The sequence below is a fragment of the Polyodon spathula genome, chromosome 1, assembly GCF_017654505.1.
Source record: "Polyodon spathula isolate WHYD16114869_AA chromosome 1, ASM1765450v1, whole genome shotgun sequence".
NCBI classification, from domain to species: Eukaryota; Metazoa; Chordata; class Actinopteri; order Acipenseriformes; family Polyodontidae; genus Polyodon; species Polyodon spathula.
In genome coordinates this window covers 101620332-101764510 of record NC_054534.1, presented here as the reverse complement: position 1 = coordinate 101764510, position 144179 = coordinate 101620332, and the positions used below count along the sequence as shown (strand labels likewise).

Genomic DNA, 144179 nt, shown 5'->3' with positions numbered 1-144179 from the left:
GAGGAATGTCAGCTTTTACATACATTTTGACAAAATCTGAAACAGTTTCTCGCTGTTCTTTGGCAGTTGTAAGACCCTGAAATGATCCAAGTACAATGGATTGTTTCAGTGTTTTCGATGGCCCTGCAGTTTCGACCTCATCTTGTTTTCATTTCCCTGCATTCAATTTATGTTCTGCACTTCCCATGTTATCTGCAATGGTCTGCCTAAGAGTGTAACGGCACATTACCATTGACAAGAAATGTGTCCTTGCCAAACTCGTTGACCTGATCTTCAGGGGTGATTTTTATTGTTTTCGGCATCTTTGAACAGCTCTGAATACTGAAGTAAACTTAACTTGAATAACGGAAGCAGTTTTATTAAAAAGGTATGTTTATGTGAATTTAAAGCAAACTTGCCTGTGTTAATGTTTATATAGGGTACATTTATTGATCTGGTTATTAGCAAACAAACAAAAAAAGGCTTGCATGTGTTTTGCTCCTCCCCAAGTGTAAAACTAACAAATCCAGGTTTTTCCTTGTTATTCCTCAGCAAACGGATTCCCAGGATCCCTGGTGATCACTAACCACCAGTAAGAGCTCTTAGTTTGCCTATGATATTTTATAAAATAGGATAGTCAGATTTCCGCTAATTCATCTCTTTATCTCAAGAGCTGTTTTCTTTGTGGGAGCATATCTTGGCTCTCCTATTCACCAACTTAGACATGCTTAAAACATGTGTAATGTACCACAGTGTTTTGTATCATGTTTTAGTGGGTGTCTCTCTCAAATGCCGTCTCGATCATTGAGTGTTTAAGCTGGGGTGTGAACTTACCTAGCTCTTGCTCACTTTCTACCAATTTAGATTAAAAAATACAAAAGGCTTGAAAAGCAGCAGCCCCAGAGCAAAAGCACCATGTTGCGTTGCCAGGGATACCAAATGAAATTCATGCTGTCACTACTGACACCGAACAATTGGAGTTCCCATCTCAGCAGCCTTATGGTGAAGTTCAACATCATTATTATATTGAATTTACAGTTTAATGCAACTTAAAGTACATAAAAAAATTAATTTTATATATATATATGTGTGTGTGTATATATATATATATTATATATATATATATATATATATATATATTATATATATATATATATATATATATATATATATATATTTTTTTTTTTTTTTTTTTTTTTATAAAAATAAACTGCCGGGCCATGTTGTCGTTCTTTGCTGGGAGCATCACAATGGCTCTAGTGCAAAATCGTCAGGACCCATGTCACCTCGTTGCACAACAGCAGCCCCTACTGGCCAAGAGCCCAGTGAGCAAAGCCCAATACCCGCAGGTCTGGCCATTGTCCTCCAGGGGTCGGTAGCTGGCTGACATCCAATGACGAGCTCTCAGGTGTAAAAAAGATCTTGGCTTGGTGGAAGACTCCCACTGACCTTTAGTTCTCTTGAGCTGTTGTGGGGAGTGGTTGCAGTGAGGAAACATAAACCAACATGTAAAATAATGGAATATATACAACCAACAAAGAAAAATGTATAACTTCTACAGCTAAGAAAGGAACCATATTGGTTCATTTAACCTCTTTTGTTTTGCCCCAACCATTAGAGGATGGCATTGCCTGTTTCACTGGGCATGAATTTCTGCTCAATATATAACTAATTGTGGCTATTTTGAAGTTGTGCAATAATAATAATAAACTACGGATGTGAAAGGACACAGTGAACACGAACCGCTCTGAGAAATCAGCAGCTAGACTAAGCCGTCAGATTTGTGGGTGTGTGGAAACTCAATTTCTTGAGTTTTCCCTACTAAAAACTGTATTCAACTTTACCCCATAGATGGGTAAAATTATCTAAAGGAGCTCCAGTTGTGTCTTATCCCGCTGGGGTATAGGTTGATCTAATCAACCTCTGAGCTAGCTTGATGAATTTCATTAATTTCATAATTAGTCTGAATAACAAAACAACAGCAGTGATTGCCCCCCCCCCCCCCCCCCCCCCCCAAAAAAAAAAACAATTTGTTCCTTTCAGGAATATTGGTTCCCCTTCCAAATGTTTGTACCCCCCTTACTTTTTTTGTAACAAAATAATCATTCTTTCTATATAAGTCTATATCAACGTACTTTCAACTAAAACACACATTTTAAGACCACTTTCCCTAACCCTAACCCCAAACTTGTACCATCCAGTCTAACCAACAATAATACACAATAACAGCTTGCAAACCTTGCTCACATTAACTAGCTTTATACATGCATAATTTACATAAAAATAGGATGCAGATATCTGATCCTGGAGGAACTAATATTCGGGGTAACCAATATTGGTTTAAACTGGCATAGACCACTGCACTTGCCATAGACCCAGCTGAAAAACTGAGATGATGAGACCTGAGGGGCTGTAATACCTTAGTTGGCAGGTACTGCAGAGCATCACTTTCAACATCATTTAGATCAGGGTGGCCACAGGTGCCCTTCCACTCCTAGTCTCTTTTCCAACCCTCTTCTAAATAATTTAATTTAACTAATTAAACCTCCATCCAGACCCGGGAGTGGAAAAGCCCTCAAGGACCGTGATTGGCTATCCCTGATTTAGATAATAGCAATAAAGATTTAAAAAAGGAAAACTAGACAGAAATAGTACATTTAAAGAGTAAATGGGAAAATAAAGTAAACAATACAAAAAACCTTTTAGTCTGTGCCAAAGACTTTTAACCTTCTGTTCTGTTCACACTCTCGCTCTGGCATCTGCAGAGAAACACAGAAGCTTTCTCATGTTCAGAAGGAATGTGGAACTTCATTTTAAATACGGGAATGTTTTGAGAGGGGCACAGGATCAGAGGGGCTATAGTGTTAATATAATTGGTAAATTTAAAGATCCCTGGCCAAGGAGCCTAAGAATTTAGGCTTTTTTTAGAATGAGAAAGTTTTTAATATTAACATGTGTTAGCACGGTTTAGGAACAGAAAGGCAATACGATAAAAAAAAATATGAAACAAAAGTAATCAAGTCCTTGACTAGTTCAGTTAGGAACACTTATGATATCTGGAATAGTATGAAAGAGCCAGCCTTTGTTTGAACTCTCTTACAATTTGACAAAGGGGTTAGTTTACGGAATGCAGCAGTTTGAAACCCATCTTAAACGGTGTGTAATTTACAGACATTATTTACTTATTTTCTGGTAAATTATGCACTATTAGAAGTAAAATGCTTCAACATGCACAAGCCCAGCCTTTCCTCCACTGCTTAGATAAACAAAGAGCAGACAAGGCCTGCTTTATCTGTCGTCTTTTGTCAGCTGGTTATTATTTTAATTACAAAATCATCAAAGTTTGACACCTCTTTTAGTGTGCGAGTCCAAGAAGAGTGACAGCATGTTTAATAACCAGAGACATTACTCTAGCAGCAAAAAAAAAAATTCTGCCCAGAGGTTCATTTGTGCCGGATTGCTCCAGATCCCAGATCCAGTATCTTTTTGTCTGACAGCGAGAATTGTACAGTTTGCAAATAATGAACCGTATTTAAAAATAAAAATATTTTTTGTTGCAAAAGAAACTCTATATATATCAAATGTATAACAAAAACTGCTTTCCTGTTCTATGAACTGAATGACAAAAGTGCACTTAACTATGTATTTTAGCATATGACATCTATGAGTATGATATATATATATATATATATATATATATATTATATATATATATATATATATATATATATATATATACACACAGTGCCGTGAAAAAGTATTTGCCCCCTGTCCGATTTTCTGCTTTTTTGCATATTTTTGGAACTGAATGTTATCAGATCTTCAACCAAAATCTAATATTAGATAAAAGGGACCCTGACTGAACAAATAACACAACATTTTGATACTTATTTCATTTATTTATTAAAGTTATGCAACACTCAATGCCCCCGTGTGGAAAAGTAATCGCCTCCTTAGACTCAATAACTGGTCACCTTTAGCAGCAATAACTGCAACCAAACGCTTCCTGTAGTTATTGATCAGTCTCTCACTGCGCCTTGGAGGAATTTTAGTCCACTCCTTCATGCAAAACTGCTTCAACTCAATGCCATTTGTGGGTTTTCGATCATAAACTGCTCGTTTCAGGTCCTGCCACAACATCTCAATGGGGTTTAGGTCTGGACTTTGACTAGGCTATTGCAAAACTTTAAATTTCTTGTTCTTCAGCCATTCTGATGTAGGCTTGCTTGTGTGTTTCGGACCATTGTCTTGCTGCATGACCCAGCTGCGCTTCAGCTTCAGCTCACGGACGGATGGCCTGACATTCTCCTGTAGAATTCTCTGATACAGAGCAGAATTCATGGTTCCTTCAATGATGGCAAGTCGTCCAGGTGCTGATGCAGCAAAGCATCCCCAAATCATGACACTACCACCACCATGCTTGACTATTGTTATGAAGTTCTTACTGTGGAATGCAGTGTTTGGTTTTCGTCAGACATAATGGGGCCTATGTTGGCCAAAAAGTTCCACTTTTGACTCATCTGTCCGTGGAACACTGTTCCAGAACTCTTGAGGATCATCCAGGTGCTTTCATGTTCTTTTTAGTGAGCAGTGGTTTCTGCCTTGCTACTCTGCCATGAATCCCATTATTTCTGACGGTGGAGTCATGAACACTGACCTTAGCAGAGGCGAGAGAGGTCTGAAGATCCCTGGATGTTGTTCTAGGGTTCTTTGTGACTTCCTGGATGATTTTATGCCTTGCTCTTGGAGAGATTTTGGCAGGATGGCCACTCCTGGGAAGATTCACTACTGTCCAAAACTATTTCCATTTGGACAATATGGCTCTGACTGTGGTTTGGTGGAGCCCCAGAGCCTCAGAAATGGCTTTGTAACCCTTTCCAGACTGATAGGCATCAACTACTTTTTTTTTTTCCGGAGGTCTTCAGGAATTTCTTTTGATCGTGGCATGATGTGCCTCTAGAACCTGTGTGCTGACAATTTCAGCTTCACTGGTAAGGGCCAAAGTTAGTCAGATTTATGTTGGACAGGGCTAGCCCAAATCAGGCCTGATTGTTAACCAAAGTATTCAAACAGCTGACCCTAACTATCCCTTTAATTGGGTTGAGTTAACTAGGGGGGCAATAACTTTTTCACACCAGAAGATTGCATGTTTGATTATCTTGCACACCAAACAAATGAAAGAAGCACCAAACTTTGGTGTAATTTTTTTTTTTCTCAGACTCCCTGTATATACTACTACAGCCCACAAAAAGATCTGACCAAATTAAATGTGAAAAATGTGCAAAAATGCAGAAAATCAGACAGGGGACAAATGTTCACGGCACTGTAACTGGTTTATTACAATTGATTTTTAACTTTGTGTAAAGCACCTTGGGGTCCATGTGATGTAAGGTGCTATATAAATGTGAATAAATGAAGAAAATAAATGACGGACAACTCGGCAGATCTGATAGAGTCTGCTGGACGTCTGATGGCAGGCATGTGGTTGGCAGGTGCTTTTGTATACTGCTGTTTCTGTTGAAACAATCTACATGGACCATTCATCCCTAACTTGGATTAAAGGCAGTGAAACTGAGGAATGGTCACGCAGTTCTCTGAATGTTGGAAGTGGACAGCTCTGGCCGCATATACTGTAGCATGTAATAGTCACTATCTGCAAACCAATACAAAACCATAAGGCATCAAAAACAAATGGGCAGGTAAGATCAAAAGGAAAGCTCGTGACAAGAAGCAATTGGAAGCTGAACGGTTCTACACTCAACCAAGTCTAGCGAATCAACCTGACATTATCCAGGGAAAAATCAAAGCACCGTTGCAACAAATAAACCATTGCATCACTTCTTTATGACTGTGTGTTTCTGAATCAAGCCGTACCCAAATATAAATAGCTCTAATCAAGACTGTCAGCCAGCTGCAGTTTATTTCTTATCTTCTCTCGCTCTGTCTGTGGAGCATGCCAACCTGGCGGAGGGACTCTTGGTGCAGATGATGTGACTGAGTGGACCAGAGGAGGAGAGATGTTTTTATTTTCTGCTCTACTGGAGCAAGACTCGAGACTCGCAGTCAATGTAAAGCAGCAGTATACTAATAACATCATCAGCTTTAGGTTTCTGTTTGTTCCTTTCCCAATTGCCTTGTTGTGCCCTCTCTGTCTTCATGCACAGCTGATGGGGAACAGCAATAAGACAATATACTTTCTGTATCATTTTAAAGGCCCAATTCACAAAAGTATTTTAACAGTTAATATCAGATGCTACAAGCTGACTTTCTAACAAATAATTATGCATTCAAACTAGTGTACTTTCTAGCAGCTGTAACACAAATCTGAGTTTAATATTGGTGGAAGGGCACAAAATATCCTAGTATTGCACATTATTGTGCAGTCATTCCCGTAACCAACAGTGTAAACTGTGCCATTTAAAATAGTAAAGTATTGTAGCAGACCTAAAAGATTCTCCTTAGGCTGTAGATAGGTAGATTTATTTTAAATGGTAGAGCGTTGTACACCATTGATAACAGATGTGGGAGCTAAGAAAAATAATTATTTCTGAGGAACACATTCATTTGATATTTCAAACAGCTTTCAATTTAAGAGTTAATAAAACAAGGTAGTAGTAACAGTAGTTTTTTTTTTTTTTTTTTTTTTTTTAACAAGGCCTTCTCTCTGGCCCATGTCTCAGCCTTTAAGTGTCATTGTCCCCACTAAAACAATGTGGCTGACCGCTGGCACCTATCCTCAGCAGAGAGCACCTGTTCGCTTTTCTGAAATGTGGGGGCCATGCCGGTCAATAGAATGTGCTTCAGGGTTCCTTGACACATGCCTGACCAGAATTGCACATGGTCCACCACTAGCGATGCAGACAAAGGGGAGACTAGAAGGCGCGCCATGAAAAAAAGGGATAATGGAGTCTTTCACATGGAAAGATAGTTTTTTTTTTTAAATGTGTGTTTTCCTTAAAGGAAATAGAGACAGGATGTGTCCCTGTGTTACCACTTGTTGATGGCATCATTGCTCCTCTTCATGGGAATCTATAAACTTGATACGATTATGATATTCATGCCTATGCATGTCAGCACAGTCACTTTCTATGCTGAGAAGTACAGTCATTGCTGAAAGGGCTGAATTGAATCTTATTTTGGAAAACTCACTTCTGTAAACTGGGTTGTGCTGCTCCTAGAAATATCTTGCAGTTGAATTCAAAATTACAGAATACAGAGTAATTTTAGAATTTTAGAATGAGTATAGATGTAAACAATTAGCCAATGTGAAGCCAAGCAAAATATAAAGGCACAGCAGTCAATTAACATTTTTGTTTTTAAATTTAGAGTTAATAGGTTAATTCGAAAAAAAACATATTATGAACCAACAACAACACAGATACCAGTCATAATCTCTCGGCCTTCAGCTCTGAAAACTGCTCCTGAGCTATTTCGATAGCTTTCAGTAAATTTATCATGCTTTCCAAATACTTTGAAAGGCTCTCCCTGGCACATCGCTGTTTGGGGCCTTCTCGATTCTCTCTCCCGGACAACTGTTGCTCAGTTCTAGTGATCCAGCAGGGTCCAGTGAATAGGATCCATTCAGCCATGGCTTCCTGAGTGCAAGCCCTAGCTAAAGGGGGAGACACCTCCTTCCTGCCGTCCCTCCTCTGCCAGCTCTCTGTTTCCAATCCACACCATGGGTTAGCAATGCAACCCCACCCCCCCCCCCAGCTGTGAACAATTACTGCATCTGGCACTATGCTACCCCCAGCACAGTCCCCTTTCACAAACATCCGACACCTGCTGCAGCGGATAATCTGGACACTTGACCATCTGACCTCCTGGCCATGAACTCCCCCTTGCCCTCCAGGGGCTTTCTCACTTTCATTCTGTCATTGTGAAGGTACTGGAGTGCAGCTTTGAAGCCATGAGGCAGATCTACAGTACATGAATGGATGACTTGATCATGATAGATAGATAGACAGACATACTGTATTGTCAGACAGATAGTAAGATCATCTATATAGACAGACAGATAGCTAACATTGAGCAATAGACACTGTATATATATATTTTTTTAAAACAGGTACAAATCCAAGAGTTCCCAAGAACGGCTATAGTACCATTTCAAGAACGTACACAATGTATTTTTCTCATAAAACTTTGAACCACAGTGCTTGGAGAATTAAAATAAAAGCCCCTTTACTGTATCTACACAATATCAACATGAGAGTTAATATTAACTGCATAACAGATATTTTTCAAACTACTATCAGGGTTATGCATGCTTTACTGTGCTACAAAGTGCCCATTTTGCAGAGAACTTTGGAGCTTCATTTATTATTGCAGCTCTCAAATTGCAATTGAGGATACAACCAAAACCCAGCATTGAAATTTTGAGTCTCATTTGAGATTTCACTAATCTAGCTCTGCTACCAAATAACTTATAACATTATCACTGCTTTCTTGCAATTCAAATAGAAGATAGATCATTAACAGGAGTCTAAATTTGGCACTATGGGCCAGCAACATAAAATTCTGGCGCCAGTAAAATGTTACATTTTTTTTTATTATTATTGTGTATTGTTCTTAAGGAACCATAGTTGATGATAGCTTCTAGTTGGGTCTGGACTACTTACATGCCCACACTCACCCACATACACAGGAGAGAAGGCTTGTGTCATGTATGAAGTTGTGAGACGGGCTTGATTAGGGTGGGGTTTGACCATTTAACACCAGTAGGCTCTCTGGAGCTAAACTTTCAAAATAGTTTAGCACCAATTTTCAAAATGATTTGCAGCCCTGATTAACCTCCTCCCCTTGTTGGAATGTTTATTTTCTGCTGCATTGATACTGCTTGCTGTTCCATGTTTACCGCTGCTGTGTGTGAGATACTAGATAACCCTGGTAAAGATAGTCTTCTCTGCAGCATCTGCGAGTGTGCCTTTAACTGATACTCTCTGCTGAACAAGGCTGTGTTCTCGCTTACCACTCACACATCTCTTTAGAGGCTGATGATTTCTGCAGACTGGCAGAAGCACGGGTGTGAGCAGTGATTGCATTTCAGCCCACGGAAAGATTTAGTGGATGGCTCATTAGCAGATGTCTTACTACAAAAGCATGAACCACATAGTAATATAACAAATTGTGGCAGTTGTATGTGTGACATGCTATACAATATATTGTGAGTTGTTTTTTACTGTACAATGCTATGCAATACTTTTCTATAAAAAGTACTATATAAATGCAATAAATAAATAAATACATTTTGAGTTCAGGAGCTGTTCTTAACTTGTCTGCCATAGACATACAGTATGTAACTTGATAAGCCAAAGGGGCTTTATATTAGTAAGCGCCATCACCATCTAGAGCACTGCTGTGTATTGCTAGCAAAACAAAAGGAAACTTGAGCCAAAGTGTCAGATCACTAGATGGCACTGGCTCTTTCTGCTATAAAGACACTTTGGCCGATTTAATCTAAGATATATTTTTATATGTCAGACAACTAGAAATGAAGAACAACTCTGTCCTGAACTCAGGTGAAAACACATTGACACCAACATAACATATGTGCAGTAAAAACTACTTAGAATGATTGCAAACAACATTTAAAAAAACCCAAGGAAATTTAGTTTGAAGGTACTTGCTGTTCAACCCAGCCACTGCTACAGTAGTAGCAACTACAATACTGTTTGATTTAATGGTTGAATGGGTTCCATTAACAAAGGTCTCCAAGCACTGAGCTTAAGCAAATAGCTTTCTGTCAGATGCACTGATGCAGTGAATGACAATGAAAGTAAATCAGATGGTGGTGGCTCTGATGTTACGAAACCTTAATTAGGGAAAAAAAAGAGGCTGAAATAGTGTTGTTTACTGAGTTATTTAACTCCATCTGTGCACTGGCAGGCATCTCCTTCTGAAATGAATAATTACCGTAGCATGAGCTACTGAGCCAGCAACAAAGAGTCGCTGCCATTTTAGTCTGATAACCTGCACTTTATGATGTTACCAAATGCATTTGCTTATTAGCATCACGAAAGGGCTGATAAGTCTGGATATTTTCCATAGGCTGACCTTTAATAATAAGATTAGAAGCAGGAAACTTAAACGTTAAACACAATTCAAACAATTTTCAGATTCCAATAGTGTGGTCTATGTAACACGCACTAGCAATTACCAGTGCTGTTGTTTTTTCATTTTGAAATATTTATTTATGTTCTTTATCTTTTCTGCACTTGTTACTGTAAATCTCACAGCCGCCTTTATAAAGCCAAAGGGCGTGATTCACTTAATAAATGGAACAATGGAGTGCTTCTTGTAACTCCTCACGTTGACAAGTTACTTCTTGTTCAGCCCAGGGTGAATCCAAGCCCAGATTTCAAGCTAGAGGATTAGGAGAGATGTGTTGATGCTGTGAGCCACATTATAACAGTTTATATTAGCATCCAGGGCCCAGACAGACTTCACTGGCTGCCTCGCGGATTCATATTTCCTTCAGAGGTACAGCCTGCCTTGAGCAATTGAGTGTCACATATCTTGACAGAGAAACTGTTTACACAGTCCTGACAGAACTAAGTGAAATGTTAATGTGGTCTGATGTTGCCTGTCACTCTCTGTATTTAATTAGATTCCAAGTTGAATCTTTCCACTGAGGAACAGGCTCAAAGGAGAACAGTTTCATCTTCAGAAGTTTTCAGAGAAGTACAAACCCTTACAAAGAAACTTTCAGTACTGTATGCTCAATTAATGTATACCAGTGTAGACTTCCAGTAAAAACGTTTGCCATTTAATTTATTAAGTTTCTTTTAGTATTTCTATATGTATAACTATTGAGTGTGTAATAGTTATGGCTAGGATACAATAATGTACTGTAGCAACAGAGGTCGGCACAGATACCCAAAAATACAGGTAATTACCCAACGCTACCGGGTCTCTTTTTACTACCTGAGTTTCAATTTATTAATTTGAGAATTTACAGAAAGTATGACAATGCTGTTGTAAACGTGGGTCTCTGGCCAGTGTAATAAAGACAACGTTAAGACAAGCTTTGCATTAAGCCTTTTCTTAACTGACAGGATATCAATGTCTATAATAATAATTGCGGCGACTATTCCCAGGAACTAAATCGTACAATGCAACTAATTTGGTTGATTATGAGACTAAAAATGTGCTTGTGTGAATGTAAATTTTAATTTAGGCATATGTGTGCCACTAGACATTCCAAAAGGTTGACTATAAAATTAAACAGGATTTTTTTTTACCTGACAAAATATAAAAAATACACAGATCTAAACTCTCATAGCTCAATCGTTATGTACTCTGGCAATGCAGTATATCGATGTTCACAGCCCACTGTTAATCACACATTAAACACTGCAAATCCATACCTCGCCAATTTCACTGATTTATCAGTGCGATGGCTATTCATTTCCAGACAGTTTGAAAACGCGTCAAACCAATAACCAAGATGAGGAAAATAACAAATTATTTTCATGTGACTAGAGAACTTTCAAAAGAAAACCGTGATGAACAAAATTCAGAAATGAGCAATGAAGGTATATTATTATTATTATTATTATTATTGTTATCCATCCATCCATTATCATTAACCGCTTAATCCTTTACAGGGTCGCGGTGAGCTGGAGCCTAACCTGGCAGACACAGGGCACAAGGCAGGACTACACCCTGGATGGGATGCCAGTCCATCGTACAGCACTACACACACAGGCCAATTTACAGTGATCAATGAACCTAACAGCACGTCTTTGGACTGGGGGAGGAAACCAGAGTACCCGGAGAAAACCCACGCGAGCACGGGGAGAACAAGCAAACTCCGCACAGTCAGACCCCTAGACTGGAATCGAACCCAGGACCCTGGCTCTGTGAGGCAGCAAAAGCTAACCACCACGCCACCATGCCTCCCAATTATTAATAATAATAATAATAATAATAATAATAATAATAATAATAATAATAATAATAATAATAATAATAATAATAATAATAATAATAATAATAATAATAATAGTACTGAAAAAGGTTACACAAATCTACAGATCTAAAGGGACTGAACGTATGTATATATACAGTGCCTATAGGAAGTATTCACCCCCCCTTGGATGTTTTCACAGTTTGTTGTGTTACAACCTGAAATCTTGATGCATTTAAATGGCATTTTGGGATTTTTCCTTTGCTTTACACAACCTTTTGCTATGACACACCTAAATAAGCTCAGGTGCAACCAGTTGCCTTCAGAATTCACACAGTAAGTTAAATGGTGTCCATCTGTGTGCAAAAAAAGTGGTTCACATGATTTCAGATTAAATACATCTGTCTCTCTAAGGTCCCACTGTCGGACAGTGCATTCAAAGCAAAAATACTACCATGAAGACAGAGGAGCTTTCAAAAGTTGTGGAAAGGCACACATCAGGGGTGGGGTATAAAAAGATTTCAAAGGCGTTGAATATCCCTTCGAGCACAGTCAAGTCTATCATTAAGAAGTGGCAGGTATACGGCACCACCCAGAATCTGCTTAGAGCAGGCCATCCTCACAAACTGAGCAGTCGGGTAAGAAGGGCATTTGTCAGAAAGGCACCAAGAGGCCAATGACAACTCTGAAAGACCTACAGCATTCCATGGCTGAGATGGGAGAAACTGTCCAAGTGTTAACAATAGCTAAGGTACTCCACAAATCCGACCCTATGAGAGTGGAAGCCATTTCTGAAAAAAGCCCATGTAAAATCCTGCTTGGAATTTGCAAAAAAGCATGTGGGAGACTCTGAAAAGATGTGGCAAAAGATTTTGTGGTCCGATGAAACAAAAATTGAACTATTTGGCCTAAATACAAAGCATTATATATGTCTGGCACAAACCCAACACAGCACATCACCCAGGTAACACAATCCCTACTGTGAAGCATGGTGGTGGTGGTGGCATTTTGCTATGGGGTTGCTTTTCATCAGCAGGGACTGGGAAACTTGTCAGGGTAGAGGGCAAAGTTAATGGAGCTAAATATAGGCAAATCCTTGAGGAAAACCTGCTCCAGTCTACAAAAGATGACCCCAAGCACACAGTCAAAGCGACACTGGAGTGGCTTAAAAACAAGAAAGTGAGTGTCCTAGAGTGGCCCAGTCAAAGCCCAGACTTCTGTGGCAAGATTTGAAGATTGCTGTCCACCAACGATCCCCATCCAACTTGACAGAGCTTGAACAATTTTGCCAAGAAGAATGGGCGAATATTGCACGATCGACATGTGCAAATCTGGTAGAGACTTACCCCAAAAGACTCACAGCTGTAATTGCTGTCAAAGGTGGTTCTACCAAGTATTGACTCAGGGGGGTGAATACTTATCTAACCAAGACATTTCAGTTTTTTTGTTTTTCATTAACTGTTGTTTCACAATAAAAAATATTTTGCCTCTTCAAAGTGTTGAGTAGGTTGTGTAAATCAAAGGAAAAGATAAATCCCATTTAAATGCATCAATATTTCAGGTTGTAACATAACAAACTGTGAAAATGTCCAAGGAAGGGGTGAATACTTACTATAGGCACTGTAGTATTTAAATATGCATCATGCACTTAAAACATTAATATATGTGATTTTTTTTCTGGTAAACAGACCCTGTGGCATTGTTTTATTGACAAAGAGTTCAGATTTGCCATTTGATTACTGTTAGGATGTGTCAAGTGGCCAAAGATGGTATAGCAGGGAAGCACACGGACAACAGAAGTTTCATTTGCAAATTCTCTTTTTTCCCCTTTTTGTTTTTCTAAGTTCCAGGAACTGAACAGAACGAAATCATAACAAAACAATCTTAAGAAAAAAAAACTTTTTACAAAACAAAAGAAAAATAAATCCTAAGTGCAGGATGGTTAAACTGTTTGCAGGGAAACAGTAAAAAGGCATTGCTATAAATTGCTATGTCTAGCTGGGACACTCATGCAGCACCCATCCCTCTAAACCCTCTTCTCCATTAATCTCTCACAGCCTCCCTTTTATACCCAGGCTGAAATCACTCCTCCCCTTGGGAGAAAAAAAAAAAACAATTAACTTTAAAATCCATTTACATACAGTTGGCAACTATTATATAAATATATCAAAGTTACATAAAATTACTAGGTTTTACATTACAATTCCATGTAAAATCATTTTCAATAAATGCGCAAAGGACCACCTTGTAATCCTTGCATTAGAGTCTTTCATTTTCCCCAGCCATTGCAAGGCTCGATGGTCAGTTTACAAAGTGAATGTTCTTTCCAACAAGTAATATCGAAGTGAGTCCAGTGCCCACTTAATGGCTAAACATTCTTTCTCTATAGCTGAATAGTTAACTTCTCGCGGAAACAATTTCCTGCTGATATACAGCACAGGTCGGAAATTCTCTGGCTCTCCTTGCGACAAGGCTGCTCCCAATCCAACTCCAGATGCATCCATCTGCAACACAAACGGCTGATCAAAATCTGGACTGTGAAGCATAGGATCTTGACACAATGCTTGCTTTAAGCTGTTAAAAGCCTCATCACAAGGTGATGTCCATCACACCTTGTTTGGACTGACCTTTTTTGTAAGCTCTGTTAGAATTGCTGCTTTGGTTGAAAAGTCTGGGATAAACCGCCGGTACTAGCCAATCAAGCCTATGAAAGACTGTACCTGTTTCATAGTGGCTGGTGGTGTACACTGCATAATTGCTTCCACTTTCTCCACCTGTGGACGAAGCACTCCATTCCCCAGATGATAGCCCAAATACTTGGTCTCCTGTTTTGCAAAGGCACATTTCGGAGGGTTAGCTGACAATCCTGCCTGTTGTAATTTCTGAATGACCCACCTCAGATGATCTGGGTGTTCTTCTCAACTATGGCAATATATCACAATGTCATCCAGGTAAGCCGCCGCAAAGTTGTCAGCTCCCCTTAGTACTTGATTCATAAGCCTTTGGAAAGTTGCAGGGGCTCCTTGTAATCCAAAAGGCATTACAGTGAATTGAAAGTGTCCCAGAGGTGTCAAGAAAGCTGTAATTTCCTTTGATTCAGGTGCCAATGGTACCTGCCAATATCCTTTACACAATTCCAGAGTACTTATATACTTTGCCTTTCAAAGCTTTTCCACCATCTTATCAATCCTGAGCATCAGGTATGGATCAAACTTGGAAACAGCTGATCTTTTAGAAGTCAATACAGAATCTCAAACTGCCATGTTTTTTTGAAACAAGAACTATTGGACTGTTCCACTCACTGACTCTTCGATCACACCCAAAGATATCATTCTGGGGATTTAGACTCCCACTCCTCCTTCAAGATGTCCAATGGCCCTTTCACTTGCCTTCCATACAACAGCTCGAAAGGGGAAAATCCAGTGGGTGCCTGTGGAACTTCACGGTAAGCAAATAGTAGATATGGAATCCATTGGTCCCAGTCTGAGCCTGTATCGACCACAAACTTGCATAGCATACTCTTCAAAGTCCTGTTATAGTGCTCAACTAGCCCATCGGTCTGACGATGGTATACTGGGTTTATTTAAATGTATATCGTAGTAAAAATCGCCCGGTCTGCTTTCCACCAACCTTTAAGAAGTAATTGTCAAATCCCGAGCCCAAAACACCAGACCGATGACACTGGCACCGAAAAGTAGAAATCACATGGTTTGCTTACCACCAACCAATAAGAAGTAGATGGCAAATCCCGAGCCCAAAGCACCGGACCGATGGCACAACCGGTAAGACTTTGTTTGGGAAAGGGGGGTTGTGACAAAGAAAGAATGAATCTTGGTTGTAAATCTCCCTCCCGACCTGTGAGGGCACTGTGTAAAGGGAACAGAGTGCCCCAGACTGGATGGTCAGAAAATTCTTTCCAAGGGTTAAGTGGAAGTCGGCCATCTAGAAAGGGGGCGGAGCCATGGTACACAAAGTCATCACCTCATAAGGGAAGCAAAATGACAACCACGGATTGGAGGAGAAACGGTTGCACTCGCTAACTAAGGGAGCGTGACTATGTGATCTGTTCCTTTTGTTATGGTTAAGCTGAAACCAAGAAAGGAGAATTGTGACTTAATCGTGAATGTTTTGTTTGTTTGTCGAGTCTAAATGCACTGTTTGTTATTATTAGATGGCTATCAGGATCCGGAGCTGTCGCTACAGGTCAGCACTAAACCCGGACAATACTTCACAACTGTACACAAATAAATTGTATTTCACCATGTTTGCTTTAGCGCTCACTCTGGACTTGTGATTGCGTGTGTGTCTTTGTGTGTGTTCTACTATGTTTATTCTTTCGAACTGTGTTTATTATTTGGGACTGCAAACCACTTTGCCACAGGGGCGCTGTGACCTTGAGGTGGGGAAAATAACACAGGTTATGAAACACAAGGGGCTAAAGTAGTGCTTCTCAAACTCGATCCTGGGAACCCCCTCTGGCTCCTGTTTTTCATTCCAACAGAGGTCTTAATTATTTAACTAGACCCTTAATTGAACTGATGATTTGCTTAATTAGATCTGTTTATTTGTTTTTAGCTCTTGAACAGTTGCATATTTCAAGTTAGCTAAAACATTTGATAAGTAACTTGAACTGCAACTGTTTAAGAGCTGAAAATAAGTAAACTTGTCTAAATAAGCACAGCATATGTTCAATTAAGTGTCTAGTTAAGTAATTGAGAACTCGGTTGCAATAAAAACCAGCAGCCACAGGGGGTCCCCAGGATCGAGATTGAGAAGCCCTGGGCTAAAGGGTTCAGCCCTCGACAAGTACAGTGTATTAAATGAAATTGTTGGGGACATATTGTACGATTCTATAACAAACCAAAAGCGTCAGAATTTAGGGACACTGCCAATGTGCACTGGGAAAGTTTTTTTTTGTAGTAGTAGTAGTTTGTAAGTAGGCATAATAACTGTAATTATGTGTAAGTACATATGCATTTACTAAGTAACTACTATGTAAAAACACAGTAATTAGAGACACTTAATGTAAAGTGTTACTTAAATGTGGTAGAATCAAAGCAAATAGATATATAAAGTTTAAGTTGTATTAAGTTGTGTCAAAAATAACCCTTCAGTTAAATATCCCACAATAAAGGGCATATAAAAATAAATATTATTTAAGATTTGAAGGGATATGAAACAGGACTAATTACAGAAAGGGAGATCATGGCATCATTTTTTGACCTTAATGAATGTAGTAATCCATACCTTATCACTGCTGCATTTAATAAGCCATGCTTTATCACTGCTGCATTTAATAAGCCATGCTTTATCACTGCTGCATTTAATAAGCCATGCCTTATCACTGCTGCATGTAATAAGCCATGCCTTATCACTGCTGCATTTAATAAGCCATGCTTTATCACTGCTGCATTTAATAAGACATGCCTTATCACTGCTGCATTTAATAAGCCATGCCTTATCACTGCTGCATGTAATAAGCCATGCCTTATCACTGCTGCATTTAATAAGCCATGCTTTATCACTGCTGCATTTAATAAGCCATGCTTTATCACTGCTGCATTTAATAAGCCATGCCTTATCACTGCTGCATTTAATAAGCCATGCCTTATCACTGCAGCATTTAATAAGCCATGCCTTATCACTGCTGCATTAAATAAGCCATGCTTTATCACTGCTGCATTTAATAAGCCATGCCTTATCACTGCTGCATTTAATAAGCCATGCTTTATCACTGTTGCATTTAATAAGCCATGCCTTATCACTGCAGTGCAGAGTGTGCCAACATTTCTTGTGAAAGCAGAAGGCTTTTTAAGAAGGTGTTGTTAGCGTCTGTGTGTGGCAGGCTGGTGGTTTCCCTCTGTGGTTTGTCAGCTCTTATCTAGCTGCAGTGATACAGGATCGGCATGCGTGACTCTAGGTAACAGAGTTTCAGGCGCCTCCTGTTCCTGAACTCTCTCGCTGTTAATGACTCAATATATCATCCACAGAGCTTCCTCCAGAACTCAGCTTTTCAGATTTTAAAGCAAATCTCAACATTTTTAGTCCGGTCTTTAATGAACCCGTTCATATTACAGCAATGACCAGAAACGATATGCATTTCACTCAGCTGTCAGCCTGTTCAGGTAAACAGTTTTTTTTTTTTTTTTACATTCTGATGATTTCCTTAAATGTCCCTGGCTAGCTGTACAAAAGCTCATCACAACATACTGCAGCTATTGATGAATCTGAGTGCTGTCTTTCGGGAGTAGATTCGACACAGTGGGTTCCAGCTGGAGAAACAGGAACTCTGCCCCTGTGGTCCACTAAACGCCTCCTCACACAACACCCACTTAAGGAGCATTAGCCCTTGGAGGAGAGATGCTGTGTGCACAGGGGACACTGTGTGTTTCCAACCTTCCTGAGAATGCAAGACATTAATGATTCTCAAAGCCACAGCTGTCGTTGTTAGACCGAGGAAAATACTGTGTATTTCTGTAGCTCATTATGTAACCCGATATAAACACATTGTAATCGTGATAATCCTGAGAGTTTACATTGATTCACTCATACAAAATGATGGGCCTTATTTCTGAGCTGGCAGCTGTTAGTTGTGATGCTCGGTGACCACCTAGGATTTGCTGACAAGCAGAATCCAGACCAACAGGTGACCAAACTTTACCTCTCCCTCCTGTAAGTTGTTCTAAAGAATGCATGAGATATTCACAGCCCTTCAGTCCAAATATTTGCTCTCCTTTAACGTATCAGATGTTTGTAGCACATGGATGGTGTGGCAGAGCACAGCTCTGCCCTTTAGACATTGGCAGGGATGGGGTTAAATTCCCCTACCTGCCTGGGTTCATTGTTCAGGTGGCTGGGGTTGATTAGATGATTAGCTTAATTAACGATCAATCAGCGCCCAGCCACCTGACATAAAAGGAGGCCTCTGCTTCTCATTTAAGAGGAGGGAGCTGAGGAAGCAGGTTGGTGGTTTTTTGTGGTTGAAATTTTGTTAAACCCAGTGAAGGCCTTGCCCAGCCTGGAAACCTTATTTTTGTAAGTTTTGTTTTGTTATCTTTCTATTTGTGTTCAAAGATCTTTATTTTGCCCTTGTGCACTTTATTTTTGTGTTTATTTATAATAAAATTAGGATTTCTTGAACTGCAGTCTGTCTCTGGGCCTCTATCCACTCACCAGCCTGCCACAGATGGCCTCCAGAGAAGTAAATTATCATTTAGTGACACATTTTACAAGAACCCACCTTACGTGTGCAGTAGAAATAGAAACTTCATCTTTACAAGAACCAAAATGACTTTCAGTTTGTATATACTTCTTCTGTCATTGAAAATGAGTCTCTACCCTTCTTTCATAATATACAATGTGTGTTCATAAGCATATACAATGCCTGTTATAAAATTGAAATCGAAATAATATGCCTAAAGAATCAGATTTACTATGTTTTCTTTTAGATTTGCTTAACTGCAAAAATGTTTCCTTTTCCTAAAATATCTATTTAAGAGATTGAAAACCAAACTATAGTGGTTTCCATCCACAAGGACCTTGGTACTGGTAGGTGTGTAATAAAAAACAAATAGAAACAGTTGATGTAGTATTTCTTTGCACAACATAGGTTATTCAAAGTGTGGAATCTCCTGGAGCATATCATAATGAGCAAACCAGTTTCTCGTGGTATCTTCATTTTTCTATACATTTAGCACACTATACAGTGGCTCTCAAAAGTATCCACCCCTTGGACTTTTCCACATTTTATTGTGTTATAACATGGAATCAAAATGGGTTTAATTAGGAGTTTTTGCCACTGATCAACACAAAAGTCCATAATGTCAGGGTGAAAATAAAATCTACAAATTGTTCTGAATTATTTACAAATATAAAACAGAAAATAATTGATTGCATAAGTATTGACCCCCTTTGCTATGACACACCTAAATAAGCTCTGGTGCAACCAATTGTCTTTAGAAGTCACATAATTAGTTGAATGGAGTCCACCTGTGTGCAATTAAGGTGTTTCACATGGTTTCAGGTTAAATATACCTGTCTCTGGGAGGTCCCACAGTTGGTTAGTACATTTCCTAACAAAAACTATTTCATGAAGACGAAGGAACATTCAAAGCAAATCCGGAATAAGGCACCAATCATCATCCTGAGAACACCATCCCTACCGTGAATCATGATAGTCGCAGCAGGATGCTTCTCTGTGTCAGAGCATGGAAAACTTGTGAAGATAGAGGGCAAAATGGATGCAGCAAAGTACAGATAAATCCTGGAGGAAAACCTGTTGAAGTCTGAAAGAGACCTTGGACTTGGGAGAAGATTTATCTTTCAGCAGGACAATGACCCCAAACATACAGCCAAAGCCACACTGGGGTGGCTTAAAAATAAAAAGGTCAATGTCCTAGAGTGGCCCAGTCAAAGCCCAGACCTCAATGCAATTGAGAATATGTGGAAAGAGTTGAACATTTCTGTTCACCAAAAGTCCCCATCCAACTTGACAGAGCTTGAGCAATTTTGCAAAGAAGAATGGACAAACATTGCAGTGTCCAGATGTGCAAAGCTGGTAGAGACTTATCCAAATAGACTCATGGCTGTAATTGCTGCCAAAGATGGCTCTATCAAATATTGACTTAAGGGGGTGAATACTTATGCAATCAATTATTTTCTGTTTTGTATTTGTAATTAATTTAGAACAATTCGTAGTTTTTTGTTTTTCACTTTGACATTATGGACTTTTTTTGTGTTGATCAGTGGCAAAAACTCTTAATTAAATCCATTTTGATTCCATGTTGTAACACAATAAAATTTGAAAAAGTCCAAGGGGGGTGAATACTTTTGAGAGCCACTGTAATTATTCCCTGTAACTAATAAGGAATATTATGGTCCTGATGTCTCTGAAAGGCTTTGTCTCGAATAATATCTCTGCTAGTGAAATAAGAATTGTCTTTTGAAATTAATTAGCACATGAAACAGCACATTGGGATGCAACATCTGGTGTCAGTGGATGAGCCTGATGACTGGAAGATGGTTACAACAGTGAGATAATCCCACACCTGATGTGTACATTCTGTACACACTGAAATCATCTCATTCTCAGTGAACAGCTGGGGTTTTGTGTGTGTGTGTGTGTGATTTACAGGCTTAGCCAGCTTTTGTTGAATGTTTAAAAACCCAAAACATGGAATGGGTTACCAGACACTGTGGGCTGATTATATAGCCTTGTTGTTGGTACTGAATTATTGGAATCCTTTAAAACCTGACATGAGAAGTTTTCAACCAGCTGCTGTTAGTACATTTTCTTAAGTTCTTAAATTCTGAGGACTGAAATTTGGCCTTGTTTTTATTCACTTTTTATGGACTTTCAATTGTTATTGAATGATCCACACTGAAATGACAACAGAGAATATAGAAATAGTATTCAGGAATAAGTAGCGGGTTCTGAACAATATATCTACAAATGATTAAGTAACGTACCTGTAATTTTTCTTTTCATTGTTAACATCCTGACAACTTCTAATACGTATACCTTTAAGGTCTTTTTCAAAATGTCCACTCTAGTGCACTGATAATGTAAGGATTATTACACACATTGTCAAACAGGTAATTCTACAATAATGATCCATGATGTGGTACGGAACAGAAAAGCCAGAGCACTTGCTGTTATGTTGTGTTTTTCTTTTAATCGCTCTTCCTGCAGTGATTTAAAGGATAGATCTCAAACCCCAGTGCACTACAGCAGCCATTTTGAAAAGAGCTTTGAAACAGACTTTAAAGTTCTAAGTGTAAAAAGTTGTCAGGATGTTAATAATGAAAAGTAAAACGACTTAATTATTTAAACAGTTGTTGCAACACATGGGAAAGTATAACATTATATTTTTCGAAACCCTGCTACTTACTCTTTAAATACAGTACCAGCATGTTTATGAAAACATAAAGACCCCACATCTCACCACTACTCCAAGTGACACAAAGTAATGTGAATATTACTCCAGAATACTGCTTAAAACTACATTCTCCAAAAGGCATTCGGATGCAAACTTTTACAGCTGCGAACGAACCAAAGAAGATGATCCTTTCTAGTCTTCAGCTGTACATAGCTGGCATTTTTTGAAAGAGGTCCTCTGTTAGCTTCAGAAGCTTTCAAAGTTCAGGGAAATGTTTGACTCTGACACAATGAGAGTACGTAGCAATGGTTTCTAATTATAGAAAGTATTGCCTTACCTGTAGAACAGGAGGTAACCTGTTTGTCAGACCAGTTTACCAAGTTTGTTATCGCTACTCATGTCTTACCAGTTGCAGTGCAAAGTGAAATTCATCTTTTCAAATAAATATGAAAAACAATACATTTAAAACAAACAAAAGCACAGATACCCACATGATTGTGGTCTAGAGAAATTCTTCAATTGTTAGCAGAAGTGGTTGATACTGCTACTGTGGAGGTGATGGTTGCATCCAGTCCTAATCTTTTTTTTAATCACACTTTCATCACATCACTGTTGTACATTAGCATAAAAAGATAGCTCCTCAAATTTCTGACCAGATTACAGGGTATACATAACCATGTAATAACAGGGTAAAGCTATGTAACTGTCAATGTATTTTCTGCTCTTACATGATAACTACTGGTGGAATAAATGTGTAAATCACCTGTGCCATGGTGTTATCATGTAATTACATGAATCATGTAATGTAATGTTAACACAATGATGTTCACAGGGACATTTCCATGTAATTGCACAGGGCAGGAACCATAGGTAATAACCAGTTATTACAGTGTTATTACACATCATGAAATCCAAGGTGCCGCTGGTTGGTTCATTCTTAAATCTTTTGACTACCAGGAGGTGACTGGGAGTAGAGACCAGCTGCAGTTGAGAAATATGTCTCTCTTGCAATCCTGTAGACACTCCCACAATAAGAGGGACTATAATGGATCAGTCTTAACACAACTGGGCACTTTCTTCACTACAATGAGGGCGACCCAGGAGGCTACCTAGTAGGTAAATAATTTCTATAGGTTTTGTAAGATAAGTGGAATCTCTTTAAACCATTAACTTCCACTGGGATTCCAGATCCTGTTTCCTGCGATAATGGAACATGGTAAAGTTTCAGTAAGACAACCATCACAAAGACTCTCATTCACAACACAGCCTGCTACTGAATAGCTGAGTCCATCGATGTGAGAGCAGACATGGCACATACATATCTGAGTTTTTGGTTCAAGGACCAAAGCCCTGGTCACATAATAGCTATAACCAGAGAGGAACCGCCTCCTTTATTCACAAGGAAGACTGTTATCTCCTCCTATGCTGGATGTGCCCTGTAATTATCGCTTAAATAATCCTAGTTCGGCTCCCGAGCGGCACATCCAGTAAAGGCGCTCCACTTGCAGGATGCACCCTATAGCCTGGAGATCACAGGTTTTAATCCAGGCTATGTCACTGCCGACCGTGACCGGGGTTCCTAGGGGGCGCCGCTTAACTGGCCAAGCGCTGCCCGGTTAGGGAGGGCTTAGGTCGACAGGGGAATCCACGGTTCACCGCAAACCAGCGACCCCTGTGGCTGATAGAGCACCTGCGGTTCTGCCGTGCAGCAATCAGATCTGTGTTGTCCTCAGGCACTATATGATCCCTGTGGATCCCCAGTGTGAAAAAATGAGGGATTGGCAGGAGCTTGTTTCGGAGGATATGTGTTCCGGCCTCTGTTCCCCGAGTCGCCAGGGGTTGCAGTGGTTAACCGGGATACAAATAACAATTGGGCATTCCAGATTGTGGAGAAAACCAGGTACAAAATAAAATAAATAAATAAATAAATAAACCTCATTCTGGGGTCTATAGGGGAGAAAACCAGGTACAAAATAAAATAAATAAATAAACCTCATTCTGGGGACTATAGGGGAGAAAACCAGGTAAAAAAATAAAATTAAATAAATAAATAAACCTCATTCTGGGGACTATAGAGCTGACTGACCTCATTGCAAATCCAGATCACACATATGGTAATTTTTTCACTATCTCCCTCATATAATACCAAGCATTTCCTCCTTCCATTTTAAATTCCAGTCAATGCATCAATGACCCGTTAGTACAAGGCATATAAATAAACTAACAATGTTACAGGAGCGCTCCTAACAGTTGCAGTAATATTATAGAATACCATCTGCTTCACTGGAATGTTCAGTCTTACTAAGCCATAGCTCCAGCACAGGTGGATTTCAGTTTAGCATTTCTTAACTAAGAACTTACAACTCCTGGGGGATTGGAATCACTTCCTTAGCCTGAGCTCCCCAAGCCCCTCATAAACCGTGCAGAAGAAAAATGATCCGGCACTGACCTGAGTCCCTGTTTCTTCCTGAAGCGTTTCCCTAATTAATCCCCCGGGGGCACAATAAGCTTTCCACACTTCCTCAATTCACGTGCAATTTTAGCATGATCCTGTTTTCACGGTGAACGACACATGCACATACACACGCACACAGACACAGTGAAGCAGTCTGAAGCCGAAGATGTGTTCTCACCCTTTTTTATTATTACTATTATTATTATTCTGTTTCTGTGTTGCATTTGTCACATGGTCTCATTGGTCCTTCACATAAGCCGACTGACTACAGTAGGTTTTGCTAGCACACTGATACAGACAAAACGTGGGACTGAGAGAGATGAGCCAAATACCTACATTACAGCCCCCATAGGAGCTTGCAGATTGCCCTGATGTCAGAAAGCAAGCATTCTACTTTTACAGGCTATTTCGTGTAGTTTCCCAGGCACAACTTCACTGCACAGACACAGTGTGGGTATTCTTTGGATTACTAGAAACAGTACAAAATAAATTCTTGTCATTCCCAGAATGCTGTTCAATTAATGTGGTTGTCAAGGCAACCTGTTCCACTCACTCACAGTGTGCCAAGGTACTGTACCTCCCAGGCTTGTCAACACCAGTGACCAAAAAGGTGGGCCAGTACAGTACCTGAATATTCTCCTAACCCTTTTCAACTGGAGAAAGTGATGCAGTAATTACATACATAATACAGACTCTACTACAATAAAAAATAGTATTCAAGACTAATTTGTACCTCATGTCTATATTTTCCTTGTCGTTTTTGAGTTGTTTCCAAATGTAGTCTAGTACAGGGGTTCTCAATCTGTGGTATTTGTGGTTCACCGGGTCCCTTCAGGAGGTCCGTGGAAAGGTTACATAATTCCGGAAAGAAAGCAGCAGATCCCATTGTAAACACTAAATTTGAAACCTTGAAAGCTACAGAAGCAAGAAGCATATGCGTACATCGAGAATAACGGCAAGTTAAAAAAAGTTCTATTCATATATAGTTTTGGCGTGTCTAAAATGTATTCTTAACTTGGAAGTTTTCGTGTATTGCGTTAAAGTACACTCAGCACAACAGCTTGTAAAGTAAGGGATGCAAAATGATTTTTTAGCCTTTAGGAATTATTGGTGAGGCCATGTCTCACTTGCCTCGGCTGACGAGCTGCCTTTGGCCATATGTTACCTAAAGAGGTAGGCTCTGAACTGTGCATTATATGCAGAGACACTTAAAATAGGACATTGATACCTAAGTGACTTGCTCAGGGTCACACAGTCAGTGGCAGACGTGGGATTTGAACCGGTGACCTTTTGGTTATAAACACTGGACCACACTGCCTCCGTGAGATGGTGTTTGAAGACCATCTTAAGATGCTGGTAAAGACCATAAGGTTTAAAAACTAAATTTCCTAGCCTCTTCGTGTTGGTCTATGCTTATTATAGTCCCCTATGATTTATTTGACAGGAATAGCTCAGAAACATTAATGACGAAAAGTTAACTATTTCCTCTGGAAGGGACACTGCAGCAAAGAGGTAATTCCACGATCACCTTTATAAAGCTCAGTGTCAGACTATCAGGAGGGCAATGAAATTAGTTACTTGTATGCCATTAATAGGTTTCAGCACTCTCACTTAATAAACTTCCTTCGGGAAGCCCCAAAGTGACTTTTCTTTAAATGCTCAAGAGACGTCATGCTCTGGTTCTCTGGGCCTGTGAAAAATAAATGAGATATCACGGAGGTTGTCACCAGACAACAGGAGACTTTGTGTGATGGCCATAGCTGTGGAGCAATGAATGGGTTATTGAGACGACTTACTCTTCTACCTTCCACAGGGCCGGGTGGTGCTTCATGTAGTGGAACCCCAGACAATTGGCCTTCCTGACCTCTGCTGCAGCCCAGCATGTCACCATAGTTCAATCAAATGCTGACATCCTCACTTGCTTTTGAGAGACAGTGCTTTGTTTGGTAAATTCTTTTCTTCACTTATGTCTGTATTTATTCATTCCTTATTTAATCTCCACAACTATGCTTATTTTTTATAGTATAGGTACAAAAAGGCATCATTCATAAAAAACAAGAATTTATTGTAAGGAAATGCGGCTAGCAAAACATTAAAATTAGCCGGTCAAGGGGGCTGTCAAGTGATGCATCAGGTAAAGGCACTCCATGTGGAATGCAGGATGCAGATACAGTATAATTGTAAATCTCGAAAAACTACTGACTTCTAAATCTTTTGTAGTCATTTTTGTATTACTTTAGTATAAATACATGTTAATTTGGATTATTATGTTGTTTTTTTCTGACTTTATGTGAACGAAAAGACACACATTTGCCCGTTTTCCCATTGGAAATAGTGATATTTTGAAATATCACTGTCCTGGTCACAAAAGCAAAGTTTGTGGGGAATAATAGCCATTTTCTATACTTTTGAGGCATAAGCAATTAGGAAATAACACTTACTACCCAGGAACAAAAATTGTGTTACATAGTGTTATTCTCTCCAGGGCATAAACAAGTAACAGGATGGGTTAATATTAACTGCATTCATGGGGATAAGCACACCTATCCGAAGGTTACAGTAAATTAAGAAATTGGCCAGTAGGTGACGTGGTTACAAGATGGGGGCGGGACTGCGAGCAGTTCAAATATTGGTTGGCTGCTGTGATTGCACTGTCCTCCCTATTACTAAGAAGGAGGGAGTAATTGGAGAGATATTCCCCTTTCGCAACCCGGCTTGGTTTTGCCATAGATACAAGTACCGAAAAACAAAACGGGAACGCCGGGCCGCTTAGAATGAGGAAATCTGAGCGGTTTCAGGTGGGGGCGGTTGGGGAAGGTTCTGGGGGGAGTACCCGAGGATGTTGTAGTACAGTCCCTTGTCAGTGGCTGCTGATGCCATCCTCACTGAACACTTCCAGTGCAATGCCGGGCTAAGTGTAGCTGTGCTGTGTTTGGAAAGATCAACCAAAGTAATTATGTCCCGTGGTGATTTAGAGAGGCAGACAGATGGTACACCAGATAATACAAAAAAATGAATGACAACCTGGCAACGCAGCTAAAACAAAACAACCTGGGCAGAAGTACAAGAAAATGACATTAACTGGTTTAAAATGTATCACTGTCTGTGAAAGCAATGGAGAACATTATCCTTCCCGAGACGGAACAATTCAGATACTACCATGATGTAATGGAATGCACAATTGAATCACGTGATGTGGCACAGGACCGACTGTGCAGTATAAAAGGCCTAGAGCAGTTCGCGTTTAGTAAGTCAGCCATAAAATTTACCGAAAAAAACAAACATTTTTATATTGGGTACCTCATTTCTCATATCCCCGTCTGCAACTAAACCAGGAAATCAAGAACTAGACCACTGTTACCATAATTCTAGTTTTGTTATTTTTAATGTCTGTGTCGTGCATACAGTATATGCTGTATTACTGTCACACTTCAGATGAACTGGGCATTTCTATAGAATAATTGTCAAGTATAACTGGCAGTGATGCACTGCTGTCTGACTCATGTCAATAAGAAAGGATATTAAACTGCCTGTGTAAATCATCCTGGCTCTATGGTGCTGTGGTTAAGATGCTAGTATGTGTTCAAATCCAGCTTCCTCACACATGTTAAAAGCCTTAAGTTTTCTCTGTGTCCCCTTACTGAGCTACATAACTGATTGCAAAAGTTTTAAAATTATCTCTCTCTCTCGCTCAGCTTTTATCCTATTATCCAGTGGAAATTTCCCTCCTGCCCCCTTGCCTTCAGTTTGAGTCCAGGTCATCAGCTGGTACAAACGGAGAGCAGTGGCAAGAGTTCCGATGAGAGGCAGGAAAACGTGTTTGCAAAACAGTGACTAGCAAAGTTGAAATTGGAAAACACATCTCATGGTTATGTAGGTTTCATGAAAGTTTTATGAATACTACCTGGCATCAAATAAAAAAAAAGCATTAACCTACAAAGGAAATGTTATAACATTACTTGATAACCCAAATCTTTCCAAGCAATACCAAGTTTTTTGGCAAAGGATTTAGAACAGTGCAATGCAAGCATTTTGATAGGCTACTGTTGAATGGAACTTGCATGCTTAAATAGATTGCCTTAAAAAAGGCTACTGATACAAACGCTGGAGACCATATAGTGCCAGTCTGTGCCAAACCCTGTGTGTCTGGGTAGACCTCCTTCTGCCCAGTGGAGGACACAGCTTGGAGCCCACACTGGGCGCCCCAGGCTTTCCTTTAATCGAAGACTGCCAGCTGAGACGAGTCCTGAACTGAACTGTGCCAAGTACCTTTTATGAAATGAACCACAGTCCACTATTCAGCAAACTTGAACTGTAACAAAACAAGTGTATTTTAAATAGTATACCGTATGAAAACCATACACACGTCACCCAGGCTTGTTTTATTAACAGTCTAGTAATTGCTTTGACAGTTTTTCAGGAGACGTGCAGGAGCACAATTCCTGTAGTTCTCCAAAAAAAGAGACAATAGGCATTTAGTTTTCCTGTGCCCTTGACTGTAAACAGGTTGCCATGGGAACATGCCCAGACCAAAGAGAGGCGAAGGAGAGAGAGACAGCAGACAGTTTCTGGGAGCGCACAGCTCAAAAACTGAAGGGAAGACTTGTACATTTTTTTTCCCCCTTTTTTTTACTGTGATCTCACGTCCAAAAAGGCTAGACTACGAACATGCTGTCCAAACGAAACAATTAGCAGTCTCACTCCTGAACTTTAAAATCCCCGCCAGGTACTGTCCTCAGCGTGCTTTCTGTTCTCTTTTTAAATGCTGCACTTTCAGTCATTTAGGAACGCAGCTTAAAATACGTATGTTGACTCCGTAACTTCATGTAAATGGAAAAACGATTAATAATATTTTAGGTTTTTTTAGATTGTGATACTTTTTTATTTGTGTGTGTATATATATATATATATATATATATATATATATATATATATATATATATATATATATATATATATATATATATATATGTGTGTGTGTGTGTGTGTGTGTGTGTGGTGTGTGTGTGTGTGTGTGTGTGTGTGTGTGTGTGTGTGTGTGTGTGTGTGTGTGTGTGTGTGTGTGTGTGTGTGTGTGTGTGTGTGTATATACATATATGATATATATATATATATATATATATATTATATATAATATATATATGTGTGTCAAGAACTTAACATTTATACATTTCTACCATTAATTTCCTTTACAAAAACTTCCCATGACTGAAGCGTTTTCAATGAAGCCAGGTTGTGTAGCAAAGAAGTATTGCATCTGCGTGGAAAGATCAATACATTTCCTTCACAAATAAAATGCCATATCAAATTTAACTTTACCATAATGTATGTATGTTTCAGACAGAAAAACGTGAGACTGCTAAAATGATAGCAATACATAGTTGGTATGATTTACTGGAATTTAGCTCTATTTATTTTAAAATAAATGGTTTTTCCCTTATTTCACTGCATTTTATGTACTGATTCTTATTATAAAGCAACAAATCACTGCAGGGGAACCACAGCTGGACTAATGTCAGTTACAGTGTGACAGTATTTAGTTCGGTCGCTGTTTAGAAGACTAGAACCCTCAGACGTACAATGTGTTCTAGAACACTATCAATATTTTGGTAGTTTCCCCTAGTAACTCATGCTTGTACTAATGCAGGGGTACTGGTTCTATTGCAAGTTTAATGGATATAACTCAATGATTAAGTGTTTTATCATGTGCATGTTAGGGGTTAAATCAATCCAATTTAACAATTAAGGACGTTGGCACTGCAGATTCTACGATGCCAGGAGATGAGATGAGGCTAAAAGCTCTTGTCGTTAAGAAACTTGTTTGCCCAGCCTCTGCCCTGTTACAGACAATGCCTACCTCTCAGTAATTGAGTATGAGAGTTGTTAACCATGTTTTGCAGTTGGGTAATGGCTTGGGGACTGTGACGTTATCAGTTTGCATGAAGAGGGTCTAAAATAAACCCTTTAGCTGATATTTGCTTTCCCATACAAAATAAAAGTTTATGTTGACCTCACTGCTTGACCAGACAAGGGTGTCTAAGAACTGTTCTGAGCTAAGTACACTGATCTGTGAAGTGGCCAATTCTGTATCATACGTGGGTGTTGTAGAATGTTTTTTTGTTTGTTTGTTTGTTTTTTGTTTTTTTGAGTCTTGACAGTTAAAAAAAGCAAGGAATCATTATCCCCATTCTGTCATTATTATAAAATCATTAGTTTAACATTCATTTAAGCAAAAATGAAAGTGAACTTTAATAGGATTACTTCACTGTGAAAGGGGTGTGGGTAATTCACTGACCAGGAGACAGACAGGTGTATTCGGGAAACACCACACAGGTGCCCAGTTTTATTTTAGACCGGTTATTTTTTTTTTTCTCTCCGGCAGAGGGCACTGTTGACCGTGGGCTGCCTATCAACGATGATAGACAGCACCACGGAAATACCACAGCTGGTACACGAACCGCAAATGCACTCGCAGGTGCTCAAAGAAATAATAATGAAAACAGAAGGCGAAAAGAACAAGGGAAAATAAAACAGTAATAAAACTACAAATAAAAGGTGCTGCACTCGGCAGCGTTATCCCGGTCGCCGCTACCCGCACGACCCGGATCACCGTCCTACTCTGTCGGCTATCTAGCCTGCTCTTTTACAATACGCCGGGGTCTGCCCAAGGGTTCCCCGCTCTCTCTCTCTGTCTCGCTGATTCCCGGTCCCGAATCAAAGTGTCCGCACCCTTAGCGCGTCTAAGTGGGCAGACCTGAGGAAACAACAGAGTGTTATTTTATAGGACCGACAATCACCCAAGACCCGCCTCTCGGCCATTCAGAGAGGGGGAAAGTCCACACTCACACTTTCCCACCTCCCCGTGTCACTGCCATGACTCACAGGCGGTTGTTGGGCGACTGCCGCCCTCTTCCTGCAGCCCGTGAACACGCCAGCAGAGTCAGCACAGATCTCTCCCTGTTACATTCACCTATACATTTTAACTCTAAGAATTAGAAAATCAGGGTCTCCTGGCTCACAGTCCTCTCCTGTAACCACTGGGCTCCTATTCAAATACCTCACTTTGGCACCTTTTAGAACTAACTTTATTTCATCTAACTACTGCAGCCATAACTTCAGCTAATAATAAAACCATTTCAGTATGCTGGCTTTCATGTTGCAGCTAAGACTAAACCCAGCCGACTCTTCCCCACCTGCAGAGCAGCAGCTCATATGTTAAGAATAATTATATATTCCTACTAATGATATGTTCCTGATGTACACGCCATCCCAGGAATCCTGCTTGAAGAAAGAGGAGCAACTCTTTGGGACCGAGGGAGCAACTGGGGCAACCTTGACCCTCACCACTTTTACCGGTGTGCCTCTTTGCTTTGTGCTGGGCAAGGTCGCCCCAATGGTTTCTTGAAACTTGGCTTGTGTTTTTGATATCTCCACTTTAATGGCTGGGCACTTTTGATAACTTTCACATTTCCAATGTGTTTTAGTTTCAGATATCACTTTATAACACACACACAGTTACGGGAATAGCAAAATTGTTCAACTTACATTGAGGCAAAGCATTACCATTTGGATGGGATAAATCTAAATAGCAGCCTAGTCTGTTGAAAGGGTTAAGATGTGACTCTGTGTTGCACAGCGGTTATGTAATTGGAGTGAAAGTATGACTAGTTATGGCTCAAATCCTGCCTTCTCTCTCTCTCTCATATATATATATATATATATATATATATATATATATATATATATATATATATATATATATGTATGTAAGTGTGGCAAAGTGGTTTGTAGTGCTCTGGTGTACAGGTGATTTGAGGTGCTCCAACAAAGGACAAACACAAAGTTCACCGGTCAGGTTTCTTTATTTCCCTTAACCGGGTTTCAAATAATAAAGCTGGCTCTACCCAGCAATGGGTATCACCAGCTACAAAACAAAGGGGTTGCCGTCCCGAAATAATAAACATAAAAACACGTCTCCAGACTGGGTGCTCTGGTGCAGGTGCGGTACTCTGAGTGCTGGTGCTCGTGCGCGTTCAGGTCCAGGCTGGCTTCTCGCTGCAGCTCCGGCTTCATATCAGCCATCTGGCAAAACAAACACAACCCTTCTCTCAATGAATCCTCACTTCATTCAAGGTTTTGTCCTTGTCTCCTCCCTTTAACCACAACAAAAGGTGACGATTACGGCATCACATCCCCCTAAAGTACATTAAGCCCAGTTCCCTCCAATAGCTAGTTCAATCACGTCTCCTCCAATTCATGACTGAAACTTCGCTCACCGTACTAGGGCGATGACTCCAGGTACCATAACGCCGCCCTCTTCCTGAATGGCCAGCTCCCGACTGTCCCCGGGACTGGGAAACTGCCCAACCATTCAGTAGGAAGCCCGCAGCTCCTGTTGTACAGTGCCCTCACCGGTCGAGAGGGAGACTGTTGATTCAGATTAATTCGCTCTCCGTCACAATAAGGTATAAACCACGACAGGCTGTGCAGTTTCCATGATATATACCATGTCTGGGGTGGTGATAAGGCCTGAGTGCATCAGCCAAGTGCCTTTAACCACCCCAGAAGTGTTATACATCATCGGAACTGCACGGCCCAAAGTGGTTTATACCGCTTATAACACGGCTACCTGTCATTTGGGTGATGAAAAAGAATTCAAATAATTAAAACACATTTTAAATGAAGACCAAACAAGAAACTTGTATTGTGTATACATCCGCAGTGTAATATAGTCCCAAATTTTATTTATTTTAATTTATTGTTTGCTTATTGAAACTAAATTAGACATGTCTGTTTAGTCTGTTTATTGGGAATTTCTGCATCTAAAGTGGCATTTCATTAGAAACTAGAGGACTGAACAAATGCAGATGATGGGTGGAGTTTCAAATGACACCGAGAAAGTAAGGGGAGCAGCTGCCACGGATGCTGAAGCTGTATCTTCAGGTGAGTTTATGTCCTTGTTATATGCGAGGCTCACATATTCAAGTCCGTTTTCATCCTTTTGGATCTCAAACAATGTTTTTGTTAGTTGGACCCACGTCGTGCCAGATTAAGTTGACGATCAAACCAGGCTTTATGCACCAAGCTGACGCAGTGTCAGGTGACAGTGCCTCACTTTCCTGTAGACACTTAAAATCCAGGGGGGTGGTGTCTGGCCTTGTCTTTACCTGCTTTTCTAAAAGTTTTCATGACTGACAGGAATACATTCTTCTTGGTTTTAAACTCGCTGTCAGCAGAGATGTTAAAACATCTACTTAGTCCAGCTCAGCGTTGTAAAACTGGAGACTGAATACTGGTCCTCAGTTGAACTTTTTGCACTGGCATAAAATTCCCTTATGTTGTTGAGAATTTGTACTTATTTCTTTAAAATGAATGTGCATTTTAGTTTTCTTTAAACCAGTCTTTCAGCACATTAACAGCCTATGCTGCAGTCTTTTTAATCTTTGTTTTCTTCTGTTTCATTTAGCTGTTCCTCATCTACCATCTAATCTTGACAGTTGCTGGTGCACTTATTTTATTTGTTGTGTTTTGTTTTTTTTTCCAGGTGGACTGCTGTCTTTACTCAGAAAGTTGGTGTCATACCAGTTATCTGGAGTTTCATCCCCAAATATATTAAAGGAAATATGTGGTGTAATGGGGAAGCAATGTGGCCAGAGGAGACGTTGAGAAGCTAAGACAGAAACAGAGCAGTACACAGTCCTTATAGTTGAGCAAAGTCTTTATTTCATGAGGCACCGGTTATTGAGCAAAAACACACAAAAAAATAAACAACCAAAAAAACTGCTTATAAACAAACAAAATTCCATAACCAGGAATTCTAAAATAAATAACAGCCTCCATGTGTGCGCACCCGGATTCCTTCAAGCTTGTTACCTGTGGGTGCGCGTCCCCTAAGAGCTCAGTCTGTAGACCTGGGTAGTAAGAAATTCAGTTCCCCCTGTTTGCTGTGCACGTGAGCTAAACAATCATTCGCTTGTCACAACACATGCCCTGCTGATGTAATCAAAGCCGGTTCCCGGTCATTTGTAATCTTCCGCTGATACTCTTAGAGTGTGTCGTTCATATTAAGCTTCCGCAAACGCCATATTTTTAATGATTTAGCAAAAATAAACAATGTAACATAAAAAATAATGCTTTTTAAAGAAATTTAGAAATGTAATATCTACGTTTTCTAAATAAGCAGCACCTACAAAAACTGCATTACCTTGTAACTCTTATATTAAGAAAACAAGGGAAACCGTATCTCAAGGCTGGATTGCAGCCATGAAAAACATTGCCCCAAAGCTGTAATTATTTCATGATTTGGTGCAAGCATTTGGTTATGCAGGATGTATAATAGAATTTTACATGGAAACATAGTTTTGCAAATGTATGAAGCTTTTTTTCTAATTTAGTGGATGGTTTTGGTTTTTGAGTTAACTGTTTTCAGAAATGTTCAAATAGTTTCAGAAATTGTGTTTTAGCAATTGAGATAAACTATAAGAAGAACCGTAACACAATAAAATAATCAAAAACAATAATTTATTTCAAAAACCAAAAAAACAATTAAGGATGCTTAACAATATTCTTAACACTGATGAATTATTTCTTATATATATATATATATATATATATATATATATATATATATATATATATATATATATACACACACACACACACACACACACACACACGTATTTGCCCCGCCAGATTTTCTGCATTTTTGCATATTTTTGCCACTGAATGTTATCAGATCTTCAACCAAAATTTAATATTAGATAAAACGGACACTGACTGAACAAATAACACAAAATTTTGACATTTATTTATTTATTAAAGTTATGCAACACCCAATGCCCCGTGTGAAAAAGTAATCGCCCCCTTAGACTCAATAACTGATTACGCCACCTTTAGCAGCAATAACTGCAACCAAACGCTTCCTGTAGTTATTGATTAGTCTCTCACAGTGCCGTGGAGGAATTCTGGTCCACTCCTTCATGCAGAACTGCTTCAACTCAATGACATTTGTGGGTTTTCAAGCATAAACTGCTCGTTTCAGGTCCTGCCACAACATCTCAATGGGGTTTAGATCTGGACTTTGACTAGGCCATTCCAAAACTTAAAATTTCTTGTTCTTTAACCATTCTGATGTAGACTTGCTTGTGTGTTTTGGATCATTGTCTTGCTGCATGACACAGCTGAGCTTCATCTTCAGCTCAAGGATGGATGGCCTGACATTCTCCTGTAGAATTCTCTGATACAGAACAGAATTCATGGTTCCTTCAATGATGGCAAGTCGTCCAAGTCCTGATGAAGCAAAGCATCCCCAAGTCATGAGACTACCACTACCATGCTTGACCATTGGTATGAGGTTCTTACTGTGGAATGCAGTGTTTGGTTTTCACCAGACATAACGGGGCCCATGTTGGCCAAAAAATTCAAATTTTGACTCATCTGTCCATAGAACATTGTTCCAGAACTCTTGAGGATCATCTAGGTGCTTTTTGACAAACTTGAGACGATCATTCATGTTCTTCTTAGTGAGCAGTGGTTTCCACCTTGTTACTCTGCCATGAATCCCATTTTTGCCCAGTGTCTTTCTGATGGTGGAAGTCATGAACACTGGCCTTAGCCGAGGCGAGCGAGGCCTGCAGATCCCTGGATGTTGTTCTAGGGCTCTTTGTGACCTGGACGATTTTATACCTTTCTCTTGGAGAGATTTTGGAAGGACGGACACTCCTGGGAAGATTCACTACTGTCCCAAACTTACTCCCTTTAGACAATTTGGCTCTGACTATAGTTTGGTGGAGCCCCAGAGCCTTAGAAATGGCTTTGTAGCTCTTTCCAGACTGATAGGCATCAACAACTTTTTTCCGGAGGTCTTCAGGAATTTCTTTTGATCGTGACATGATGTGCCTCTTGAACCTGTGTGCTGACAACTTCACGCTTATGGTAAGGGCCAATGTTCGTCAGATTTATATTGGGCAGGGCTAGCCCAAATCAGGCCTGATTGTTAACTAAAGTATTCAAACAGCTGACCCTAATTATCCTTTAATTGGGTTGAGTTAACTAGGGGGGCAATAACTTTTTCACACCTGAAGATTGAATGTTTGATTACCCTGCACACCAAACAAGCGAAAGAAGCACCAAACTTTGGTGTCATTTTTTCTCTCAGACTCACTCTATATACTACTACAACCCATTAAAAGTTCTGACCAAATTCAAAGTGAAAAATATGCAAAAAAGCAGAAAATCAGACAAGGTGCAAATACTTTTTCATGGCACTGTATATATATATATATATATATATATATATATATATATATATATATATATATATATATATATATATATATATAGTGAACAGCAAAAAGGAATCGTATTGCCTATTTTTGCTCATCTTTGCTTATTTATTCTGATATCTCTGAATAGATAATGGTCTCATCTTTAAAAGTGTGAGATAGTTTGCTCATTAAAATATTACACAAGTACCGGTAGTCCCCTAAATATGATTCATTTATAAAGAGTGCTGACAAACTGGATCTGATTTTTACACACACACAAATGTTGACTTGTATTCAGTGTAATGTTGTCCCTGGGGGCACCGTTTTCCACGGCTGCATTCCCTTGGAGGCACCGTTTTTCCACAGCTGCATTCCAGTCGTGAGATACGGTTTCCCTTAGGAGAACCGTTTTTTCTAGCTGCAATCCAGCCGTGAGATACAGTTTCCCTTGGGGGCACCGTTTTCCAAGGCTGCATTCCCTTGGGGGCACCATTTTTTACAGCTGCATTCCAGCCGTGAGATACAGTTTCCCTTGGGGGCGCCGTTTTCCACAGTTGCATTCCCTTGGGGGCACTGTTTTTTCACGGTTGTATTCCCTTAGGGGCACTGTTTTCTATGTGGCAGATATTCAAACAAACATTTTTATTCTTAACCTTGTCTAGCTTAAAACAAACATATCGTTAACTGCTACTATAAATAATAGTGCATTTTATTTAACCAGCAAACGACCAGATTTATTTTTAATACTACAAAAAAAAACATAGCTTTTCTTTTGTTGACAAGCTCTGCCCCCCTGGAAAATTGCTCCAGTTATGAAAGTTTGTTGGGGATCGTCAATGTACTGCAATCTTCAAATCTTGCCATAAATTTTCAATTGGATTCAAGTAAGGACTTCTCTTCTTGTTCAACCACTCCAGTGTGGCTTTGGCTTTGTGCTTCAGGTCATTGTCCTGCTGAAATGTAAATTTCCTCCCCAGTTTCATTCTTGGTTGACTCAAACAAGTTTTCTCAAGGATTCGCCTGTTCTCTGCACCATCCATTCTCCCCTCTATCCTGACAAGCTTCCCTGTCCCTGCTGAAGGGAAGCATCCCCCTAGCATGATGCTGCCACCACCATGCTTGACAGTTGGGATGGTGTTGACTGGGTGATGTGTAGTGTTGGGCTTACGCCAGACGTAACGCTTGGAATTTAGACGAAAAAGTTCAATTTTTGTCCGTCTGAACACAAAACCTTTTTTCCACATGTCCGCAGTATCATCTACATGCTTTTTCGCAAACTCCATTCGTGCTTTAAGATGAGGCTTTTTGAGTAATGGCTTCTTTCTTGCCACCCGTCCATACAGGCTAGCTTTATGTAGGGACTGGCTTATTGTTGATGTGTGAACACTGACTCCCATCTCAGACACAGAACAACAGGTCATTGTTGGCTTCAGAGTGTCATCCTGAACCTGGTACCTGCTTGCCCGGGTGCTCAGTTTGGAAGTGCGACCTGATCTGTGTAGTGTCTGGGAGGTATGATGCATCTTCCACTTCTTAATGATGGACTTCACTGTTCTATCTTGTATCCTTCTCCTGCTCTGTGCCTCTCTACCACTTTACCCCTGACTTGTTTCAAAAGTTCCTTGGTCTTCATGGTTGCTTTGTTGGATCACTACGTGAGTTGCAGCTTGAAAGTCTTTATATACCTGAGGGAAATTATCTACACGTTAAACCACTTTGAGTACAAACAGGCTGAAACCATTTACTAATTTTGTGACCTTTCAATCAAATCATTTGTACCTGAGCTGATTTAGGGCTGCAGCAGCAAAGGGGTTGAATACTTATGCAACTGAGATGAATCTGTTTTTCTCTGTAAATCTTATTTATTTATATTCTATATGCATTTTTTTACTTTATCAATGTGGAGTAGTTTATGTAGATTCTACATGTAAAGTCTAATTTGAAAGCGCTGTGGAGTACGCTCAGGTGCCAACAAAATGTGAAAACTTTGCAGGGGGGTGAATACTTCTGCAAACTATTGTAAGTGTGTGTGTGTGTGTGTGTGTGTGTGTGTGTCTATATACACACACACACACACACACATATATCTCAACATATAAACAAATTATTGTACACCAGATTATGTTTTCTTTACCTCGTCACAAAACTATCTACAATCATCACTCTACTGTCAGCTCTACAATGACAATATTTATGATCAATGGATTCTACCACCATGCATGAGCTTAGAGTTATAAATAACATTTCATACAGGATATGCAGGTTACTTCAAACACATCGTATTTTCATTGTTTTCTTATTTGTAGATAATTTGTATTTAATAGCATATTGCGTTCCTTAACTACTATAAAACTGGTACCTAACGTGTAGGTTAGTGATTATGTAATCTATATATAATAGCAAATCCTCTGGTGTTAAATCAAATCATAATTATTTTGACACTGATCATTCTTATTTTAACTCTCTCTCAGTTTAACACTGTTGGATTTGCTGTATGATTCTCTCAGTTTAACACTGTAGGATTTGCTGTGTGATTCTCTCAGTTTAACACTGTAGGATTTGCTGTGTGATTCTCTCAGTTTAACACTGTAGGATTTGCTGTGTGATTCTCTCAGTTTAACACTGTAGGATTTGCTGTGTGATTCTCTCAGTTTAACACTGTAGGATTTGCTGTGTGATTCTCTCAGTTTAACACTGTAGGATTTGCTGTGTGATTCTCTCAGTTTAACACTGTAGGATTTGCTGTGTGATTCTCTCAGTTTAACACTGTAGGATTTGCTCTGTGATTCTCTCAGTTTAACACTGTAGGATTTGCTGTGTGATTCTCTCAGTTTAACACTGTAGGATTTGCTGTGTGATTCTCTCAGTTTAACACTGTAGGATTTGCTGTGTGATTCTCTCAGTTTAACACTGTAGGATTTGCTGTGTGATTTTCTCAGTTTAACACTAGGATTTGCTGTGTGATTCTCTCTGTTTAACACTGTAGGATTTGCTGTGTGATTCTTTCAGTTTAACACTGTAGGATTTGCTGTGTGACCCCTCTTGCTATTTGTACATTTGAAACAATATGAATGATACAATTATAATACAAATATAGTATAAACATTAAAATAATTCACAGTTCCCATGCACAGTGCACTCTCCGTCTAATGAAATCTGGCTTTTATCGCTTTTACATTAGTGAAGTTGAGAAGTACCGTGTTACAGTCAATTTCCTTGGCAATATTCTGCTTGATAGGAATCATAGCGAACCCCACCAGCCTTTCTTGCAACATTGAAGAGCATAAATATTTTTTAATTGTTCAGCTTAGAGAAACTTCACTCACCTGATGCAACAGTGAACAAAGTTAGTAAAATGCAAAGTGCAACAGCAACATTTGGAGCAAACTCATATATGTGACTGTGTACTCCAGCACTGGAGCTGGCATCGTGTTGTGTTTTAGAATAGGTGCTAATACTGGAAGCTCATCACACTGACTCGATATCCATCTTGCTTAAGTTTCTAATATCTTGCAGGTTTTTTTTTCTGCACCTTCAAGTAGTGTTGTCAATGTGACGAATTTCTCGCCAAACCTAGTGACGTTAAGGGCTGACTTGGCGAGACTTGTTGTCAAAAGCAACTAGCTACAAATCTAGCGATTTCCAGGACAATCATTTGAGAATTTCAGGGATATAAAATTGATAAAAAGTTTTGATTATCCTGTATTAGCAACATCCTTTTATAAGAATCATTGTCAGGAATAATTAAATGAAATCCAATATTGGCCCGTCCCAACCATGAGCAACAATCATGAGCCTGTTCCCAGAGGAGACCAGATTTTGCTTGACACTGCACTGGCATGATCACCCCCCCCACCACCGCATTCCCATACTTCCAGATTTAGGACTACACCACTGCTCATGATGTGGTTCAATAACATCAGCAATACGTTTTGCAGAACAAGAAACAGTGATCTAAGATGTTGAACATTTTACGATGAAAGAAATGTGAAGCATAAAATGTAATTATGTACCATTTTTGCCACCCCCTTCAATTTGCCACCCTATGTGGGGCAACCGTGACCAGCCAACCTTCGCCAGCAGGCTGCAGCTGCGCAGGAAGAGCGGTGGGACTTCCCATTCAGCACAGGGGTGGTAGCGGTGAGCTGAGCCAAAAAATAATTGGCTAATCCAAATTGGGAGAAAATGATAAAAACAGTGAAAAAAAAAGTGCCTTGGGTCTGCAAAAAAATACATTGAGAGAAGAAGAAAAAAAAGGAGAAGGACATTTTTACCTTCCCTTGGTGACTTATTTCTCTTACTGTATGACAGGTTTTGACTTCTTGTTATACATTTCACCTAAGAGTGTGGGGAACTACAAATTAAAAGTAAAATGGTGCTTTTGGCTGATTTACTTTTGCTGCGCCAATACCCTGAAAACACGGAAACTATCGAATTGCATCCTGGGGGGTTGTGAGAAGGTTCACGGTTGTTTTTTTTAATTATTTATTTTTTTAACTACAGTGCACATCTTAACCTAGGCTATACTGTATAATGGGAAGATACTTTATTTGGGCTTTATTGGCTATTTTGATTGGATCGCCAATAATACTTCCACCAATCAGAGGGTTGCATACAGTCCTTGTAGCGATCCCGCCCTCTGTCAGACTGGTATACAGAATAGGTTAATGAAGCACTGGAAGAGAAGAATAATGTGTCAGATATCAAAGCGGATATGAGAATGGCAGTGATGAAGCCAATTTGCTTGAAAACATTAAAAGTAGACCTGACATTTCCATCAATGGATTTAAAAAATGTGGAATTGATGATGCAATCAGAAACCCAGAGGCAGTGTAAACTGCCTGCTAGTAGGACTGTTTTTTTATTTTTATGTTAAGCATTTTTGTGTTCTTTTTGTAGAAGGGTTTAATTAAGTAACAGCCAACATTGTTTATGTCAGACTTATTGAAAGTCTGTAACAAAATGGTTGTTTGTTATTTGTCGATACGACAATTAATGCAGGCATCGTGCAGGTAACGCAAAGTCCAGAAACACACACACACATACACACACACACATATATATTTTTTTCACAGTGCCATGAAAAAGTATTTGCCCCTTGTCTGATTTTCTGTATTTTTGCACATTTTTCACGTTGAATGTGGTCAGATCTTGTTATGGGTTGTAGTAGTATATAGAAATGACATAGAAATTATATAGAAAAAAAATGACACCAAAGTTTGGTGCTTCTTTCATTTGTTTGGTGTGCAAGGTAATAAAACATGCAATCTTCAGGTGTGAAAAAGTTATTGCCCCCCTAGTTAACTCAACCCAATTAAAGGGATATTTAGGGTCAGCTGTTTGACTACTTTGGTTAACAATCAGGCCTGATTTGGGACAGCCCTGCCCAATATAAATCTGACTAACTTTGGCTCTTACCGTCAGAGTGAAGTTGTCAGCACACAGGTTCTAGAGGCACATCATGATCAAAAGAAATTCCTGAAGACCTCCGGAAAAAAAAGTTGTTGATGCCTGAGAGTCTGGAAAGGGTTCCAAAGCCATTTCTAAGGCTCTGGGGCTCCACCAAACCACAGTCAGAGCCATATTGTCCAAATGGAGAAAGTTTGGGACAGTAGTGAATCTTCCCAGGAGTGGCCGTCCTTCCAAAATCTTTCCAAGATCAAGGCATAAAATCATCCAGGAACTCACAAAGAACCCTAGAACAACATCCAGGGATCTGCAGGCCTCTCTCGCCTCAGTTAAGGTCAGTGTTCATGACTCCACCATCAGAAAGACTCTGGGCAAAAATGGGATTCATGGCAGAGTAGCAAGACGGAAACCACTGCTCACTAAGAAGAACATGAATGCTCATCTCAAGTTTTCCAAAAAGCACCTGTCTTAAGGGGCTTATTTAACCCATTAAGTGCCATTGTCCTCATTAGAGGCCTGGCTACTTTGTAAATTTAGGAACTTGTACCTCTTATTTTTTTTCTCTTTCACTATATTGTTATGATAACTTACTGTCATTTTGTTAACTGCAAAAGTTAAGTCTAAATGTAAGGTTTAAATGACAATTGCAGCTTGAGTTTAGATTTTTTTTCAAAGAACTTAATTTGGTACTTGGTTTAATGAAAATAAAATTCAATTCAGTTTTTATTTAGCTTTACTACTGAAAACAAATAAACATGAATGTATGGAACTATACATATAAGTAATATGACTTCAATTTCTATCACCACCTTCTTTTACTGAAGACATGTGTTTTACAAACACTGGGATATAATAAAGAGGCTGTAAGTGTGCAGCTGTGTAAGTGCGTCCTGTAACAATCTTTCTAACATAGAGGTGAATGTGCCATACCAGCACCCATGGCTTACTAAACAATTCTGTTAACTATCTTGAAAAGTAACATTCATGGAGTTTCTATGCAAGTTTTTTTTTTTCTTTTTTTTTTTTAACTCGAGACATTTACACAAGAAAAAATTCTCATGTAAAATGCTTTTTTGGTTTTCTATTCGCTCAGTTTATTTTACTTGAGTAAACCGGGCTTTTCCACTTATTATAAATGGACTTGGCAAATGTGGTTACCTCAGCCGCGAGTTTCAATTGGACAGCAGCGGTCTGCTTTAATACTATAACGAGGGCATAACGCAGTTCATGGTAAATGGTTTTATACTGAATTGTAAACCCACAAGAGATATACAACAAAATAGTCCAGACACAGCAAAACACAAAATAAAAAAAGCTGCCCGCATTATCATTATCATTAAGATGAACTACACCACTGCTAACCATAAAATCGCCCATCAACCACTACTTTCTGCAGTCTTGGAATCCACAGTAACAACTGACCTGCTCCCTTGCAATATTTACAGTTAAGAATAAACACACTTATTATCATTTACAAGTGAAATGTGGGTTTCCATGTGAAACTAGGAGTGGATTTTCCTGTGTGTTTCGTCATGTACACGAGTAAATGAGATTTACCCTGTCCCTCTCTTTGGCCATTTTTTTCTGCCACAAACCTGATTGACCCGACTAATTCTCCATTTCACGTGGAAATTGACCCGCACGGAAACCTCGCAATTTATTGATCTAAACATAAATTGTTCAAATTTGGGTTGTCTGGTTAAGCATGTTTTTTAATTTTTTATTTTTTTTTTCTAGTTTTTGAAACATGCGTGTCGTGGGGTTTTTTTCTGATGTTAAATGGTACACAAATTTCACAAGATCAAGAATAAGAAAAACCGTCCAATAAAACATTTTTAAAAAGATAAGCTGTCCCTTTGTTTTCAAATTCTTGCAGTTTGTGGGCTTTCATAACCAGGCTATAAAAACAAAATCCAGCTGCCATTAGCGTGACCATTGCGTTTCAGCACTGGCGCCTCCATGGAGTCTCTGACCATGCTGTTACACATTGCTGCTTTTACTGTTTGGCCATTTGAGGACTTCCTGTCTGGAGGAATGCAAAGAATTGGACCCTTGTACGCAGGACTTGCCCTGAACCACAAGGGGGCAGAGTCATTACAAGGTGATCCACTGGGGACCCCGAAGAGGGTCAATTTCCTGTTTGCATAGATGATGCCAACACAAATCAATCTCTTTTTCAGAAGCAGTTTCTGCTGGAATAGTTACTAAGCATGGCATATAGTGAACAGGGAATCAAACAGACAGAACACATTATAAATTATATTAAACAGGTAACAAATTAAATATTAAGAGAACAGAGACAACATAAAGGATCAATTTCATTAAAATAAGCCACTGTTCTGTTAGCTCTGTGAAAGCATTGCTACAATCTATGAAATCCTCTCAAAACAGTGCCACTTTGACAGACTGTTTTTTTAAAATGGGGTCTGAATGCTTTAGGAGAAGAGTCAACAAAAGACAACCCTGCACGGTGGTCACATATTCCTGTGTGACATTCTCTTGAAGGAAACGGGTCACCTTTACTGCGGCTGTTGGCGGAAATAGCAACCCATGGGAATCTGAATTCTACCACATTAATAATGAGAAACAAGGAGGGTTAACATCTGTTCCAAATCTTGACCTTATGAACTGGAAACGTTCCTCCTTCTGACGAAGACTTTTTTACCATTGACTGGTTTTACATAAATGTAAAAAGGTTTTATATATATATATATATATATATATATATATATATATATATATATATATATATATATATCTATATATATAGTATATAGATTTCCAGAAAGCTTTTGACAAAGTCCCACACAAAAGATGAATTCTCAAACTGAACGCAGTAGGGATTCAAGGAAACACATGTACATGGATTAGGGAGTGGTTAACATGTAGAAAACAGAAAGTACTGATTAGAGGAGAAACCTCAGAATGGAGTGTGGTAACCAGTGGAGTACCACAGGGATCAGTATTAGGTCCTCTGCTATTCCTAATCTACATTAATGATTTAGATTCTGGTATAGTAAGCAAACTTGTTAAATTTGGAGACAACACAAAAATAGGAGGAGTGGCAAACACTGTTGCAGCAGCAAAGGTCATTCAAAATGATCTAGACAAGATTCAGAACTGGGCAGACACATGGCAAATGACATTTAATAGAGAAAGGTGTAAGGTACTGCACACAGGAAATAAAAATGTGCATTATAAATATCATATGGGAGATACTGAAATTGGAGAAGGAATCTATGAAAAAGACCTAGGAGTTTTTGTTGGCTCAGAAATGTCTTCATCTAGACAATGTGGGGAAGCTATAAAAAAGGCCAACAAGATGCTCGGCTACATTGTGAAAAGTGTTGAATTTAAATCAAGGGAAGTAATGTTAAAACTGTACAATGCATTAATAAGACCTCAGCTTGAATATTGTGTTCAATTCTGGTCACCTCGCTATAAAAAAGGTATTGCTGCTCTAGAAACAGTGCAAAGAAGAGCAACCAGAATTATTCCGGGTTTAAAAGGCATGTCATATGCAGACAGGTTAAAAGAATTGAATCTGTTCAGTCTTGAACAAAGAAGACTACGCGACGACCTAATTCAAGCATTCAAAATTCTAAAAGGTATTGACAATGTCGACCCAAGGGACTTTTTCGACCTGAAAAAAGAAACAAGGACCAGGGGTCACAAATGGAGATTAGACAAAGGGGCATTCAGAACAGAAAATAGGAGGCGCTTTTTTACACAGAGAATCGTGAGGGTCTGGAATCAACTCCCCAGTAATGTTGTTGAAGCTGACACCCTGGGATCCTTCAATAAGCTACTAACAACCAAACGAGCAAGATGGGCCGAATGGCCTCCTCTCGTTTGTAAACTTTCTTGTGTGTGTGTGTGTGTGTGTGTGTGTGTGTGTGTGTGTGTGTGTGTGTATATATATATATATATATATATATATATATATATATATATATATATATATATATAGGGAAATAGTAATTACTGTATTTTTTATTTTATTTTTTTTCTGCTGAAGTCTGGAACGTGATGAATTTCAGTGATGTACATGTGGCTCAGTAAGTCATTCCAGTACTGTACTGTACAGAAAAGGCACAGGCTTCAGCCTTTAACCTGGACTGTATCAGCCCTAAGCCTATTGGACCATCTTGGGAATTGTTACTGACTCCATATAAAGACTACAAATAAAATGTAAATGTTTATTTTATTTATTTATTTTTTTTACCACTCACCTATTTATGTTTTCAATTGTTAAGAATGAAGGTTTTGACCTGTGATAGCTTTTTATATTTTACAGTCAACTAAGTGACATGGAACTGCCTTGGGTCTTATATACTATACAATCTATCAAGCAATTTATCGCCTTATTTTATCTCTTGTATTATTTTGTTATACCACTGTGTTAGGCTCTTTCAGCCTTTTACTCCAAATATAATTTTCACACTTTTAAAGGAAAGACACCCATTTAAAGATAGCAATAAAACAAACAAACAAAAACACACATTAAATTTTGTGGCTTTTTTATAATCTTATATTATTTACTATTACTTTTAGAATTGTGATTGGTGATTTTTGTTTTTGTTTGGTTTGTTTATTTGTGCCAATAACAATTTGGAGTAAATACCTATGATCACCTAGCTCAAAGTGCCTCCTTTATTTTGCTACAGTGGCTAATACAGAGGCCATACCTTTTCGGTTTGGTAGACACTCTTACCACAGGATGTTCAGATTAAAACACAGTATTGTAGCAGCAGACCTACAGTACAGTATTCAGAAAACTGTGCCAAACTCTGTAATTTTGTAACTATTACCCCAGCAGGTTTGTAAAGGTGTGAATGGTTTACACTGCAGTCAATACTAGCTGTTAATTACATTCTTGGGAGAACTGACTGCCATGAGCTCCACATTCTCTCCAAAGTCAATCTTTATTAGCCAGTAAAAACTACTTTGGTGACCAGTTGAGCTGCATTAGAAACTGGCACCGCAGTACTGCGCTGTGAGGTATTCCGCTAATTTAAGTCCTCTCCTGCAAGATATATGTTTTGGTTAAAGGCTAGAAAAAGCTGCAGAGTACAGAGGAAGCAGGTTAGGGAACTGGGAGTAATAGAAAGTACCTTACCACTGCTTGCACTTCCTAGGTCATTTCACTGAAGAGTGAAATTGTCTCGGATGCCTTCAATGCTTATTTTCCCTTGCACTAACCAACCAGCTGCTTCCCCTATTGGTTTGCATGGTTTGACTCACAAACACACTCCTGGGATGAAATGCCCTTGTAAGGAAAACAGAATACGCAAAAATAAAGGCATGCAGAGTGCTTTAACCTGGCATGGTATCATTTTTTTTTTTTTTAAACTAATTTCTTCAAATGCCATTTGAACGTGTGTGTGTGTGTGTGTGTGTGTGTGTGTGTGTATCTATAAAACAGAGTCTGCAATTCTGAAGAGGTTCCGGTCCTCCAATATTGAATTATCAGCATTAGATTCTTTAGATCGCCATGTACCTGGCTTTGAGTTGTCTTCAGCTTGTCTGGAGAATCTTAAGTGCCAGGACTGTACAGCCTTCTTTATTCCATTCAAATCCTGTGACAAGCTGACCTTTTAACCCTTTCAGTGCTGAATTATTTTTATTGAGTACACATGAGAATTGGACAAAAACATTTCGGACCTAGGAGTCCCGTGAGGTTCCAATGGCGTATGTTTACTGCACCGCCAAGGTAAGGCAGGACCTTGACGTCCCACCAGAACTGAAAGGGTTAACTCTGCCAGCCCCACCTGCTCAAATGTATACAGAGGGCTGGCAAAGCTCAAAGGTCACATATTCACATGCTATGAGTGGAATGAGGAATGCTGCTTGGCCTCTGGTAGGTAAATACAAAATAGCATTTAAAATGACATTTAAAACTACTTGCTGATTAAGGAACTGATGTTGCAACGAACACAAAGGACATGTGGTGTTCAATGTTATATCCTGGAAATGTGTTCAGCTTCTGTGTGCCAATTATTTATTTATTGTTTGTTTTGTGTCAGTATTGTTTGTTGCAGCAATGTTTTAATGCAGTACAGTGCAGCAGTACTGCAGGTTTTCATGGGTAACACCTCACCTAGGTATTATGTCTAAATTACTACAGTACTTTTTATACAGGGGTACTTGTATCTGCTACATGAAGCCAGTCTGAAAACAAAAGCCATGGACCAGTTTATGATACGATTTGCAGCCTCAACAGCAGCAAAGTAACATTGACTGGTCAAATAGCGCCATCTGCTGTTAACACAAAATAGGTGCACTGGTGATCACTTGCATCTTTGTGTTTCAGGTTTGTGTGGAATACACTTTTTTTAGCATGATGGTTTTACTGTGCTCTTTACTTCATACAGAACCTCAAAGCAATTCAGAAGTGTGTTGCCTTAATTATGCTGCATGGCAGTACATTTAGCGTTCATATGTTTTGTAAATTAAATCTGACTTGGAATGACTGAATCTCTGGAATGTATGAAGGATGCATTGCCTGTTGCAATACAATACAATCCAATCCATTACAGCTTGGGTCTTATCAAGGCACACAAAATGATACAGTACCTTTATGGGTCATTCTAAAGAGCTCTCTGAAGAAATGATACGCAGTAATCCTTGAGATAGTCACGTATCCAAACAAGTTGCGTTTAAGTCTCAACCATAACTGTAAAACACTGGTATGTATAGTAATGTTAAAATAAACTTACAAAACAAATAATTTATATATGTGCTCTTTTGGTATTAGTTTATATTATATTAAGATTAATTAAACACAAGGAACAATACAAAAAACTTGTTTGTATTCTTTTATTGAATTATTAAAACATCTGGATTTCATCTTATTAGAAGTCATACTCCAAGATTCTTGTCTGTTCGCTCTTTTCAGTTCAACCAAAAAATAAACAAATAAAAAAACAGTAAATAAATCAGACCACTTCTAGACTTTTAAAAAAGATCATTAAATATATAGAACAAATCAGTGCAATACTTACATTTACTAATCAGACAAAGCCCAAATCAGCAAGTTGGACAATAAAACTAGTCTATAAACAGGTACCATTTTCCAAGATTACTGCCAATGGCTGACCCTCCCTTGACCCCTGAGACCTCACTATCACTGCAAGTCTTAGGAGTGCCACAGCCAATGCTTTACAGAGTTGTTGCAATACCTGCTCAACACTAGTCATCTCCAGCTGGTACCACATTCCGCACAAGGTTAAACAGAGGTAGCTGTTCTCTTGGTCATGTGACTTTATATCAATCTCACACTTGACATGTACAAATTTATGCAGTCCACCCAATTGCATTATTACATTAGATGGTAAAGAGGGGTGTTTATTTTGAGGAATTATTAGATGGGAGGGGGTAGGAGAGTTTACTTTCCCATTGTGCTTTGTTGTCATGGCAGCTCCGGTGACAGAGCTGGTTACAACAAATGGTATGTATTTGTCAGGTTTCTGCAATAAACATTAATAAGATATTTCTTATCCTTCTTGTAATCGAAGGAGGATTCAGTATTGACAAGAGTACCTACAATTGAGTGCATACCTAAAATCAGTCAAAGTGTGCACAAAATATGCAACGCAAAGAAAATAAATCCTGAGAAATTAGAATGGCTTCTAACACACACTGTTCATTACATTATTAACAAAGCACTATAGAAAGAAGAAAACATTGCAGATCATTTCTCTTTCTTGCTGAGTGAGTGACCTGTTAACCAGTAGACAATCGTGGCTGCAGGAACACATACAGTAGAACGTTGATGTGTTGACTCCATTTACAGAATGCAAGCCATGGGTCAAATCCAAGCCACACAACATAGTGTGGCTGCGAAGTTCTGCAAATTACCAAGTGCCAGGTCGATGGTGAAGTTAAATTTAAACATGCTCTGTAATAATGTTTTTTGTGTCGTCGTCCCATCACCACCACCCCCCCCCCCATATGGTGCATTGTATATGAACAGATATAAATGTACAGTTGCATTCCCATTTAGCTTCACCAAACTGGATGTCTTCAGACATGGTGAGTAAATAGGAGCAACAGAATAGGAAACACCATTAAAAGGTTTCAAAGAAATGTTACTTTTTCCCAAACCAATTTTGCACCGAGACATATATGTTCCCTAAATAACTCAACTGCAGTCTGTATAGAAGAGCAGCACAAAGAGGACCAGAACACTTACTCAAAGCTCTACCCAGTTACCAGTCTAACTGTCACCAGTAACAACATGACTGCCCTTTCCACGTAATCTAATGTATACACAGCGTCAGACTGTCAAACTATTCATTATAACAGCAATCTAACAAACGCAACAGATTGACAACACCCAAGAGTTTCAACTTGGTTCAGATTTGCAACAAATAACCCTGTCTTCCATTTTAACATACAACACAAGTTTTCTACCACCACTACATTTCCACAGGGACCTTGCTCCTGTTTCACACAATCAGCACTGTATCTGTGGCATGTTAAGGCTCACCTTAATGCAGTTACTCCTTGGTGCAATATGCCTAGACTGTACTGGAGGGCCCCCAGGCAGTTTGCTGTGCAGTGTGGCTTTATTACATTTTGGACGGCAGAATGTTGTGACAGATCTTGTTCTTTGACTACTGCTTTTTATTTTTTATTTAAATTGTTACATAAAACAAACTTTTCCATGTCCTGTCAAATAGACAATAAACAAAAGGGCTGACTATTCTGGTGCTTGTAAAATGAAAAACACATGCTGTGTGGTCAAGCTAATGGCATCTAATAAAATACAAAAAACTGACTGAGTGTGTAAGCAACTTCACTCCAGTTTAAAAAAAAAAACCTTTTAATATGTGTAGTGATTTAATGGGATTTCTACATGTGCACAGCTCTTAAAGAAACGCAATACTCTTCGGCACACCCCTAGAAACAGCTGGCTTCGGCTAAAATATGAACATAGAAGAAAACTATTGCGGACAATACTGCACTCAAAAGGATGTGAAGCCATTTTTCTTGTCACAATACACTTTCACCCATAAATTCACAAAACTCAAATCATAAAATGTCATACTAGAAATGTAGTCCTGTGTTACTGGAGAGGTAAGGAGATTTATATATAACGACACCTTTTAAAAACAACCATGCTCAAATCGAATATACCACTGACGTGTGCTACACAAACTTCCCAACAACATCCCACCACTACCTCAATACAGACATGAGCGACAGCCTCTGCTTTACAGTCCTTGGCCTCTTCTAAGTGGAAAGTTTGTGGTGTGGTGTTTTTGTGATGTGTACTACTAGGCATCGCTGACTAAGCTGACACCAGCAACCTTGTACCTCTTGTGACCAAAGTTACATTTGAACCCAGGCTTCAGAGGTGACAGCCTAGTGCTACTAAACAGAAAGGTGTCTACAGGGAAGGAGTGGCTGACCAGGAAACCAAGAAAGATAATCTTCCATTAAAAGGAGTAAATTGTCCATAAATACAACTTGGCTAGATGGATGTAGCAAGACAGACACTATCTGTTAGGAGTTCAAAAAGCCCATCACTGCACCCTACCATCCACTAAACAAAAACCAAACACCCAGAGAAGACTAGAGTTCTACTGTGATACAACATTCATACCCACTGCATATAAGCTAAACATACTTTTATAGTGCAAAGAAACACATGCATTTACAGTTGATGTTTTAAATCTTCATACATTTAAGAAGTAGTGGACCAACGATTAACACAATTTACAATATGCAAATATAAAATTATAGTAAAGCTTTTTTTTTTTTCTCTTTCTGTGGTGGAAATTAAAGTAAAAGTATTTATTCATAATTTAAAAAAAATAATACATTTCAAAATGCCTTGCATTTCCATATCTGTGCATTATGTGCGTATATTTAAGTTTCCATTGTGGGCTAACTGAAGGCAATGTATGAAGTGGGTGGATCAGCCCTCAGTGGAAAACCAAGCCCAGCGTCAGTAAAAGAAACTGAATGAAAGGCAGCTACTTTCAAGTTCTATTCTCTTCCTTATGGCTTGATAACATTACGAGTAACAACTGATAAAATAGTACATCTGATCGGTTAAATTAGGCAGTCAAAATTATTAAATGAAATGTAGCAACACTCAAACTAATCAAATCCATACCAACTTTATTCATGGAACTGATCCTGAATGTTCCATCTTCCTAGAGTTCAAACTTTCTAAAAACACACAAACTTTAGGCCAGGCACCGGATCTCCTGCTTTACATAAGCCACAAATAGTTGCCTTTCAATTCATTGAAGTTTGTATATCAGCATTGTAGAATGCATAAAAGACAATTACACACACACATACAACCTCCAATGAGATGCAAAATGCAACTATTTAAAATAAGTTTCAGTGGTCAATAATACTATATTTGATTATACAAAAAATAAAACGTTCCGTTTTCAGACTTTCAATATCCTATTTCAAAACACATCAAGGTCATCTTGGCTGATCCCATTCATCAAATTGTTTTATTTTCTATATTTAATAATGCCATTAAACTTTTCTGTGTCTCTCATTTCTGTTTGTATATAAAACATAACATTTATGATCACCACATCATTACAACACATTCAATATTACTACTATTATTATTAAATACAGGGTTAAATGAGAGACCCTCGTCATAAAAAAACAAGAATAATAAGAATGAAATCACTGATTCCATGCTTCTGGAATGACGTTATATGATTTAGATTGCAATTCATGTTCAACTTACTTTTATTAAAAAAAAAAAAAAGAAAGAAAAGAAATTGGGCAAATCGCACCACCTCAAAACAAAATTTTCATTTTCATTTTTGTTTTTGTTTGTGTGTAACTGATAAAGCTACTGGTCACTATTTTGGTTTGCACCAGTGTAAAGTTTTCCATCATATTTATAAAACCCAACAAGCATGAACACTAAATTTGCTCTCTGTAGCAAAGGAGCCTCTTGCTATTAATGACAGCATATTCATTTCCCACATGAAGATAGCCTTCTCTGGCCTGGTGCAAAGGGAGCAACCCCACTTCCGTGAAGCAGCAGGAGGTGGTGAGCCGGCCTCAGTTCTGCACTTCGGCAGCCTGCTCCTTCTCGGCCTTCTCCTTGGCTTTCTCCTTCTCCACCAGCTTCTCCTCCTTCTGCAGCATCACCATGATCTCAGCCATCTGGCTTGTCGAGATATTAATGTCCTCCTTGTCTATGAGCTCCACCACCTGCAGGTACAGTCACAGTCGACACCTGGTTACATGGGGCACCACTACCGTACAGTCACAGTCGACACCTAGTTACATGGGGCACCACTACCGTACAGTCACAGTCGACACCTAGTTACATGGGGCACCACTACCGTACAGTCACAGTCGACACCTGGTTACATGGGGCACCACTACCGTACAGTCACAGTCGACACCTGGTTACATGGGGCACCACTACCGTACAGTCACAGTCGACACCTGGTTACATGGGGCACCACTACCGTACAGTCACAGTCGACACCTGGTTACATGGGGCACCACTACCGTACAGTCACAGTCGACACCTGGTTACATGGGGCACCACTACCGTACAGTCACAGTCGACACCTGGTTACATGGGGCACCACTATCGTACAGTCACAGTCGACATCTGGTTACATGGTGCACAACGTAAGATTATTATCCTAACCCGGGTTCCCTGAAATAAAAATGTAACCATTTGCATAGGGTGATTTACCTCCTCAAGACCAGAAACCTGAATATTGATATATAAAAGCTGCTCAACGAGCCTGTGACGCAGTCATGCCCCGCCCCCGGCAAGGACTGCGCTCACAGATCTCAGCGTCACTTTTCCTTCAAGCCTGCTGCAATCATGGACGCAGCGACCTTGGAGGTTAATGGTTACATTTCAGGGAACAAGGGTTATGATAATAACCTAACGTTCCCTTTCAAGTACGAAATGTAACCATTACCTAACGGGCGAGTACAAAGCCGTTGCAAGGGCAGTATTGCAGAACGACTGGAATAACACAAGGCTAAGCCGAGGCTGCCTTGTGCGTTACCATACGGAGCCCCAGTAACAAGTAGCTAGGGTGAAAAAACTGAGGGAGAAACTCACCTGTGTTGTAAGGATCGACTGGGAAGCCGCTCAGCTATCTAGTTCAAAAACAAGGGTTTTAAGGATCTACGACATTCAGCCTGTAGAATCTAGTGAAGGTCTGGGGGGTAGTCCATACCGCCGCACTGCACACGTGCTTGACAGATGCACCCTGGAATAAAGCCCACGAAGTTGCCATGCCACTGGTGGAATAGGCAGTGAGCTGATGCTCTCTGTCAGACTGGAAAGCCTCCAATTCCACAGACTGGTTGACATGGAATGCCGAGATCATCTTTGGCAAAAAGGTGGTACAAAGCACATCCTTTGACCTGGCCTCTGTAAAAACGAGAATGCCTGCATCTCACTCAACCGCTTTGAGGAGGTAATAGTGAGGAAGAAAGATGCTTTGAGCAATAAATATATCAGCTCAGTTGAATGCATGTGCTCAAATAGAAGCTTCATGAGTGCATTTAGCACGTTTAGCCTCCAGCGAGGAAAAATATCACTCAATGTCAATGACCCTATCAGAAAGCCTCAGACGGCTCAAATGCAGCCGCTCAGGGTCCAAAACCAGAGCTGCAGGCTTGATGGATCGGGATGCCATAAATGTTCTACACATAATCGTGGCCATATTTCTCTTGGTTTAGCTGTTAAGAACGTCATAACCCTAGATCTTACTATTTGTGATCATCTTGCCTTTCTTTTTTAGGTGAATCTGCCTGTATCTACAAAAGACTGTGGACCATACATTTAAATTCCGGGTAGTTCTTCAACTGCTGTTAAGCTTTCTGATGTATTGAGCTCATTATCATACTCTGAGTCCTCATCAGTAGATGAGCTGGTTAATACCTACACCACCACCTTGACGGGTATCTTAGATAATGTAACGCCATTCAAAACTCGGAGAGTGTCTTAAAAAAAAGAAAAAAGGTAGAATGATAATATTCGTAAGATGAAATATGAGGGTCGTAAACTAGAACGGAGATGGAGGGAATCTCAATTGCACGTTCATTACATTGCATGGAAGGGCCACCTGGTTAAATATACGAAGGCTCTGGCATTGGCTAGATCATCATATTATTCTAATTTAATTGAAACAAATAAAAATAATCCCAGATTTCGGTTTGCTACCCTAGATACATTAATTAATCCTTTCCCTAATAGTCCTACCCTTGACATTGGCTCCTCTCACAGCTGCAAAGGCTTCTTACATTTCTTTAATAATAAAATACGAGACATTAGAAATGAGATTCCACACCTTCTATTAAGGAGAATTCCAGCACAATTTTACCAAATGCACCTACTCACCATTTGCAGCCCATTTATTCAGTGCTCGTCAGGCACGTCAGGTCTAATTTACGTTCACACCCGCTGTTTACATATTTTTTTCCCCCTGCCCAGAGCAAAACAGGTTTAAAAAGGCACTGAATTGCAAAAAAACACTCAGTACTGTATCTACAGCTAAGCCCTTTATGTCTTTATAGACATGTGCATAATGATAAATCCTCTCCAGATCACTCGTCTTATTACCAAACTCCTAATAATGTGGTCCAAGTCAATATTTTAATACTATAACATCTCAAAAAGCTCTGCAAATGTCTGTGATATTCTTTGAGCGCTGGATGCAGAAGCAGCTACCTCCTTTGTTATGGTCTGTGTTATCTGTGTAATGCATGGGGCTATAAAGATACGCCCTTTTTTCAGTTTCATTCAGCTCCTAGCAGTCTCACTCGGTCATTGAAAGGTTTTCTCTGCTTTTTCCAGAGAAAAAAACATTAGAGACCTGTGCTTTGTGTCATTTTGATGATGATGTCAGACCTGGTCTGACATAGGACTGCAAAGGGTTAAGGCTACTAAGGCTTTTTCTCCAATTACCACAGATTATTCAAACAAGGGCTGCAAAACCTCTGTTGAAACAGGCCTGCAGGAGACCCAATGGAAGGGTCTGGAAGCCTGCTTCCATCAAGCCCAGTGAGCACTCTGTTGAGCTGAAAGAGCTCCAAACAGGCGACTATACTGGGCACTCTGCCGTCCGACAATGGCCAGCATGGCTCGGAGTCTAAGCACACTCCTAGATAGGAGGCTGTCTGGGAAGGCGTGAATGTGTGAGCTGGCTCGTCACATGATTTCCCATAAGGCCCAACTGTTCAAGGTGGTGTGGCCAGTGACCAGTTCCATGTGGGCCTCTGCCTGTGCTGGAGACTAGGCACAAATGATCCAGTAGACCAGATAATTGAGCACTCTGATGCCTTTGAGTCTCAATGGGGCCAAGACAGCTTCCATGAACTTCGAGAAGGCACGGGTACCTAGGGAGAGGACACTGGCAAGACACTGAACCTGTATGCTGTTCCCCGAAAGGCAAACCGCAGGTACGTCCTGTGTGCTGGTTTTTTAGGGTTATAGAAATAGGCGTCTTTGAGGTCCACCACTGTGAACAATTTGCCTTGCCTGACTGACTGCAACAGCTGTTCAACTGTCAACATTTTGAACCTCCTTCGGCTCAGATACAGGTTGACCTGTCTGAGGTCGAGGATCGGTCTGAGGTCACCATCCCTCTTTGGAACTAGGAAGTATCTGGAGTGGAAGCCTGCCTCCATCTGGAGGGGGTCTATCATGCGAATAACCCGTTTTTGCAGCAGAGCTGCTACCTCCTGAGACACCACAGCGACATCGTGTGGGTCCGTCACTGACGTTGCAGTCATGCCCCGAAAGGGAGGGGGGACAGTGCTTGAACTGCAGTGAGTAGCCGGTCTGAATGGTCCGATGTCTGTTGTGCACTGACGGCAATATTCCAGATGGCTCCCCGAGAGGGAGCCCTGGGCCTGTGGCAACAAGGTCCTAGGGCTGCTGCTTGGCCTGCGGCTTCTGTTTCTGCTCAGGGAGGCAGCATCTAGTAAAGCCTCCACGGCGAGCAGCCGTGGGTCACCTCTAGCAGCAGGCTGTGTCGGTTTTTTACGCTGCTGGGGCCTAGGGCACCAGTTTGCCACTGGTGTACATACTGGAGGTGGTTGCTTGGATTCCCAAGTGCAGCGAGAGCACTGCAGCATTTCGTCCACCGCATGACGAAGCGTATGCCTTGGAGTGATCAGGGCGTCCAACAGCAGTGCATTGTCACAGTCAGGCACACGTGCCTGGGAAAGCCAAAGCTGTCTACGTGCAGCTACCAGCGCAGCCAGGTTTCTACCTACAGCCTGCCTGTTGAGCTTGGACACACGGAGAAGGTTCTTGTTAACCAGACGCAGCTTATCTGGCTGTTCTGGTGAGAGCATGTGGTTCCCAGAAAGGGACAGCAGTAAATGCGACTGGTGGGCTACCAGGGATTTGGGAGAGGAGGTAGGCTCGTCATTGAAAATCAACTGTCAACTGTCTTGTTTCCCCTACTGTAGGCCAGGGCACTTGCAATACTGCAGTGGCCCTCTTGATTAACGGTATAAGCCCTGCCGACAAGGAGATCTTTACGGCAGGGGGTGTGCTGGTCGAACTCCACGTTATCAGACAGGAACACCAGCCCCTGTATGTCCTCCTGTGGCCAATCTGCGCTTGGGGCCCCCAAGGGGACAGGTGGGGAAGGAGATGCCGAACATTCCTGCAGTAATTCAGCGAGAATCGTTCCTTGGTGGGAAACACCTGCCCAGAGCTTTACCACCTGCTCCGAGTCTGCCGATCGCCTGGAAACGACACTTCTTCCTCTTCCGCGTGGGAAGGGAAGGAGAAGCAGAGCTCAAGGAGGATTAGGAAGGCCGTGAGGACGGTTTCCTGCATGAGCTACTTTCCCAGGTGAGTCGTCCGCTCTCCCTTGGCACAGAGCCATGGGTGAGGACGCAGCCACCTCTTTATGAGAGGCTGAGGGGAAAGAGCATAGAGCAGGAGTAAGGGATGCAGAGCGCTCCTAAGAGCTGCAGAACAGCCGCTTCTCAAGCGGGCGCTTGGAAAAAGGGACAAAACGCACAGAAACTGTGATTAGCCAGTGCCTCCTTGGCGTACACTGGCCCCAGGCAGGAAGAGCACCTGCAGTGCTTGTCCTCAATAGGCAGACTGGCCTTGCATATCTCAAAAGGGACAGAACCTGTGCATGATGCTAGGAGCAAGCAATGCAGTGTACAAATGCAGTTGTACAGGTGCTGCCTCAATCTGCTTATAGATATCGATTGGGCGGGTCAAGACTGGTGACTCGAGCAATGGACGGAAGTGGGCTGGAAATGGATCGGTACCTGGAAGGTACCAGGTCAGTTCAGTACCAGTTTGGTGTATTTAACATTGGTCGGTACTGGTTCAGAACCTGGTTGACACCCGTCCGGTTCAGTACTGGTTCAATGACTGTAGCACTGGGTCAGTACCATACCGGGTCGGAACAGGGACAGTACCAGTTTGGTGACTTTAGCACCAAGTCGGTACTGGTATGGCTGTAACCTCATCCCCGGTCCAGTTGTGGTCCACCAGTTCGCAGTAACCGTGGATGGCAATGCACAGGGACGTCCACCTGTAAAAGCCTGCTTGTTAGAATAGACTAAACAGCATTCGTAATGGGGATGCTAAAAGCTGGTCACCAAAACAGCACCAAGATACTGTGACTGAAATTGCAAGCAACAACAATGAAAGCATCTTGCTCCTGTGCAGCGCTGCGGATCCCAGCAGCTGCTCTTACTGCATGTGTGCTTTGAGCATCAGACAGGCCTGATCATAGTATCTTAAAAATAATTAATTAATTTAAAAAATCACGTAAATAAAATGTTTTGAATGGTGCTAATAAGCTAAAACGAGAATTAAAAGCAACCTGGGAGCACAAAGTCAGCTGGATCCCTTAACCAGGAATGTTGTTGGATCCCTGGAAAGGAGCGACAGGCTGTAGTGCACACAAAACGTCTAAACTAGTAAAAACTACAGTGATTAATTAAAGTATCACATAATTTGTGTAAATAACACAATTAATGCAAATTATATACAGACAGAAGCAACAATGGACCTCTCTGAACAAGGCTCTCCAGTCATGTCAGTCTTGAATGGAAAAACAGCGCAGAGATCTGCGAGTGCAGTCCTTGTGTACCCTCGGGGGCGGGGCATAACTGCGTCACAGGCTCGTTGAGCAGCTTGGGTATATCAATATGCAGGTTTCAGGTCTTTAGGAGGTAAATACCCATACGACAATGGTTACATTTCGTACTTGAAAGGGAACACAGTCACAGTCAAAGCCTGGTTACATGAGTGGTTCCGATAAAAAAATTGGTTTCGATTTACCTGGACGACGTCGTCAATGTCGATCTTGCCATCTTTGTTCTCATCGAGCGTCTCTGCGATGCGCTGCAGCTTATGTTCCGGGATGTTCTGGATCTGTCTCATCACATCAATCAGCTCACTGATACTGATGAGGTTCTCACTAAAGGACAAGTACAAGCTGCATACAGGAAACGGTGTCTATGTAAGGCAGGAAGTAAGATGGTGGAGAGTGGCCCAATGACAAGAAACACGCAAAGGCTGCCATGCTGGGGTCCCAAAACACCGAAACAGTTTCAAATCTTTTCACAAAGTTATATCATGCCTGACAGTCTTTCACTCTGTGTTATTCTTTTAATGTCTGTTACCTTGACATTACCTTGGTCTGTTTCAATGTATATCTTTTTTCTCAATGATAGATATCTTTCAGCCTTGTCGAGATGCCTGTTTTCAGTTCATTTAAAAGGAGTGCTAAGCAATGCTTTGTTTTTCTTTCTTACCTCTTACTAGCTTTAACATTACTGCCACCCTTTTTTATTGCGCTGATAATCTTTTGGTTCTTTTCTACAATAATGTCATGGAAATATGTCAAATACAATGCTAGATAAACTGTTTCAACCAGGTACGTATTCCCTTCAAAACCATGTCTACGCACATTCTAACAGAAAATATTTACTTATCAACACGGATGTTTGCTTTAGACAATTCAAAACTTTATGCATACAAACAAATCTAGTCATTTATTCATGCACAAATTATAAACATAAGCCTGAAAGATCTTCAACAGAATATCACCAATGCAAATATGAGTAAGGAAAGAGATTGTAAAACCTTACTTAGACCTTCTTTAAGAACAATAATAAAAATACAAACATGCAACAAAACTGCCTAATTTCAGGAACAGTTTTTTCAAAAGAAAATAGCTTCAAATTCTGGTTTAATGAATATTATTGCTTCTTTTCTGTGAACTTCCTGATGTTTGCAACAGAACTCAAAGCGATATAAATAAAAAAGATTCAGATTATTGGCAAGGCAGAAATTAGTTATCAGTTATCAGCATTGCATATCAAACCAAGTGATTAAGTCATCTGTGGACCATTTATTTTGGTATATTTTATTTAAAAGTAAAAATTCTTGATCCACAAATAATGCCTTTAATTTTACCTTTAATCACCTTTAATTGTGCTTATTCATGCACTGTGCTGCATTTTTTTTTTTTTTTTTTTTTAAACCAAGACGCTTGTAGTTTAAATTAATTCCAGCAGATGGAATTACTGGGAATTATATAAAAGCAGTGCCAGATCTAAATACTGCCACCTTCTAAATAGTAAATTAGGAACATATCTGTCATTTTATTCACTTTGAAAGACATAAATACACAGACAGACATACACTGTTAAATGCTGCTGTTGCCCCCTTCTATGCATGCTTTAAACAACATTTATAGTAAGATTCCCCTAGCGCTTGAACCAATGGAAATTGACGGTGCCGTCTCACCAAGATGGCGGGCAGCTGAATTTGGAAAGCTCTCATCATCTCTGGGAGCTCGATAACTCTAGAAACACCAAGCTTACCCAATGGGCGGCGTGGTCTTGCTGTCCATCTGTCCATCCAGCACCTTCTTGTCAGTCTCCAGCTCGGAGATGATCTTGCTGATCCGGCCAATCATGCGGTTCACCCTCTTAGTCAGCCTCTTGCTGGCCTTGGACTCTTGTATGGCTTCCTCCTGCCCAGTCTTTGACAGCTCCTTCTTGATCTCCTCCAAATCCTGCGCCGGGGAGAAAGTGTGCAGTGAGGACGGAGCACAGTAACACACTCTTGGAAAGCACACACAAAGGCACATTTTAATACAATTTGTATAGCAATGTTAGCAGGAAAAACTGTAGGAGCAAGTGTCAGATTCAATCTCTGCCTTATTTGGTACAGCTCTATAAACGCATTAGTGTTGTAGATGCTAGGAGATTGTTTAATGTATGCCGGCAGTGTATCACTTTGTACTGTGATACTTTGTACCAATTGTAAGGTCGGCTTGGATAAGGGCGTCTGCTAAGAAATAAACAACAACATGGGGTGTCCTTGTATGCTTTCCTTTTTGATAGAAAAATCACCATCCAAATATCATTTTAAATGAAATATGTATGTTGTCTTATTGTACCACAAGGGTTATGGTTTGCTCTCATAAGTTATGTTAAATGTTGGTCCTCATGTGGACATGTATATTTGGTGACAGACTGAGAGGATTGTGAAGAAATTGAAAAGGGGCTCATGTGCCAGATTCAGGCAATAAGCCTGAAAAACAGCTTAACTGTCCGAAGCAGCTTACTCAGCACAATCTAACCCTTAAGATGAATAGCATCTTCAAATCCTGCTGTGACAGAATTGGTAAAGACAGCTTGGCTTTATATAATCTAAAAGTGGCCTGTCCTGTTGATCTTCCATTTAGAATATACAGTACAAGGGCAATAGATTTTCCTTATATTTGATTACCACTGAAGCTACTTATTCTAATTTGCTTAACACTAAAAGCCAAACAATGTAGAGTCTTTAAAAGACTTCATATAGGCACGGCCATACAAACGGAAGTCTGTTACTGTGAGATACATACATACTTATCTTTTTCATTTGCCTTGTCTTAGATATCAGGTCTACACTTGGAATATACCAATAAGTGCTATGTCTACCTAATATCATACTTTGCTTGATTTCATATGAAATGTTTTTTTTTTTTTTTTTTTTTTTTTACTTGTTTTTGTTCATTTGTCTTTTTCTGTTGTATTGCGAATTGTGGCACTGTTTGTGTTGCTGTTGAGAAGCATAGCTTTGACTTCTGCTACTCTACACTCATGTACTATTGTTATCCTCTGGACCCGATTCAGCACTGTGGGCACAATTTCCCACTTCATACATTTACTATGGAGTGAATAATTTGCCTGTAAGTTGTCCCTAGTGGAAAATACGATCCTCTGTGTGTTGGGTTCAGAAGAGTCATCCCCCCCAGCTCCAGCACTCTCTCCATGGGCTGGTTACCTCATTGTACTCCTGGACGTCATCCTTCAGATCCTCCAGCTCCTCCTTCTCTTTGGTCAGCAGCTTCTTCTGCTCCTTGAGTTTAGTGCAAGCGTCGCTCAGCATATCAATCTCCTCTTTGGTTATGTCCTCTCCCTGCCAAACACAAAACCCAGGCTCGTGTGACATATAGTCACTCGCACACACTCCCTATCCTCAAGTAATACGCATCTGCACACTGTAAACTGATTCTCACATGTTGGGGACCAGGCTGTGGCATTTGTGTTTATGAGATGGCAGAAGAGTTTGTTATTTTGAAGTGTAGTTGTTTTAATTTTACTTCCAATCCAGTACTGACACTTCATGACCGCTGAACACAATGTCACAGTGAATGGTTAACTTTAAACAAAAAAATAAATAAATAAAAATAAACTAAAAAAAAAACTTTAATAAATTGACCACTGAAGTTTTGAGCTCTATCAGCTGCTAGGAGCCAGATGCACTTAGATGGGCCGAATGGCCTAATTTCTTTGAGCTAAATATTATAGCCCAATTAATATTACCTAATTGAGACACAATCTAATATACACATCTGGTTATATTATCTAGTAAAAGAACACAGACCTTAATTTTTTATGAATACTTGCATGTTGTGCTTTGCCAGTAATGGCTTGCATCCGATAAACAGGAGCGTAACTTGGGAGACACAGAGGCCCAATCTATTACAGGCTTGTTTTCAAACACTGCCAGGGAAGCAGTTACTGCAGTGCCTCAGGATTGAAAGATAAATATTCTATATATTTATAGGGTTACCATTGTCTACTGTGGCGCTACGATAACTGCTTCTTCCGCCAGTGTCTGAAAAGAAATGTGTTCACCAAGAAAACACACACAAAAAAACTGAAAACTGGACTCCAATCGGTGCAATACAATAAAATCGGCTAATGTGGGCACTATTTTGAAGCAGAGGCAAAACAAACATTTTCTGAGAGCGCTCCAATTAATGCCATGTTCTGTTGGGCTTGTTTTAAAAAGTGTTCTAAAAAGGAGAAAGAAATATCCACTACATTATGATAGAATCTGTTGTAGTCCATGTTTTTTTTTTTTTTTTTTTATATCTGGAAGCTTACAGGTTCCCTCAGAAACAGGCTTTGTACAGTAGATATCTGTAGGTAGAAATGACAGATCTTTGCTTTCACTCATGTTTAAAAAGTGATTGTACCTGATAAAATAACTCCAATATTACTCCTTTGTACTGTATTTATAGGTTAAAATGTGATACCTGGTACTACAGGAATTTAAAGAAACTTCTTGCTTTCCAAACCTTACTCGCTGAAAGCATGTCAGTTAATAGGGGAAGCAGCTGCTTGGTGTATAAAAACACATGTTTAGTATAGTAAAACTCACAGGGTGTTGTGTATGAAAGAGTAAACTATGTCAAGTACATAATGTATTTTCAGCATGAAATGTATTGGGATTCAGTATGAAAGTTTCCACAGAAATGTTTTTAATAGTCAGCCAGCTTAGTTAGGACCCAGTTTTAATGCTGCTGTGGTACTTCTGAAAGACTTGTTAAATCTGTCACGGAAATTAAAAGCAGAAATTAAACAGCACACACACTGGCTTTTCTAAAAGAGACCGAAAATACAGTAAAACTACAGCCAAGCTGTTATGTTACAAGTATGAAAAACTGCTTTTTTTTTTTTGAACTGTAAATCAATTTAAGATTTTAAAAAGGAGGAACTGAAGTTTTAAAATAACACGTTTCCAAAGTCGATCTGTGAATGGCACATTTCATCTTTAAAAGGAAATGCGGCTTTCAGATGAATTCTGGCAACCTGGAAATATTTATGTTGGCAACAAATTAAACTGCTCTTTCTGCTAAGCTGCAACAAATCAAAATAAAATGCTTTTCGAAAGCAGATTAATTCTTTTTTTGGTATTTAAAATCTTTTTTTTTGTTGTTTTTTAATATGTCACAAATGTGTTGGAAAGTCAAACATTCAGGTTTTGCTGCTTCTTATGTAAACATTATTAAAAACAATAGGACGTTGTTTTATGTCTACTCTGACGTATGAATATCACAATTAAAAAGGGCTGGTTGGTTGCACTACAAGTGCTTAAACAGAAGGCTCATGTATATGATGTGAACCACAAGCAACCAGCTCATAGACCAACACACAGTATAAACCTGGTGAGACCAAGTTTACAACACAGTAGCACACACTGCATGGACAGCGCAATACAAAGCATGTGGATGCTAACCTGGATAAGAAGAAACTTCTGCCATTTGTCAAACTATGCAGCATGGAAAAAGAAAGCAAAGAGAGGCTTGCATGACTACAAGCAGTGAACAAATGAATATGTTCTAGCTTAAAGGTTGGGGTATACTCATTACTTAATCCCTTTCCTTCAGTCCCAAGTTGGGAGTTTATTTGTACTGCTACCATTAAACTGTCAACATGGGCTTATATATATATATTTTTTAAACTTATATGTAAAAACGTTCTTAAAACCGTATGGTGTACTACGCTTTTAAAACAGGTCAATTATTAGATTTACTGTCCGGGAAGCATGTTAATGTAAGCATGTACTACGCTGATATTACAGGGATGAAAATAATACTCCCACTGCACAGCAGTTTGATATTAAGGCACATCTCAGCTTGTTACCTATGCACACTGGTTAACCAATATCATATTAAAATGGCTAAAACTGTAATGCAACAGGAGTCTTATTTCCATCCCTGCTTTATCCTCCTTCTCCTTGACCTGCTTCATTACCCACCTTAATCCCTTCCAAGACTGGAGCCGTGTCCTTCAAGGTCTCCGAATGAATGGCCAGGTCGATGGTAGCAAGCTCCTGCTCAGTATCCATAACGATCTGGCTTTTCTTAACATTGACAGCTGCTGCCTCCATATTCACCGCTGTCTCTACTTCTCTCTGTGGTTGCAAACAATATCCCATCAACACACAGCAAGTGCATGCCGCCCTCAATACAGGAAGATTATGGGACAAATTCAGCTTGACTGCATTATCCCGATGAAGGCAGTCTGGAAGACACGTCTTATAAAAAGGTTTTAGGCTATTTGGCACCTAAACATTAAAGTGAACACATTCTTCTGTGCAGGCTAAACACTCAAAATACTCATTTGAAATTAGTGCTAGAAGTATCATCAAGCAGATCACCACCAGCTACATCCACAGCGTGTACATGGAAAAATGCAAGTGTGACACATGGATGGACAGGCAAACAGACTCCTCCATATTCACCAGATTTTAATACTCTCAGTAATATAAAGAATGCGTGATAAAGAATATAAAGAATGATAATAAGGCTCTGGTGTTTGCAGTTTTAGCTGGCCTATTATATATCATTTACTAACAGCTAACAGAAACGAAATAATATACATTAACATGTTTATTAACTGTTTGTTAACAGTAAATAAACCAAAAAAAAATGGCTCTTAAAATAAAGCCCTAATCTTGTAGTGTTTGAGGAAGATGTGGGTCCACCGAATGCCCTTCAGTCTGTATTGTTCTGGCCAGCGTGCAGGATTACTGCGGTTTCATGCCATGGTGTGCTGTTCCTGCTGTGCCTTGATACTGAACCACACTGACCAAGCCAACTGGCTGACTGCAAAAACCAAGGTTGTTCTCAAGGCTCCTATAGGGTCACTCCATATAAACGCACCACACCATCTCACAATGACTTCATTTAGGTAGGAGCATCAAATGTATCAAAAAGAACAAAAGTGGCAGAAAGTGATTTTCCCTTGCTTACAGTGACTTAAAAATCACTGGAAATACAATATACAGAGTGGAGTTCTCACACATAGCATTCCATGAGCAAGGGTGCAGTAATAATTTTGATGGACACGGTTTATCCATAAACTCAAAACAATTAATAATGAAATCTTAGAAAATACAAAAATAAACTAAGTTCAGGTAAATATATGCATATATTTAAGTGTCTTCAGTATTCAGCTTTTTAATGCTTTCAGCCATTAACATTATCGAGGAGTAGTCTGGCATCTGATGTGCAATAGTTTGTTTTTGGGCAAAAATGTGTTTATTTTTTAATGCAGATTTTATTTAAAATGAGTTAAACGATACAGTCTTCGTTCATTCTCCAAAGTAAAGGCCAGTTTTTTTGATGCTGGATCACACAGGAGACTCGGCTCCACCCCTAGATGTACATGAATGATCAGGTAAGTAAGTTGCTCCTTCACCAGCTCCCTGCTGTAAAGAAGATCCCTTCTTACCAAGGCTGCCACTTGCAGGCCCTCCTTTGCCTTCTCAGCAGCATCAGCCAGCCTCTCCATCTCGCGCTCCTCGTTCTCCTTCCTGATGGCCGCCTCCTCCTGCAGCGTGGCCTCCAGCTTGGTTTTATTGTCCACCTTGTAGCACTCCACCTCTGCCACCTTCACCTGGGCCTCCTTCGCCTGGAAACAAGAATACCACTTAATTGCACCATTTCCCTGTCCTGTGTTACTGTTCAGATTTCCACAGTAACCAGGGATCAGGTAGATTGGGTTTGCTGGTTGTAGCTTTGGTTGCCCCAGAAGGCTACTCGCAAGGTACACAACATGAACGTGCTGGACTCCCTGGAGGTCTAGCCAAGTTGAACACTGCAGAGTCAGAGTCTATCGACTGGCTCAAGACTGGTTAACTACTTCTCTTGTACCTGTAGCCTTACCTTCTTCGTCACACCCACAGAGACGCAATCGCTACATATACACATATATAGGAGTTCAGATTTCTGAAACATAAAAGCAAACCCGCAGATTTCAAATCTCCAAGTGCAGGCTGCGTTTCCAGGGTGTAAACAGTAACCAGACACGTACCACAATCTCAGGGAGGGTCTGCAAGGTGGTCTTGAGCTGGTCGGCTGGGGACAGAGTGTCCGGCAGGTACATGGCCCTGGATAGCAGCAGCAGAGAGGTAGGGATCTGCTGGTTCAGGTGCAACTCCAGCCACTGGAAACAGAGACCAGAGGATTACACAGGGAGAATGCACATTTACAACACTTGACATGCATGCATTATCTTGTTAGTTATCTGCAGGAAAGTTACCTTGCAGGAAAACTGAGAAAGTTATTCTTCAATAATTAACCCTGATTAGAGTGTGATTCATGCACTGACCATAAAAAAGGTCAGCTACCAAAGTAATGCTCATTAATAGTGCAGTGAAAAACCAGTAAACAAGGTCTTACATAGTTTTTAGAGGTAGAGCCCACTAATGGAGCTTCCTGATTAATGGAAGAAAGTTCTGAGGTTTCCAATACCCTTAAATCAGCTTACATCACTTCAAGGAAAAGGCTCCCCGCCTTGGCCTTTCCCTCCTCTGTGGCTGGTTGCGCTCTCTATGGAGGTGTGGCCAGGTGTCTCACCTGCTTCAGCTGCTCACGGAGTCGATCCTCAGTCACGCCCAGCGCCCTCATCCCCCGCGCCCGACACGCCGCCTGCACCTCGTTCACATTCAGACTGTCAACTCCCTCCTCGGAAATCAGCTGCAAGTCAAACCAAACAGTCTTAGCTTTTACTGTGGAGACTGCAGAAGTGACATAAATCAGGCTTGAGGAAGTCCGCTTGGATTTTTGATGAATTACAATAAATGCATTTGCTCTCCCTGGTACACCCAAGGCAGCAAGTTTTCCTTAGAATCTGGTGATGTCCTATATGCATGTCCAGTACTCCAGTTCTTAGGGTACATTACAAAAGATGAAGTTACTCAACCAATCAAAATGACCAAATTCAGAACATTCCGCTACATCTAATAATGGGCTAATTAACAAACACCCACTCATCTTAACGTTACCATTAAGAGACCAATCTTTTCATTTTCATTTACAGTAGGAGGCTAGATATCCCATGTAGAAGGCAGTGGGGTATGGGGGACCTCCCCCAGCGCAGGTGCAAGCGGTAATGCCCCCACTGAATATTAATTTCAGGGTTTTGCAGGGGTCTAAATACTGCATATCCTGTGCCTAAATATGTGCCTTAATAGGAACCCAAAATTAAAAATAAGTGTATGACTTTGAGGCATTGAGATTTAAAGAACAAGTAAAAGGTACTTGTATCTATGAAAAGGTAATTACAAAATTAGATAATGTATTTATATTAGCAGTTTAAAACCACAAACTTGTCTTCACACACAGTACATTTCAAAGTAAGTAAAGTCCACATATTTAAGGAAACACTGGTTTTGAAATAATTACACACAGAAAAAAAGTGAAAGACAGAACCAGACACCAATGAAACTGAAATTATATTTGACACAAAAACAAACAAACAAACAAACAGATACATTACATAGTACCACAATACCAAGTGAGCCAGAGGAGAAAAATGTGATGCAATTTCTAAATTAAAAGACAAGAGGCAGTATTAACTGGTAGTAAATTTGAATACAGAAAAGGTAAGTCATTAGCTGTATTTGGTTTTCCATTTTTTCCTTTGCATTTTAAACAAAAAACAAAACACAATACATTTAAGTGTCTAAAAATATTCATGGAACCAACCAGTCCTTACATTTATTTTTAGTCTTCCAAGATTCTGAGTAAACATACTTTCCCCTGTTGCTGTTTCTCATTAACTACAGGGTCTGAGAAGGTGCAAGTGCATTAATAAATAAATAAATACATTTTAAAACTGTGCTTGCAAGAAGTGCGATTTCAAAAACTGTTGATTTTATAGTTGTTTTCAGAAGTTCGTTTGTTGCACTTTCTGTAAACATGAAATCTACAGTAAGTTGTATTTTTCTTTCGTTTTTAAATATATATATATATATATATATATATATATATATATATATATATATATATATATATATATATATATATATATTTTTTTTTTTTTTTTCTTTCAACTGTTGCTTGATTAAAATAAATACCAATAACAATAAATAATCTATTGGCATTTACTTGAACAACGTATCTTGAAAGTAAATGTCCAGTACAGAAATATCAAGTTATAGGTATAGGAAATGGAAAGTACTGCAAATGGAAAAGAGTAATGTTGAAAACGGAAAATCACTTTGGTGTACAAATTACATACACAAATGGTTTTGGGTATTTCTTATTAGTTTTATTAATATAGATTAGCACAAACCAACATACCACTTTCTTAGGAGATTAGCATGAGCTACTATCAGAAATCTGGAGCAGCTTCCCTTTTTGGCTGGTGCTCGCAGTCTGACACAAAACACTGCAATACACGGCTTACTAGCTTGAATTTGTATTAAATTCAAGTATGACTACTAACTGTAGAAATCAAACTAATGGATATGTAGTACCCTGGCCAAGTGTAAGTTATTAACATAGATTGTATACACTCAGGGCCGGCGAAACCATATAGGCAGAACAGGCGGCCGCCTAGAGCGGCAAAAACAGTACATAATTACATTTACACTTCACATTTCTTTAGTCGTAAAATGTTCAGCATCTTAAGATCACTGTTTCTTGTTCTAAAAAACTACTTGCTGATGTTACGGAACCATATCATGAGCAGTGGTGTAGTCCTAAATCTGGAAAAAGAATCCACTGATCATAAATATTGTCATTGTAGAGCTGACATTAGATGTCTGTATATAGAGATGATTGTATATAGTTTTGTGTCCAAAAAAAAAAAAAAAGTACAGTAATGTTTGTTTGTATATATATATATATATATATATATATATATATATATATATATATATATACATATATATATACACACACACACACACACACACACACACACAGTGCAAAAGTTTTAGGCAGGTGTGAAAAAATGCTGTAAAGTAAGAATGCTTTCAAAAATAGACATGTTAATAGATCATATTTATCAATTAACTGTATGCAAAGTGAGTGAACAGAGGAAAAATCTTAATCAAATCCGTATTTGGTGTGACCACCCTTTGCCTTCAAAACAGCATCAATTCTTCTAGGTACACTTGCACAAAGTCAGGGATTTTGTAGGCATATAGTCAGGTGTATGATTAAACAATTATACCAAACAGGTGATAATGATCATCAATTCAATACGTAGGTTGAAACACAATCAGAAACAGCTGTGTAGGAGGAATAAAACTAGGTGAGGAACAGCCAAACTCAGCTAACAAGGTGAGGTTGCTGAAGACAGTTTACTGTCAAAAGTCATACACCATGGCAAGACTGAGCACAGCAACAAGACACAAGGTAGTTATACTGCATCAGCAAGGTCTCTCCCAGGCAGAAATTTCAAGGCAGACAGGGGTTTCCAGATGTGCTGTCCAAGCTCTTTTGAAGAAGCACAAAGAAACGGGTAACGTTGAGGACCGTAGACGCAGTGGTCGGCCAAGGAAATTTACTGCAGCAGATGAAAGACACATCATGCTTACTTCCCTTCGCAATGGAAAGATGTCCAGCAATGCCATCAGCTCAGAATTGGCAGAAAACAGTGGGACCCTGGTACACCCATTTACTGTCCGGAGAAGTCTGGTCAGAAGTGGCCTTCATGGAAGACTTGCGGCCAAAAAGCCATACCTCTGACGTGGAAACAAGGCCAAGTGACTCAACTATGCACGAAAACACAGGAACTGGGGTGCAGAAAAATGGCAGAAGGTGTTCTGGACTGATGAGTCAAAATTTGAAATATTTGGCTGTAGCAAAAGGTAGTTTGTTTGCCGAAGGGCTGGAGAGCGGTACACGAATGAGTGTCTGCAGGCAACAGTGAAGCATGGTGGAGGTTCCTTGCAAGTTTGGGGCTGCATTTCTGTAAATGGAGTTGGGGATTTGGTCAGAATTAATGGTCCCCTCAATGCTGAGAAGTACAGGGAGATACTTATCCATCATACAATACCATCAGGGAGGCATCTAATTGGCCCCAAATTCATTCTGCAGCATGACAACGACCCCAAACATACAGCAAAAGTCATTAAGAACTATCTTCAGCGTAAAGAAGAACAAGGAGTCCTGGAAGTGATGGTATGGCCCCCACAGAGCCCCGATCTCAACATCATCTCATCATCATCAACAACATCATTATATAAGTACACGTATCATATAATGAAATATTAAGTGTTTATAGACAAGTTTATACAGTTAAAAGCATAGATAATTATGAAAAACCTGGTTTCAACCTGGTACTGTGTGTGTGTGTGTATGTATATATAAAGTGCCTTGCAAAAGTATTCAGACCCCTGACCAATTCTCTCATATTACCGAATTACAAATGGTACATTGAAATTTCGTTTTGTTTGATATTTTATTTTTAAACACTGAAACTCAGAATCAGTTATTGTAAGGTGACATTGGTTTTATGTTGAGAAATATTTTTAAGAAAAATAAAAAACTGAAATATCTTGCTTGCATAAGTATTCAACCCCTCTGCTGTAGAAGCTCCCAGTTTGCACCGATGAAAGAAATTGCCCTAACGAGGACACAATTACCTGACCATTAGCCTCCACCTGTGAACCATTAAAGTTGCTGTCACATTTTCTGGATAAAAACCCCACTGTTGAAGGATCATTGGTAAGGCTGTGAATCTGAAGGAAAATGAAAACCAAAGAGCATTCTACAGAATTCAGTGGCTGGGAGTGGAGTAATGGTGCACCAGTCAACCATATCAAGAGCTCTGCATAACACTGGCCTGCATGGGAGGGAAGAAAGAAGCCGTTACTCAAAAAGTACCATCTGAAAGCACGTGTGGAGTTTTCCAGAAAGCATGAGTGACCCAGCTGCGATGTGGGAAAAGGTTTTGTGGTCAGATGACACCAAGATAAAGCTTTTTGGCCAAAGCTAAAAGCGCTATGTGTGGCGCAAACCTAACACTGCGCATGCCTCAAGACACACCATCCCTACAGTGAAGTATAGTGGTGGCAGCATCATGCTGTGGGGATGCTTCTCATCAGCAGGGACTGGGCATCTTGTTACAATTGAAGGAAGAATGGATGGAGCAAAATACAGGAAAATACTGCAAGAGAATCTGCTTCAGTCTGTTAAAAAAACTGAAGCTTGGGAGAAAATTCACCTTTCAGCAGGAAAATGATCCCAAGCACATGGCCAAAGCAACATTGGAGTGGCTCAAGAACAAAAAGGTGAATGTCCTACAGTGGCCCAGTCAAAGTCCTGATCTCAATCCCATTGAGAATCTGTGGCACTATTTGAAAATTGCGGTCCACAAGCGTCATCCAACCAACCTGAACAACCTGGAGCAAATCTGCCAAGAAGAATGGGCCAAAATCACTCCGACACTGTGTGCAAAGCTGGTACATACTTAACCCAAAAGACTTAAAGCTGTTATTGCAGCGAAAGGTGGCTCTACCAAATATTAATGTGTGGGGGTTGAATACTTATGCAAGCAAGATATTTCAGTTTTTTATTTTTCTTAAAAATATTTCCCAACATAAAACCAATGTCACCTTACAATAACTGATTTTGAGTTTCAGTGTTTTAAAATAAAATATCGAACAGAACGAAGTTTCAATGTACCATTTGTAATTCAGTGATATGAAAGTCAGGGGTCTGAATACTTTTGCAAGGCACTTTATATATACATACACACACACACACACACACACACACACAGGTTGACAACCAGGTTTTTCATGATTATCTATGCTTTTAACTGTATAAACTTGTCTATAAACACTTAATATTTCATTATATGATACGTGTACTTATATAAGCTGATAATCATAAGTGAATTGCATTCAAAAATTTAATTTTTAAATGAAAATGTAAATCTTGTCAATTTCAATGAAATGGTCACCCAAAGCAAGGGGATTTCAGTCTGAAGCCCAAGTCAGTTAAAAGTCTGAAATGTGTATAACACAGTGTTGGAACACTGACCCAAGTATAAAAGTGTCTTTATTAGATGTATTCTGAATTAACTAACTAGCATGTTACCTAATTAACCTTTTGTCACCAATTAGTGTTAACAGTTGAGGGTCCATGATTACTATAAATATAGGTAGCATAGGCACAAGCTTGTCATTCCTGAATGTAAGGGAGCAGAAAATGGCAAAATACACTCAGTTAAGCAAAGAAAAAAGACAGTTTGTAATTACTTTAAGAAATGAAGGTCAATCTTTAAGACAAAATCACAAGAACTTTGCAAGTGTCTGTAACTGCTGTGGTCAAGACCATCAAACGATTTGAAGAAACTGGCACGCATGAGGACCAAACAAGGTCAGGCAGGCCACGGGTGATCCCAGAATCAGAGAACAAGTTAATTCGAGTCACAAGTCTGTGAAACCAGCGATTAACTGCCCCTGAAATACAAGCTCAGCTAAATGCTACTAGAAGTACAGATGTTTCAACATCAACTGCTCAGCGGATATTGTGTGAAGCTGACCTAATGAAGAATTGCTGCAAAGAAACCATTGTTAAGAGTGCAGAATAAGAGGAAGAAACTTGCCTGGGCCAAAAAAACACAGAAACTGGATGTCTGAGGAGTGGAAATTTGAAATATTTGGGTCCAACCGGTGAGTATTTGTAAGACGCAGAGAGGGTGAGCGCATGAGTTCTGCATGTGTGGTTCCCACTGTCAAGCATGGAGGAGTCAGTGTCATGGTCTGGGGTTGCTTTGCTGGTGACAGAGTTGGTAATCTTTACCAAGTCCACGACAAGCTCAACCAGCATGGCTATCATAGCATACTTCAGAGGCAAGCCATTCCATCAGGATTACGGCTAGTTGGGCAGTCCTTCATTCTTCAGCAAGATAAATGACCCGAAACAAACCTCAAAGTTGTGCAAGAACTATCAGGCGAAGAAGGAAAGTGAAGGACAACTCAACCTATGACATGGCCTGCCCAGTCACCAGACCTCAATCCCATAGAAATTGTATGGGACGAACTGGACAGACGAGTCAAAGCAAAGCTACCCACAGGTGCCCTACATCTCTGGGAATTGCTGCAGAAGAGCTGGAAAGACATGTCAGGTGATTTCCTGCTGAAACTTACCCGAATGCCTCATGTTTGTGAGGCTGTTATTAAAGGCAAAGGGTGGCTATTTTGAGGAATCCAAGATTTAGAGACAATTTTCAATTTTCTTGAATATTGCTTTGATACTCCTTATGTTTTGTTTTGTATATTGTAACATGTTCATTGTTTTGTACAATACTTTATGTATATGTATAATATATATATTATATACGTATATATTATATATATATATATATATATATATATATATATATATATATATATATATATATATATATATATATACATACACATACATATATATATATACAACACACACATACATATACATATACACACACACACACATACATATATATATATATATATATATATATATATATATATATACATACACACACATTTTTTAAAAAGGGAGTGTAAAGGGAGGGTGGCAACATTTACTTGGCCTAGGGTTGCAAAAATCCTTGCACCAGCCCTGTACACACTCTATTTACTACTTTCAATGTAATATTGTTGTAGCTCAATTTTGCCAGAACGTGTCGCCACGAGACACTCAGATCGATGAGCCAGCTATACAGCTGGTGAGTGCGTAGGAATAAAAAGTTTCAAAGTCAAAGCAAAAAACGCAGTGTTAACCTATTCATTAATACTGTGTGTTTGCACTGTGCCTTTTAGCACCCTAAAAGGGCCAGGACACACCAGCACTTTGCATTGAGTCACTTTGTTTTTTTTGATGCATAGTAGACAGTGCCACACCAGCAAGTCTATACCCAAAGTGTCAGTGCCCTTTCCTGGGTAAAAAAAAAAAAGTACTTTTATAGCATTCCATTTAGCGTGAAAAATCCCCTCCCCTGACTGTTGCTCTTTACATGTGTAACGTGATGCGTAGCAGTTCTGGTTTCTGATTAATAAGGTCCCTGGCACGTACGATGAGCAGAATCTGTGCAAGTGGAGGCGACTTTTTTCCAACTTAACTGGTACTTTGTGAACGTTTGGGCAATTGCTATAACAAGCACATAACAAAGCAGGTTTATTCGCCTTGAAATCATAACAATAAAATAAAATTGACAGAACTGGGTGGTGCAAGTCACCGGAAGACGTGTCAAAAATCACACTGGACATATCCATCAATGTGTTCCATGTAAGTTTACCATCTAAAGCATCACCATTTTCTGTAAAACATTTACGATTAAGGTTGTCGGCATTAGGCAGTGTTTTAGCTGATGGACAGACAGTACTGTCGCACAAAGTCACCGACACACACCTCTCTGTAATAAACAGTGGCTGTCCAGAAAAGCACAGCGCTCTGACAAATGCATAAAACACATACTCTGCTCTTTCTTTTTATTAAAGCGTGTGTAAAAGCTGTATAAATGGCTTGCTTGTCTCTCAGTTCACTTTATTGTTTTAGTTTAACGTGCCGCTTACTTTGCAGTATGTTCTTTTATTGTCATCATGAACATGTTCCTCTGTGCAGCAGTGTTTGCAGTGCTATGCATCCTCTGCCTCACCTGACCCACTTCTGCTATTTTTTGCACTTCCAAACATGCATTTTCTTTTGAATATTCATAAGCTGATTTATGTTTTCTCCCCATTTGTCATCCACTAAAAATATTACATTTTCATGTAAGTATTTCAGTTTAGTTTTTGATCAAGTTAGTAGTTACTACGCCCAGCAATTGTCACAATAATCAGACTTTGACTGGCCAGCATAAATTAGGTGGTAATGTGTTTGTGAAGGGACAGAGAACCATGTTTGAACGTTCTTTGATCCTCTGACATCTAAACGTGTCTGCAGTATCCTAGTATACAGTGTAGGGCTGCTTATTACAATGTCAGAGTTAAAATAAAGCAGCATTTGAATCGAAATAGTGTGCATTTCCTAGAAGATAGTATTGGGAAAATATTGAACAACAGATAAACATCAGGTATAAATCAGTAAAAACCAACATCCAGTTAAAAAAAAAAAAATCCTGTAATTTTTCAGTCAAATTTGGAATAAACTTGAAACGCAGAACACTTCATACTGTACATAAGTTTGAACATACATTTCAATTTGACTTGAACTTCTTAAAGGGGAATTTAGATAGTCCTTCAAAACATAACAAACCTTTGTCTTTGGTCATCTTAAGTACAGTGCCTATTTAAACATAGATAAATCACAGTGTGTTTATGCGTATTTGTACGTGTGAGTGTGTACTTTATCTGCATTTTGTGTGTAAACTGTCAATAACGTTACTTGGCCAGTTTTATAGCAACTGATTATGCAGCAAAAGATCTGACCAGTACATCTTGTATCTCATATAGTGATATTTTTCGTTTAATAAAAGACTGAAAATCAGCAAATCAAAAGGACATAAAAATAAAATAAGTCATTAATTACGCTATGCGAATATCGTTTCCTGAATTAAACGTATATGCTAAGTTTCACAGCGATCTTCCAAGTCAATGCATAAGACATTTTACAATGCGATAACATACTCACTGTATTTCGTACACTTGAAAAAAGATGATCTTACATAGAAAACGTAGGTTGTTTGTTTTAGAAAAAAAAAAAAAAATGCTATACAATGTCTTAACTCTGCTGTACGGTTACTGACTCAGGACTATGACTGTACAGTCCAGCCTTCATCACCATCGAAACTGATTGGTCCATTCACCATGTCCATGGAAACATAAGCCCAGAAACAAAATGCCCTCAAAGAAGGAATGTTTTCCTTGACTTGCATACATAATGAACTGTGGAAATTGCTGCTATGTTACTGGATCAATATATACATTTTGAATACTATTCACTGGAACATACCAGCACTGTAAACTTGTTTTTTTTTCTTTTTGAAATAACTGAACTATTTAGCCAGCTGGAAATGAGAAGGCTGAGAGACCATTCACACTTATCAAACAGTGCAGGAGTCCACACTCCAAGTAAGTAGTGAATCTCAAACCATTCCAATATTTGAAAACACTGAAAAAGACTTCAAGGTGGAAATGTCTGTCATTGAACTTGGGTTTCTTTCAGTATTTCTAAATTCAGCAGTATTAACTGTTTCATCGTTTTGGCTCACCTTGTCATCAGCCCGGATGGCGCGGAGCTTCATGATGATCTGGAAGCGCAGGAAGTTGTTGGTTCCGATGGATTGCAGCTCCAGCAGCTTGCACAATGCGACCAGCTGGGGCCGAGTCAGGTTATCCAGCGTCAGCTCATCCTCAAATAGCTTGGAGAAGCGGATGATCTCCTCGTTGCTGGGCCTCTCTCCAGAGTTCCTGATCTGGGAAAGCAAATAAAATCACATTATATCTTCAAGTTCATAATGACCTTTATTCATCCAGGCACAAAAAAAAAAAAAAGTTGAGCTTGAACCTTGAACTTGTTTTAACATCCAAAATCAGCTTACAGTGTAAACTACTAATCTATATATGTCTCTTATGGTGCCAGGTAGTTTGAACAGTTGTGTTGTTCTGTAGCATGAAAAGGAGTGCTTACCAAGGCTTTAAAAATCTTTTATACACTTAAAGTTAAAAAGTATTCAGCACAAAAATTAGGGGACCAGTTGTAAATGTTGCTAATGCGAACGACAAGGAAGCCAATTGATTTTAAAGCCTTGATTATCTCTCCTTTCACAATTCATTTCCACTTCTTTTTAAACCCAATTTGAGTCTTTAATACAGCTTTGCCCAGTACATTCTCGTTTCTTGTTTACCTTCTGAAAGAAGGTTGAGAACTCCTCAGTCACGTTCATTGTGGCTGCCTTGTTGCGGAGTGCGATCTCCTCAATGGTGTCCTGAAGAAACTTTGCCATCTCAAGCTTCACTCTCAGTTCCTTCTTCAGTCTCTCCTCCTGCATGACAAAGAAAAGCATACACATATGATTAAGTAACCAGCACTGCCAAACTACTTCCCAAGCAGTATATGATCGGTGTGATTAAAAAGCAGAGTAGTGAAGTTCAGCAAGCCGTAGTGCATAATAAATATTATTCCAAGAGCGGAACTTGGTGTGAATCAAAGATCAGAAGTAACCACAAAACAGAAGTAATCAAGCCAGTGCATTTCTGAACATGCCGACTGGTCTGCCAGATGCCACACAGCAAATGTCATGAACCCTTAACAAAACTACACCTTGTTTATTTAAATGGGATTGTAGCCAACCAAATAACTCCTCACAGATTATGTACTTCCAAAAGTCTACAAATGTCCTGTTTTAAAAGAAACCTATGTATATTAAACTTGTACTTTTTTTTTTTTTTTTTTTTATTATAAAACTTAATATAAGGTACTACACTTGGCCATGCTTTCAGTTAGTGTTGCACTTGATTGGTCGTTTCACCTGGTGAATTTGTCCGCAACCCTGCAATGGCTTCTTTCCCCCTACTGAGCAACATGCTTTGACCCAGTAGATGCCTGAAGTGAAATGGTCCAAGAAGTCCAATTGCAAATAACCAGAGAGAGTAGTGCCAGATATGTGTTCATATAAAAGTATGTGTGCTATAACATGCATTTCTTTCAAAACTACATAAAACCGCTAATGAAGTGCAAAACTGGTAACACTTATGACATTGTTTTGTTAACAACAATTTAACATTACTGTGCAAAATCTGTACTGTGGTTTCATAATGCAGTAGTCTGTATACCTTCTTGGACTGTGTCTCAAAGGTTGAAGGAAGCATGTTGGGGAAGAGTTTAAGAACCACCGGAAGCAGAAACTCCATGAAGGGGACAATGATGAAGACCAGGAAAGGGACCAGCCGAAAGACATCCGCACATGTTCTCAGGAACTAAAGAAAAACAGCAATTATAACAAACAAACAAAATGAGGGAACATATTCCTTTAAAAGTTCCCAATACTAGCCTAAACCCCAGAACATAAGACACTTGGTCTGGACTGCCACATCCATTAGTAAATCATCCCTTTACTCCCCTTAGTAAGCCTGACCAACATGGAGTAGTATTGTGTGATGCAGCAAATATAGGCACAGTACAGTATTCTTCTCCAAATCACCCCCAACAAGTTATTGCTTATATATATATATATATATATATATATATATATATATATATATATATATATATATATATATATATATATATATATATATATATTACACTTTCAAATGTATGTTTTATGTAGAGCAAATAAAATTAAAATGAAGCATCTCTGGTTGCAGGAATCAGTTTGACTGTATAAAGGGAAAGGTAAGCCTTGCATTTAGTAAGCTGCCTCTAATGTGGTATTAGAGTCCTTAGTAAATGGTTTTACTCAGTAAAACTTGGTTATATGGTAAAAAAGGCACCTTATGATTGCTTGTTTTACTTTATAGATAAGCTTGCTAACTTTAAAATAAAAAATAAACACACTACGTGACATGTTAAACCTAATTTACTGCAACAAGTTTTTAGCAAGAATAGTACAAACATTCCAACAGCAGGGGGCGATAAATACCATGTTTTTTTAAACAAATAAAAGGCTACACAATCAAAGCTCACATACTGTGCTCACAGCTTTGTTTAAATACCCTATTTTTTATATTTGAATACTCCATCAGGAAACAATCTGCAGAGCCTGGTGGCCATAGCAACTACATTCCGTTACATCAATCTCTTTAAAGGGTCACTGAAAATTAATTATTACAAATCCTATTAAATGAAACCTCAATATTATGAAGCTCAATAATTGATGTAGTGTCTGCCAGCTGGTAGTCACTGGAAGGCAATACAGCCAAGCGATAACTTCTGTATCATACCATGTATTTACCATCATATTGTTCCCATGCTTTTCTGCTTCACCATGGTACTGTACCACAGTCATGTTTTATAGTTATTAAAAAGGGACAGTTTACATCTAAGGCAGTGTGGCAGGGTGCCCTGCCCCTGTGTATTTTGTGTTTTGTGTTGTATGTCGTCTGTTATATGTATTATTGTAGTGGTGCATGGAGTGTGGGTTATGTAGCACAGGTGATGTAAAATGTATATTTGTATTTAGGCACAGGAATTGCACAATTAGTCCACATGCAGACTTTGCCGAGATTCTAGTGAATGATTGATTAGCAAATCAAGCCTCAGCACAGCTGCATAAAAAAAATGAATGTCACACACACACGGTGTTGGGTGTATAGTGAGGAGGTACTGGAGAGAGCGAGAGAGAGGAAAAATAAAATGATAAAAGAAACCAATTGCTACTCGTGCTGGAAGCACCAGCATGGTACTTGCTGTTTGTTAGTGTTTTTTTTGTCTATTTGTTTTGGACTGCGCCGTTTCATTTCTGTGTTGCTGTTTTGTTAAACCTTTCTATTGTTAATTTACAATAAACCGGCACAACAGCACTTTCACAAAACGGACTGTCCATTGAGTTCCTGGTCTGCAGTCACCACACGAGCCATCATGTCACACTTGGTGGCAGCGGTTGGATAACAGCGCCTCCACGTGTCAGACCAGGAACTGAATGGACAGTCTGTTTAGTAAATGAGCTGCTGCGCTGGTTTGTTGTAAATTAACAAATAAAAAGATTTAACAAAACAGCAACACAAAAAACAAATGGACAAACAAAACATTAACAAACAACAAGTACAGTGCTGGTGCTTCCAGCATGAGTAGCATTTTTTTTTATAATTTATTTCTCCTCTCTCTCTTCCATACCTCTTCACTGTACACCCAACACTGTGTGTGTGAAACAATCACTCTTTTATACAGCTGTGCAGAGACTCGATTATTAATCATTCAATTCAATCTCGGCTCAGTCTGCACCTGGACTAATTGTGCTCTTCCCGTGCCCCCACACAAATATACAAATACCCATTTTAATCTGCATGTGAAGTGATTGTGCATTTCCCCGTGCCTAAATACAAATTTACATTTTAAATCACCTGTGCTACATAACCCACACTGTGCACCGCTCCATTAATGCATATAAGAGACAACATAAAACAGGGCACCCTGCCAGAGGCAGTCTTCTTAGAAGTAAATGAGGTGATTTTTCTGTGAATACATTCAACACAAAATGCTAAAAGATACAGCAAAATATCAGCAGGAATTAAAAGTGTTACTTAGGTTTCAAAACAAAATATTACCTGAACCTTGTTAACATTGAGAAAATATACAAAAGAGCAAAACCAAGGATATTGAATCTACTACAATAACCTTGTTGTTCATTGTAAATCCACTTCAACTTCTGGCCTCAAAAGGCCAACTAATTTGAGATGTAACAGACATTGAACAGGGTTGAACTGAATGACTATTCTCATGAGCAACAGAAATCAGGATCCCCTCTGTACCGCTTGTGCAAGAAGTCAATCTGAGTTCAGATAACAGGTGGTTACAACAGCAGAGTTACTGCAGATATGAAGGCCTTTATCAAAAGTAGGCAGTTTGCTCTCAAGACTACATTCATAAAAGTTTGAAAAATAAATAAATAAATAGATAAATAAATAACCTAGGCGTACTTAGCACATGCTTTTTAGTCTTTGCTGCAAATCTAAATTTTGTTTGTAGGGTTTTGGAAGGTAAACTAGAGTAGTAGCCACTGGCTCACTTTATAAATTTCAAACTTTTACCAAAAAACAAAAAAACCCATAAAATATTATTTCCCAAAAAGTGAAAGAGGCAACATTCTTCTCATGGAAGCCAACAGCAAAGACTCAACAATTAATCAAAACACATTTACAGACGGTACAGACGGACAATACAGTACCTTTATTTCTACGCTAGTTACAAAATTACACAGCATCTTCAAGTGCATTAGCCTTCTCTTCTGGTGGTCTACTGGGGTTCAGTAAGCTAAACACAGTCATTGTGAGGGGAACCACAAGGTCCAACCAGACTTGAAATACAGCCAATTAAATATGCACAAGCACACCGATTTACAGTGAAAACCTGATTTAACTAGTATGCAAAATAGGTCACTTGAGGTAAAAATAAGTGTATTCAGAGAAGTACGGAGGAGGGGTCAGAGTGAATGAGAGCTTTAAGGATTCTCAAGGTGATCTCTTTGACAGCAATCCTGGAGCAGCAGGTGGTCAGCAGTATTTCCTTGCGGGTAGAAGTCTCCTTCTTAGTGGTCTCATTTGCACCCCAGCTTTTATTCTCTTGCGCATTAGCTGTGGGGGTGCGAACCAAGGTGATGGATTTAAAACAGCAGGAGATAAAAGGAGATTTGCTCTGGTGCATTGTAATGTATATGTACCCTTTTGTTCAGAGATGTCCTTTCAAAAACTAGGCAAAGACGCATACTGATGCTTTTACTGTAGCAGCTTTTAGTGTTCCGAGAGACTGTATGCTGGGGGAAAAAAAAACAAATGAAGCAGTTGTTTTTCAATAACATTTTACAACAGACAGAAAATCAGAAGCTGTTGCTTTTGAACTGACTAACTAACTAACTAAATAAAATAATGAATTCAATTCTATACTTATGATAAATTCCACTTAAAACATCTTCAGAGCCTGTGTGGAGCAAGGTATTATAAGGTACATTGCCAAGTGCTAACCAAACTGCAACTATTGCTAAAAATGTTACCTTTTGTTCAAACTTGCACAGGGTGCAACACAAGCTTCATACAGGGAGGGAGTGGGCCAGGCCACCCACGAAGAGGCATGGAGGGAACCACGGTAAATGCCTGTCTGCCCACTAATAGCCTATGTAACAGGCAGGCCAACTACAGCAAGTCCTGTGAAGCCTTAAAAAGTATACCAGGCTATTCAGTGCTTTTTAGCCACAAAGCAAGAATAAATCAAACAGTTGATTGTATAGGAGTCGTCAAAGCAGGAGAAGCATAAATAGAAGATATGGAAGAAGGGATTCAGTTTGATTTCACCAGTCTGCTCTTTACATATAAAGAACTTGCGTAGAGGACTAAAAATAACAGTTCAGAGGAGTAAAGGAGGAGGGAGATCGCTTCCTGCTACAAGTGGTGGAATCTGTTCAAACTGCAGACCTTTTATGTGTTAAATTTTTACAACAGATTACCTTACAATCAATGAAAATAGAGGTGCAACACCAGAACTAAGGATGTAAGAAAATCATGATTTGTGTTATCAAGAACTTCCGGCCACTGTGTATTAAAGTTTCAGCGCGGTCGTAAATAAACAGTTTGCACGTACATATAACTGTTTTCAAAATTGATTTTTGTTCAATTGTTCAAAAATCAACAAGAAAAATCAAAACATTTAGTTCTTAAGAGTTCTTAAGTTCTTAAGACTTCCTCTTCATCACCATTTGAAAAAAAACGTTTTAAGTTGCATTTCATTACAAGTGAAGAGTTGCAGTGAACTTTAATAATGACGCATAATTTAAAGTACTTGCATAACAGTAAAAGCTCACTCACAGAATTGAAAAGCCACTACAGTATTTGCAAAACGGCAACAAGCCTTCAGTCACAAAATTTAAACAGCAAGTACAGTACTTGCATCACTACCCACAGTCATCTTTTCCGTTGCTAACCATAGCAACGGGAAAGAAGATCGCGGATTGGCTAGAGAGGATGATATGACATACCAATCCCCCACTAGCAAAAGATAGTAGATCAAATTCCCATTCTTTGTAATTGAAAATAAGTTACCTAAAAAAATATAAAGTTTTGCTAAAAATGGAAAATGTAAAAATGTAAGCTTTAGTATGCAGCCTTGCACTGGTCTGCTTTCCACAGATTAGCTCTAGGAAAGATAACAGAAGAGTGAGCTAATCCAATAGGCCTATACCAATGAGTTATACTGAGAAACAAATCAAAATGGACTTGGGACACACACTATCAATGAATTATCCTAGGGCTGCCTTTCTACAAAGTTACTATGTGCCAAGAGAGTTTTAAAAAAACAAGCAAAGAAGAAAATGATCTTCAACAGAAGAAGGGGTCTATGATAATACTGCCCAGATAAGAAGCAGTGGTTTCCACCCCTTTGAACAACAAACAACACATCCCACTATACAGGTACTGGTCATAACTCGTCACTGTGCAGGTCAGATGATTTCTTACTCGAGAGCGTTGCCCATCTGCACCCTGCTCAGAAATCTCTGAGGCAGAACTGGGTCAGTACAACAGCAGCAGCAGGTGGCTCAGTGTACACAGAACATGCTTGCTCTGCCTCAATTCTCTCTCTGCTAACACTGTGCCACGCCACCAGTCAGGTGGCAAACATTGTGCAACCCAGCACTCATTGTGCAAACTCTATTAGGAAAAATCCATGTTCTTTTGTGTAGGCTGCAGATTTACTAGCTCAACGTACACAGAGCTGGCATATGTTTAAGATACGTATTCCCCTTTTTAAAATATAGGAAAAGGGACAGCGTAATGCCAATAATATCACTGCTGTCCATGAGATCATTAGGCACACAAGCACTGAACAACAAATTCAGGTAACATAAGCAAGTACCACTGTGTGTGTAAAATACAACACTTGTTACCAGCTTTCCTACCCACCAAATAGTTGTTGAATTATATGACAATTCTGCACAGAAAACCAACAAACTCAAGTGAGACTTATTCATACTGTACTTTATACTCTAACACAGAAAGGCTTGTGTGCAAAAAACGTTTCCTTGTGTCCAATTTATTTTTCTACCTTAATAGAAAAGTATATTAAATATGAACGGTTTACAGTAGTACTATAGTAAATGTGAAATAAATGAAAGTGAAGTTGGTTTTTCGTCGTAACCGGTATGCCCCACGCATGCAGAGTGAGATACTGAAACAAACATAAAAAATTCAACTATCACCCCATGTCCTTGAGTTAACATGCTCCCAGCCAAGACCTCTTCCTGTAATCAGGGTTGCTGTACCTGGTATACACCCACGACTAAAGCAGACTGCAGTGAATTGGGTTACCCTCCAGACTGCTTAGTCATAGAAAAAAAATTAATGCTTGCAAATCAACTACCTTTGTTTGAGCTTGCTAACAACATTTTCAGCTCTGACTTCATTTACTGTACATTAACAGATGTTTGTGAGGTAGAGTGGAAAGTAGAAAAACTGTAGACTGCAGAATACAAACAGTATTTAACCACTTATATAAAATATAGAAAAATGATAAATATAACAATTAAAAAAAAATGTCATTCTGTTTCTTTCTAAAAGACTTCATACATCCTTTAGCAGTTTAGATGTTTCCCACTCAACTTCACCAGAAAGCAAAATTTCACTTTATTCCTTTCTTTCCCTCTCTTTCCTACTTAATTCTAACTTTACTTGGTGACAGTTAATCCATTTACACCTATGCAAGGTAAATGTCTAATACATGCAAATTCAGAATACACATATTCATCTTGATGGGACCATAACAGAACATTTACATTTGAGGGTGTAGAGTGTAGATGACACTACCCACAGATATAAGGATTGTGAACCAAAAGTATTTCTAAATAACACAATATGCACGACAATATAAGGGACTCTTTAGACCGCTCGTGGCTAAGTTCTGTTTTGGTAAAAAAGCGCTCCTTCAAAACAAAGTTGGTGCCTCACACCCAATTAGCCTGCGATCTGTTGACTTAGTTTCCTCAAATCACTTTTTCAAGGGCATGGCCTCTACTGTGCGACTAATTTACAGAGATCACTGCTTTGACTTTAAAAACCGGAATGGTTCAAACTTCTATGCCATTCCAGTTTTTACTTTGAGCTTGATTAGCCACAGTCTATAGGTAACAAGCTCATGTGTCTAACTCATAGCACAACCAGGAATGGATCCAACAGCTATACAATCGGTATTATTTCCATCCCTGCAGGATCTTTAGTAGATTACAGTATTACAGTAGGGTATTGTTTAAACCCCAAACAGTAGCCAGATCATAAATATTTGTCTCATGAGTAACAGCCAGTCAGTCAAGAAGGTCTCAAGTTATGTTTGCATACCTCCAGCTGAAACTAATTTTGAGGAATAGAAATACATGTAACTGTAAGGTGTTCACGGTTTAAAAAAAAAAAAAAAGAATTACAGGGCCATGCTAACTACATAGGGATGGGGTGGTATTGATCACTATTAACCAGGGTTAAGCTTGGATCAATAGGTATTGCAGATCAAGCCTCATCTAAAAAAAAGAGGACTGTCCCACCAGCATGATGTAACAGAAGAACAGTACAATGCAAAACGCATAAATCAGCATATTGGGGGGGGGGGGGGTTGCTTGACATTGCTGAATGGTAGCAGGCGTAAGAACATAGAACAAAAGACTGAAAATAAATATTTGACCACTGAACATGAACAACAAGAAGCTCTCCAATTGGGTATTCTTTCTTCCAAGTTACAGGAAAAGGGGTTGCCCCTGTCACTTTTCGAATTTACTCTTCCAAGTTTTATCAGATTAGATTCCCCCAAGACAGACCCCTTGTTCTTCCACAGACTGTAACCTTCTGTTCTCTGTAAATACAAGCAGCTGAATTCTTTTTGCCAAAAAAAAAAAAAAAATTGGTTTAGTAATTGCGGTGCGTAAATTTTAATAGAATACTTTGTATAAACGTTTGTCTGCTTAAACTAATATTACATTTCAAATAACTTTATTTTTAGTATGAACTAGTGATGTTCTTTGCCAAACTAAGTTTTTATTAATGTTTCATAGTACTTCTAGGTCATGTCATTTATGTGACTAGTTCTTTGACAGGCACCATAACAGCACGATTAGTGAGCTGAACCGCCTCTCAGAGAAGCTACTGATTCAATGTAAATAAATCAATGTAAATCTTCTCACCATCTCAAAGGGCAAGGTTAAGGTATATTACTGCAGACATATCTGGGAAGCTCAATGCTCATTACGTGTGGCTGCCTGTGCCACACCTGCTTTGGAAATCAGCCACAAGAGAAAATGACCTAGCTTTTGATTATCCGGTTCCCATGCTCTTAATAGCTTGTGCTAAAGACTCTTGTTGGAAGTTTTCATTGAGGTTGCCAAGATATATGCAAAGAAAGTGTGGCAGACACCAGGGTGTGCATTTGTACTGTACATACTCACACCACTATATCCCCATCGACAGTACATGTATCCCCAGTTACAGGTACAAACGTGGTCATTTACTCAGTAGTTTGAACACAATGTAAACCATTTTAAATCTAAAAGGCTCAACTGCATCAAACCACCCCAAAAAATAAATAAAAAAAAAAAACATTGATCGCACATTCATACCAATGCGAAAATGCAGATTCAAGGGATTTCTGTTCACGTTATAGAATATAGCTTATGTTTAATACAATTAAATATGTTTTTCATAGTTCTACACTAACTTAAAACAGGTATTTTTTCCTCCCATTTGGTCCCTTATAATTAGCCTCATTAGGCTAAAACAGGCTTAATTTTTTTGTTTTGCAAAAAAATTGCTGAAATAAATAATTGTATCTGTTTCTTGTATCTTTTTTCACTCATCCACAAAAACAAAACTTTTGCTACAAAAGATTCCTACAGTTTGTTTTTGAGAAATTTCTAGAAATTATAAAATTCCATTTGGGTATGTAAACTTTTGACTACAACTGTAGGTATTAAAGCAGAGGAAAATAGAGTCATCACATTCAAAATTCAGAATTTTTTCTAGTTACTATACAAAATGTTCCTAAATATTGTAATGCTTACCTGAAAAACAGTAAATGCTAAATTATAGAATATTTATTTTTTATGTCCACCTTTTAAAAGACATTCTATTTTTAAAAATCAGTGAATTGTTAACATAAATGAACGTAAAAAACAACAAGACAAGTGAAATGTCCCCTTCTTATACTGGACAGAGCAATCTTCAGCAGAAATTTTTCAGATCTTTAATGCAGCTGGTGTCTTTCGTTGAAGACATTTTAAAGAAATGGTGCAGCTCTATGCAGCGTGTTCACTCATTTACTGGTAATGTATAGATAAGCCACTTGCAGAACGAACAAACAAACAAATAAATAAATAAATAATGTTATAAAAACTAGTTAACATTTCACTCAGGTTAATTAAATAGCTAAAAAGTGGTTTGTCTACTCCTCATTTAACATTAACAGTTTAACTGTAGTTTCTACACACGCTTTTTCCGAAAGATTTAGTTTCTTTATATATTTAAAACCAAATCTAGTAAATGTGCTAAACAAAATAATCCATTGTAGAAAAACTAAGTCATCTTAAAACTGAAACCAGGAGTTTTTCTATCAGTCATTATGAAAATAAGACTAGCACTGCTTGAAGATTCACTGCAAGGCTTCAGCAAGGCTGCCAGCAGAACTCTACAGCGATGCAACACTGACTTGGCAGTTGAAGCAAATTTTCAAAAGACGCTGTTCCATACAGTTCCCTCAACGGTCATGCGGAATGCTTCAAAACATTTTGCTAAGGAATCAGTGCACACCCAATCTTTATTCTAAAAAGCAAGGCTAATCTAATGACACATTAACCCTGTCCTAAATCCCACACTACATTGTGGCGTTTTCCCACTAAGAACACAAAATGCACATTTTATAAAAATGAATAAACCTGGAGATAAGCTTATCTTTCTAAATGACTTCATCACACCCATTTTTTTCAACCAGCGCCTTCTTGACTATAGCACTGCATAAAGGTTATAAACAAGAGAGGGAAATGCAAGGAGGTGAAGAGGACATATTGAACAAACAGTGCTGGAGTTGAGTAGATACAGAACCTGCATTAATGTGCAGCTCATGGACTGGGGGGGGGGGGGGGGGGGGGGGCTGGTTTTTTTGTGTGAGTTGTGTGGTTTGGTTTGTGGTGTGTTGGGGGTGTTTTTGTTTTGTGGGGTTGTTTTTTGTTTTTTTGTGTGTTTGGTGTTGTATGTGTTGGTTTGTTTGATTGTGGGGTGGGTTTCTTGGGTTTAGTGTGGTTTTTGTTTGTTAGTTGTGTGTTTTTATGGTGTTTTTGTGGGGTGGTTTTTGTTGGCTTGCTGAGGCTTGACCCATTAGGTCAATGAATTCCTTTTCAGAAAACCTTTGAAACAAGCTTTAAGATGGCATAAACTTCATTTGCCTTTGAAGGAATTGGAATGGATTAAAAAAAAGGGAATGGGAATTGGGGATTTATTTTAAAAAGGAATTCACCCCAACCCTGACAATGCCTTTCATTGATTTATTTTCCTTATCAAACAGTTAAACCAATCTAACAATTTAACATTATATAAAACATAATATAAAAAGCACAATGGGTGGACACCAGAGGCAATACAAAAGGAATTTCCAGTTTTGTATTCTGTTCAGCCCTCTTTATTTGTGTTTTTGTTCAAGAGATGATATGGGAATCTGTACCCAAGCAAAACAGCATCACGGAACCGTGACACAGGGCCAAGACACCAGTTTACATATAAACAGAAAAATAACCACCTCATATGTAGAAGGGTAGCAGATTTGTAATGCTTAGTATACAGCTTTGGGGCTATGGTATAACTATTATAAGATAAAGCTGCAGATGGTTGCTGAAAATACTCTCAGTTTAATTTAAATTTATTTGCTCTGTGTTTGCTCTGTGAAACATTTGACAATATTGTTCAAATTGACTAACCTACAAAATTCAATTAAATAAATACTGAAAAACCCTTATATCATTTCAAGTGCTTTGTGTCTATTCAACTGATCTAAACATCTCCACCAAAACTGCTTAGTGTTTGAATGTCATGTAAGGTAAGTAAAATAGGTTTGATCCTATTTTACTTTCTTTAAAAGGTTACAGTATACAGATCCATCATTGTTTAGATCAATAAAACAGTGTTCCAAAAGCACCTCACATGTCAGATATGGTAACAGCAAGTTTGATCAACTAAGGGGCAGAAGGACGAGACAGGAACGGCAACCTTGACATTACCCCAGTTATGTCCCCGGGGAGGCCTGGTACTAATAAGCAAGAAGTGTGTATGCCCCTGGTCTATTACTACTGTTCTCCAGCTCAGTTGCTTGAGAAAGTAAGAATCAGGAGGAAAACCACCATTGAATTACAAAACTAATTACAATACCCAGCTAGAAGCAAGAATTACCTGTCTTCTCTCCCTCCGAGACAAAGTGTTCCCATTGAGAATCCTCCACAGCATTCTGCCGGCAATTTTGGTATCGATCCATAGCAAGCGAAAGCCATGGTAGTAGTGCTTCACCTCGTCCACTACCTTCTGTCCCAGGGACTTCCTGACAGGCTCCATCTCCACCGTGGGGCTGTAGACCGGGCCTCCCTCCTCCAGCTTCTTGTTTTTGTCCTTTAAAGATTTGAGAGACTTCTCCACCTTGGAGTCGTCGCAGAGGCGGCTGCTGGAATGCCACCACCTGACTGTACCATGCCGGGGTCCCATAGGAGTCCATGACTGAGAGCTGCTCACCACCCCGCAGTAGAGTCTCTGGGAGCCACGAAGACAGCTGTGACAATTACAGTTCCCTCCCACGCACGAGGACGACGAGCTGAACGACAAAGGAGTGCTGCAACTTCGGACGCTTACATTCCTACAAGAATAATATTATAAACAATTCCATTAACAACTATCACACTAATCCTCTCACAGAGTTCCTCCTAATGCCGTCTTCGTCAGGTTTGTGCCTGGGAGACAAGTGTTGTGCCCATGATGGCAGCAAACATTATGATGGCAGGGGGATTAAAGCCATTCCATTCCACGACTCTGCTCTCAATTTCTGCTTTTGTGCCACTTGTTAAATCTGTATTTTAATGTCATTTTATTTAACATTTTGGAATAAGACATTTGTCAGACGTCAAGAGATAAAAATGATTGTGCCCTTAAATGTATGAGAAATACATAAATCTGCCTGTATCTAAAAATTCAGGGATGACTGACCTCATGTGACACAGGAAGTTAATCTGTACTAGTCCTGTAGAGTCATGTACAGCCAAGCTTTGTTTGGTCAAACTGCAGTGTCCCACAATACGATTCGGTTTTATAGTTTAAAGGTGGATCTACACTAGAAGCGAGTGAATAATTTAGAAGTGATTGAAATGTATGGGTGCCTCTACACCTACTGCGAGCGGCCAGTCTGGGTGAAGAGAGCGACTCCACAGGAATAGAAAGGTGTTCAATTTTTCCGACCAGTCGTGAGTCCCAACCCACTCACAAAACCACATCAGGATCAGCTTCAGCCCTATCTCCAAGCAGAGCCATAGAGTCAGTCCCAACCCCAATTCCAGGATAAGCCCTGCCTGCAACAGCTTTAATGCAGTATGGACTGTTGGGACTCTGGGAGAGGGTGGACGAGATGGGTAAATTATGTAAATAGTTGTTGTGTACTGTTTTATGGATGCCAGGGGTGTATTGTGTTGTAGTACTGCGAGCGTGATTATGTGTGCTTTACCTCTTCCCCGTCAACGGGACCTCTTTCTCTCCTGGGTGAGAGACTTTGCTTTCTCTTTGGTGTGTGTTGGCTTTGCTTGCTTGTTCTGTAGTCTATGTGCTGTGTGAGTGGTGTTGCAAATGGGCTGCCTCTGTCTTGTGTGGGATTAGGTAGGAGAACAGCGAGAGGGATAAGGACAGGGTCACATGACAGTTTCTGCTAAAATACTCACTTTTGATGTAGATACAAAATTCGCTCACATCCCACGTGTACTGAATATGAAATAAACTGGCCTACACTGTATAATTACCATTAACACACTTCTATATATGGCCTGCACATTTTTGACAATGGTTCGATGTTGGAGCAAAATTCTGAACAGCTAGCAGTTGACAAACAATCAAACTTGACACTACTAGGCTGCAACCCCTACTTAAACTTTCTAGTAATATCTTACCTTATAAGCCTGAGGGCCGTGCAGTTGAAACATGCAATTTCCTGTAATCCACCTACAGGAAGAAGAAGAAAAGTCATTATTCAAGGGGAAACCTGCCTTAAAACTTAAGTGTCCCAAAACCATGTTCAATTCTACACCAAAATACGATTCTTTCAGTTTACTAAATTCTTCCATAGTTTAGACTTCGGTGCACCGAACTTAATCAATAGGTACTGCTGCATGAACAGATTATTCGAATTCAACTTTCCACAGAAATGAGGTGCTGACAATCAGGTGAGGGTCACTGCTGTTGAAAGGTCTAATTAACCATTCAAAGTGAAACAAGTGAAAACAAAAACAGCTATAGGATTTATGAGGATTGCCGCATTTCTTAGACTCTGTGGGGAACACCAATCCACACAAAACCAAGCGGCTATTTCTTTGGTTGTCTCTCGGAATGGTACATTAGCCCAATCAACACTAGTGGCCCTCACTGTGGCGAGCTTGATCTGAATAACTGGTTTGTGCAGCTCTAGCAATAGGTGCATCTTGTCAGTCACCGGTAAACCTGCCATGAATGTTCACAAATATTTTATTACAGACTTCTTTCTATTACTATAGCAGTTAATGTACAATTCAACACTTTATACTAAGGAACAGGCAGGGAAGCCTCAGAATTTAAAACATTAGTTACATGCTCTGTCACCAGAGCTTTACTAACTCAAATAAACTGCATGTGTTCAAAACCAAAGCATACTGCCTATTTAGCTCACAGAACACTTTCTACATATACTGTATGCACAATCTAAAGTGCTTGTTGCAGCATGGAAGTTCTTATGATTTTACAGTATAGGCCTAGAAAGATAACAGGTTTAATGGTTAGCTTAAGGGGCAATAAGTGAATACATTCACTTAGTTGTCTTTTCTTTGGAAACTGAAGGAAACTGTAGTTGAATACAAATCATTTAAGGGACTAGGAGTGAATCTTTAATTAACCATTTTTGTAAGGTTAAGTGCCTACCTGGGGCCTAATTATTGAAATTATTGCAAAACTGAATCGCATGAAGTTGCTAGGAGTCACTAGGATACACCTTCCGCTGCCTGTAACCGGTTTAATTTCTCATAGAATAAAAGATAACAAGATTATATTTGATGTTTGTTTTATTTAATAGTGGCACCATCCAGTGACACAAAATGTATCTATACTGCAATATACTTGATTGTATTCCAAACCTGATATTGTACATATGCCATTCACAATGTTTTTGTAATGGCACTGTATTACAATTAGCTATACTGTTTAATTATTATTTAACTATAATGTGTCTTACAGCACCCTATAAGCCAATTTCCACCCCCCACAGGTCAGAGCGACTGCCCGCCTATTGTAGTGTGGATATTACCTTGTAAAATACTGTATGTACACGAGTTACTTTGCAGGCCTCAAGTTATCCTTCCGCAGGAGCTTCCCTTTACAAATGAGACTTCACTCTCAAGAGCTACTTTGCTGCTTTATAGTTACATTAAGCAGTACAGTATAGTGGTAAATCCGGGCAATTGAGGCTCCTGGTAAATCTGCAATTAACTAAATGGATTTGTCCAAGCCTGACTGTAGCACCCATTTAAAATATCAAATTGCCTGACCATAATATTATTATTATTATTATTATTATTATTATTATTATTATTATTATTGCTGGCTCCTGTCATAATATACAAACTAAACAGCATGAAAGTTAAAATTGTGGGGAGAAAACGTATACGCCAAGTAAATATTACATTTGCAGGTGCAGCAGTTACTCTATATACATAAAATGCGTTTACTAGATGACTTTTCTCTTTCTTTCCGGATAGGCCTATTATTCGCATCAGCTATTATTTACAGTACTGTACGCAGTATGTATCCGTAACATGGTGAAGCTTTTGTAGTTAGTGCACACTGTAGGCACCATTCATAAATAAAAAAGCATTTGTTACATAAAAAGAAACAACTGTACGCATTGGTTCTTTCTAGAAATCCCATAGATTTCACATGCTGCCCCAACTCACTCCATGGTGACAGGACTCTTTAATGCAGATAGCATAACTGTAACTCGTAGCATGTACATAAAAACGTCGCCACATAGGGAAAAAAATAAAACGATTCATCGTTACCTAACTAATGTTTTGTAATGCCCGGTTATATAACCTAATAAGTTTAATAATTTAAGTTTTGTACATACTACAACCGTTTAATCCCCAAAACATATATTTTTAAACCAAACCTTGCTTTCATTTTCATTATCAAAGACCGATAACGTAGCACGTTCGATTTCAATTTAGTAACAAAAGCCCGTGTACGCTAGCTTGCAGTTCATAAGCTCCTCGTTTATATGGGGGAAAAAAAACAGTGTTTCTGATCTTAGTTTCGCCACAAGCAGACTGCCCAAACGCACTTCATCCAAGCCTCTTAATAACGGCAAGGCAACTCGATTCCTAAATGAACGAGAGCAGTACCAATTTATAATAATATAAAGAGTTACTGACAGCAGTACTGCGCATAACCAATACAATCATAATAAGCAAATAAATAATTAAAAAAAAAAAAAAAAAAAAAACGATTACCCACCTTGCTTAATTTCCTTGCACAGCGATCTGGAGGCTTGGAATACAGCAGGTGCCCTCGATCTTGTAAACAGGATCAACGCCATTTTTACTTTTAACGTCTACTTCCAAATAAATAAAATACTATAAAAAAAATATATATATATATATGTTTACTTGTTATTTTTTTAATGAGTCACCCTCCAGTTTTTTTCCCCATATCCGTTCTGATGATACTGGCTGTCCTAGTACGCCTTTCTTTTTACGTCATCCAGACAGCAAATCAGCCCACAGGTAAACATTTCACCACTCTAACCTTCTCTTGCATTCGTCGGAACATCGGCTCATTAAAGCCAAGGGCCAGCGCTGATCTGTGAGTGGATACCCCAGCTAGCAATCACAAGCAGGGCTCCGTGGGCTGCGGATGTGAGGGAGCTCTTGCCCCAGGGGCTCCCACGCAGCGTCAGCAGCGTGTAACAAGGACAGCGGCTCGAGCCAGCAGAGCGAACCCTCGCGATGCGGGGTCGTCACATTCTCTAACACGAGGGCGCCGTGCAGGCGGCGTGGATAGAGAAGCGAGTGCGTTTACGACGACAGCTGGCTGACATGGATTGATTGGCCATGTGGCTATATCTTTAGTGGCACTGTGTCTAAGGAGTTCAAATACATTAGTACACTCTTGTAACCACACACTTGTGTTAAAAAAATAAAATTTCTTCTGACTAGTTCTACTGTATTCAGCCATAGTGTCCCTGAAGCCATAGCGCGTGGTAGTAATTATTAATTCTGTTAGCCCCACACAGGGTCCCTCTTTCTTTGTGGTAAGTACAATGTAAAATTAATAATACCAGTTTCCTGTCTAAGTGACCCTTATTGGCTGTGATATTTTTTAGTTAGGCAGGAGGTAGGGTCTGAAACTACAAACCACAAATGGCTTGTTACTTAAGGATGGTGTATTTGTCCTGTTACTGTATATTGAAAGCATTTTTTTATGATTCGCACAGAAATAAAATGAGTGAAACGCCAAAGCACAGAATCTTGTAGCAGTTGTTACTAAATGCAGTGTGATGGTACACATGCGTGCAATGCAATGTTTCCTACCATACCATGTGACAACCATTTACAGATATTTTAAAGAATCCCCTTCAATATGTAAAATGGTCAATTTACCTAAACCCTTTGACACACACTAGACTAATTAGACTAAATTAGACAGAAATTCAAAAACACAACCGACTGCTTAAATTATATTATGTCATCCTTGACATATACTGTATGAATGCTGCATCTCCCCCTTGCAAGTCAGGTTGGGTAAGACAATAGACTGGTAGATGCTGCTTGGTTGGCAGGTGTTTCTGTATGCATCAGTACAAAAATGCGTTATGAGGACTGTATTCAAATTATGGGCCTTTCTAGAGAACATACATCGATAAAGGAATTAGGTGAGGTAGTTATCATTGAAATGTCCCATTATTCCCCCCCCCCCCATAACCATTGTAAACACCTTGTAGTCGCTTTCAAATCAGGTGACATTGATATAGCTGTGTGTCTAATTTTTTGTCCAGGCCCAGCATGCCAAACTTGGCTGCAACTTCTCCTTGCCCTCCAGTTGTGTCCTGCTGTACAGCTAGGCAGAGCTGAGGCACAAGGAGGCCCAGGGATCATAATCAGTGCTGGCACTCTCTCTCTCTTCATCTAACAGCTAGGATACAATGTGTAGTTTAAATATTTGGTGATAAATTACTGGGGAATTTAAAACCTTGAATATAATTAGTCATGGCAGAGAGATTCAGTAATAGGTCAGAACTTTTGACCTATATTGGAAAAAGTTTTAAAACAGGTCTGCTCTCCTTTCTCACCTTTTACTAGCAACAGCAATACTAGCACCAGCAATACTAACACCAGCAGTCATTTATATGTTTTGTTTGTTCACTAGTATTTTATATTTCAATTTCGAATATACAGATAATTCAAAGTCAATACTATAGAACTAAATGTTGATGCAACCTCCTGATACAAGATCACTGCTGTCATTCAAGGTGCTGGGACAATTTTTATAGTGGGGGTGCTGAAAGCCATTGAACAAATTGTAGCCCATGTATGTGATGTATTCCTGGATTTTGATATGCTTTTACTATAGTACACTTTTAAAAAGAGTAGCAGCTCCGTTTTACTCTAGTAGTGTAATGGCAATTAGGCCATGTGACCTAAACTCCCTCACAGAAACAGTTTGATTATAGTAGAGTACTGTAAAAAAAAAAAAAAAAACAGCAAAGAACCAAAATATCCTGAACACAAGAAAATGTGGACCAGTCATAATGCTGCTTATGCTAATAGGAGGTAAGAAATTGAGTTTATGACCATGGTTAGCACTCCTTTACTTTACATGTATTGTGGTCCAAAGGGAAAAGTGACCCCTGCTGATCAACCAACACAATTAGCTATAGCACATGGGCCATGTTAGCATCTACCAGTTTGCATAGAGCCAAATCATGAATCTGCTGCACTACATATAAAAGAGCATGCCAACAAAAAATCTCAGAGCAACATCTGTGTAACAATTTTCTGGTTGCTATTTTACATGTAGAAATTCTGAAGAGTAGGAACTATTTCTCATTCTAGGATTCATCTTTTTATTTTTATTTTAATGAGGACTTTGTCTTAAAGACAAAGGGCATGATTTTCTACTGTGAGCAATTTGCCCATCTAATGCATTTACTATGAAAATTCCTTTTAAAGAATAAATAAACAAACGTAAGAACATACTTAGATGTAAGAACATGGACATGTGATTTGAAAATGGTGGCATGGCTACTGTAGCAGGCTTTTTGCTGGTGTACAGGCACACACTGTTGAATCATTGCATTGTGAGTTCACTATGAGTTCACATCCCTGGGCCACCATTCGAAAACATACTTTAAAAAGCATCAGCTTGTGAATCTCAATGGTGCACAATGGGAGCGGGGGTGGTGTAGGAGGAGGAAAGGGGTGATTTGAACTCCTTTTGGCAGAGTGGTTGCATGGTTGATTTAACCCTTTTAGAGCCATTTTGTTTAAGGGGTTTTATTGGTCAAGTAATAGAAACAGCAACCATAATAATAATTTACAGATTAATTGATTTAAGGATCTGCTTAAATAAAATAGAATAAAATATTTGCTGAAAGAAGAACTTCTGCTGTAATAAATAGGGATACACAACTACGACTCTACTACCACTAATGCATCAAAAATATAAAGACAGGTTTACACCCCTTACAGAGGTATAGGCACAATAAAGCAGCTTCTCTGCTTCAGCCACACACAGCAAATGGATGTATATATAGTACATGTATGAGAATGAATGGTTTCTAATTATATTTATATATTTAGAAAATCCATGAACACTGCACAGAAATAGGCCAACTGAGTTTTTTGTAGTTGTGTGAGTATATACAATTCACTACATCAGACCTACACATGTTATACAGGATTCCCATTGCATAGAAGTTCGGTCCATTCCAGGTTTTACTATGAGTTTAATAAGACACAACTGAATAAGCCACAACTGTGACTAATCAAGCTCCCAGTAAAAACTTGAATAGGTGAATCTGCTATGCAATAGGAGTCTTATTTCCATCTCTTGTTAAATCAGCTAATGTACCACAGTGACAGGCTTTCTTATTAATATACTGACTGCATTGTTGGTACATTGGTGGGTGCAGGAGGAATTGATTTTTTTACAAATGTTGTGGAAGTCGTGTGTACTTATATATGTGGAACAGTACCCTAAAAAGGAAAGAAAGTACTGTAAAAGCGTTCAAGAAAATATAACCCTCATTGAAAGGCGTGCATTGTTATTTATGTCTTTATCTAGTAAGTATGTGCAATGCTAGTTTGTGATATAACAACAACAAAAAAATATAACTATTAAGAGGACAGTAACCTCGCTGCTCCATCGCCTAAAAAATGCCACAACAGAGGGAAACGTCAAGCTGTCAATGCGCGGACGGCGCTCCTTCTCCTTTCTCCCTCTTCAGCTGGGGTGCGCGCCCTGCCTGCAGTTTGCTAGTGACGTCACGGTAAGGAGGATGCCTTTCCTCATTTACACGGCTAAATCGTCTCGCTTATGGCAATTTGAATTATACTGAATGATCGATTTAAAAGGGGAAAACAAAACACGATCAAAACGAACGGTAAGCGACGCGTTGTTGATATGTGTTCTTTGCAGCGTCTGGAATGTTTTATTGGGCCTCCGCACATAAAGATATTTTTTGAAAAGGCCGGTTAACTTGGAGACCACGTCTGCCAACCAATCGTGAGTGAGTATTTTTCGCGCTGATTGGGATTAGAGTTCCTGCAAGCATTGATTAGAGTTTGCAATAACTCACGGCTCGGAAAATGCTGCAAACAGGTTATTATTTCTGATGTTTTCAACTTTTGCAATCACGTTTCATGCAGATGCAAAGCTTTAGTGTGTATGGGTTACATAAGCTTTTAAGAGTTTATTATTTAAACTAGAATTAAGGCAAGTGAGATTGCAGTTCACTGAAGTCTGGCTACTACTAGTCGATTTAGTAGCACTGCTGCCTGTATGTAGACGTGCATTTTCAATCAAATAGCTATAAAAGTTAGAAACCGGCAAATGCTTACAAACGGTATCTTGGCATACACTGGAGATGTTGCATTTGTTACCTGTCGAAACTATAAGCCTAATTTTCGTGATCTGTTTAACAGAACGATGTTCAATTTAAAATGTATTGAAGCAGATCCGATTATTTTGTACTAGGGCCTAAAACGAGATTATTAAAAAGGAAAAAAGTGTTTTGGCGAAAAGGTTTCAGTAGTTGATTAAGCTCTCCAATATCCCCCTCCTTGCTCTATCAAATAAAGGAAAGGCTGTGTAGTAGTGCATGATTGTAACACTGAGTAAACTGCTGTGTGTTGAATCTGTTGTTTTGTATGATGTCTTGGCGAGAGATAGGAAGAAAACAATCTACTTCATATGTTAACATTAAATTGGCGCATACACAGGGAGTCCAGTTTGGGGATGTGATATCTAACACTGTTTCTGTTTAGCTGACTGTAAGCATGCTTGTAAAACTACAACTACTTTGTAAAAGTGCTAAGTTCTATGCTGAAATATTCTTTTTTTTATTTTCGATTTTTGTAATATTTGTTATATTGGCCAGTTTGGAGCGAAATATGTTAAATACAATGGAACAAATTTCCCATGTGGTGTTTATTAGAATATTTTCGCTTTTGGTTGAAAGTAAACTTTATTTTATTATTGCATGGGTGTTTCTTATCGAAACTTTTTTTTATTTTTTTTAAACTTGTGCAAAGCAAATAATATATTTGAATGCATTCTGTCACTCAAAGAGCGGGGCATGTTGCTTTGGAGAGTTAACTTGCAAGTTGCTAAATCCATTTGGATAAATAATTTTAAACACGAAAATACACTTTTACGTTGTGACGAGGATGTTAAAATTAAATGGCATGGCATTATTGGAGGATACGTACTTTGCTGTGTATTGTGAATAAGGAAGCCATTTTTGAGACGCAACCAACGTATGGTTGTACTAAATTGTGAACTGCAGTTCAGTGGTAAGGATACGACTAGTCTAGAACCCTATGTGATGTCTGTTTTTACAGTATTACAAAGTCAAACTTGGCCTCCGTGAAATAACAGTACAAAAAATAACACAGTCTGAAATTCAAGGAAATGCCATAGTCGAGTCATGCTGGTTAACTGGGAATAGTTTGTTGCGGTATTATAAATCAGGCTTGTGTATTTTACGAATTTATGCATTTACATTTCTCAGACTAGTTTCGATTTAGGGTTAGGACCATATACATTTCATTGTATGTGATATAGATATATATATATATAAAATGTATTTTGTTCTGTTTTTTAGGAAAATGTGTATTCCAAGTTGTGGAAGAGACAAAACGAGAAGAAAAAGCTATAAAGTGTTAACACATTACAAATATAAAGGCAAAATAAAGTAATACGCACGTTTCTTGTACCTCTTTCACGCCATTTAGGGATTGGCAGAATATCTGTCTAACCCTTATTTTAAAATGGCAAATTAACATATGTGAAAGGGCAAGTACACGCTGGATCGGGACAATGCCTTGCAATGGATGGGGTGGCTTTTTGTATTAATAGAATTGTATTTTAAATTCTATTTAGAGAAGAAAAACGTGGTATTTTCCAAATATTTGTTGAACAAATGATAACTAAGGTTTTAATGCAGAGTGTGCAGTTTTTTTATTTTTTTTTAAATACAACACAATAGTTAATGGTCCTGTTGCTTTGATACAGATCTGATTTTCTCCACTGCATAGTCTAACTACAGTCAGTCTTAAACAGCTCAAAGTGAATACAAACTACAACTGCATTTGTAGGATAAAAAAAAAAAAAAAAAAAAACTTGCTGTAGGTCAGGATGACTTTGTTCATCCTTCCTGAAATTATCGTTGTGTGTGTGTGTGTGTGTGTGTGCGTGTGTCTGTGATAGGTTTGCAATGGGTGTATTTAGACATTCACTCATTTCAGACAGTACTGCTTTTAGTGATCTAAGGCTATTCAAAAGTGAGGAACGTTTCCACCACCAGTTTCTCTATCTGTTTTGCAGATCTTTTTTTTTTAAATGATTTTATAAAATAGTGTTTGTTCATGGCCAGAAAACCCTCACAGTACACATTTAGATCACAGTTGGTGGAGGCTGCTGTTTTAATTGTGGGTTGGGCTCTCTGTGTGGCTTGAGGCCTGTTATTTGCTGCCCTGCTGTGAGTCCTAGAAAGTATATAGCACTACTCATTTAAAGTACAGTGCTTGTCATCTACTGTAGCAACAGGAATACAGTATATTGAAATTGGTTCTGCCTCTGCAGCTGCTTGTTGTAGGTTGCCCCCTTTATTTAAAATCAACAGAACCATATTCATTCCTTGTGGACAAAAACAAACTGGGTGTTTTTCTGAAGTGTAACATGGATTTTGACCAACATTCTTCCTGATTTCTTTCATTAAATTTTCCACTTATCCAGTGTATATACTTTGATACAATCAGTAACTTAAATAAATAAGAGGGTGGAAATGCAAAATGCCTTTTGTAGACCTTGGCTCTGAAATCAGACTGAAGCAATCTCCTCAAAACAAGCGATGTAGCTCATATGTAAATATTTTAAACATATTTCTCAGAAAATGCCCCCAAAGGTGCCCGTTGTGATGGTGGTAGTTGACACTTGGATTACATTTCACTGGGGCCCCCATATGTGAATGTTTAAGCCTTTTTTAATGGGGTGGTTTAATGTAACCCCCGGCCTACCGATCATTTTAACCGAATTCCAAGTGTTTTGTTGTTTCATACTTTTACTACATAACCAAAAACAAAATCAGAAAATCTGACATACCTGAAAACATTTTATAAACTAACCAACAATTTACTCATAATTGGCAAATAAAAACATTCAGTTTTAAGCTGCAGTTCATAAGACTGACCAGAACTGCTTAGGGAGGCCATTTTATAAATACTCTGGTAGGCAGACATTCATCTTGTGCTTTGGTATCCATTTAGGGATTTTAACAGCTGGTAACCGATCTAGCTGAGATAAAGAGAAACTTTTTCCAATGTACTGTTTTCATTGTGAGGGTCTCTGAACAAATTCAGCTGTCCTAGGCCAAAGCTTTGGCAGTCTTAATTAAGCCATGTCTGAGAAATACTTCTGAGCTTTTACACAGTTTGCCTAGCGTTGGAATCTTGCTTTCGCTCCTGAATGCATTTTCTCCACTTGTTCAACTTGCAATTAAGGAAGAAAAATAATTCTTAGAAAGGCATAAAGTTTATAATGCAGTCTGCCTGTATAATAGGGGGTGTAAGGACAATACAAATTTTATCTGTGTGTGTGTACATTTGATGCAGGCATGTGTTTATTTTCTTTTCTTTCTACACTTATCAGTTCAGTTTTTGCAGAATGCTATTTTCATTCCACTATATATTTAGGATTTAGTTCTTAAAAACTACTTAGTTTGACTAGAATTTCATTATTTTTTTAAAGCGTTTTCACTGGATCCTGTGGAGTGAGATGTGTCAATGTAGTTTTATTTTTTTTCTGTTTGCTGTCAGGAATCAGGATATCACAGGATCTGCTGTGATATGCTCTACCCAGCGGTTCTTTATCCTGGCAGGGTATACATTTCACACAGACCCCTTGCCTTATATAAAGTTACATTAGGTAGGCAGATAACTTTGCTAGTCGTGGTTTGTGAAACCAGCTGTGTAACGTTTGAATTTGTAATCTGATTTTTGAGTTTATGGATGAGTACCTTTATTAAGGCCACTACACACCAGATGCGATGCGACAAGCGATTATTCCTCCTATAGACTATCCCAAATAATCATATAGATTAGGGATGGGCCAGTGTAGTTGAATACACGATTACATGAAAAATTAATCAAATAGCATATTACATGTTCAGGTACACAAAAAAAAGTCTTAATTGCTAGTAAAAGCAAACTCTTCTTTTTAAATGCTGACGCTTGACAAGTGTTAAGTTAGTCTTAAACCCAAAGTCAAGCATCGTTATTTGCATATTAAATGTAAGGACCCTAATTAATTATGTTGCCAATTTTGTTGCCTTGTTTTCCGCTAATGTTTTGCTTGAATTTCCGTGTAATAACTGCACACAGCAGCTCTTGCACTGTTGCTAAGCAGTGAAACAATTTCTGGGAGCACTACACCTGCAAACGTTATTTTGTAAACTGAAATAAGTTAATGTATATAGCAAGTGTTAAAAGAAGGAAGCCAAACTTGGGTAACATTGACATTTATAAAGCTTATTTAACTTTATGATGAATATAAAGTAGTGCTGGGAGAAATATCTGAATATTCTAACAAATGTATGTTTACATGTGTTCGGATACAAAAATCAGATGTTCGTAATTCACTACAAGTGACAAAAATACCTTGCACTTATTTACCATTTCACCAAAATTTGCGCGATAGTTTCAAAAAATGGCAAATGAAAAAGAGTTCAGTGTGATGTGAGATTAATACAGCAGCTCTTGAACCTCTACTTATTTTACAGCAAAAAGTAAACAAACCAGATTATGTGCTTGCACGCATAGTGATCTCTATCGAAAGTCATCTGTGTCAAACACGTTGTGCTTCAGAGCGAACCAAAATCTCATGGGACAGCAAAAGGCAAGCACATCATTCTGAAATACCTTGCTTAAACAGTAGCCACCTAACTGAATGTTCTGTAGTGGTTTTTATATAGAGTTCTTGTGTGTGTGTGTGTATTGCCTAAATATATACATATACATACACACATTATTTTTATGTTAGTGATCTCTGTTCACGCAGGCAGGCGCATTACACAGGTGGAGGGCAGATGCGAACCCAGGACCTCTCACACTAAAACATAGCGCCGATACCGCTGTACAGAAGAGCCGGCTCCTTTGCAAGGAGCGTATATCGGGCTCATGTCTTTGTATGTGATTGTCACCTACCGGCCCTGCTGCTGCCTTCTCCCGTGCACGCTACAATATATAAACAATTTGTGGTTTTTTTGTATGTGGAATGTAATAAACAAAAACCAAAACGGTGAGTTTTTTCACCTTCACTTTACAATGCTATTTCCACGTTTTTACTGAGGTGTTTAAAATTAAATTTCAGTTTGTTTTGCTTGTTCAGCTACAAAAGCCACAAACAAACCGTGTTGTTACTGTACTTTATGAAAAGTGTCTATAGACACTGTTTACTGTGAAGAAATGGCAGTGGCAAGGAATGGAAAAAAAAAATAAAAGGTGTTGTCAATTTTGTGCTGTTTATTTCAGGAATAAACAAAAAAAAACGTTTAACTTGAACTGCTATTTGGCATCCTTTCTTTTGTAGTTAATTCACTGTGGTAAAGTAAGTCCTACACAACTAATTCTTTACTCCTGGGATATTTTTCTGTTTTAATGTTATATATTGTAAGGTGTTGCTATAAAATAAAGGCACACACGGTCCACGGACACACACCCTGCCCTGCTGCTATGCTGCCTCTGCTTGCTTTCAGAGCAATGTAATGGCTGCTACTCCTTTTTGAAAAATGGGCGAATATTTAAGCTATGAGCGAATATGCCAACATGAAAATCCTGTGTTCATCACAGCACTAATATAAAGACATACTAAATGCCAAGCAAATGTAATGACTGAAAAGAAAAAGCAAGATACTGGGAAAGGAATTATTTTTAACTCTGAACGGCATTTCAATGTAAAACATCTACTGTTGACTTTCTGTGAAGGTCAACATTTGCACTGACCACTAAAAGTACGACCAGGGATTCCCCAGTGGCTCATCCAGTCAAAGAGCTGCCGCTGGGAGCGCAGGATGAGTCGCACGGCTTGGGCGCTGCCAGTTCACGCCTGGGCTTTGCAAAGAGGCTGAGTTTGGCTGCGGACTCTGAAGCGGTGTCACCTTGGCTCTGACACTCCCGGGGCGGGAGATGGGAATCCGGCAGGGACGACTCTTCTTCATCTCACAACAGTGACCCTAGTGGCCAGACACGAGCACATTCAGAGTGGATAAGAGGCAGGGCTGGTCTCTTTTCTTCGGGATCGGTAGCCTACCCACCTCTGCTCTGGATTGCTCGGCGTAAAAGCGATTCTGGCTTTAGGCTTGTGAGATCGGAGGACGCTCACACGTCTTCAGAACATCTGTGCTGTGTGGGGACTCGCTGCAGTGAGGAGAAAAAACATAATTGAACATTGTTTTCCAAATTTTCCTTATGTACACGTTATTGAATAAACAAAGTAATGACTTTGATTAATCTGATGTCAGTACTTAATAATGTTAAACTGTTGTAGTCCGGGAATGTATTTTTATTATTTTGGCCAGGTTCCAATATTTGCACTATTCATATTTTATGAATGTTATTTGTTAAAAATAAACAGATGTAGAATATCTGGGTTGCTGTATGATGGGTTATTTTATTCTGAATACAGCAAAAAAAATTAAAAATTCTACTGCGCAGCATTATGCTACTGTAACTTTAATTACAAGGGATACGTGGTGTGACGTTGCTGCTCAACTGTGTCTCGATACAAGTTTCATTGAGCTATACGTTTTAATTCAATAAACAAGGAAAAACCTGTGCCTAAGGAAATACAGTATTGAACGAACAAATCTCGCCTTGGACATGGTTTGTCCACTTCGTGAATCCTGCTGGCTCCTGTCTTGCTCTATTATGCGGTCTGCTTTGTAGTACACATACATACAGGATATTTGCCATATTCTTGGGAGCGTAAGAGCAGGGACTAGAGTTCAGGTAATCGAATGCCTGAAAATGTTGGACCCCCCTGTATTCGAATAGGAAATGTGTTCAAAATTTCTATCCCAAGTACAGCTAACTATTCTGATCCAAATTTCTAAACAATGTAGTCTGGCAGTTTTCTAATTTGCCGTGTCGCTTCATGAGTGTGAGGTCATGTCGGTTTGAAAATAACTTGTCACCCAATGTAAAATCACATCGCATCTGGTGTATAGCGGTCTTTTAACCCAATGTTTTTGTGAATTATTTAATCTTTCTTAATCCACTTGAACAGTTTTACATAATCTTTTTGAAAGAAATAATGTTTGATAAGAACGGGAAATCATTTGCAAATTTATGCAGAATGTAGGTGCAAGTACTGTACTATTAAGATAACATGAAGACTTAAGTTTTAAAAATAGGCTCACTGTCTTTTTCTTTTTTGTTCCATGGTATTAATCAGAATCATCATTTGGACTTTGTAACACTATTAGATGCCTACAGTAGGTGGTACAGGCCCATTCCACGTTGTGGGTTATAGCAACATTTGGAAATCAATTTTCAAATTTTGTATCAAGAAAATGTTCCTCTAAGAAACTTTAAATGTGTGTTGAACAAAGTTTTCAGCCTATAACACAGGAGGGTGTGCTTCAAACTGTAACATCCCTTATGTGGAATGGGCCTACAGTGGAAATGTAACTTTCTATGGCCCTGACAAATACTGTTTTCAAATGTAAAAGACAACATGAAATCCAAATCAACATTGCATTCCAGTCAACAATACAGTCTCAGTCTCTGAGCTAGCTATGTAAGTAAATAAGATCAAGAGCCTACACTGTAACCAGTAACATCGCAGTTCACAATAATTCAATCCATGGCAGTGGCTTGAAACACACCGCCCACCTAATAATGGCATGAACCGCAGGCTCATTTTTAATTGTTATTGAACCCCACAAGAACAAAAGAGGGACACTGGAAAACTAGTTATTTTTCTTTTTTCAATTTGTGATTTAACTTTTCATCTTTCAATTTTGTCTTTGCTGCAGTTTGATTGCGATTGGAAACAACTGGACTGAATGGATCTGAATGTCAAGGGCAGCTCTCTTCCGTCAATGCCGGAACATCTAACCCCTGCCAGTATGAAACCAGTCCCAGAGGCCCTGGGCAGCAGAAAGAACCAGACGGCCACAGAGATGAGTGCCGACAAAGCGATCCTCATGGACAAAGCTGCTGCTCAGTTGGCTGCCACCTTGCAAGAAGGCGTCCTGCACAAAATCAACGGGCACGACCCTCTGACCGAGACCCTGAAAGACTTGACCTCTCGGGTGCTAAATGGGGAGCAGGACAAGGTGGCCAAGCTGTGCGTAGAACCACTGGTCTTAAAGGGAACGGAGTCGCCCCCACAGCACACCAGCCCCCAGAAAAAGAGCGAATCGCCTGAGATAAAGCTGAAGATCACCAAAACTGTCTCCAACGGGAAGCCCCGATTCGAGTCCTGCTTCTGTGAGGACGAGGATGGTGTGACCATCAACACCACCGCAATGGAGAAAAGGAAGGGTGGAAAAAATAAAGGGAGAGTGAAGCGGAAGAGAAACCTCAAGTTTGACCAGCAGCTGGAGCCAGAGAGCTCCTCTCCTGTGCTGCTGCCGCCACCACCACCAGTGCAGACATCCCCACCACCCCCATCGGGTAACCCAGAAGAGATTCAAAAGGTTGGATATTGTCTTATGTTTTATCTTATCCTTTCACTGGTTCGGTTCCATAGGTGAAAAGAACCGTCGAGTATTCTGTGCTCCTCAGGAGTGTCTTAGTGCATCTAGTCTGCTTTAATGGATATAGATGTGCGGCTGTTGGTACAGCAGTTAAGTGTAAATCACGTTGCTGGGCTTTTCATAGGCAAACTTGCTTTTTAATGACTTTAAGGGACTTTGATACACAGCTGGTCTTTGACAAAGGTTTGATTTTACAGAACACATTTCTTTGCTTTTAAGGAAACAATTTATGGTGGGGTTGGCATGAAAGACGCACTGAAAAGTTACCAGAAAACACACATAAAATTCTAATGCAGAAAGTTACGTAGAGAAAAGCCCTTCACACTCGCCCAACCCCCTTGTTATCCAGTGTCGATGAATGCAAATGTTTTTGGTTTGTTTTCATGACAAATAAAGAGCTTTCAATACAAAACTGTTCCTACTAAAAATTGATTGTGTAGAGAACATGCGCTCTGGTTTTCATTAGGCTGTTTTTCCCTCCTGGGTCATGGAGAAATGTTTAGGAAGCTTGATTATCTCCACATTCTAGTGGCTATTAATCACAGCCTGCTATATATAATGTATCTAAAACTACACGATGAGTAATGTCAGAGGAAGGCTGGACTGCTTCTAATAAGTTTTAACACTGCACAGTTGAAAGCTGAGAAGCCTGGGGGGATTTATAGGGTTTATTGCTGGTTGATCTTGGGTAATTTCAGTTTATTGGATTTGACTTTAGCTGTTTATAGTTTGTTCTGCCACTAGATGAGCACATATCTGATGTTCTGGGGGCAGCAGGAATGCTGTAGTCCAAGGGGGGCCCCCGGTGTTTTAAACTGATCAATTAACTTGCACATAGTTAAGTGTGTACATTCATAGTGTTCTCGTCTTGGACCTCCTATTAACTCCAATGAGCTCACTCTGCCCCATTGTCACATTTCACACAAGAAATGCTTCTCCAGTTGTCATGAAGAAGTTATTGAGAATAGTGGTTCTAGGCGGTGTTTGTATTTCTGTTCATCCATCTGTCTGTATGCACACTTGCATTTTTGCACTTAGGAGCTGGAAAATCCAAAAATACTATTAAACTTTCAGGGCTTGAATTTCAGCACGGGATCGTGGGAATTGCGCATTTTCCAAGTTGCTCCCTCATATCTGCAACTTTCAGTGCGGGGAAAATCCCGCAAAGGTGTTTAAAGAGCTACTGTATTTTTCACAATTTGGAATGCCTGAAACACTACAAACACCTCTAAAGAAGAGGGTGTCTGTGACGAAAGCACTATGAGCCGCTTTCTGACTAGTCTAGTTCTGGTTAAAATTAAAAAATCAAAGCAGTGCTGGACAGTTTAAGTGCTGCAACACTTTATTGTCTCTTGCGTGATTCTCGGCCGCTATCTTTGAGCATTATAGAAACTCAAGAATGCTGCAATAAGTAAACAGTTTTAGGGGGGAAAAAATACAATATTAAGTCCATCTAGGTGTTTTGCAAGCGGTGACGTTCGCTTTAACTCTTAAAACTCACCCCCATTAATTTTGGAGCACAAGTGCACCGAAGGTTACGCACATATTACTCGGGCACTGTAAAAGCTTGTGGCTTGTTTAAAAGTACAGACTTGGTGCTTGTTTAGAAGTATAGACTCTGGGCTTTCCAAAGAAATATTCAGTATGTGTATACGGTACTCCTAGCCGGAACTACGACTGCCTGAAGTTAAGCCTCTCATCATGTGACAGAGTTCACTGCTTAGGTTTCGTTTTGAGCTAGGACTATATAAAGAACGATAGGAAAATGATGTCTTCAGTGGTAGGAGTTAAACAGTGGAGGCATTTCTGAAGCCCGTAGATCACAAAAACTGTGCATTTGCAACGCTTTTAACGTATTTCCACTTGCTGTGGCAAAATGTTTCTTGACATAATCAAGCATAAATAAGTCAGTCACTTTTATATTAACGGTATTTTGTATTGTTACTAAAAAAATACTGGTATATCCTGGCACTGCAACACCGCATCACTGCAATGTGTTCAGTACTGAGTGGGATCCACAAACAGTGTCTAATTGAGTACCAAACTGCATCACGGGATTGCCTGTCCTTTCCTCCTTTATATAGTCCTAGGTTTTGAGTGTATTGCTCCGTTATTGTAGCAGATATTCTGAAAGGGGCAGTATCGTTGGAAAGCTTAGAAGCTTAGCTTCCCGCTTAATGTTTATTTCACATTGAGGTTCAATGGTGCAGTGTTGTTGTTTGTTTGTTTTTTAGCTATGATTACAATATATGTAGCAGTGACCAAACATGATTTTTTTTTTTTTTTTTGAGGCAGAAATAAGGCTGAGTGTAAAAAAAAAAAAAAAAAAAAAAAAAAAAACACCTTTTTCTTCTGCTGCAGCGAAAGCTTCATGTCCGGCAATGGAGAGTGCTCTGTCTCACAGTGATGAACAGCTGTTCTCCTGAAAGCAACTTATTTTAAAGCACCACCAGTGTGAATGGTGATGCAGTAAAACATATATATATATATATGCATATGCAAGTGTTTTTTTTTCCCCCCCATCACCCGCCCCCTAAAATTTTTAAAATTGGCTGCAGCATGTCAATTGGCTGCAGCATAGAGGGGAAATACCCCCCAGCACACACACATGAAATTCAAGCTGTGACTTTCACCTGCCTGCGTGAGAGAACTTTGTCATCCTTCCTTGCAAATGAGTACCAGCTCGCCCATAAAATCCAGCCTGATATTTCTCTGTGTTCTGCCCTGATGTCAATCAATGTAAACCCTAGGGTCCTGTCATTTTGCTGAATCACCGATTTCCCCTTGAACATGAAAGGGCACGTTTGTTTGTTTGTTTGTTTGTTTGTTTATTTATTTTTATAGTTAATGCCATTTTGAAAAGCAAAAAATAGTTTTGTATAGCTTCCTTGGCAACAGTTTTTGCTTTGGTAATTAACATATCATCACTCTATCTGTATTCAGCTGTTTTGATTTGCTTTATTGTGTTGTTTACGAATATGCATGTGCGTTTAATTTAAGAAAGCCAATATTTCCTTAATTATATAAAACAATAAAAATAAATTATTGGCAACAACTGTCACCAGAACACCATGTGACATTCCAAAAAATAAAAAATAAAATTCCCCCTTCCCCCACTGTGGTATAAAAAACTAGGGTTTTAAATAATCAATAACGCAGAGTTCTATTTGAAATAAATAATAAGTATCATCTTTCTGGATTGTTCCTCCACTTTAAAAATGATTGGGATACCTGAATCCACTACATATAAAATAATTTTATTTTCTGCCTTCAAATTCGTCTCAAAAAGAATTTAACACTACACTAATAGTTTGTCACCAGAAAAACCTTGGAAAACATTACAGTAATTAGGGAAATATTGTTGTAAATGTGCAGTCCAGAGGTTAAATCAACAACTATCGCTAAAGAGAAAACATGGTAGGTATAGGTCCCTGCTGCTGTTACCCACCTTGGGTCTGCTCTCATTTTCTCCATCCTGCAATGAGGAAACCACTAATCTTATCGCTGCCAAGTTATGTAAAACCACAGCACCACCCTTCAACCACTGCCAGCAGCTAATACAATTATTCAGTGAAATATGTTCACTTGATATGTGTGCCAAAATTAATATGTTAAGCTTGTGCAGGTGGTAATGAGGGAGTGTTCATGCAACATAATTTGGAACCGTGCCATTCGCCCAAAGTCCTCCTGACACATTGAATGTCCATTCTCGGGAGCTGGGTTGAGACCTGGACCGAGGCCTCCAGAAGTAAAAGGCCTCGTGATGACAAGCTAGTGACTGGCTTTTACCAGAATTTCAGCATCCAGTTCCCAGGCAGGCTAGGTAATGTGTCATGAGTGGGCTGCTTAATAACCTCCATCATTCTGGTTAAAACACTGAATGAGTAACATGAAGAACGGTTGTTCTGGTGTCTGGTGTTGGTGATCTAGATTTTTATTGCACCTTGAGAATGTAGTGTGTGTTTATAGTAAAGGTGCTTTTCCACCAGTGGTTTAGCTAAGCTGTAGCGTCTTGGTGAAATGTAGATGATTTGTGCACCAAACCCACTCGGATATAAAGTACTACTCTGACTCTGTCTAGTTTGCTACCTCCTGCTGGCCCTGGCCAGACTGGTTTGGAAGAACATAGACTGGTTTGGAAAATGGTGGGGATCCATGTCACTGACATATCTGTTTCATTTGTGCACAGAAATGAGTTTACTAACTTGAGTTTCTTGTTTGGCAGGGGTCCCATAAAGACAAAGAGTTGGACCTCCCGTTGAAGTTCAATGTAGGGGATGTGGTCTGGACCAAGGTGTCTGGGTACCCCTGGTGGCCTTGCATGGTTGCAACGGATCCAAATCTGAACCATCACGTTAAACTGAAAGGTACCTACAGTTCACTCAAGTCTACACAGATTTGTACATGTATAAAAACCAGCTGTCACATCCTGTGCCATCACTATTCACAGATCTCAATGCTAGTGACTGCAGTCCCGTTTAAAAGAATACACTTGAAAATGCAGATTTCCATAGAGGTCCTCCTCAAGACCGGTAAAGAAGTAATGAGGTCTGCAGGGCCTTAAGATTCCTCAAGCAAATCAGAAAGTTTTAGTTTATGTGCTAAATGATCAGTCCATTTTGTATTAGTTTTTCCATGAAATTGGTCTCCTGGATGAAGGTTGTCTGCATGCATTTGGTTAGGACCTTATGCCAAGTATGTGGAACCTACTGTTGAATAGCTGTAGAACCATGAAATACTGAAAGCAGTTTCAAAATATGCTGCGCAATAACATGTGTATTGGAACAGATGTGTGAAATTGGGTTTTGCAGGACAGAACAGCAGGACTTTAGTGCAATATCACGTGCAGTTCTTGGGGAATGCTCCCGAAAGGGCCTACATATATGAGAAGAGCATCTTCCCCTTTGAGGGGCAGGAGCAGTACGAGGGCCTGTGCCTGGAGAGTGCCAAGCAAGCCACGTCCAGGAGCGAGAAAAAAAAGGTTTGCGAAATGTGGTTACTACTGATATCAAGATACTTTTAATAGAGAAAATAAGTTTTAGTTGGGTTCTTTCGGAATAATACAATTGCAAAATCTAAGTGCTTGTAAAATTGTATGTCCTACATCAAACCATCTTCGATTTGGGTTACCCCATCTTTTGTAGTTTATTTTCTTATTTTCTGTGTTGGCTAAATTCTGTGTTTTCCAGAAATCGAGGCAGATCAATCAAAGTATACGTTTTAAAATTACCAGTATCCCTGATGTTAGGCCTGTAGTTGGACTAAAAGGTATGTAATAGCAGTACATCCTACTCCTCATTAATCTTTCTTCTTTTCTTAAAGTTGCTCAAACCAGTTTCAGTGAAGTTGCGCACACAGTGGGATTTTGGCATCACCCAAGCACAAGAAGCCCTGGGGATGACGCTGAAGGAGCGGATGGCCAAGTATGCGTTCGTCTACGAGAACAAGAGGCCTAGGCTGAACCCGCGGGTGCTTCTGGAGGTGGGGATCGAGGCAGGGCCTTGGGGCGAGACCAGCGAGACATCGGAGCCGGAAGAAAAAGAGGCCGACGCAGATTTGAAACCAGCTGTACAGAACACCCCTTCCCGCACACGCACTAGCACTTCAAGGACTAGAAAGACTCCTGTGAATAAGGTATCTGAAAGGACAGAACCAGGAAAGGGGCGCAGCACCCTAGTTAATAAAAGGAAAAACAGGGCAGCCCCCACTCCCAGGAGACGGAAAAACGCAGCACAGCCAACCAGCCAGGTTTGTATAAGAGCAGGTCATTGAGGTCTGCCATTGCATTAGGAATGTGCTGGGGAGCTGTGTTACTGCTGAAGTGCTGTTGGACCTGGTATCTGCGTGCATGACTACTCACAGGGCTTCCTTGTAAGGGGGTATATAATCTCTGGTTTGTGTGAGGTGTGGTTTTTAAAATGGCTCGAGTAAACACAAATGGTGGTTCAAATCAGGACGCCAAATACGACCTTCAGTTTTAATATGGCCAGTAGATTTGACCATCAAGTCACCACGTTGGCGACCTAAGCATTTACAGCTACACAACAGTCTGCACCACCCTGTTGATCTCGCAGAGCCAGCCCTTTCGTGGAACCAGACCCCTTTTCTTGTTTCTATAGTAATGCGCACCAGCCAATCAAGTTAGGGATGCAGTACCTAAAAGGCTCCTTGGAAGGAGGTAGAACTAATAGATGTGTGTATTTTATTGAAAAGGTGGAAGTAGCAAATACTTTAACCATTAGTCTACTTTGTCTGGTGATACAGCACAATACAGTGGTGTTGAATGGCTTGCCCCCTCCATCATCGGCGCATTTATTTTTCGAGTGGTCATTACAGAACTGATGACAAAGCCAGCAACAGTGAACCACATACAAACTGAAAACCATGACCATGGACGGAATGCTAAGTGATGGATATTGTGATATGCAGGTAGCTGTATAATATACAAACCGCCTTCTAATTGCCTGCAAGTAATCGTTTGAGTGAAATAACAAATGGTTTCAATAATCACTAAAAACATTTTAATTTGTTTTTTTAATTGAGCCCAAAAAACTGAAAGCTTATGCTATTTGAAAACTAGATTTTAGAAGACAAGAACATGTCAAGGTGATGCATTATTTTCTTATACCTCCAGGGGTAGCTATAGTATAGTTAAGTGTGTAGTGTCTAACACTGAGTTTTGCATATATGTAAATCTCTTGGCCAACTGTGTTAATACTTGCTAAGAACATTCTTAAGCACAACTTGAGTGTTAAGTAATCTGGAGGTGAATGGCGGCTGTCTGTCTTTGATGAAATGTAAGACTCTTGGTACAAGTCATTGAATACTGGAGTCTGTTTCTCAGTCTGTATATCAAACTAGCATTTTAAAATATGACTTTTTACCTCCTGAGTTTTAAAAAGTCATCAGGATGAGGTGACTGAAATAGAAAATTACATTAAGGAACACAAAAAAATAACACACTGGTTGACAACCGGGATGCATCATACGTGTATCCAGTGACTCTCTTTGGACACTTACCTTGTGATACTTAACAGCAATACATTTCAAGACCAGAGTAAAAAATATCTTCACGTTCTTCCTGACATGTTGGCATTACCTGGGATTAGAGATTGGGCTGGCATAATCGGCCCAAGAAAGACACATTACTGTCACGTAAGCCCTGGTAAATCCATTGTTGGTTCTGCTGCATAAGTAAAAGAGCATTAGAGGATGTAGCAAATTATATGTTCTTGAAGTACAGCTGCAAAGATGGTTAAATGTCTAGGATGATCCTTCAGGAAGATGTATGGTCTCCACCACCCAGATCCTGACGAGGTGAGACCTAGCCTATAGCTTTGTGTAGAAACTACATATATGTTGATCTAGTTTGTAACCAAATGTGTGGCAACTACAAAGTAGATCAATATAGAGTGTGTTGTACTGGCAACTCCATGGAATTCCTAATAAGATTGAACTTTTATAACATACTGAAACCAACATTTCTATATATATATATATATATATATATATATATATATATATATATATATAATGTATATGTATATGTATATATATATATATATATATGTATGTATATATATATATTATATATATATTAATATATACTAATATATAGAATATATACTATCTAGTATATACATATATAATATATATATATCAAATCTTGTGGTGGTGGTGTGTTGTAAGTCTGTATTACTTTTCAGTTAGGTACAGTTTTATCATGTAATGTTTGAATGTGTTCACAAACATGATCTAAAAAGGACAACACACAATAAAACTGCAAACCAAATTTGTCCCTACGCTCCTGCAAATTTCATTGTACAGTATGTTGTGCATTCTGTGGAGTTACTATACAGTATGTTCAGTTTCCGAAGGGGAACTGTGAGTCAAGCATTCTGTAGTCATTGACTCATTTGCTACCAAAATACAAGACATGCTGTGTACTGGGAAGCAGTGTCATGCCTGTTCAACTCTGTCATTTTGAAAACTAAAAGTTGCTGCCAGGATTATGCACATGTGAATTACTGGCATTTTTTAATTTCACAATTACAATACTGGAGCTCTTCATTTTGGCCATCTACCCTCAAGAGCTACCTACGTCACTAGGCTTTTTTGACAGTTTTTGCTCGGCAGACTGCATATTGTTTTTCTCCACAGTACCTTATAAACCTGCACATAGTGTTATATTGGCATATGCACCTCACTTCCTGCAGCCAGGCTTGTCGGGGCTACAGACACACACACACCAATGAGCAATAGATCCCCAGCTTGCAAATGGGTGAAACCTGGACAAGCTTTTCTATGTACATGGAGTGGATTTCTGCCCTGTCCGTGAAGTCTTACTTCTGCTTAGATGTTGCTTATTTTCAGTTTAACATGCAGGAATCCAGACACTTTTTATTTAAATGTGTTAGCAGTACATTGATTCCCCTTCTGTTTCCACCCATAGGTTGTTGCAGAGTCCCCTGATGCTTGTAATGAAAGTGGCAATAAAGACTTGCTTCAATCCGTGATGAGTCCACAGAGCAGCAAGAAGAAAGCCGTGGTTAAAACCAAGGCTGTAACTGGGAAGGCTCGGGCTGGGATCACCTCTCCTCTTCCAGGCTCAGGTGAGGGGAGCGGTCTTCAAGGCTGTGCCCGTGGGCCGATCTGAGCCCATAAGACCTAAGTGCTGTGCCCGTGACAGCAGCTGACATGATCTTGAACACTGCAATACTGATGCTTTGACAGGGAAACTAAACCCATCACAATCTACTATGTGGGCATGCTCTCTACTTTGGTGCCATTTGTTAAATCTGTTTAATGTAATTTTGTTTGTATGTTTTGGAATATGAATGTAATTAAATGTCAAGTGAGAAAAATGGTCATTCCTTCGACATTGAGAAGTACAAAAAGTGTCCGTGGCCAAAATATGTTGAAGCACTGGTGTGACGTTTGTGTTTCATTTTGTTATTGCATGTTGTGTGCATCTAGTGTTGCATAGAAATAGTAACATCACTCTCAGGAAAAGGTCTATGAGTAGGCTTTTTTGATTGATTACAAAAATTGCCAATATGTTGAAGTTTAATTGTGGAAACGAAATAGAAAATAACATCTGTACTACCTCGTGTTACCATTTTGTTTATCTCTCTTCCCCCCCCCCTCAGAGAAAAAAGCAGAAGAGACCCAACCCAGCACTGCTCAAAAAACTAAAAAAAGGTCAGGACCCAAAGGTGAGTTACAAGGAATTTCCATGGAGTGGTGATGGACAGTAATGCATGTTGGCACTTTTTACTGAAAATCATAAGTCTGGATCAGCTGCTGTCAATGATTCCCTGACCTACTGCCTCTGATCTAACTACATACTAGTTGGTAGTAATGTTGTTTCTTGTGTCATGTGTTGATAACTTTTTTTTTTTTTTTTTTGTAGGAAAGGCAGAAGTAGCACAACCTAAAAGATCGAAAAAGAGGCCCTTGGATACAGAAGACCTTCCAGCACGACCCCAGAAGCGAGTCAGACGGGAGGGCAGTCCCAGTCGCAAGGTGCTGTATTGCATTTTATTTTTATGCCAATTCGCTCTTATCTAAATTGGTTTGCATGTTTTAATATTTATTACTGTTACACTTGTAGTAGTCAGAGCTATTGCAAGAAAGGTTTTAGGTTACATAAAGACGGATGCTTGCAACCAACCCTAAGTCATTATTACAGCCCAAGTAATAAAAAAATAGAAAATAAACCCACACAAGCCTTATTGTCTCTTGATTTTTCAATTGGCTAAATCTAACCCGCTGCACACTTTCCTCCACCCAGAAGAACCCAATTAAACCATCTAAATCAAAACCTGCTCCAGAGACTGAAGTATCGCAAACTGCCTTGGATGTGCAGAATAGCCAGTCTGGTAAGACTCTTGAACTGATTTTGTTTTAGTTGTAGTGTTTTAGATTGCAGCTGGATTTACCGGCATGTTTGTTTGGTTGCTTTGTAGAAAGTAAACTGTCGGACAAGTGCAAGCCCCTGAAGAAGCGAAAGCGCTCGTCTGCCGGGGGGGAAGCGCTGCTTGCCCCGGCCAGCAAGAGCGCCTCCCCTCCAGCCTCCTCCACAGAACATGAGGTAAACGAAGACGCACAGCAGTCAACACTAACACCAACGTGTGCTTTTTTTCTATTTCAAATTTCACTTCACATTCAAATGTATCTAGATAATATAAGTGGTACTTCCAAATTATAATTTGGTTTTTTTAATGCAATTTCCTAATTATAATAATTTGAGGATTTTTACTCTCATTAAAAAAACTGCACTAGACAGCCTTATATTTACATCATGACCTATGCACATATTGAAACTGCTGAGAAAGTGCCCCCTTGGCATTTTCCAACCCTTGTATAGAGTTCAGGAGTGGGGTATTCATTCCAGCTGAAGTCAAATTAAACTTCATGTTAATATTTTGTTTGTGTGTGTCCCTGCTCCAGACCTCCTCTGACGGGCACGGGGACGAGCGTCCAGAGTCTCCTTGCGAAAGTGTCGATGAGGTTCAGACAGAGGCATCTGTCTCCTCCAAGAAGTCTGAACGTGGAGGGAATGTGAAAAAGGATAATATGTGTCAGGTGACTTTCGTTCTGCTCTGTAAACCAATATCTGTACGTCCCAACATCTGCTACACTGAAAAGCACAATCTGCCAGTTAGAGCACTAGTTACTGATGCAAAGATTATGAATTCATCTCTAACCACATGCTATAACAAGTCTCTTCAGTACCAGCACACATTTACTGAAATAGAAAACAAAGTGGTCATAGATGTTCATATTGAATCAGTTTGCTGGTTTTGAGTGGAGTTGCCATTCCTGTACTACTAGAGAGGTTTGGGATGGAGTTCTTTCTTAGATCCGTAACCACTGTATGGAAAACTGAGCTAAAAAAAAGTGTGTGTATGTGTGTGTGTGTTTATATATAACTGAATGTTCAGATGCCTAACTGGTTGTTGAGGATTTTTAACCATGCAGATATATAGCACAATGCATGGCAGAACTAATTTTTGCCTAAGCACAGTTCAATTTAATAAATGATCAATACACAACATATTAAACTTGCAGTAAATATACACCTTGGTGTGAGAGGTCTTTCTAACGTTTTTCAAAATGAGTGACGTTCCTTCAGCAAGAGACACGAAGAACTAAAGTCAAACTTAATGAAGTCTAAGAAAACAAAAGTGAAACGAGCACAAAAAAAAATAAATGCTTGGGCAGCTGGTGTTTTTTTTTTATTGATTTGGATGAAACTAAAAGAGGGGCAGTGTGTGTTTAAACCCGACAGCTTTGTTATCACTACGGATGAAAATGGGCTAGAAATCGTTTCCTAAAAGAAAGAAACAGAAAATCACAAAGCTTTCAAAGAAAGAGAAAGCAAGCCCCTATAGATGGATGTATGCTGTGCTTTGTAATCCCCTGTGCCCTCATCATTATTAAAATACCCCCCTGATGCTGTTTTTCCTTTCACCCACACCAAATTTCCTTGTGCCACTGAAATGATGAAGCGCTCTGGTATACTCTAAAACCAATGGGACTAAATAACCTTGCTTCAATGATGCCTCGCTTATCTTTGGAATAAATAAATGGAAACATTGAATCTCCAGTTTAATGTTAACAACAGATAGAAACGGGGGGGGGGGTTAGTGCTTTAGTAAAATATGTCCTGAATACCTACTGTACAAGACAGCGTAGGAGAAGTGCTGTGGTAGATTCAGTATGAAACACTAATCATTTTAATTTATAAAGCTTGTGTTAACCTGAGGAAAATGTCTTCATTCGTAATCTCGACAACAAAGCACTGTACATCGTAAGCTGTATTGAAAAAAATGTCTTGCAGCCCCTCTGCTGTTTGGAATTTTTATTTGTTAAATGCCCAGACGACCAACAAAAAAAAAACTTGAATACAAACTCTGCAAGCGTTTGATGTATCATGGAGGCACATCCAGTCTCTGGGGTCACTTTACAATCATCAGTTGCTGTTATTATTATTATTATTATTATTATTAAATGTGTATTTTTATTTAAATTATAAAAACATGATTACTGTTCTATAACATATTTTTAAACTACATATGAATGTTTTATTCCATTTATATTGTTTACCTGTAAAATAGGATTTTCAATCAAATATAAATAGTAGCTGTGGTGACATCACCAGTAAATTATGCAAATGAGTACAATCGAAGGTTCTAACCTTCCTTCGGTAACATGTTCTGAACCTTCGAAGGTCAATATGTACCCTTCTTCAAAGCCCTATAAAATTGTTTTTTTTTTTAAAAAAAAAGGGTTTAAAAAAAAATAAAAATAATATTTGGCCGTGTTTATAAGTGGGATAACACACTACAGGACTTGAGTTGTGTTGCTTCGCTTCATGCCTCCAACCCAACTACAGCTGTATGTTAATGCAACACAACGCATGCCCTGTTGTATGTTATATATATAGATCTCATTATTGTTTTTAGGTTTGCGAAACTATTGGCGATTCGCTGATTCTGTGTGAAGGGCAGTGCTGTGGCCATTTCCACTTGAATTGCTTGGGGCTGACTGAGAAACCGGAAGGAAAGTTTCTTTGTCCTGAATGCACCTCCGGTAAGTCATGGAAAACACTGCAACCTGAGCTATTTCAATGCCTACACCTACACCCAATCTGCAATGCCACACCTAACTACAATATCTGAAATTGAGTAAGAGTTCAGGTAAAGAAGAGCCTTTCCTTACAGGTCTTGTGAAGGACAAACCTATATTTCTTCTAGTAAAATGCAAGCCTAAAGATGCAGTAGATAAAATAGATTTTTAAAAAAATCATGGTTTTAATGATTCAAGGCATTCAATCAAGATGTGTACAAACTGGTGGTGGCTATTTGTGCTGTATATATAAATCCATTTGAAAGCAGTTTTTTAATTGGTATAACCCTCTTTTTTTAATTCGGATTTAGTTGTATTGTCAGTGGCACAGGAATAATTTTTAATGTGGGGGTGCTGAAACCCATTGAGCAAAACTGTAACCGCTGTATATGATGGAAGCCATGCAAAGCCAGGGGGTGCTAATGCAGCCCCAGCACCCCTAGTTCCAGCGCCCTTGTGTATTGTGGTATGCTGGAACACCATGCTTAGTCCACGGTGTTAGTGAACCGACCTCAACCTTGTGTCGTCTGTTCTGGTTTCCCCTGCAGGAATCCACTCTTGCTTTGCATGCAAAAAGAGTGATGGGGAAGTGAAGCGCTGCATGGTTCTCCAGTGTGGTAAATTCTACCATGAAGACTGCGCAAGGAAGTACCCTCCGTCTGTGTTTTCAAACAAGGGCTTCCGCTGCCCCTTACACTCCTGTGTCAGCTGCTTCGTCAACAATCCCTCAAGCCTCAAATCTACTAAAGGTAGGGAACTGGTAAAGCAAGGACAATTCACAGCGTTTAAGAGTTTTAAGAGATCCTTTTTTTCATTTTATATCTCCAAATATGTGTGAAGGGTGACATATTTTTAATGATTTTAAACTATGGCAGCATTTAGGTCTGCAGATTCACTTGCAGCAATGCCTCACCCGAAAGACGGAGAAGGTTAAAATGACTTGCTCAGGGTCACACAGTGCCAATTTAATCCTTGAATGGGATTTGAACCGGGTACCTCCTGGTTACAAGCTTGTTTCTTTAACCACTGGACTACACAGCCTACTTGCACTTTAATGTTCACCCACTAGATGGCATTGTTGAACTGCAATATTCTGCAGGAGGGTGACAAAGCCACACTGATTTTAAACTTGCACTTTTAAGTAATGAACATTGCCGGTAATTTGACTTCAAATTTAGCCAATAGGAATTACCAAACCACTTTGCCAATTTAATCCTCGTTTTAAACGTTTTAAACCCTGTTCATCAAATGTTTTTCACCATGAAAATGAGTTAGGGTTGTTTTATATTCGGTTTAGTTTCCTAAACGTTTTAATTTTATTGTATTGGGAGTGCTGGCAATAACTCGGGTAACCTATATTAATTAAGCAGCACTCCAGTAAATCCTACTGTATAGTAATTACTGTATCAACTCTCCAAAAGTCGGAGAATGTTTTAACTCCGAAATTTAAAGCAGTGTCTTTTCGTTTTCACAAAGGTAAAATGGTGCGTTGTGTGCGCTGCCCTGTTGCCTATCACACGGGGGATGTGTGCATTGCAGCAGGATGTGAGGTCCTGGCCTCTCACAGCATCATCTGCACCAGCCACTTCACAGCCAAGAAAGGGTACAGCCACCATGCACACGTCAACGTCAGTTGGTGCTTTGTCTGCTCCAAAGGTTAGCATGATTTTCTTTCTCTTGTAGGAATTTCCCATTCCCTCACTGTCCAATAGATGCCATAAAGGAATGTCATGATTTTTTAATCCATTGTTAACATCCACCATGCAACTGCATTTGTGTTAACAATGATGTGTTCCTCTCTGTTCCTGCAGGGGGCAGTCTGTTGTGCTGCGAATCCTGTCCTGCTGCTTTCCACCCTGACTGTCTCAATATAGAGATGCCAGATGGAAGCTGGTACTGCAACGACTGCAAGGCTGGCAAGAAGCCCCAGTACAGAGACATCATCTGGGTCAAACTGGGCAACTACAGGTGAGAAGCACCTTCAGGCAAACAAACAAACAATATTGACACAGTGGTTAATATACCGTGGAATTAAATCCGACCCTGTTCTCTGTGCAATCTTTAACAGATGGTGGCCGGCAGAGATCAGGCATCCGCGGGGAATCCCCACAAACATCCAGCACCTGCGCCACGAGATCGGGGAGTTTCCCGTGTTCTTCTTCGGCTCCAAGGATTACTTCTGGACACACCAGGCCCGTGTCTTTCCCTATATGGAGGGCGATCGGGGGGGCAAATACCAGAAGATGAAGGGCATCGGGAAAGTCTTCAAAACAGGTAAACCGCTCTGTACTGTGATAGAATGAATGTTTTGTCAGCAGTAATTGATTGGCCCTCTTTTTAAAATTACCCTACATGATTTTAAATTGGTGCTGGGCTTTTTCATGTTTTTTTATTTTTTGTTTGTTTAATAACCCCTATCTGCTGTAGCTCTACAGGAAGCGGAAAAGCGTTTTCAGGAGATCAAAAAGGAACGAGAAGCAAAGGAAGCCCAGGAGAATGAACGCAAACCACCAGCCTACAAGTACATCAAGGTTCGTCGTCTTAGGAGCATTTTGGACAGGGTGCTCCAAACTGTCAATAGTATAAAAGTGTTGGAGAAAAAGAATGACAAGTCGCATTGTGTGTTTCTGCTTTTAAGGTATTCTCTTATCTGTTAAGTTTCTGCTTGTGTCTCAGGAAAAGCCAAATTGTTTACTTTTGAAACCCCCCCCCCCCCCCCCCCCCCCCCCCCCCCCCCCCCCATACAAAAAAAAAAAAAAAAAAAAGAAATCAGTGGGTAGCCAATAAACACCAGAAAATCCCGGAAAAACTGTGGAAATGGTTAATCAATTCACGTTGACTTTACCCTTTTTCCGTTAAGTAAAACCTACTACAAAAATAATAAATACATTTCCCAGTGCTTCTGGGCAATGTCCCGCCTTCCTGACTTGTATCTATCATTGATTTGTTCTGAATACTTTAATCCCGCCCCAACTACTGAATGACAGCACATTCGTACATTTTTGTTGGGAGACTCCGCTTGCAAGATTTAAAACAAGGTTACAATCAGGATGAAGGAATGCAGCGGGATTTAAAGCTGTAAGATACGGAGGATTTAAAACAGAATTGTGGCGAAAATTTATAAAAACCCCAGAAGAACGTGCCTGTGACCAGAGGGATTTTGTTGTGGAAGGCAAAGGAAAGAAGGTACAACTTAAATGTGCAAGTACTGTTGAGTTACTTATTTTATAGTACTATATAAAAAATAAAAAAAAACATTTTGGAAAGTAACTAAAACACACATTTTATACAGTATATCAACAAAAGCCCCGAAAAGACTTGCATAAAACTGAAATAGCTAAAAATAAGCACCGAAAAATACTATTAATAAAACCCGAAAAACAGAAACCCTACTTACATCCTAAAAACAATATGCGCCCCATTTATACTTCTATTTTGTAGTTTGCTGTGACAAAGGCTCTTTTTAAAACTAGGATTTGATCCCAATGAAATTGTTGTGTATTTTTGTTTCTGTGTATTTAATTGTAGTGGGTGTTTTTTTTTTCTTTAACAATACTTCTTTGTATCCAGGTGAACAAGCCCTGTGGGAAGGTGCAGATCTACACGGCAGACATCTCTGAGATCCCCAAGTGTAACTGCAAGCCTTCGGACGAGAGCCCGTGTGGCTTTGAGTCGGAATGCTTGAACAGGATGCTCATGTACGAGTGCCACCCTTCTGTGTGCCCAGCAAGAGAGCGCTGCCAGAACCAGGGCTTCACCAAGCGCCAGTACCCAGAGACCAAGATCATCAAGACTGTGGGCAAAGGCTGGGGGCTGGTGGCCAAGAGAGACATCAAAAAGGTGAGAGAGCCCTCTGCTCGCTACTACTGTTTAATATCTGTCTCATCAACTTTACACTTTTAAGTGTGTTGTAAAACTCAAGTAACCTGTATTAATTAAGAAGCACTCCAGTTTAAAATATAGTTCTGCACTAGGTGTAGTTGATCTTGTGGATGTGTAGGGCTTGAAGTTTTCAGGTTTTATTTTTGATCAATGACATCCCTTTTAAAACAAACTTTGAGCCGATTCTGTTTTCTAACTAAACTGCTGGTGCTTTTGCTATTTTCCCTCGTTTTATGAGCTGTCCTGACAGATTTTCTTTTCAATGTAAAATACCCATTAGAGTGTACACTGATAGCATGTGCGACATTTAACCTCCTTGATTTATAGCAAATAAAAAAATATATATATCTTAAACCCAGTTTGTTATTAATCGTTTTCTCTATTCGGATGCAGAGACAGCTTAACAACTACTAATGAACATTTAAAGGGAGGTAGAGATTTGGAAAATAAAAATAAAATGTTCGAGCCTTATGTGTGTGCATATGGAAGACTACACTGAGTGTTAAATATACCAAGCATGAAACACTTATCACTGTAACATTTATTTTCGAATGAAATAAGGTATAAAAATGATGGACATTGTTTTTGTTTTCTTTTTAATCATTTGATCATTCATGCTTGAGTGACTATGTCTGAAGCATATGCACTTAATCATCACTTAATATGACATTGTGTATCCTTGTACCTTTTAGAAGCAGAAGTCAAATATAGAACATTCGATAATTAACTGAGAGCATGAACTATCGGGGAAATTTCTATTTATCATGTACATACTGTGCATGGTGGTCGTTGGGATCTGGTTTTCCTTACTCAATTTACAGCTGTGATGGGGGATGTGTGTTTACAGGCTGCTTGGTTTTTTTCAGGGGGAGTTTGTGAATGAATATGTGGGGGAGCTGATAGATGAAGAGGAGTGCAGAGCAAGGATTCGATATGCTCAGGAGAACGATATCTCTCATTTCTACATGCTCACCATTGACAAGGTAACGCGTATTCTTGTAAGCAAGGAATACCGGGATTTATGTAAAGTGATCATTCAAATACTAAAAATTGGTTCATTCATCAGTGATGCTTTACATTCTGGTTTGACCTTAAGATGCCTTATTAGGGGTTTTAATCTTGACATATTGATAATTGAGTAATCATCCTGTCTGGACGATTAATTAATCAATTAACCAGACCCATTTACTAGAATACGCAATTGTAGTGAAAGACAACTGAAAGTAATACTTGGTATTAATGCTTTTTTTTTGCAAACATTTGTTAATGACACCTAATGTTTTACAGGCAACTTTAAACATTTTGACAATAAATGAAAATGTTTACTTGCGTGTAATCTGAAGTTAGCCAAAGCGAGTCTTTAAATATAATACATAAAATATTGTGCCATGCATTACTGTAAATTAGCAGCGGTACTACAACCAATGCTATGTTGGACATGTTGGGACTATTTTTGTATAAACTTTAAGCTAACAGGTAATTTGTTGAATTGAGTGCTATTTTATTTTTGTTTAATTTAGTTAGCCAGATATGCCATAAATTAAATCTTGGACTACAGCTGTAAATGTACTGCCACCGTACAGATTTAAACCAATAGAATACATTGTCTAAAAGAGAAATAAACTTACTTGCGACTCGGTTGATAAGATAAACTCATAGTACTGTCGTGAAAGGAAAGCCCCAAACAGCAAGTCTTGCAAGCTGTAGTCATTTTTTTTCTTTCTTCCGAGTGGTTTCCAAACTTATATATAAAATATATGCAGTGCCTATAGGAAGTATTCACTTTCACAGTTTGTTGTTACAACCGGAAATCTTGATGCATTTAAATGGGATTTTTTTTCCTTTGATTTTCACAACCTACTAAACACTTTCAATGTGTGAAAAAAATGGGGGGGTGAAAACATAAATCAATTAAAAATAAAAAGCCAAAGTCTTCATTAGATAAGTATTCACTCCCTTTGCTATGACACTCCTAAATAAGCTCAGGAGCAACCAATTGCCTTCAGAATTCACACAGTAAGTTAAATGGAGTCCATATGTGTAAAGTCCCACAGTTGGGTAGTGCATTCAAAGCAAAGATACTACCATGAAGACCAAGGAACTTTCAAAACAACTCCTGGATAAAGTTGTGGAAAGGCACAGATCAGGGCAGGGGTTTAAAAGGATTTCAGAGGCATTGACTATCCCTTGGAGCAAAGTCAAGTCAATGATTAAGAAGTGGAAGGTATACCGCACCACCCACTCAAGGACATTTACGTTTTTGTTCCTTAGCCACTCCAGTGTAGCTTTGGCTGTGTGTTTTGGGTCGTTGTCATGCTAAAAGGTGAAATTCCGTCCCAGTTTCAGCATCTTGCAGAGGGCAGCTGGTTTTCCTCAAGGACTTCTCTGTACTTTGCTCCATTCATTTTCCCTTCTATCCTAACAAGCGCCCCAGTTCCTGCCGATGAGAAACATCCCCATAACATGATGATGCCACCACCATGCTTCACAGTAGGGATGGTGTTCTTTGGGTCATGCGCTGTGTTGAGTTTGCGCCAAACATAACGCTTTTGCATTTAGGCCAAAAAGTTCCATTTTAGGTTTGTCAGACCACAAAACTTTTTGCCACATGGCTACAGAATCTCCTGCGTTTTTTTTTGCATACTTCAAACAGTATTCAAGGTGGGGTTCCTTGAGTAATGGTTTCCTTCTTGCCACCCTACCATACAGGCGAGATTTGTGGATTGCTTGGGATATTGTTGTCACATGCACACTTTGACCAGTCTTGGCCATAAAAGCCTGCAGCTCTTGCAAAGTTGCCATTGGCCTCTTGGTAGCCTCTCTGATCAGTCTCCTTGCTCGATCATCCAGTTTGGAGGGATGGCCAGATCTAGGCAGGGTCTTGGTGGTGCCATACACCTTCCACTTCTTTTAATAATCGTCTTGACCGTGCTCCAAGGGATATTCATCCATCCCCTGATCTGTGCCTTTCAACAACTTTGTCCTTGTTCTTTTGAGAGCTCCTTGGTGCTCATGGTTGATTCTTTGCTTTGAAATGCACTACCCAGCAGAGGGAACAGGAACGGTCCTGTATTTATCCTGAAATCATGTGAATCACTACAATTTAACACAGGTGGAAGCCACTTAACTTGGTGTGTGATTTTGAAGGCGATTGGTTACACCTGAGCTAATTTAGGATTGCTATTACAAGGGGCTGGACACTTATCCAACCAAGCTATTTCAGTTTTTATTTTTAATTAATTTTCTACACATTTCTAGTATATTTTTTTCACTTGGAAGTTGTGGGGTAGGATGTGTAGATAAATGAAAAAAAAAAAAAACTATTTTAATGCGTTATAATTCGACTATAAGGCAACAAAAGGTGAACCTTTTGAAAGGGCGTGTAGACTTTCTATAGGCGCTGTATGATGGATACACCTTATTACAGTTGCTATTCGTAATTGTATTAACACCAATACAAAAAACTAGTCAATTATTAAATGCTGTGCTCTTGTTGTCTTGTTCTTAATTCCACTTTTAAATGAGAAAGTTAGAACATGGAGGATTTAAAAGCCCATTTAATTCTCAGCAAAACCTTGTAAATGAAACGGATTGTACTGTTATTACAGTATACCTGTGAATAGACTTTAAATAATGTTAATGCAATTGCGAATAGTAATTGTAATGTTTGTCCAGCTTATTTTGTATTAAAGGTGTTACTAAAGATTTGTTTAATATTGTTACACCCACATTTGCTCTTTCTGCATTCAGCTCACAACGATCCTCCTGGATCCGTGGTGTCATTACCATTGACCTTGCACTGAATAACCTGTTATGTGTTTAGGACCGGATCATTGATGCTGGGCTCAAAGGGAACTACTCTCGCTTCATGAACCACAGCTGCCAGCCCAACTGTGAGACGCAGAAGTGGACGGTGAATGGAGACACAAGGGTGGGATTGTTTGCTGGGTGTGATATTCCGGCAGGTGAGATGGGTTATGCTGGGCACGTTCCGTTACAAACTACTGTAGTGAATACAATAGCAATACCAGAGGGCTGTGATTTGAATTATCTTTACATAGGGGGAATTGAAGAATCCATTGAAAAACGTTAAGGTACATTTGTTATGTATAAAATATTTGACCATGAACTTGGGGTTAACACCCGTTGTTCAGAATGGCGCAGTGGATTCTTTAAATTTAAGAATTGATGTGTCATCTAAAGGGGAACACCTCCAGTCATGCATGCATAAATACTACACACACACACACTGCATCCTCATTTGAATTGTCTTGTAAATCCAGGGACAGAGTTGACCTTCAATTATAACCTCGACTGTCTGGGCAATGAGAAGACTATCTGCAGGTGTGGAGCTCCTAACTGCAGTGGATTTCTTGGAGACCGGCCCAAGGTAAACGATCTGATAACTCTTCACTGGAAATATCTTGTCTTGTCTACGGCTGTTTTCATAATCCTGTTTTCGCTGCCCTTTCTGTTTTAACAATGAAGAATGCAACTAGCAATACCTCAGAAGACAAAGGGAAGAAAGGCAAGAAGAAGCTGAAGAGGCGCAAGTCTCGTAACGAAGTGAAGAAGCAGTCTGAAGACGAGTGCTTCCGCTGTGGCGATGGGGGAGAACTGGTGCTCTGTGACAAGAAGACCTGCACCAAGACCTACCACCTATCCTGCCTCGATCTCACCAAGCGTCCTTTCGGTGAGTGGTTTGTGAAGCAGAATCACTGACCAAATCGCCATAATCCACGGCCAAGTGCCATACATAAGTTAGTGTACTGTATTCTTGTGGCTTTTTTTTTCTTTTTTTATATGTAAAGCATATGGCATGTTGAGTTAATTGATATTATCTGTAATAAGAAGTGATCTATTACTGTTAACAGCACAATTTTGAGAGAGTTTTGTCCAAGATCTACAACAGATGTGCAGCACGTTTTGTATTGGCATGTGGGAATTCAGTTATGTATTTATTTGGAAAAAAGATTGATTACGTATTTTGTTGTATGTATTTCTTTTCATTACATTACTGCTAGATGCAACCTAAAAATGTAATGTGTTTAATATTACAAGGACTGCTACCTTGCAACTAAATGTGTTAGTAGTCCACAAATAAATCTGGAAGCAGCACTTGCCTGATGTTTCTGTTTGTTTGTTTGTTTTTGGCAGGACGATGGGACTGCCCGTGGCATCACTGTGATGTCTGTGGGAAAAACTCTGTAACCTTTTGCCAATTCTGCCCAAACTCCTTCTGTAAAGAGCACCAGGAGGGGGCGCTGTTCGCATCACCTGTGGACGGACGGCTACGTTGCTCTGAACACGAAGATCTGGAACAAAGCCACGCTCAAGAAATCGTGGCAACAGAACAGGAACCAGAAACGCCTTCAGAGAAGCAGACTGGGAAGTCCAAGCCTACCAAGAACTCCAGGAAAAGCTTAGGCTGAGCACTGTTGGGTGGGAGAGAGACTAATTGCAGTTCCAAGCTGCTAACACTATTCTGTACATATAAAACACACCACTTCCCACAGTGAATGTTTATCAGAACTGTACAGCTTACTGTATTTTCAGGGAAAACAATTCCCCCGTCATTGAGCCATACAAACAGGTTTAATCTTTTTTTTTTTTTTTTTTTTTTTTTTTATTAATGCATCTGTACTGATACTCAACTGTGGTAAGCACAAGACTAAACTTTACAGCATTACAGTTTACACTTGAATTATTTTATTTAACAAACTTTTTTCTGGAAAATATAATACGGTAGAGATATATATTTTTTAAAGTCCATAATAATAAATAAGACTGGAAATTTGTCAGAGTTGCGTAAAACATTTACCAGCCAATCAAGGTGTTTTAAGAATTGTAATATCTTCAACAAAAAAAGACACTATTAGTAGCTCTTGATTTCTGTCTTTCTGTATTCGTGTAGTTTGCATTTAAGTTGTAATACTTGTGTTTTATTTGTTTGGGGGTTTTTTTGTAGCTCAACTGGTCTTTATGAAGAATAGTATCAAACATTTTTGCAATACTTGTTCAGGGTTACCAGACACCCCTACTGCAGGGAAACTAATATTAAAAAGAATATTACGTTTTATTTATCCATTAATGTCAAGTTTATTTTGCAATATACACATTATTTTTTATTTTGATTGGGCTGGGTAGTTGCAGAACTAATTAGCCTTCCTCCTGTTTGGGAGTTCCTGATACTGTTTTCAAAGTGATTGTAGTAAGCGCAGTCAAGAGTGACCAGTCTGCTGCTAATCTCGAAGATCTCTTAAAGCACTTATATTGTGAAAACACTGGTACAGCAGGATTCAGACTCGGCTGTGACTGGGTGGGTGTCCTGCACAGGGGCTTGGTAACTATCTTCACATTGCATTAGTGCATCGGTAAATTTAGGGATGAGGAGAGTGTTCAGTGTTTCCTTTTTTTTTTTTTTTTTTTGTGTAAATTTTGACACATTTAAAACCAAAGTAATTTATAACAACGAGGATTCCAAAAACCCAAACAAAAAAAGGGGAGGGATTTTGTCGGAACGCGTTGTCTTGAAAGTGTCATGTAAAGAGGTAACCTCCCCACGACTCTTGGACATTTGAAGTACCTCACAATGGAGTGGTATATATATATATATATATATATATATATATATATATATATATATATATATATATATATATATATATATATATTGGCCAGAGTGTTCTGTATCCATCTACATGTTTTTGTGGGTGGCTATAGAACCACTGGTGAGGGTGTCAGTAAGGGTCATGAAAATTCACAAGTATTAGTTTGAAGTATATATTTATTTTGGGTTTTTTGGGGGGGGGGTCTATTAGGAATAAAGTAGTTGTCTAAAATAAACTCCTGTAGTTCTTGTTTTGCATGGAATTGTTTTTAGGAACCTGAGAAGCAAATTCTGGAGGGTGAAGTTCTGTAATTGACCTATTACAGCTTAATAAAACAGCATTGATGTACGCAAAAGACGACGGTCAGTCTGTTCAACAGGACAGCTTCCTTGAACCGCAAACGCTGTAATGGCTGTGTAACACCGGGGTATTTCTAACAAATGTGCCCAATCATCTTGCTCAATCAGTAACTTTTACAATTGCATGCACCAAGCAAACCGTCTTGGGATGCCGGGCTTGTAGTCAAATGTAATGGGGCTATACCCACTTGTATTATTATATAATTGGAATTAAATACAGGTGTGCTAAAAAAAAAATTGCACTTTTGTATATATGTATCTGTTCAATATTGTGACTATGATCCTCTGAGTTTAATCAGTATGCTGCAGGAAGCACCATTCAGGCAGAAACCACTCTACTTTCAAGCCTCATGATTCAGATTTATTCCAGCTGTGGACTCCTCTAGTTTAATTACTGCCAGGAGTTTTCATGGCATACATTTAACACTTTTTAGTGTGTTATTTTATTTAAGAGGTTTTTACAATTTGTAAATTTTCTGTTTAAAAATAAATTTGTATTCACAGTGTACAGCAATGGTCCCATCTTGTTTCAGGGGTGCATACATTATCTAGGAGCTGGGAGTGTTCAGCAGGGGCTCAGAAGCTTGCACTATTCCAGATTGCAGCCTCACATCATGAGATTGTCCATTTGGCAGTTATTGGCCACAGGTTGATTTAATTAACTAATATAATAAGGCAACACAAACTAACTGGGATTAACATTTAAATATGTTTTACAATATTATCCCCAAAATGACCACATTTAAATCATAAAACAATGTATATATGTATGTATATATACGTGTGTGTAAGGCACAGGTAGAATGTGGTGTTGCATTGCTCAAAAAAGTTGCATTAATCACAGCAAAGACACCTACCACAGCCCTTTGAGACCTAAGTTCTGCTTTTGCAACTTTAGTAGAGAAAACTCATACAATTTAGAGAGCAACAGCTGAAAAATCACTCAAATGGCTATTAAGAGTTTCCAGGTGAGGAAAAGGAGGTACAAGATGTGCTGAACTATTTGTTGTACAGTATTTAAAAATCTAGGCTAAAGTGTGTGTGATACATTCCCATAAATTCAGCAATAAAGTGTAAATGTTTACACACAGCAAACTGTGCAGCGTCTCGAGCCACTCCTTCCCAGGGATCAAGCAACATATCTGATTTGTGCTGTCCTCACAGGCTGCTTCGCTCCAGTTGGAGTTAAATAAAAATTCTCATTTTGAGTTCTAAGATGTTTATTTTCTGAATTGTTACTGTGTTGTTACTGTTTTCTATGGAGAAATATTTTTCTCTTGTGTTTTTATATGCACACGGTAGTGCTCTGCAGGACAAGATACACGCTTTTAATTGAGCTTGCTTGCGGTCTCATTCCACGGTATCTCACTGCCGTTTACAGCGACTGCTTTGCGTCATTTCCAATAATCTGTTATACAATGACATTAGAAATGCGTGTAGCAAAGGAGAAGCCATACTAATGGGGGATTTCAACTTCCCCCAAATCAAATGGGAAAACCCAGTGGGTAGCGCGAAGGATGAAAAAGAAATGGTGGAAATGACAAATGACTGCTTCCTAACACAATCTGTCAAGGCACCCACTAGAGGGGAGGCATGCCTTGATTTAGTCTTTTCAAATAACGAAGATAGAATAACTAAAACAGAGGTCAGAGAACCACTGGCAAACTCAGACCACAACATGGTCTCATTTGAAGTGTTTTTTAAATCTCCAAAAGTAATGACTAAAGCTAAGGTTTACAATTTTAGAAAAGCAAACTATGAAGGTATGAAACAGAGACTTACAGAAGTAGATTGGAGTAAAATAAAGAAAACACCCACAGAAGAAGGATGGTTGTTCTTCAAAAATGTAGTACTAGAGGCGCAAATCAATTATATCCCTAAAGTAGACAAATCTAAATGTAAAACTAAATTGCCAAAATGGTTTAATAGAGCAATTAAAAAAAATATTCAGCGAAAAAAGGCACTTTACAGAGCATTAAAAAAGGACCAAAAAGAAAGTACGCAGAAAGAGTACACAGAACTGCAAACTCAAGTCAAAAAGGAAGTTAGAAAGGCCAAGAGAGAAATAGAAATGAACATTGCTAAGGGAGTTAAATATTACAACAGCAAGCGAACATTCAAAGAGGAGATTACATTTTTAAGAGATACAAATGGCAAAATCGTAGATGAAGAAAAAAAAATAGCAAATATATTAAATGATTACTTTTCACAAGTTTTTACAAAGGAAGATACTGACAACATGCCCCACATGTCATCCAGTTCCTATCCAGTTTTAAATAACTTTAGCATAACTGAGGCAGAAGTGTTAAAGGGACTAAAATAAACAAATCCCCTGGGCCGGATGAGATCCTCCCAGTAGTACTCAAAGAAATGAAAGAAGTAATTTACAAACCGCTAACCAAGATCATGCAGCAGTCTCTTGACACAGGGGTGGTACCAGCAGACTGGAAAATTGCAAACGTAATACCAATCCACAAAAAGGGAAACAAAACTGAACCAGGTAACTACAGACCAGTAAGCCTGACTTCTATTATATGCAAACTTATGGAAACTATAATAAGATCCAAAATGGAAAATTACCTATATGGTAACAGGGTCCTGGGAGACAGTCAACATGGTTTTAGGAAAGGGAGATCATGTCTAACTAGCTTGCTTGATTTTTTTGAGGATGCAACATCGATAATGGATAATTGCAAAGCATATGACATGGTTTATTTAGATTTCCAGAAAGCTTTTGACAAAGTCCTGCACAAAAGTGCCTCGCTATAAAAAAGATATTGCTGCTCTAGAAAGAGTGCAAAGAAGAGCGACCAGAATTATTCCGGGCTTAAAAGGCATGTCATATGCAGACAGGCTAAAAGAATTGAATCTATTCAGTCTTGAACAAAGAAGACTACGTGGCGACCTAAGTCAAGCATTCAAAATTCTAAAAGGTATTGACAGTGTCGACCCAAGGGACTTTTTCAGCCTGAAAAAAGAAACCAGGGGTCACAAATGGAGTTTAGAAAAAGGGGCATTCAGAACAGAAAATAGGAGACACTTTTTTGCACAGAGAATTGTGAGGGTCTGGAATCAACTCCCCAGTAATGTTGTTGAAGCTGACACCCTGGGATCCTTCAAGAAGCTGCTTGATGAGATTTTGGGATCAATAAGCTACTAACAACCAAACGAGCAAGATGGGCCGAATGGCCTCCTCTCGTTTGTAAACTTTCTTATGTTCTTATGTTCTTATGTCATCATTACGAGGGCTGTTACTACCTTTAACAAACAGGATTCCCTCAGTCTTGAGTGCATACTGTGAGTGGCTTTGGCAGTAGCTTGCACAAGTGGGCATCCCTATACATTGCTACCAGCGGTAACTGCGGACCTGCGGACCCCTACTGTACTGAGCCGGTACCATCCTGGTTCCAACAGGGCTATTTGAGTCCCTAGCAGCTCAGAGTGGAGGCTTCATCTGAGGTGGTGAGCCTCATTTGAGAGGTTTGGGAGAGCAGAGACAGATCTCTTTGCCTCCCAGGAATCAACCCACTGTCCCCTCTGGCTCTTTGGACTAGGTGGCCAAGGCAACTGTTATATGCCTTCCCACCACTCACCATGCTCCTGCTGTGTCTGGAGAAAATCAGGCAGGACTGGGCCAAGGTTTTCCTAGTAGCCCGTTATTGGCCCAGGATAGTCTGGTTTTCAACCTTGATGCAGCTCCTGAACGGCCAGCCGTGGAGATTTCCCCAGGTGCTGCGACCTGCTCAGTCCAGCATGAGGGACCTTCTGGCATCCCGACCCATTGAACCTGCAGCTCTGGGTGTGTCCCCTGAATGGCTACATTTGAACCATCTGGGTCTGCCCAATAGGGTTATTGAGACCCTACAAAATGGCACAGCAGCATCTACATGTTCCCAGTACAGGTACAAGTGGGGCATATTTCCAATGTGGTGTCTACCTTGCGGGTTCAACCCCACAACTTGTCCTATCCACCTCCTTTACAGTCTGACAAGGAGTTACAGCTCAATACACTCCACCCGGTCCGGGCCCTGATGCACTACGCTGACAGGACAAACATTTTTGTCTGCTATGGGGCAAAGTCCCATGGTCAAGCCCTGTCTAACAAGACAGTTAGGAATGTCTACCAGCAGGCCAAAGACACTCCAGAAAAGCCAATTCCCCAGAATATTCAGGTTTTCAGGTCTTTAGGAGATAAACACCCATACAGTAATGATTAGATTTGTATTTCAGAGAACTGGGGTTATCAGAATAACCTATAACAGTGTATGTTTTGAATGAACTTCGGACTTTTCTGCCTGCAATCAGGCAGGTTTTTCCTGCATATGAGTCTGTAGTTCTCTTTTTTACAGAATTGTTTGTGAGGCAAACACATGGATGCAATAAATGAACTATTGTCCAGGGGGTAAAACTATTGCTGATCAATACATACTATTACCAGTCAAATCAAAATAAAGCCGCTGCACCCAGGGTCCTGGAATCACGGAAGTACATCCATCAGAGAACATTCCTTAGCCTTTATTTACAATCTGAATTATGTATTTAACATTGTAACAAACGTGTGGCTTGAGCTACATTAGGCTAAAACATACAAAATCAAGTTTTAATGAACCGAAACAGCTGAACAGGCAAGGAGCTGTAGCATTTTGTGTTGTAAATGCAAGAGTGTCTTAACCTCAATGCAACAGGGGATAAAACATGACAGAATCCATAATGACAATGTATACATTTATAGAAGGCAGAACACTGGCATGTACATTTTACTTGTGGTACTCACTGATGGGTGGAGAAAAAAAGTGCAACTGACATCTGAATGGACAGGCATATCCATATATCCTTCTCATTGGTAATTCAGTAACTTATGAAGAAAAAGCAGAATTCTACATCCAAGCGACCTATCAACCCCTCCCTGCAGGGGTAATAAAGTTTGAAAAGTACTCAATAAATACTTCACCTCAAATTAATCACAAACAAGGAAGAAGTGTAAATTTAAAAAAAAACAATTTCAATATAATTGTACCCAGTGAGTCAACCATAAATCAGGTTCTTACATTAGCGAAATTATTTTACAAAGGGGGACTGTTCCTCCCATACAAGCAGTTTTATTTCTTCTTAAAAGGTGTGTGTGTATATGTGTATGTATGTATGGCTGAAAAATAAACCATGTCAAACACAAAATATATTATCAGCTGTTCAAACGCACAGCTTTGAGACTAAAAAAAATAAATAATGGAGGCAAGCACTTTTAAGTCAGGCACTTTGCAAAAACAAGGTTCTTAAACTTAATTGCACATTTCACGCAATAACATTCTCAGAAAACAACGTTCATATCTGGCACGATTAAGACTTGAGTGATATTTCAGTGCAAAGTCAGTGTAAAAATAAAAAAAATACTGTAAAAAAATGGGTTGAGAACGCAACCACTTACAGAGCAGTAAACAAAAACATAACACGAAAAGTTGACAGTTTGCAATTCTCTTACTGCAAATAAAAAATTCACAAAGAAAATCTCTTCTGGGATCATTGATGGGTCTCAGTGGCTGTCAATTTGTTCCAGGCATTCAGAAGAGATCTTAACAGTTTGTTTTTTTTATGGAAAGATGCTCTGGAGCCTGGAGAACGCAATGCATATTCTACCAGCCAGCGTAGACAGGCTCAGCGTCCCAGGCCACGCCGTACACACGTCCCAGCGAGTGAGCCTTCCGCAGCAGCGGGGCCCGCGACACTGCCAGCTCGGGGTCAGACTCCTTCCTCCGCCTCAGGATCAGCAGGATCACGCACAGGAGCGCCACTGCGGGAAAATAGGAAACAGCTGCCCTTAACCGAAGCAATCACGTGGAGTAAAAACCTTGCAAGTTAGTGACGTAAACAATAGCTATAAAACAAGGTACCTAACCCCCCACACACGCAGTGTTTAAATTAACCTTCGTTATAATCACAGCATGTCACAAACGTTAAGTTTTTTAGATCACAGCTGAAATAGACTAGGGGAGGTCACAACAAGCTGAATTCAGAAGACCGTTCTTCTCAATGTTTTTGAATGCATTGTGTAGAAAGTAAATCAATTTTTTTTTCTTCCCTGAAGTCTACACCTTGCTCACAGATCAACACATTATAATTTGATTTTTAACGTCTGACAGAGTTCACTTTGCCAGGCTGTTTAAGATTTAATAGTTAAAGTTGCAATCACAGTAATTTTTGGTTTAGTCATCTATGTGTACTCCTTTTAAAAGGATCTCTACAGGATAGTATACAACACATAATACATTTGCTTTGTGGTGTGGTACTACAGTGGTTGTACCTGACAAATGTTACCATGTTACAACAAGCAATACAATCTCATTTCACTGTAAATCATAACATCTGGTACTACATTGTTAAAAGTTCTCATTTTTGAAGCCTTAGGCCAAAGAATGCAAGTCAATAGGAGAAGCAGCTGATTGGGTAATGACTGGAAAGAAGTAGTTCAAGAGGTGGGAACAATTGTAGCACCAGATATATTTATTATATCATGTGCATCTTTCAACACTCCTCTGTAACGAATGGAAGTGCAGAGCAGGTGAGATTCATGGGATTATTCTGTTAGCCGCAGTCACTTTAAAGAAGGTCTGGCAGTGTGCACTCACTTCCGGCTGCGATGACCAGCAAAGCGATGGTGATGGGCGCCAGCTCACATGTCCCTCCGGACTTCCTGAAGAAGGTCTCCATGCAGTATTCAGGCGAGGTGCTGCCCTCAGGACAGAAGGCATCGTTTGGACACTTGATCGGATTCACGTCAGGGCTCTGGAAAACCACAGGATTACAGGAGGTTCAAACATGTTTTTATACATTCAGCACTGAAACCAAATGGTCAAAGTGCCACCTTGACATCAGGCTACTTCTGAGACTCCCTCGTGCCTTACCAAACCAAGATCTTCCAAGTTCATTGTACTCATTGTCCTTAGATGTTTTTTTCCCCACAATGTACAGAACCCAAATACAACATTTCATTTAGGATAAACATACCATGAGCTCTCTACGCTGTTTTTGTGTGTGGTGCGTGCTGATCTACTAATCATTAGTTGTACACTTCAGCATAGGGACTATGAGCAAACATACAGGGCAAAAGTTGACTCAGAGCTAGGGAAGTGTAAACAGGAACTTCAACCATAAGAATCTTTAGAGCCAGCAGACTCTGATCAGTGTAAACACAGTACAATTGATTTTCATGTCACTTTTTAACTCAAAACTGCCTGTTAAAAGAAAGACGCTACCTTCAGCAATTAGGACTCAGTACACCCCCAACCACTTCTAGTGACATCAGCCAGCAAAGTGAAAGCCTCTGACATCGCCCCTGCAGCACAGTCCGCAAAGCAGCATTCCACACATGCCTGCTGTTGCTGTGGTGGTGGTTGTTATGCAACTGTAGTCACCTGATTATTTCAAAACGAGTGTTTTTTCTCCAAGGGTTTGGAGATTGTACACAGTTATTTTGAGTTATTGAACTCATTTTGAACCTGGCCTAAACATTTGTCATGAATGCGTCACTCTCTCTCTCTCTCTGTCTGTCTCTCAGCCCTTGTTCATGATGTAGCACAGAGCAACAGAGACACTCACGGGGCAGTAGTGTTCCTTGGGGCAAATCTCACACCTCTCCTGCCCCCACTTGATCTGGTAATAGCCGACACTGCAGATCCGGCACATGCTGTCTTTGGGACTCCTGTGCATACCTGTGCAGGAGAGGAAATTACAATGAAACAACCCCCCCTAGTCTGGAGGCAGAGCGGCCTGTGCTGGTAAAGCAGACAGTCTGTTTGCTCAGTGGGGTCAGTGCAGTTAATCGAAAATCACAGTGGAGTGCCATAGCTCCACCTGGGCTGAGGTCAGACAGCTCTTGTATTTCATTCATTCTTCATGTTTGGACTTGAGAAAAATTAGTCTGAAAGCGCGAGGCATATCCCCGATGCCAAAGCTGTAATATATAAGTAAACAGTATGTACATGTCAAAAAGTGTGACACACTTATGGAAAAGACAACAGGGCTGGAAATAAGACTCGTAGTGCATAGAGGTTTCATTAGCCAGTTTACAGTTAACAAGCTCAGGTGTGTGTTATTTAACTCATAGTAAAACCAGCAATGGTTCAAGCTGCTATGCAATTGGAGTCTTATTTCCATCCATGGACAAGTGCCTTTATAAAACCAAGATTATGATATTTCTTATCCCGTATCAAAGAATGTCCTTACCAAGTTTAATCACAATTCTATACGTGGTTCTCAACATATAACTAAAGATGGAATTGTGGCAGATGTGTTGACACACACACACATATCCAAGATATAGCGATATTCTGAAGGTGGTCCTAATCTAGTTGCATCAAAAATTGCAATTAGAAGGAATGTACATATCCTGTAACAAGGGCAGTCTATGTATAGAATAGTCTTTCACCTCTGAAGACTGGTGTTTGAATCCTTAAACATCACAACTGAAATGAGATTTGTGGGCAGTCACACAACATGCAATCATTCTGGCCTACCTAGTGAAATTTGGAGTGCTCCACTACCCAAACTACTGTAATGGAACATTGTGAAGTTTTGTCCAAAGTGGTGCTTTTATAAATGGCTGTTGTTTTTGGCAGTGGTTTGTGCTGGTTACCTGGCCGGCAAGGTGTACACTCTTTAGAGGCGATCTCCAGAGACTCCTTCCCAAGAGGACAGCCCTGGCACCGTACACAGCTTGAAGTGCTGAAGAGAGAGGGGGAAGGGGAAAAGACTCATCAGGATTGAATTTCACTTTCATGGAATTACATACTGCAACAGTAACGTGATACAATACACTTTGTAGAGAGAGAGCGAGCCTTTAACTTGATATTTATAATGACAAAATTTACAGTCTTGTATTTTGCCTCAAACCAAGATAATGTAATCATATACTTGTCTTGTCATGAGTCTTTACACAACAGTACTTGCAATAGAGAATTGCAGTATATCATACTAGAGTCCTGCGCAGGTCTGGGTTTTATGACCCGCTTCCGACCTGGATCCGCTACTACAGGACCTGACCCGAACCCACTGCAACACCGTCTTCTTACCCGCGACCCGACCTGCTTTAATAAGACCTGCAACCCAACCCGAATACGCAAGTGTTTGTCCTTAACTACTGCCTGTGTCGACTGACTATAGGATATTGCTGCTCTAGAAAGAGTGCAAAGAAGAGCGACCAGAATTATTCCGGGCTTAAAAGGCATGTCATATGCAGACAGGCTAAAAGAATTGAATCTGTTCAGTCTTGAACAAAGAAGACTACGCAGCGACCCAATTCAAACATTCAAAATTCTAAAAGGTATTGACAATGTTGACCCAAGGGACTTTTTCGACCTGAAAAAAGAAACAAGGACCAGGGGTCACAAATGGAGATTAGACAAAGGGGCATTCAGAACAGAAAATAGAAGGCACTTTTTTACACAGAGAAACATAAGGGTTTGGAATCAACTCCCCAGTAATGTTGTTGAAGCCGACACCCTGGGATCCTTCAAGAAGCTGCTTGATGAGATTCTGGGATCAATAAGCTACTAACAACCAAACGAGCAAGATGGGCAGAATGGCCTCCTCCCGTTTGTAAACTCTCTCATGTTCTTATGACTCTCATGCTCTCACATTCACACACAGATATATCTACCATTCTCCACAGATTGAGTTTATACAATAGGCTATACAACATGGTAGCTTTCTCTAGTGGTCTGGATATATTTGAACATTGTAACATATTAACTATCACTACTTACTTTACTATAAAATACAGTCCTTTCATGCCACCAGTTGAAAGGGAGCTACACCTTTGCTTTCACAGAGTAGATTTGTGGCTGTTGTATACAAAAACATAATGGCAGGTTTTACAAGCAATGAATCCAGTCACATGTTCATTATTTTCATTCACTATGACTCCAAAATAATTCCACACTTCTGATTTACCTCTTGCACTATTATCCACTACATCATATAAACCCTGTGCTGACCTTTTGTATCAGCTCGTCCATAGATATTGTTAATATCACCAAGCAGACGTGATAAAAGGATCTTGCGACAGATTAAACAAGCGGCGATACAAAGCGAGAACACTGCTCAAGTCAGCAGACTCCTCCCTAATCGCCCCCTGCTTTAGTGCAGGAAGTGCCAGCACTTTCACCTCCTAATACGTTATGTGGGAAAGGGATACAGACAAGTATGCTGAAAGGACAGAAAAAGTTTTGGCGATTCAAACCCCCCCCCCCCCAAAAAAAAAAATTGGACCTACACCGCAAACCGCAAAAAAGTTCACATTTCGCCCAGTACCCAACCTGATGCAGGACTCTGTCATACTACTAATACTATACTGCTAATGTTCACAATACACAGTCATGAAGCCAAATAGCACACGCTCTCTTCACAACAAAAGACTTTGTATTTTGTATTAAAAAAAAAAAAAAAAAAAAAAAAAAAAAAAAAAAAACAGGATTCCATCTCGTACGCACACAGAACAGCTGCAACTACTGCCTTTAAACCAGAGACACAAAAATATGATACTGATTCTACAAAAGATGTTAACTGCATAGGGTAAATAGATATACACATATTTTCACTACAGTACCTTCTAGTATTATATTCAACCTACTGATTATAATTAAGGACTACATATGAGCTTCCGTAGAATAGTACAAAACACAATTTAGATTTTTATTCATTTTGATTCTTGAATTAGATTTTGGTTAGTTTTATCTGCTTGTCATACTGGCACTAATATTTAATTTAATAGAGTCCCAATCAAAATTGTTCTGTTAGGGTTTTCTCTGAACACAAATCTGTTTAGGCCTTTGTATCGCTGCGTTATTTATGGGTGACTCGTGAATTCTGGTAGCTATATTGAAGTCTTGGCAATTAACAGCTTTGTAGACTCATTACCGTAGTTTGTGTCTGTTTATTAAAGGATGGAATATTATGTCAGATTGTAAATACACTGTGCACAAAAATGTACTTGTAGACCTGATCTCACTCTGCCCACCGAGCTATCCCTCTGATCTCACTCTGCCCATCGAGCTATCCCTCCGATCTTACTCTGCCCATCGAGCTATCCCTCTGATCTCACTCTGCCCATTGAGCTCTCTCTCTGATCTCACTCTGCCCATTGGTTATGGCTGAGCTGATTGAAATGCCTCATTTAATAAGCTGCAAGATTATTGGCTGAAGCAGCTTTGCTCGAGACTGGATTCTCATTGGTTGTAATTTTAGTACCTGCTCCAATTGGCTAAAAATGGTCATGCCTTCTTTGCACAGCGTAAGATTGACAGTTGGGAATTCACAGGTTAATCAATTCACCCAGATTTTCTGAACTGATGGACGAATTGCTTAATTAATTTATGATTTTCTACACAAACTGATTAATTAATTGACGAATAGCTTTGGCACAAATGGAGCTCTATATATTACCTCAGAAAAACACCCACGTTTTCCACAGTGCAAGCATGCCGCACATTGGAAATTTCTAAACACTGAACAGCATTCCCCATGGTTTTCCTCTTATTAATCAACATATTAAACTGCTTTCTGCACTTACTTGCAGAATGTCTCCTTTGGGCAAGGCTCACACCAGGTCGCGTTTTGCTGAGATGTGTAATAACCTATAAAAGAAAATAGGTACAAATGACTTGGTGATACTGCAGGGACCCATCCAATCTCGTTACCAATAGTTACTTCATTTAGTCGCTGGTCTTTAAAGGATCCCAGTGGTTCTACAGCAACAACATGGCAATTCCTTGGTGAGAAAGTGTTTCCTACCCTCTGTGTCAAGTCTCTCTCCAGCTTACTACAAACTGTGCCCTTGATCTGGGTCTATACTGCCGTGGATTAGCTTCGTCTAAAAACCCTTTGATCAAGTCTTTTTGTTGTCAAACAGCAGGTCTGTGGTGGAGTTGGGACCATTCCAAGTACTAACAGACCACACGCTGAGTGATCAGAGATAAAATACAAGCAGTGTTTTCAGTGGTTAGAAATCTGTTCACTTGCTACCATCTCTTGTGACATCAGTTATCATAAAGAAACATTCCAGCTTGAGGGATACATTCCACATTTGTTTATAATCATAACTGTTTCATTATATTTTAGATAGTTGTGCATTATAGGTTTTACATGCAGGATGAGCAGGAAAGATACTCTGTGTACTGGGCAAATGCGTAGAGTTTAAACAATTACAATACCTGGTGCACACCCTTTGCACACAGCGGTCCCAGTGGCATTTGTATAAGAGCCAGGTGGACAGGACTGACACACCGGACTTCCTGTTGAGCTGATGACAATAACAACATGTTCAATAAACCAGACTGTAGGAAAGATGCAAAATGTGTTAAAGGCTTCACCAAAATCACAAGACTTATGTATAAAAAACAACTAAAAACAGTACAATAAAAATAACTTAAAAACAGCATGTTGAGGTGGTTAACCTTTTACAAACTACTACATTCTGTTTTAATGATCAAATGTTATACACTACCCTTCAACACGCATTGACCACTGAAGAGAAACCATTAACAGAGAGCGTCTGGAATGACACCCCCTCGGTCCCCCATCACGGTCACCACGAACTCTGACTGACTAATAAATATCACAAAACCAACACAGGGCCGCCCCAATTGTCAGGGTTTTCTTGAGAGGCCCTGGATGGAACTGCAGAGTGTTCAGGTCAGTATTAAGGTTGGCTCACTCACAGAAGTGTGAGGTGGGGTAGGGGAGCCATCATGACACCTGCTGGCAGCATGAGCGTGTCTATAGCCAGCACCATAGTCCTGCACTTACTTTGTGTAGAAGCCCTGTGCACATGGCAAGCAGAGCTCCTGGGCAGCTAGAGGCTGGTAGTGCCCTCGGGGGCAGGGCAGACAGTCTCCCGGAGATACACAGAGGCCAGAGGCTGGACAGCATGAACAGTTCAGAGTCTCTGTGTGTTAAAAGCAGGAGAGATTGAAACAAGTTTAGCAAAACCCAACAACTACAAGCCAAACTGGTAATATGCAATCTTATGCATTACCAAATTGGTGTGTACAATATCATGCATACAGTAGGTTGCAGGTCTTTGTTCAAATGATTAAAATAGACCGAAAGGCACTGTCAAGAAATCCATCCTGGTGTTACTGCTTGGTACTCTGCATTACTCAAGGACAAAGTCAGTAAAGCTGTGCTCTTCACCATTGCTGTAGCGGGTTCCTGGGGTGCATGCCGCACAGGCGGATGTGTTCACGGTATCGCAAGCAGGAGGAAGGACGGTGGTCATTGAAGAGTTGCTGCTGTCTGTAGTGTTTGTAACCGAGGGGACGATGGTGGTCTGACTGAGC

General features: G+C 39.4%; 3 protein-coding genes across 7 annotated transcripts in view; 1 reads left to right on the top strand and 2 right to left on the bottom strand.

Moving 5' to 3' along the window:
- Positions 1-48703: 48703 nt before the first annotated feature.
- Positions 48704-94757, bottom strand: LOC121325527 (mitochondrial proton/calcium exchanger protein-like). 5 transcript variants are annotated; one of them, XM_041268095.1, is made up of 15 exons: positions 94340-94757; positions 91753-91804; positions 90005-90458; positions 78722-78865; positions 77794-77931; positions 77158-77361; positions 67572-67691; positions 67027-67158; positions 66445-66624; positions 64967-65122; positions 64445-64477; positions 62201-62335; positions 60748-60941; positions 59198-59354; positions 48704-53103 (listed from the first exon to the last, which is right to left on the bottom strand). In XM_041268095.1, the coding sequence occupies exons 1-15, from the start codon at positions 94419-94421 to the stop codon at positions 52951-52953; spliced, it is 2334 nt and encodes a 777-aa protein (XP_041124029.1). In that variant the 5' UTR covers positions 94422-94757; the 3' UTR covers positions 48704-52950. The 5 variants fall into 5 exon arrangements, with proteins under 5 accessions (XP_041124029.1, XP_041124038.1, XP_041124049.1 ...); XM_041268104.1 differs by having other exon boundaries at positions 59198-59336; positions 94340-94754; XM_041268115.1 differs by lacking the exon at positions 64445-64477 and having other exon boundaries at positions 94340-94754.
- A 3621-nt stretch (positions 94758-98378) lies between these two features.
- LOC121325522 (histone-lysine N-methyltransferase NSD2-like) lies at positions 98379-130299 on the top strand. Its single transcript, XM_041268080.1, has 23 exons — positions 98379-98486; positions 106638-107303; positions 111589-111730; positions 112175-112344; positions 112686-113111; positions 115816-115975; positions 116513-116578; positions 116776-116888; positions 117157-117244; positions 117332-117456; positions 117816-117950; positions 119834-119960; positions 120545-120745; positions 121473-121652; positions 121808-121964; positions 122065-122270; positions 122424-122527; positions 123567-123836; positions 124745-124861; positions 127702-127843; positions 128162-128268; positions 128367-128571; positions 129036-130299. The coding sequence occupies exons 2-23, from the start codon at positions 106668-106670 to the stop codon at positions 129308-129310; spliced, it is 4152 nt and encodes a 1383-aa protein (XP_041124014.1). The 5' UTR covers positions 98379-98486; positions 106638-106667; the 3' UTR covers positions 129311-130299.
- A 5049-nt stretch (positions 130300-135348) lies between these two features.
- The window catches only part of si:dkey-21a6.5 (tumor necrosis factor receptor superfamily member 9), a 17452-nt gene continuing 8621 nt past the window's right edge, over positions 135349-144179 (bottom strand). Inside the window, exons 2-9 of the mRNA XM_041268067.1 lie at positions 144034-144179; positions 143647-143785; positions 143052-143140; positions 142412-142475; positions 139478-139566; positions 138442-138554; positions 137472-137628; positions 135349-136636 (exon numbers count right to left, since the gene is read on the bottom strand). The exon at positions 144034-144179 is cut by the window's right edge and continues 7 nt beyond it. Of these exons, the coding sequence (XP_041124001.1) occupies positions 136479-136636; positions 137472-137628; positions 138442-138554; positions 139478-139566; positions 142412-142475; positions 143052-143140; positions 143647-143785; positions 144034-144179 (955 nt within the window). The 3' untranslated portion in view covers positions 135349-136478. The remainder of the gene's footprint in view (positions 136637-137471; positions 137629-138441; positions 138555-139477; positions 139567-142411; positions 142476-143051; positions 143141-143646; positions 143786-144033) is intronic.

What these genes read in the sequence shown, in the direction of transcription:
- LOC121325522 (XM_041268080.1), top strand. Translation starts at nt 106,668, where the DNA reads ATGGATCTGAATGTCAAGGGCAGCTCTCTTCCGTCAATGCCGGAACAT. An exon ending in CCAGGAGCGAGAAAAAAAAG is followed by an intron (nt 112,345 to 112,685) that starts GTTTGCGAAATG and finishes CTTTTCTTAAAG; the next exon opens with TTGCTCAAACCAGTTTCAGT. An exon ending in CGGGAAAGTCTTCAAAACAG is followed by an intron (nt 122,271 to 122,423) that starts GTAAACCGCTCT and finishes TATCTGCTGTAG; the next exon opens with CTCTACAGGAAGCGGAAAAG.
- LOC121325527 (XM_041268095.1), bottom strand. Translation starts at nt 94,421, where the DNA reads ATGGCGTTGATCCTGTTTACAAGATCGAGGGCACCTGCTGTATTCCAA. An exon ending in CAGTCTTGGAAGGGATTAAG is followed by an intron (nt 64,478 to 64,966) that starts GTGGGTAATGAA and finishes CATGCTGCATAG; the next exon opens with TTTGACAAATGGCAGAAGTT. An exon ending in AAGACCACGCCGCCCATTGG is followed by an intron (nt 59,355 to 60,747) that starts GTAAGCTTGGTG and finishes TCCTGTATGCAG; the next exon opens with CTTGTACTTGTCCTTTAGTG.